The sequence below is a fragment of the Spermophilus citellus genome (genome assembly GCF_964194105.1).
Source record: "Spermophilus citellus genome assembly, chromosome: 5".
Classification (NCBI taxonomy): domain Eukaryota; kingdom Metazoa; phylum Chordata; class Mammalia; order Rodentia; family Sciuridae; genus Spermophilus; species Spermophilus citellus.
In genome coordinates this window covers 112,270,058-112,414,236 of record NC_138186.1, presented here as the reverse complement: position 1 = coordinate 112,414,236, position 144,179 = coordinate 112,270,058, and positions in this window count along the sequence as shown.

Here is a 144,179-nt window from a genome sequence, read left to right as displayed (position 1 = left end):
CTTGATCATTCTGTATCCTTTCTCTTCTATGTCTATCATCTTTCCCTTACTATGCCTTTTTCTCTGAAGCCTCCTTTTCATTTTTAACAATTCCAGATCCCAAAACTTCAGCCATCTTAGAAACTCACAGACCTTCAAACCCAGCAAAGTCGACCTCCACTTTTCTTATCCTTTAAGTTCATTCTCTTTGAAAGTCATCATTCTAGTCTTATTTTGCTCTTCCAAGATTTCCTCACTGTGCTCTGCCTTAGTCTGCTCCCCACATCTCAGGTGCACATCAGCCTGTGTGGAGATAATTTCCTACTGTGCCTTACCCCCATAGGGTGAGCTTCCTGAGAAAAATCTCTGCCATCATCTCTCCATCTCCAGTGGTCTACTCTAGAGTGGTGTTCTTCATTAGTCTGATATCACATAAATTTCAAAAAATAGTTCTCTGCATTCTTACCTATTCAAACCAAAATCATTATATTTCTACAGGATATTTTAGAGTAAAAAATTCTTTTCCTATGCTCCCTAGTGAGCTATTATCAAGGGTGTCTCTCTGAAAATAGAAAATTGGTTATAATGATGGAGATAAGATTTGATCAAAAGGGGTGGGGCTGTATCTCAGTGGCAGAGTGCTTGCCTACCATGTGTGAGGTACTGGGTTTCATCCTTAGCACCACATAAAAATAAATAAAATAAAGGCATTCTGTCCATTCACAATTACAAAAGAAAATTTTAAAAAAAGATTTGATCAAAAGAGTAAGAAAGAATGTTTAGCAGCAGAAAAGAAAGCTGGATCAAAGACAGAACAGAGATGGTGACAAGAATCTTCCAGTAGGGGTATTAAAAACCAATAGTTGTGTAGTGCTTTCCATGTACTAAGCTCTCCGTACATATTCAACCCCCTACCACCCATCAAAATTCAGTGATATACACACTGTTATTAACCTCATTTTGCAAATGAAAAAAATTAAGACTCAGGTTAACATGTGACATGTTCGAGGTCATATAGGATGTGGTGAAGTTGGAATTGAGCTGACACAGATAGACTCCATTGGCTTGGCTCTTAACCACCTATTTCCTAAGCCCACAAACCATATAGGAATGCTGCAGGGCAATTAAATTGTATGGTCTGATAATAATTCTGTTATCAAAATAGCTAAAATTATAATTCAACATGAACTGCTTTCTTTACTGAAATATGTGGAGTTATTTTCACTCATGGTAAACTGGTTTTGTTTCCTTTGTTTGAAATTTTTCTGCACTAGCTTCATTTGTAAACATGTCAATATTTTTCCAGGGTCCAATAATAGCTTTTTAAAATATTTGACTTTAAAAATACAGAAGCTCCAGTTATATAACCATTAAATTTTGAGTACACACAAAAAAAGCAAGAATTTTTCTTTAAGGCCACAATCCCCATTTAAAATAGTTGGAACTGCTATACTTAGAAAAGCACATGTATGTGTATTTGCTAATCTGCAAGTAAATCTACCTGGTTTTATCCTGACTTAGTGGGTTTTCAATGTTATATGTATATAAATAGAATCACAGTACTTCTAGAATGTTGCTGCTCAGTTCTGTGTTATTCTTTTTATTGAAGATGTCTACCTTTAAACAGATTCAATGAGTTTTGTGAGTTTTCACTTCAAAAGGGGTTCTTGAATTTTTAATCAGATTACTCAGGAACAATGTTTTCTTGGTGTGCCTTCCATTTTTCTCTTATATAAGGAAATTATACACATTTTACTAAGTCATCAATTCCTACTTGAAATTCTACCCTCAGTTTCATGAATGCATGGCTGTATAGAAGTGGGATAAGTTTTATATGCTTCAGGGACTGTGCAGTGAAAGAAGGATCCAGCAGAGATTTGGCCATATCCGACAAATGCCTGCTGTCAGATTTTCCCTTCTCCTCTGTTTGACACGATGGAATCCCTTACAAACATGTCGATTTTGACCAGCATGCTGCATACTAAATTATGAAAACAGTATTCACGTGTTAGCATCAAAAAAGTGGACTCATCATGTGGTATTGCTCTGAAGCGAAACCTTGGTGATGAGACAGGAAAGACTTTCTATCAATTATCTCCATATTTTGCAAGCCATGGTGTGGTGTGGATGTTTGACTCTTGCTGCAGGATGGCACTGTGATTTATGTGCATCTGACTATATGATTTTGGTTTTGATGACAGATGTTATAGGAATAATATTCAACTTTGTGATGTGCTGTAATATCCTTGAGGGTAACAATGAATCTATGTAGAATTGAATAATATTGTAGTTGTATTTGTTAATTGAAGTTGCTGTGCTTTGTACTTGATTTCAGATCATCATGCCTGAACAGACACAGAAAATAGCAATTATTTTTAGCAAATGTGAGACTGGCTTGCAGGATCCCTGGCATGTGGCAAGCCTCTTGAGACACAGGGAAGCAGAAGGAGGGCGGGGGCAAAGGCCAGGGTTTCACTTGCTGGGTGCACTTGTCACTTCTGGAAACTAGTGATATTTTACATATGTTTTTTCCAACACTGATCTCAACAATGCGATGGAATTAAGTAAACCGGTGGTGTCAGTGACAGTTGTAAGCTTTGCAGTCATTCCCTTGTTTTTGTGTGATTCCACAACTTGACCACTTCAAATCATATGACATATTGTAGATTCTACCTTCTTGTTTCACATTGAGACTGCAAATCATTAGAAGAAAAAAATGTTTCAACATACACCCAGTGGAAGAGGCTCAATGACATATAACAGATAGACAGTCTGTGGGGAGTGAGTGCATGTAAGTCAACGTCTGAGCAACTGAAACAGTCACACTGTGCTCTTTTCTAAAACTGGTAATGGGAAATGAATTTACTGAGATGTTCTTTGTCCAGGCCATTTTGTATAATACTTCAAGATTAATCTCTTAAAGATATTGTTATCAGCCCCTCTACTAATAAAACAACTTAAAGGGCTTGGTATTGCCTACAGGACAATGGCCACATGTTGTACTGATATTCAAGATCTTTTTCAAACAGGCTGAGTGATTCTAATTCCTTAAGTAGACTCTCTCCATCTTAGTTTTTGCATATCTGCTATCAAACTTCTGCCATTGGGTGTCTAGCCAATTGGAAATCCTCTTTATTCTTTATGTGTTTTCCATTGTTAATAAGAATTGGTGACATATTTGGAGCATTTATTATGTGTTAGGGAGTGCACTGAGGGCTTTTCTTGTATTATAACATTTACTTCACACAAGAGCCTCATGCAGTAGGTTCAATTATTCCATGGTGAAAGACACAAAGTGGTAAGAAACATCCTCTAGGTTGCAAAGCTAATAAGAATTTGGGGAGCATCCAGTCTGACTCTAGATTTAAGAGTGAACTAAGGGGCTGAGTGTGGTGCACATGCCTATAATGCCAGTGGCTCAGGAGGCTGAGACAGGAGGATCGCAAGTTCAAAGCCAGCCTCAGCAATTTAGTGAGGCACTTAGCAACTCAGCAAGACCCTGTCTCTAAATAAAACAAATAAACAAACAAAAAGACTGGGGATGTGGCCCAGTGGTTAAGCACTGGGTTCAATCCCCATTATCGGAAAACAAAACAAAACAAAAAAACAGTGAACTAAACCACAGAATTGAACCACATCTCTTTTGCTTTGTATAAAACTTATTTTGAATTCTGCCTTAGGTTAATCTCTTGGGCTTGCTACATTGGTAGGATTGGATGTCTGGCTTTCCATTTCATTTTGCACCTGAGCTCACACAAACCTTGGTTTCCCATTTCCTACTCGGTAAACTACCCCAGCTCCTCCAGTTCTGATTTGTCCATTACTTCCCTCAGGGTTGCCTTCTCTGACAGTCTCCTAAGAAAACATTAGATTAAGTTTCCTCTGCATCTTTACATTCATTGACTATTTCTTCATCTGCCTAGAAGTCTTAGAAATTCTTCCCAAGATTCAATAACATAAATTTTGCTTCTGTGGCTTTCTGAACACAGCATGAGTCTGTTTCTTCCCTTACATTGTAAGTTTCCTGCTTACCTGTCTGCAGGCTCCTCCTTCTTTTATCTACTACCCTCGTGTACTCTAAGAGGCTCTGACCTTTCGTTCTAAGTCTCCACTTCCAATGCTTTCTCTTTAAACATTCTATCCATTTCTGCAGCTTCTTGTTGTTTGTAGGTGTCTAATTTAACTCAGATCTTCCCTTAGGATGTATCATATGGTACCTTGTTTTTATTGTCTGCTGATTATTTCCAGATTAATCCCTTGCTTCTATAGTCAACCTATAGGGTCCATCTTTATATTCTCCTCTTTGCCTTAAATATGTTCCTCCTTTTAATAATGTTCTTAAAAGTATCTCAGATAAGTGAATTCCAAGGGTTTCTCCCTCTCTATGTCCCATATCAATAATAACAGGAATAATTACTTAATGCTTGTTCTATACCATGTGCTAGACAGTGTTGTAAGTTTCTTTCTTTTTTTAATGAATTATTATTATGGTTTGAATCTCAAATATCCACCTGAAGCTCATGTGTTGAAGGCTTGGTCCCCAGTTCAGTAGTGTTTAGAGGTGGGGACCTCGGGGGAGAGAGTGATAGGATCATGAGGGCTTTAATTTCACGAGTAGATTTAACCCATTTATGGATTCATAACTTAATGAGCTACTAGAATAGGTGGTTGAAAATTTAGGAGGAAGAGTCTATTTGCAGGAAGTGAGTCATTAGGGGCATGAATGTGAAGGGTCTATTTTGTCTTTACCCCTCCTTTCCTTCTCTCTTTGTCCCTCCTTCTTGGCTGCCATAAGGTGAGCAGCCTTGCTCTAATACATATCCCCACCATGATGCACTCCATCAGTTTAGGCCTAGAAACAATGCAGCTAAGTGACCATGGACTGAAACTCTGAAACTGTTGCATTAAAATAAATCTTTTCTCCTTTAAGTTGATTTTCTCAGGTATTTTTGTCACAACAACAATTGACTAACACACTTATTTAAATACTTAAACTATGATGTAGTTTAAGTATTTACTTGTTATTAAACCTACTTTATGACAGAGACCTCATTAGTCATTTAGTCTTGTTGATATCTCGGTCATAAATAAAAAAAATCCTCCCTTATCATCCATTTCTGTCAATGGCATCAGGATCGATAGTTTCTATTGGTATTTTTCTGAACTCGTTTTCCTCAATAATACATTGTACATATTTGTTGAGTGTCATTCTTCCTAAAACACTGCTTAGATAATGCCACTGTCCAGTCTGAAAATCCTTTCATGACTTCTCTTGTTTTGCATGCTCAAAGTTTTGCAAGTCCAAAGTTTTTGCTTTGTAATTCAAGGCTGCCACCTCCATGTCCAAATCTATTTTCTATTCCCATGCTATGAAAGCTATAGTCACATTTCTTTGAGCACCTTTTCAATTCTCAAAGGTATTTCTTTCCAATCTCCCTACTTTTTTCATACTTAGAGTCTGAATACCAGTCATCTCTGTTGTCATTACCTATTTCTGCCTATACATAGCTTATACAATGTCACGGCTTGGCCTCAATGCTTGAGTGCACCCAAGAAAGGGATGTCCCTGCTCTGAAATTTCATGGGGCATTTATTTATACCACTCACATAAAACTCATTTACTGCCTTGTTTGTGGTCATTTGGAATTTTCTTTTCTTGCTGCTAGCCTGTAAACCCCTGGGAGAGAAGCAGTTGTCACATTTGTCTTGAATTCCCCTTGGTGTAAAAGAGATACTTTTAAGGAAGGAAACCTTAGAAAACAATTGCAGAAATGCGAGTCCTATTAGGATGTATCAGTTGTCTTGGTTATTATTGTTTAGGTGCTTGATTCTGTTTCAAATCTGATAAAATGAGAATTTCTAGCCAGAAAAAAAGAACTATATATTGGGACAAGTTTTTGTATAAATTTTAATGCATTCATGGGTACCCTGAAACCAATCCAGGTTAAGAAATTTTGAATTTGACCATCTGTGCATTTTATGTTCTGTAATTAGACAGTGTAACAATGAGCCTCACCCAAACTGGGAGGATTCCTTTCACATTTCTGTGTCAAACTTTCCAAATGATAGACAATACTGCTGTGTCTGCTTCCATGGGATGTGAATTAATAATAGATAAATACATGGGGAAGTATTTATTTGCCTGGACTTAGGGTATATGATATGTATGGCATTGTCTTAGGGATCTGAGAAATTATAAAGATAAAAACTCCTATTCTATAATGCTATAATTTTTATGTTAATAATCAAGCACTTAAACTATATATGTAGGGTACATTTGTGTACTTTATTATAAGTAAGGATCCTATATACCCATCTCTTTCAGGATCCTTAATGGAAAGAGGCAATGAAGCTACTTAACCTTGTCAGTGCTACATCAAAATTATACTTGGATGTTCCTTCTCCTTTTGTCAGTAGTTCTTACCTGTGTTTTTTTGGAAAGATGTAGGTGCATCTGAATTATAGATTCAGGACCACTAGCCCATCAGTGTAGGTGGATCAGAAGATGGATCAAAGTTCTAGATAAAGAAAAACAGAAGGCAAAAAATAATAAGCTAGCTTCTTTGTAACTCTCTGGGTGGCTGACTATAGTGATTACACCTAAAGTGTGGCTTTTTTGAATTGTGTCTTAGCTTCATGATAGTGGTCACAGAGTTACCACTACCTTGATGGTGGCCTAAAGACTCTCTCCTTTCATTGCTTCTTTCAACTGCCCCTGACCTTGCAAGAAAGTCATATTAGAAGCTATATTTTAAATGAAAAAGACCAATCATGAAAATCAAGCATCTATTTGAAGACAGAATTTGTGTCTCTGAGGTGGTCAAAATCCAGAAAAAGAGCTAGATACTTCCACATATAATAATAAGTCTTTTATAAGATCAGTGACTGAGATGCACTGGGCTTTGTGGGAACACAGAAAAGTACCCAAAGTTTACCCAAACACTTTATGAGTTAGGAGTGATTTCTTAAAAGAGTCACTGAAAGATGATATATCATGAACTATGTAATGCTTTAAATAATCAATAAAAAAAAGAAAAAAAAAAGAGTCACTGTCACCATCATCATCATCATCCTCAAAATTCATTTGCTAAATGCCTAACATTTGTGAGTTTGTGGATGCCCTGCAGATCTAAAAAGGGATTCCAGTTTTCTGAGACTTCAGAGGTTAACATCACTACACTGACTTAAAATATAAGAAAACAATGGAGCACACAGGTTTATGGCAGTAGTGCTTTGCCTAGAGAATTTTATCTAGTAGAAGCAGATAGTTCAGGTGTGTGTGTGTGTGTGTGTGTGTGTGTGTGTGTGTGTGTGTGTTTATTCTTCACCCCTACTTCTGCCATCAGTCCGCAAATAAAAGTCCTAATTAGTGAAAATTTTTATGATGTGGTGGAGGCTACAGTAATGGACGACAGCACAAAGGTCAATTCAGCTGTTTTCAGATAAGAATGACTTTAGCTCTCTGATGAGTTGATATGCATGTGAGAGAGTCAATGTCACCTTCCAAGCCTCTGGAGCAATCTATCCCCCTGTCATATCTTTTTTTTTTTTTTTTTTTTGAACCATGACATTCTGAAAAAGTGATTGTAATTCTTTCTTCTATTATTTCACAAAGGTTGTACTGTCAAGTACTCTCCAGGATGTATATTTTTAAGATTTGGCTTCCTCCCTGGAATTGAGAACTCTTCAGATACTATGATAATGGAGTTTAAAGTCATCTGAGCTAGCAATTCTATTAATATGAATAACAGACACTCTAATTTTCAGTTATAATGTTTTTTTAAAGTGATTATGTCTTTTCACACTTATCCTGGCAGATGAAACATTCTAGTTAGAGAATGGACCTCAAGGAATTAGTAAGGTATCCCTAGAAACTTTTAATTAAAGATGGAAAATTTGGGATAATAGGGTGGGAATATGTGTAATAAAATCACATAGTTTTAATTAAACATTAGAAAAATAACAGAAATCTAGTAATTTGAATTGATTTTAGAAGAAAATGCTGCTTAATCTACTTAGAATTTAAACATCTACATAAATGCTGTCTTACTGATCTTATTGTATGTCTCATCATTTGTTATTAAGTTGCTGGCCTTTTTTGTTTTGAGAAATTATCTATCCAGGTACCTATTCTGAAAATGTACTTGTGCCCATATCTTGTGTCAAAAACGTTTAAAAGGACAATATGCATTCTGTGGCATTTCTTTAGATAATAATTATTACAATTTTAACTGTCTTTTCAAAAGGTGAAAATTCACATGTTAAAATTATTCTTTTGTCTCTGCTTCTCTTTTTGTTCATTTTGGGATTTCCATTTGTATTGCAGTTGATTAGAAATGAACAAATTTACACTTTCAATCCTTTAACTTCTCAAATATGAAGAACATGATCATAAAAATTTTTCAAACAATATATCCCTTGGTAGGAACATGTGCTAGGTCAGTGTCTTTGCTATATTTTGAAAAAGGTCTAATTCAAAAGCTTTTTAGAGCAGAACATTGTGCATTTGACAGTAATTGTGACTGATTTTCATAATGCACTGATGTAGCATGTCAAATCTTATGCAGTTAGTTAAATTCTGGGAAAGAAATTAAATTTGGCAATAGTTGAGATTTTTTTCCCTTACAATTAAAGATAGTTCTCCTTGTTATGTTTCATCAGCAGTAAAAACATTGCTTTCTTTAGCATCACTTACAGATACTCTAATTTTTCTGTCAAATTCCAACCAACGTATTTTATCATTTTGTCAGTTTCCATTTTCAATCCCCTTTCTTCCCTTGAAACACTTGTGCAACCATAACATGGAATCAAATGCATGAAAGAAATGTTTTTCAACTTTTGTCCTTTTTTTTTTTAAAGGAAGGATTTTCCCTACTTAAGGACTATCTCTTGCTCAAAGCATGTTTTATAGAGTTGCGAATAATATAAAATAGAAATTACAGCTCTCTTTAAAAAAATAAACATTTGATATTGCCTGGAAGATATTTTTTAGTTATTAAGTAATTAATGAAACGAAATGCCCAAACTGTTTTGAAGGCCAGTTATGTCAGACATATATTTTAAATAAACTATGAGGTTTATTTAATAAAAATTTATATTCTTTTAAAAAAGGGAAACAGATGTGATTCTGCAATCTGTATTTGGGGTGAAAATGGGAGTTCAAAACACAATTTGAGTCAAATGTATGAAAGATGATATATCATGAGCTATGTAATGCTTTAAATAATCAATTAAAAAAAAAGGAAACAAAAAGCAAAGTCAAATTACACACTATGTCCAGAGAATAAGGTTAGATTTGTGTATATTGGTAAAAAATAAATTCTTTAAAAAATATTCCCATCCTGGCCCCCTTACCCTATTTTGTGCATGCTCCAGAGAGTTTAAAAGTGGACACAGCCTTGTCAGCTGCAGCAGGTAAAGTTGGTGCAATAGAGCTACATGACAGGACTCTATTATAGTAAGTAACACAATTCCAGAAATAACCTATGTGGAACATATTGCCTCTGCTACACATGCCAGAAAATGGACTTTGATCAGTGGTGTCAAAACCACATACTAAAACTTTTTAATTATGATGACAGTTTAAAAGTGTACACAGCCTTGCTAGCAGAGTGTCAGTAGCTTTTATAATTAACAAATGGACAAAGCCCCTAAGTTCTGCATGTGCCTTATGACTTACAAGTATTTCTGATTACTGACATCAGCATGTATGTAAGCGGGAAGGCATGACGGGTCTGGCGATCATCACCTCTGAGGGTAGAGGCATTATTGGAGGGGGCGGTGATTGTCTACGGTAACCACACCACCTGGAGTTGCCATATTGCTACGTTAAAAATGCATTAATGTGGGAGAAAAACGTGTCCATTTGTGCTGGAAGATGAAGTTAGCAGTTTAGAATACTAAATAGTGGTATGTGTGGTTTATACAGACCAAACCGTATGGAACACTCACCCCTAAATTGAAATACATTGTCATTTAAACTTCATAAACTTAGGAAAAAAATACACCCAGTAAATGTTCACAGCCTTTCTGTAGAAACATTTGCTGACAGTGAAAGTGGCAAAATTGCTAGATTTTAGATCATCTAGAGAAGCGGTTTGCTTTGAAAGATGAGTGATCGGATTTAAAAAATAGTTGGCCAGGAATTTTGGTTTTTCAAAAACTGAATTTTTAAAATGAATTTAAAACATATGGGGCATTTTTATTTGTTCACTTCTGTTTATTCCAATTTGCCTTATTAAGGGAGAAAAGGACACTATTCAGTATGGAATATCACTGAATAGGCACAATTTCCCCCCATATTTCTTTGCTTTCTTGGCCCATAAAGTTTTAGAAAAATTGAATACAACTTTTAAAATAACTAGTTATAATAGCAAATTCTTGCCAGTAATATATATATAATTTCTATAATTAATGACCCAATTTCTATAATTAAAGTTTTTGTGGTAAGTAAATCTTTATCTTCAGAATATATTTTGCTAAATCATTAATTATTTTAATACCTTATGGAACATCCCTGGCCACAGGAATTTCTGTCTCTGTCTCTGTCTCTCTGTGTGTGTGTGTGTGTGTATGTAAAATTTTAATTGTATATAATTGCAAGAATTTCATATGATAAAATATTTACCATTTCTGTGAACATAATAATATTATTGCCCTGGTGACAAGATTGACTTTCTCCTGGATAAAATTTAGATTTTGTTAAAGATTTATATATATATTTTTAAAAATTAAGAATTAGCTCAGAGGATAGAAAATGATAAAACCCAACATATTTCTTTTCTTCTCTTTAAATCAAATTGTATACCATTTGTTTTCTTTTTTCAGATTTAGTTTCTGTTCTTTTAAGTTTTAAGCATAAAGTAAATAGTAATACTATCTTTGGCTTATTTATAAGTCAAATTTTGTTAAACATACACAAACATTTAAGTTCTGTGAGGTGTAACTGCCTCTTGGTTTGCCAATGGTCTTTCTAACAATGGCTAGTGTTTATCAAGATGTTACTCCGTATCAGATTAAGGTCAAAGTAGGAGCATGCAATACCTTATTTGGTCTTCTTGACCATTACTCTTCTCTGCCTCAGCACAGCAGAATTAAATGCTTCAAAGTCCTTTGCACTGAGAAAGAATATGTGCCTTCCTTCCTACCCTTTGCTGTATGAAATTCGTATTTAAATTAAGAGGTGGGAGGAACAAAGTAAAATCATAAAATTTTCACAAATATGGAATTGAGTGTTTTCTTTGAGAAGTTAGATTTTTCTGTGGCCATGTTCTGGGAAATTTTCTCAAAACTGGGCTTTACTAATTTTTAATTCCCCCTTAACTAAGGTGTTTGATACATTCTTAATTTTTCTGCTATGAAATTTATCTATGACTTTCAGTGCATAGGATCATCATAAAGACATGCTTTAGTGTCAGTTGAGATGGTGAAGGAAGCAAGTATATCACTTATCTTCAACTAACTGGGGAGACAAGACATATTCTTATGGAAAAATAATTTTAAAAGGAATATTTTAAAAGGAATACTGACAAGAACTCACCAACAGAATAGCATCCATTTTTATCTTACTAATTTGTTTATTCTTTCCTTGCTTTTTTTTCTATTTCTAGATTATGTATTGTTCTATATAGGGAGTTTGAGAAAAGAACACAGAACCCATGCAAATAATTAAATGTGGGTGGAAAGCAAATGATATAAAGCAAATGAAAGAAAATACTTATTCCAACATAGAAGTCAGAGAATGGGGTTTGGATTCTGGTACTGCAACAAAGTAGCTTGAAATAAGTTGCTGAAATTTACCTAGCCCTCAGTTTATTTATTTGGAAAATAATATGTTTGGGGTGGATGGTATCTGTAGGGAATTCTTGTGTTCTTTTTTCCTTTATTAAGTAGTTTCTTTCTTAAGATGTATCATTCAGAAGCATCAGGATTATCAACTCAGAAATTGACATTTAAATACAAATGGGTGAGAGTTGGGTTATTTGTGCAATGATTTCATTCTTCCTCTGTGTGCTGTGTCTGCACCTATTGTGTGTAGAACACTGAAGCAATGCAAAAATGAAGACGGCTCTGTGCTCAAACAGATTTCTATAACATGGCCAGTGAAGGAAGCCGGGCTGTGCTATGCACATTCTTTTAAAAAAGTTTTTATTAGTGCATTATAACTATACATAGTAGTGAGGATCATTGTGATATAGTTGTACATATACATAACATAATTTGTTCTAATATGTTCCCCAGTGCTTCCCTTTTTCCTCCCCTTCTCCCTCTTCCTGTTCCCCTTCCTCTGTTCTTTTGGACTTCTCCCTCTCTCTTTCTCTCTAAACACACACACACACACACACACACACACACACACAAACACACATACACATGTAAAACAATTGGTGTATTATAATTTTGCATACAAGTGAAATTCATTGTGATGTATTAATACATGCATATAGCATAATTTGGTAGATTTTATTTGTGTGTTTTTTCCTTTTTCTCCTCCTCCTCCTCCTCTTCCTCCTTCTTATTCTCTCTCTCTCTCTCTCTCTCTCTCTCTCTCTCTCTCTCTCTCTCTCTCAGAAAAAGGAAAAAGGATTGCTTTGCTAGCAAAGAACCAGCACAGGGGACTCCTGTCCCAAAGTCTGTGATTTTGGCCATCAGCAGGAACGGGGGACTTTTAAAGAGGTCATTCAAGGGTTATATTCCATGTGTTCTCTGTCTGGGGTTGTAATTCACTTTCAATTTGGGAGAAAGTCATTTCTGAGATCTTCTGGTGTCATCCCCAAAGTCTGAATTACTTCCTTCCTGTGGTGGGTGTGTGCTCAAGGACAGATAACCCTGCCTAGGGTGGGGAAGAAAGGTAATTCTGTTTCCCCTGAGATTAGGGATGGGGAGAGATTAAGGAGGAGCAGGGAGAGAGGAAGAGAAAGAAACATGTCCATTTAAAAAATCAGTTATAGTAGCAGAGCAGCAAGGGCTATATTCAAAGCATAAAATAGACCACTGTTGCACTTCCCCACTGTCAATTTCTACTTTCCACTTCTTGGAAAAATGAGTGATGACATCTCCAAGCTGCTTCCTGCTGGAAGAGGGTGAAGTTGGAGAAGTGACTCAAAGTCCTTGTTCTGTATCAGGTGGAACACGGACAGTTAAGGGTATTCCCATCAGGGCAGTCCAGAGGTATACAGTGGCAGTTGGTGGGTGAATGGACAAGGCATCCATAGAGCAGGAATCTTGCTAAAACAACACTAAACAAGACAGAAAAGCATTACTTATTTTGTAAACAATTATCACAGAACAATTAGTATTTTAGCCAATTCTCTGAAACCCATGAAGTCAGGAACTCATAATTACATCAGTGAAAAACAGATTTCTGTGTATGAGGTTAGGAAGATTTGTAGGCCTGTGAGATCAAGCTCAAATTGACTCAGGACAAACATGTGACTCTAGAGTCCTCTGTGATCATTATTAGTCACTTTTACACAAGAACCCTTCCTTTATACCCTCCAGCTTTACTTACTTTTGGTAGGGTTGCCACAAGTATACATCTTAAGTTACATTTAAAAAAAAAAACGCATTGTTTTTCCTTTTAAAGGTCCATGTAGGACTGTGCTTTGGCTATATTCTCTTGACAGGTGCTTAAGACCAAGTTGATAAAAACCAATCTTGCTCTTATCTACTGTTAAGAGTCAGCTGAGAAGCCAGGCCTTATGACACATGCATGTAATCCCAGTGGCTCAGGAGGCTGAGGCAGGAGTATTGCAAGTTCAAAATAGTGAGGCAATAAGTGAGCAATAGTGAGGCACTAAGCAACTCAGTGAGACCCTGTCTCTAAATAAAATACAAAATAGGGCTTGGGATGTAGTTCAGTGGTTGAGTGCCCCTGAGTTCAATCCCTGCCACCACCTCCCACCAAAAAGAGTCAGCTGAGATTCCTCAGAGATCACTCTTGGGAACATGTGAATCCTCTTAGTTCCTTTAGCTTCCTCTACCCAGTGGTGCCATCTGCCAGGATTGATCAGTCTTGCTGATCATGATGCCTACTTCAACTCTACTGATCTACCTTCTATTTTTTTGTGAGATTTCCCCACCCCTTCTTTATTTAAAATTCCCTTTCTTAAAAAATATTTATTTATTTTTTAGTTGTAGTTGGACACAGTACTTTCATTTCACTTATTTACTTTTATGTGGTGCTGAGGATCGAACCCAGGGTGTTGCATGAAGCAATCGCTCTACCACTGAGCCACAACCCCAGCCCCTCCCTTTCTTTTATCCTATGCAGGTTCTACATATGAGAGAAAGCACTCTATCCTTGAATTTCTGAGTATGGCTTATTTCACTTAGCATTGTGTTTTCCAGTTCCATCTATTTATGAAAAAATAACAAGATTTCATTCTTCTTCTTTTTAAAATATGTTTATGACATCTATTTATTTATTTATATGCGGTGCTAAGAATCAAACCCAGTGCCTCATACATGCTAGGCAAGTGCTCTATCACTGAGCTACAATCCCAACACTCATTCTTCTTTATGTTTGAGCAAAACTCCAGTGTGTGTGTGTGTATGTATGTGTGTGTGTGTGTGTGTGTAATATTTTATTTATCCATTTATCTCCTGATGGGTACCTAGACTAGTTCTATAACTTGGCTATTGTGGATTGCACTGCTAAACTATGCTGAGTTCAGTTCTTTAGGATAAATTCTGAGGAGAGGAATAGCTGGTCATATGGTGGTTCTATTCCAAGTCTTTTGAGGAATCTCCATACTCACTTGCATAGTGGTTGTCTTAATTTTCAATCCCACCAACAATGTATTCCTTTCTCCTCCACATCCTCACAACATTTATTATTCTATATTCCTGATGGATAACATTGTAACTTGATGAAATCCCTGTGTAGCTTTGATTTGTATTTCCTTGATTACTAATGATGTTAAACATTTTCTCATATATTTGTTGGCCATTTCTCTTCCTTTGAGAAATGTTGGTTTAGCTCATTTACTCATTTAATGATTGGGTTATTTGTGTGTGTGTGTGTGTGTGTGTGTGTGTGTGTGTGTGTGTGTGTGTATGTGTTTTGAAGTAAGGTAGATGGAATAAGGTAGGACTTCATGGCAAAGTGAGCATCTGAATTAGGCCCTTTAACCAATCATCATAACATCTGCATATAACATTTAGTACATATAGCATATTGTGTGCCAATAAGTATAGGAAATGTAAGTTAGAAGATACAGACCCAGTTTTTATTTCTGCCTAGTGAATTTTCCATAAAAGTGAAATTAATTTTGAAATATATCATCTCTTAATTTTCTTGCTATTTGAAATTCAGATAAAGACATTAATAAGTTCATGGTCTTTTTAATAATTCACATTTTACTGGGAAAAGTACACAGTCATTCCAACCTAACAAAATTCAGCACTCCCTTGGATTATTGTTTATTCACAAATACAGACTCAAATTTCATGTTATAAATGTTAGCACATCCAATAGAATATTTCTTACTGTTCTCTGTTCTTGCCAAAATCATGCTTGCTAGAAACTTTTGGTTTATGGGCTTTTCCCCTGTGAGAGTACTAACTTGAATGTGTTCTATAAAATGTTACATTGTACAAAAAAATTCTTTTTTTTCCCAAGCTTTTGTGAAAATTATATGGTCCATGTGTTCCACCTGGTCAGTTTCTCACTGTACATCTCTGCTCATGGTGAGCATCACAGACTGCAAACAGCTCTACTTTTGATGGATGTTAGTACATTTCTTCAGTGACTGATTTTTATTACTTTCAAAAGATAACAGTATATGCATGCACACATGCTGATGTTTCTGAAGGGCATTGATGAAAGATTAGAATGCCTCATGTCCTTATCCTGATCAAACAGTGCGTCTTAGAGAGCATGAGTGCATTTAGTTTTGTGTCACAAAAAGAATAAAATCTGTTGACATTGTTACTTACTACTCAGCTTCACTCATTATTAATGCCAATATGTGCCTGTTTGGTCAGTAAAGATTAAAGTTATGAGGTTAGATATCACATGAAGTTCAGGATGTTCAGAATGCAATGTTAATCCAAAAATTATTTCAAGGTAAAGAGGCATGGAACCCCTGATTGAAGCACAGGTGTTTAATGACCAACTAAGGAATTAGGTTCATCTCATAATAGTGAAATACTCCATGGGGGGGAATTGAAAATTAGCACAGAATGTAGGCCTTTATTATAATGAATTCCAAAGAGAGAGTAGAACAAATCTGACTTAACAAAGTTAATTCAGTTACACGTGGCCAGCTATATATCATAGAAGACTTTAGCACACACATCAGCAGTAATGCAAAGAAGCAAAAAGAAATCACTAGGTGTGGCAAGATTGGAAAATTAAACCTCCATAGCATCCATCATCAAGAGCGAGACAAGTTTTTCATAAAAAATTTCTCCTCTTTCTAAGAACGATGCATCACAGTTTGGTCTTAGACACTGAGACCTGAGGGATGTTTTAAGCAGTCAATTTCTAGCATCTATCAGTGTTTGTCTGCATAGTTACACTGAACAATCAGTATAACACCAGTCAGATTCGGGTGAAGGATTAGCAAATCTGGCTGCAGAAATATAAGGGTTTTGCTTTGAGATCTGGAAATGTTGTCTTAACTAGATAATGTGTACAGCACCTATGGAGAAACTTGTCATGTCATGTTCATTGAACAAACATGTATAGTGCTGTTTTAATGTGCTACATACTCTCAGTAATAGACTCTGTCAGTAACCTCAATAAAATGCTTAAAATGGGGTACTCCCCCTAAGCTGTTCACGGTGTGATAACATGGGATATCTGTCAACACCTTCTGGCTAGACAGAAAATGATTTGTTTGGGTGTGAAAAATGCTGAGAAGCTCCTGCATGGCCAGTTTAAGATAATGTGGCAGTGGTTGGAAAGTCTGGAATTCACAACTTGAAGGGTCACCGAAGAAGTGGTAATTAATAGTTAGGGAACATCTTTTATGTGACAGAACTTCATCTAGTTTCTTCACTGGTTTTATTATGTGATATTTAGGACATCTTGGTGAGAAGCAACAAAGGCCAATATTTTTCAGGTACAGGGTGAAAAACCCTGAAGCCAATCAGCTTAGATAAAAACAGTTACTGATTCTTATTCCTGAGGTCTGAATGCACACTGTCTCTTCTTATTGGTTGTACTTTCCAGGGACATGGTCTTCAATATATGGTGATCTCTGGTCCCAAGTTAGAGGAGTGTCTCTTCTGAGCTGCAGCTAGGTGGGTTCTTGAATTCTATTTCTGTTCTGGCTGCTCTCCTCTCCTTTCTTCTCACTCTATAACTATTTGTGATTTCATCTGTACCTTTCAGTTCAGGTCCCACCTATATGCTCATGACCCACAAGTCTACATTTGCAGCTCCTCTAGTGTTCCTGAGTCATAGACCTATATGTCAAACTTTCTACTAGAGATCTTCATTGGATGCCCCAGAGGTCCTCAACCATGAGAAGTCTTGGCCATCTAGATTATCACTTGTTTTATTCCAAATATGGGATGGGACTGGGCGAGGTAGGTTTTGAGGGCATGGGTGTGTATGTGAAATTATAGAGCCTAAAAGATGTGGTATTCTATTTTGCTTCTATACTTAGTATAGTATCTTTTATAAAACTGAATGTGATAAAATATGTTTGTTGGAAGGGTTAAAAATATATATGTATATTTTATTTGAATCCTGGCAACCTAATAAGCTAAGGATGACCAAGAGATTTCCATTGGCATCATCAATCGTAACTGGGATGTTCTGTTAAGGATTATGAGGCACTGTTCAAGCTCATCAAGGATATTTGTAATTGATCAGCAATATGTAACCTGGGTATGAGAAAGGGTGAGGACAACCTTCATGCCTCAGACTTGCTTCTAAAATAGGCCCCCCAATAATAGAGGCCAGTGTTTGAATGTTCGGTTGAGGTTATTATCATTATTCCCTTCTTATTATATAATGCCACCAGGTTTCTAGGCCATAATCTTTTCTTTCCCTTTTCAGTAATTTGTGTTCAACTTGTGAGGAAAGCACAATATTTTTGCCTTCTTCTGTCTCTAGCTAAACACCTGCCTTCTATCCATAAAGCCAATGACTAGTTCAATGCAATTATTGGTGTTTAGAAGCTCTAAAGTTAGATATTTCTTCTAGGGAAACTTTTTAGGCTGCAGAAATTAGAGAAATTTGAATTCCTTACTGTAGCCCATTAGCTCTTTTCTCACTCAACCTTAAACTATTCTTTTGAGTACTGTTCTGTTGTACAGCCTGTTCTTCATGTTGATTTCTCTGCAATCCACAGTCATCCCAAATCTCTTACAAGGTGGCCAGTTTTTCCTCAAAGATGTCTCTTCCTATTCTTGTTGAGTTAATGCTTAATTACCATTTAATTTGGCACAGAAACACCTCTTCCAGGACCATTTCCCTCTGCCATTGGTTGCCCTCCTATGTTAGACGATAGTTATCAGCAATTCGTTCATTCATTCATTCATTCATTCATTGTTTCATATTCACTCCTTTATCCACTAATTTGTTTAATATTATCTAAGAATCTAAGTACTAGAAATACAGCAGTGAATAAGACAGACGATATCCCTTTTTAATGAAGTTTCCATTGTACTGGTGGTAGTGGTGGGGATTGTATAATATAAGAGGTTATTTTTAAGAAAAGCCATGATCTCTGAGGAGGAGTGCATCAACTTCAGGGGATATAAAAATGAATAATCTGGGACTTGGAAGAGAAGGGTTAGAAGTTCTACATTTCTATCTCATGCCTTTTTAATTTCTATCTTATGTATATTTAATAATACATTTTCCATGTTGTTAAAAAACTTTGTAAAATAATTTAGTATTTATGTAATACATTACAATTTCTTAAAGTATGCTCTGGTCAATTAATTTTGGGTTAAAGTGGATGAGGCAATGCTAATCAGGGTTCTGTTGTGACTTTTTTTTCATAACTTATTACTTTCTAAGAGATGGACAGAATCTTCTTGCTTCAGTCGTGAAATACTAGATTTTAAGAGGCATCTCAGGATATTAGGAGTCTAACCATACACAGCCTTCTGAACTGCACATAAGGCTATAATCCACTTAACAAATTCCCTACTGGGCCTAATAGGCTTTTTTCGTTTTTCGATTCAGTCCTTATTTTTCACTGTGGGAACAATATTTCCCAGAATTTCTGATCAGCAGTGTATAGGTATCATTCTGCCAATGAGAAACACAAGCAAGAGACTTGAGAGTTGAAAGAAAAAGAAGCCATTTTTCTTGAATTGATTCTTAGAGTGGATTGAATTCTATGTTAATAACATTAATTATTACTAATAATTATGAATACATAATTAAATGATAAAATATGAAACAATAAACTAGATTATGAAGAAAACATGTGGTCTCTATATATTACCACAATGATCGATCCTCAAAACAGAGCTTTAAATTTATATTCCCTGTGGTAGTAAAGGAAACAAAGTGCACATTCCACTTTATCGTAGTTATTAGTTTTATTTCTTAAAAGTTTTTGCAGTTTTAGATTTGTAAAGAAATAAAATATTTTTGTTACATTTTACTATTCTTTGATATTACATATTTTTCAAATTTGATTAGTGTACTGGTAAGGAATATCTTTGGTAAAAATCAGCAGGACTCAGCATGTACTTATTCATGTATAACTATTGAGAACAAATAAAAAAGAATAAAAGAGAAAAAATAGCAGGACTCAGTAATTGTGGTTTAAACAAATATGAGTGTTATTTTCCTCAAATAACATTGATTTATGTGCTGAGAGTGGAATTGATTCAACTGGTCAACAATAATCTTAGAAGTACAAGTTCTTTCTGTGTTTTTGGTTTCCCATCCTAAGTATCTTGCCCTCACTCTCATTCTTGCTGTCTTATGCTCACAATATGGCAGTTGTATGAGCAGATCAATTTTATAATTACCAGGAGAAAGAAGAGAGAAGGCATGAAGAAGAAAAGAGGAAAATAATCTGAAAATTATATATTATGGTCACCAGTAACTACAAGGGTGGCTGGAAATAATAGTTTATGTTTTTGAAATCAAACAGAGTAGTTGAAAAAAAAGAATAGAAAATGAGCACATTTGCTTAAGTGCATTTCTCTTTTACAAATTATTTAAGACTTTTCCCTGTTTATTTACTATAGTTTCAGTGTCTTTCTTATTTCATGTCTATAAATATTAATCATACTAGCCATTTCTTATATTTGCTATATTTTCCCATTTTACTTTATCATTTTTTAAAAATCATAATTTTCATATTTCTATATATTATCAATTTTTGATGATTTTTTCCTCTTGGTTTTGATCACAAGCATTTAAAAAAAATCAATCACACTATTTTATTGTGATAAATTTGCATATAAAGAAATAGCAACAATTTTTGGTTAACATGTTGTGTGTAATGAGTTTTAATTTTTTGTATGTATTAGAAGTCAATTATTTTTATTGACAAATAGTTTTCCACTAATAAGAATACATCATATTTTGTTTGACCTTTTATTGATGGACATTTGGGTTGCTTCCAGTTTTCTACAGTTCTGAGTATTGGCTGCTATAAACAGTGATAAACGATATGTTTTCTGTGTATGGATATGTATTTTCATTTTTTTTGGAAATGACTGAGAATGAAATTGTTAGGAGATAATGTAAGTATATATTTAATATTATATAAAAGCACCAAATTATTTTCCAATTGAACCACTTCATACTCCCATCAACCATGCATGGGAATTCTAGTTGTTCTTATCTTTGCCCACAATTATTCTAGTGCATCTCACTAGATTGAGTTGCATTTCCTTTATGCATAATGACATTAAACACCATTTTGGGTGCTATTTGCCATTAATCTGCTTGTGAAAACTCTTTATATCTTTTATACATTTTTAATTGGGTCATTTATTTTTATCATTAATTTATAGGAGTCCTTAACAATATTCTAGGCCTAAGTTATTTGTCAAGTATTTGTTTTTTGTAAATATTATCTTTCAGTTTTTGGCTTGCCTATTCAGTTTCTTACTTAGAATTTTAAAAACAGAAATTCTTAAATTTTATCAAGGACTGATATTGTGGTGAGTCCCCTGGGGTTTTATGTTTACTTATATTTATTTATACCTCCAAATCTTGCAGCTGAAGGAAATAGCAACACAGAAATGCCTAAGGATATAGATAATAGGAGCCTTAAAACTGACCAACCAACTAACCACCCAGCTAACTCTTATTCTTCAGCCAAAAGACCAGAAAAAGGGAAGTTTGTCATGGTAAAAACTTTTGAACAAAAATAATCCTACTGCAATAAAACATCACAGAACAATCCTTGACTCTCCCCATGCCCACTCCACCTACAAAGAGATTCAACTCTCATCTTTATCAAAGGGTAATGAGGCATTCAAACTTATCCTCCAACTCCACTATCAGAAAGGGTCAGTAAGAAGCCAGGATTTTTATTCCTACATTACAGAAAGAAGACAATTCCCCCATCCTTTGGTGTGTCAATGGAGAACATTTAGGTGCACCACTCAGTGTCAATGAAGTATCCCCTGCCTCAATGCTAGAAGGGTGTCAGAGAAAATCCTCCTGTATTGTCAGTGGTAACCATGTTGGAGGCAGAAATCCCATTCCTGCCCAACAATTATGAGGTGTCTTTTGTGTGTTAAGAGAGACCAAGTGGAGAAACTATACTTCTACCCTACCTTGCAATGAGCAAGTAAGTAATAAACCTCATTTTAATATTGGTAGTGTCAGAGGATGCCAGCTACACTGCAGATATAAATAAATAAATCCAGAGTCTCATAAAACAACACTCATAATGTTGAAGTTTTAATAGAAAACTACTCATCATATCAACATCACATTTGACAGTGAACAAGAAATGACATCAAATAGATGCCAGTGATAATATGATGTACATGTTGGGATTATATAACGAATATTTAGAAATAGCCATCATAAAAATGTGCCTATTAGCAATTATGAACATATTTAAGAAACATGTTTAATAAATAAATAAAGCCAATATAAATTCTCATCAAAGAAATAAAAGACAAAGAGGAACCAAATGATAATTTTAGAAATGAAAAATGCAGTAATCAATGAGTGGGTTAAAGAATAGAATTTGAAGAAACAGAGGAAAGAGAGAACTAGAAAATATAAAAATAGAATTTACCTAGTCTTAACAACAGGAATTAGTGACATTATTGCAAATGACAGAATTTCCTTCTTTTAGAAGGCTGATATTAGTTTTAGTATGTGCATATGGGTGAGTTTGTGTTTGTATATTAACACACAGTGGCAAATATCACATTTTCTTTATTCATTTGTCAGTGGAGACTTAGGTTGATTCCATGTCTTATCATTATTTATTTATTTATTTATTTATTAATTACCAGGGACTGAACTCAGGGGCACTCAAACACTGAGTCACATATACAGCCCTATTTTGTATTTTATTTAGAGACAAGGTCTCACTGAGTTGCTTGGTGCCTCATTTTTGCTGAGGCTGGATTTAAACTCTTGATCCTCCTGCCTTAGCCTCCCGAGATGCTGGGATTATAGGAGTATACCACTCTGTGCCTGGCCCATGTCTTGGTTATTGTGAATAATGCTGCAGTAAACAAGGGGGAGAAGATGTATTTTAACATACTGCTTTCATTTCCTTTATAGTTATAGTATTAATATTGATGGTTTATATAGTTATTTTATTTTTAGTTTTGGGGTACAGTCATAATATTGCTTTCTGTAATAGTTGTACTCAGTTTACATTCCTACTGATGAGGTGTAAGGGGTTCCCATTTCTCTACATCCTTTGCAACACTTGTTAATATTCATCATTTTAATAATATCCATCCCAACAGGTGTAAGATGATAATTCATGGTGGTTTTGATTTGCATTTCTCTGATGACTAGTGATTTTAAACATTTTGCAAAGACCAGTTGAACATTTTAATGTTGTTTTTTGAGAACATGTTCATTCAGATCCTTTGCCTATTTTTTAAACAGAGTTATTTGCTTTTTAACTATTGAGTTGTCTGAATTCTTTATATAAAGATAAACTTTAAAATTATTAGATAATATTTTAAAAATTCCAACCAGGAAATGAGGATATATTGCTAATCTCTAAATTAATATGGGGAAATTGTTCTTTTTATATCATCTCATAGAATGAATTTGAGGGAAGAGGAAAAAAATGTGGCTTACTTCTGAATAGTTTTTACTCTTGTGTACAAAATGATCTCTTTACCAAAGTAATTCCCATAGACTATTAGAGACAGGTTAATTATTTTCTTTGAAGGGACCATAAGGACTGGGACAAAATAAATAAATAAAGGTATGATATAGCTAATCACTACTGTATTCAAAATATTTTTTGAAAATCTATACATGAAGGTATTATGCCAGATAACTGTTATTTACTTGGCCTCAAAAACTTTCTTATTTATGATGGTTAATTTTATATGTCAAATTGATGGGTCAAGAGAATACCTAGATATTTGGTTAAACCTTATTTAGTGTCTGTGAAGGTGTTTCTAGATGAGATAACATTTGTATCAGTAGACTTAGTCAAGCAGCTTTACCTACCCAATGGGTCTGAGCTTTACCCAATAAACTGAATAGAACAACAACTGAGCAAGAAAGAACTGTCTTTGTCTGGTGGGCCTTGAGCTGGGGCATTGGTCTCTGAAGCTGTTGGACTATATCTTATAATATTAACTCTCTTGGTATCTATATATAGTTAATTCTGCACAGAGAGATAGATGTATATATTTGTATACATTTGTGTATATTTATCATATGATTAATTCTGTATTTTTGGAGAACTCTAATTAGAATAGAATGGACATTCTGTGATAACTCGTATAACTTTATAAAGACAATGATGAGGGCATTCCTCAAATGAATGTTGTTGTACTGAGTTTGTTTATTAAGGAGTTTTGAAACAATGTGTTTTAAACAAATCCTCACTGAAGTAAACCTTTACAGGATATTCATAGTTTTAGAAACTCTGGTTGACTCTATGGAAATGTTCCTGCATTAAAAATATGTAGCTTTTCTGATTTACTTAAAGATTTTGTGCTTTTAAGTAGAAAAGTCAACTTGGATGATAAACATGTGCCATTGAAGACTAACATGAGTTTATAGTGTCAAAATCCTAATAAAACCTTCAGCTTCAATTTAAATCTTTTTAAAAGTCAAGATTGATAGGGTATTTATTTTCCCTTCTGTGTTTTGAAGATTTAGCAAACTTTCTTCAACACTGCTAAATATACATGTTCTTTAATTCAATTTAATTCAGGAAAAAACGTTTTCTTTTTTTGTATATTTGTGTATCTGCTATAGCTCATAATGGCCATATTGAGATTGAAAATATTCATCATATTTTTTTTTTACTTATCACCAAGAAATACAAAGCTGTGTTGCCTTTAGCACTAGTGAAAATTGTCTAGAAAATGCCAAGTCCTCAAAGAAATTATTTTGATGAAATGAGAGAAGAGATTTGGCTTTCTGAATTACTTTGCCTTTTGCATATTTGAGGTCTGCATGTATTTTTCTTTCTCTGTTCATTATGTATTGGGTGTTGGTGGCAAAAATCTAATGGAAAGCATCTGGTTGGCATGTGACTTGCATTTCCAAACTATTTAAAACTAAGGAATATGTGATTCATTATTGTCGTTTTTTTTTTCCTTTGAAACAACATTCTACATTGTATTACTGAAAAAAAATGCCAATACTAGACTTTATTAAAGTTAGACAAATAGAAAATTGATTTTGGGGATTTAAATGAAGATAACAGTCCTGTAGGTATAAGGGGAAAAAATCATGTTTTTCATGAGAAAACAATGTTAACACTTAATTGATAAGTCAGGGATGGAGATGAGAAAAATTAGATGTTTGATAATAAAAGTGTTATGGTTTGGATAAGAAGTATTTCTCAATGACTCATGTGTTGAATGCTTGGTCCCCAGTGCAGCAATGTTTAGAGGTGGAGCTTTTGAGAAGTGACTGAATCATGAGGGCTCATGATCCCACTTCTTCAGTGGATTAATCCATTGACTGTGGAAACTGTAGCAGGTGGGACATAGTTGGAGGAAGTAGGCCCTGGGTGTGCCCTGGAAGAGGAATTCTTGTCCTTGGATCCTTTGTCTGTCTGTCTGTCTGTCTCTCTGTTTCTCTCCTTCCTGGCTGCCATGAGCTGAGCTTTTCTCTGTCATGTCCTTCTACCATGATGTTCTTCCTCCTCTCAGGCCCCAATGGAATCAGCAGTGAATGGACTGAAACCTATGAAACTTGAGCCAAAATAAATCTTTCCTTCTTTAAGTTGTTTGTGTCAGGTATTTTGGTCACACCTACGAAAAGCTAACACAAAAAAGAATTTATTAAGCATTTATTATATGACAGACACTGTGCTAGGCACTAAATCTTTTTCCCACATATAATTCCCAAATAAATTCTGTGATCTTTATACCATTATTATTACTGTTTTTGAGTCTCAGAGACTGACTTGCTCAAAGATGAGATTTATTTACAAAGTAACTTTAGCATGAACAGAAACTGATAGAATATCAGAAAGTGACTGTGAGATGATCAATCAAATGACAAAAATAATAATGACAATAATATCAGTAATTTTAATTACTCATTTTTATTGTGTCGTTAATCTGTTTATATCACTTACTTTATAGGTATTATCTTGCTTATGGACACAGTGAGTCTCTGAAAGAGGCACCATGACTAATATGATGATTTTATAGGCGGGAAAATTAAGGCACTGACAGATTATGTTACTTTGCAGAGCGTCAGAATCGTAGAGAATGTTCTGCAAAATATTGCCACTTCTCCCTGCCCAAATTCAGAACCAAGTGGGAAAGAAGTCAAGAGAGTCAGCAAGTGGAAAATCAAACTCTCAAAATACATCATTTGTGAGTGACATATTAGAATGTGGCTTATTTCTTTGAGCTGTTGAACCTCCTAAGAACAAACCTCAAGATTAGTCTTCTAGCCTGGGTAGACCTGTCTAACCAGGCAGTTGAGCTCTTGGAAGAGGTTGAGCATGGGTGGGCAGAGAAGAAGGTGGTCTCTGTTGGTGGCCCCTTACTCCCCAGAGCAGTCTGCTCCCTGACAATAGGACCCCTTTTGTGATAGTGAGTAGCACTCTGAGAGTTTGCTGAGCCCTGCACTGCCTTTCTTTACAGCTAGCTTGCTGTGCTAGAGGAGACACTCTCAGACTCAATCCCCGAACTGGATTTAAAGCTTGAACTGTAGATTTCTCCTGCAATTAGGACTGCTGGTCTGCAGCTGTTACTGGGACTGAACACCCTCTTGGCCTTACCTTATGCGGGCAGTATCTGGTTCCTCTCCCTTGCTGGGGACCCAAGCCCTGCAACTTGCTTTGTGCTTTTCTCTCCAATCTCCTGCTGCTTGGATTTCTGTTCACTTCACTTTTTGTTCTCAGAGCTTTCCCTTTGTTTCTCTCCTCTGAATGTAGCTCTCCATCCTTGCCCTGATTCTTCTTACTCACAGTTATGCAATTCAAACTTCTATTCACTGTCTTGCCTCTTGTCTAATGAACTGACATTTCTCTTTTCTAAATGGGGGGCCCACTCTTGAGAGAGAGAAAAGGGCAGGCATTAGGACTTGAATTCTCCCTTTCTCCTACTAAATTCACCAATCAGATATGGCATGTGCTCCTAGGGTTAAGTGAGGCAATGGAGAGAAGGAAACAGCAAGGATATGGAAGAAATATTTCCCCTATGAGCTTAGTGGTGCAGCAGATCCCCTCCCAGATGTACCCTGGCAATCTCTCATGTGTGTCAATAAAATAATAAATCCAAAGCACTTAGTATGATGACCGGCACTTGGAAGCACACAATGAATGGTAGCTGTTAATATTATTATCAGCGTCAGATTGTTGCCCAGTCTTGTTGGAGTCAGGTTTTTCTGACTCCTGAGCTCACATGCTTAACCTGTTATTGCTTCCCAAGGCAGGTTCATGGGAAGCAAGTGTGATTTTATTGTATTGGCTGGTGATCTTTCAACAGGGAAGTTTCTTTCATGCTCAGCCACCTAAAACAGAACAAACAAGAGGTAGAAATGCATAGCATACATCGATATCTTCCAGCAGTGGCGCGGGGAACTTTTGGACATCACTCAGTGGGAAGAAGTCCATCCTGCAGGGGCCCAGCAGCAGTTTTGGAAACTCAGGCTTTGTTCTTTCCAAATCAGCCTTAACTAGGTCTTGAGTAAAAACAAAAGTAATGGTTTTTTATCAAACTACTGCTTCGTCCATGAACACCTTGTCAACTTCAAAGAGTCACTTCTGTGGGAACTAAACAGCTTGAGCAGAATGCTGCCAATTTACAGGAAGTCTGAAGATTCTTGATGATTCTTTGATGGTGGCAACTACTTTTTCATTAATTTGAAAGGTTATTTTATGAATAGCCGGCACTTTTAAGAAAGAAAGGTAAAGTGAAAGGTACTTTGACAAAAAGTTCATTTTTTCTTGTGAATTTCTGGGATGATAGACTCTAAGCTGTTAAAGATTTTTAGGTATGTGTGAATGAGATAGAAGACATAGCAGGGTGGGGGAACTCTGTGTGCTGTATGCCTGCACTTCTGGGTGCCGTGTACCTGTTCTGTGACTTATACTGTGTGCTAGGCACTGGGCTATTTTCATGAATTATCATATTTAAGACTGTGTATCTTACTCAATTTCATATCCCCAATGTCTGGTACAGTGCCTCATACAGAGTAAGCACTCAGTGAATACTTTTTGACTATTGAATGAATTAAATCCTAAAGAGTAAGCACTCAGTGAATACTTTTTGACTATTGAATGAATTAAATCCTAAAATTAGAAACCTTTAGTTAATGTGAAAGTATTAAACCCGTCAAGGACATGGTTTTTGATATTTTATAGTTTTAAATTTCTGCCCATAATTAAACAATAAACCATTATTAAACAGCTACTGTGTGACAGGAAGTGTACAAAACTCTGAAGACAGTTACACAATCCACAGTCCCTATATTGAAGAAGCTCTTTTTATTGCCCAGCATATACCAATATTAACCGGTAACCCTTGAGATTAATGACATGACAATCTTTTGATTTATTTGAGACTTTCTCTATTAAGCAGATTTGGCAGGTGGTACCTTGGTGCTTAAATCCGACGTAAATGCTGATTTTTAATGGTTCTGAATTAAAGATGCGGTGGTGACAATATTTCTAACATTATTTTGTCCTCTCAGTAATTTAAAAATGCAACATTCTAATTTTGCATTTAACTAAGTCAAGTATCTAGAAATTGTGTTTATTTTTTATGGAACTTGAACAGCCTAAGTGAAGAAGGAGAGGAGGAGGAAAAGGAACTATTTTTTAAATTATTATTATTTAAAATCCAATTTGGTGCCAAGCATTGTGTCGGCCACTTGACATGCTATCTCTAGTCTTTAAACCACTCTGAGAGGTAAGAGTTAGCATTCCATTTACACAGGGAAGAAAAACCAGTCCTGGAAGGGGTCTCTTACTTGGTTATGCCACAAAAGTGAGTGGTAGGCACAGGGACCTCACACCCAAGTCTGGCTTTAAGAAACTCTGCCTCATATTGTGATCAGCCATTATACCACCAAGAATGCTTTGCCTAGTCCCAAGTCCTTTTTATGTCATTGATTTCTTGGAATTCCCAAGATTATTTATTAAAGTTCTAACCTTATTATTTAGAAATGTAATAGTTAGACTAAAAAAAAAATCAGAAAAATAGATTATATCAAAGAAGTGCCTAATCATCACTAAATCCTAAATAGCTAAAAAATTAGAGAATTGAATTAGTAAACATTACACACACACACACACACACACACACACACACACAGTGCTTTTTGAAGCACACACATTCCAAGCAAATAGATGAGTACCTTTCCTTGTATTTTGGTTCAGCTTATTCAACTCACATATTTTTAAATAATTTATCTCCAACTTCTAAAAATATGGCCTTTATTCTTTGATCTTAAATCCTGTTTTTCATTCGCAGGAAAGTGATATTTTTATGGGCCAGTGAAGCTTATATACCATTGAATGACATTTAGATACTATAGTTATTTCCATGTGAGGAGAATTAATATCTTAAAGAAGGAGACTCGGAGTCCTTTCCTCTATTCCTGGGCCCGTCACTGACAATCTCCAGGTACATTTGCTATGAAAAGAGCATAGTCTTCAATAGTGTTTTAAAATTTAAATATAGAAAACTTTTGATTAAGAGTCAGTGCAATATTTTGTTTGCTGAACCACCTTTGTATCCTCTTTTGTGACAGATGAGATAATTGACGTATTATTTTAATGTTTTGATTCACTTTTATTAGAAATGGAGTTTACTTGTCTCAGAAGATTATGAAAATATTGAATGAGATAGTGTGTGAGGAAGTGATTAAAACATTTTGCAGTTGTCAACAAATGAGAAATACACTAGAACACACTTATGAAAAGGGAATTAGAACTTTCAAGTGAAATTAAATTAATTTTTATGGATTAAGTAACCTGGCTGATTCTATTTACCATTGAGTTGATTGGTTTTTTTTTCTTTTTTTAATTTTTTATTGGTTGTTCAAAACATTACATAGTTCTTGATTAATGATTTAGTTTCATTTTAAGTCCTGGCTCAGGGAGTCTTTCCTTTTTTTTTTTTTTTTTTTTTTTCAGTAGGGCTGTCTGACTTTCCTCAGGCAGTGGCACACAGGCTGGTTAAATGTGGGATTTTTCTTTGTCTGCCCTTCTCCTTTCTTCCCTCCTACCTGCTCCTTCTTAAAGCCTGTTTCTTGCTTCCTCTGCAACAGTACATCCATTACTGATGGCAAAACAGACCTAATATAAACAATACTGGAATTGTTTCAGGTTTTTTTTCCCCTAGGGTTTTCAGTTATTTTTTTTTGTCTTTGTAGTTTGGCCTTTGGCAAAGGTCCATGACAGACAGCCCAATGCTCTATGAAAAAATGTTAGTTTGTTGGTTGGTAATTGGGAGTGGATTTGACCCAATGGACTTGTTTCAAATTTCCATAGAATAGAGAGGTCACTGTTCCAATTGGAATCAGACTGGCATTGAGCTTGGGAGTCCTCTGCCAGAGGAGCCTTGGGATCACTTTGTCTGCCTCTTTACCTTTTGGTATCTGTTTTATAATAGTGATCACTAAGCTCTGTTGCAAATTTTAATATGAGTGAGGTGGTAAGATTGAAAAAAAGGGAGGTGAGAATACAGAAAACAGAGAGATTCAGTTTTGGTCGTGAAAATCCCAAAGGAAGCTCAAATTCAGCATGAACCCACATTTGCTTGTTAGCATTCAGCTCTTAGATAAATGACAGCACTAGGACATTTGAAGCAAAGAGTGGAAGGAGATGATGGAAATAGTCCTAATCATTAAGGCAGGAGACAAACACAGAATAAGCAAGGGATCTTTTGTGTTGGGAGCAGGTGAGGCTAATATATCTGTTCCTGACAGTTGAATACATCAGGTTGCACAAATTATAGGCTTTTACTGTGAGAATTTTGGTGCAAGATTAAGGTTTTAATATGAATTCCTTCTGATGACAATTATCAGTTTGAAGGAACTGTATTATACATTGCAGGAAGAGGGCACAGATCTCAGGTCACCGAACGCTCAGGCTTTTCGTTGTGCTTGAACCATCCTGTGCAGCCAAATGCATGCCTGATTTAAACGACAAAACCGAAAGCAGACAGATATTTTTAGTGAGAGAAAGTGGAGGTGGGAATAAGCTCTTAAGACTTTAATCTTGCAGAGGTATCATGGGGAAAAAAAAAAAGCTAACCCAAAGAAACGAATACTAATGACAGGTCCTATTTACATCGGTGTCCTTTAAAACATAATTACTATATATAGTTTATATTCGTTCTTGAAGCAGGAGAATTTTTACATTGTCAGCTCCCCACTCCCCAGTTTCTTTCCTCAATTTCAGGGATTTAGTATATGTGAAAATCTTCAGTGTTTTAATTTCTTTGTTGTTATTGTTCTGTTGCTTCAAAACCAAAGGTTTACTTTGAAGCATTTTATATTTTATTTCCTAACCATTTTAATGGGGCATGTATGCCTTGCAAGGAGACTACTGAAATGAAATGTATTATATGTATTATTATATTTGGGAAAGTAGGGGAGGGTGGAAAATAGGAAAACTTAGAGCTCTATTTTTTTGTTTAAAAATAAGAAAATACATATCAGACATACTTAGAAATAGTGTAGGTGAATGTAGCTGCGCGCGCGCGTGTGTGTGTGTGTGTGTGTGAGTGTGTGTGTGTGTGTGGTGTGAAAGAGAGACACATATTATGAGCTTGCTGTTGGTTTATGTATACTTGGCTTAAAACAGCCCAGGGTTTCATTCTTCCTGCATTGAGACCTTGTTCTAAAGCTTCCCTTTCTGCTCTTGTTGATTAGTTGGCTTCTTTTCTTAAGTTGGTTTCTTGTAAGTCCTTCATGGCTTGTTAGTGTTTCTCTGCCCTGTTACAGTAATGAGGACATGTTTGGAGTAAGGATTTTTATTGTTTAAATTTTAAAATTTTGAATTTAAGGTGGACAGGATGCATTTTCTTTCAATCCTTACTAATGAAGCCCAAGTTTTATTTTCCAGGGTGCTTTCAACATTGTGTTCTGGCACATGAGCCATTAGGAGTCAACCTGCATTGGAAAACTCAACTTCTCCATTGAGTCAATGTCTCAAAGTTTTCTTTAATGACTAAGCTCAGGGCTCAGTGGTGAGGTGTAATGTGGTGCTGTTAGCTGTGCGACTCCCTTACTAATTCCTTCCAAGTAAAATATTGGAAACAGGAAACAATGCTGTTTGGGTGCAGATGTAACATAGCAACACATGTAGGGGAGAGGACATCTTTGAGCCCTTGGTCAGAACCCAGCACGGTGTGCATTTGGGCACTCTGGAAAATAACACAGCTGCTGCATATTCCTGGTTCAGGCTCCCAAAAGTGATGCATCCCTCATGTGGGCAAGTTCAGGGCACAGTAGCAGCCAGCTTCCTGGCCCAGCAGAACAAGCACATCTGTGAGAGATTGTGCTTGGTACCTTTGGAAGGTACACAAAATATCACTCTTGGCATGGAAGTCAGAGCCCTCATTGTCAACAGGGTTTACATGAGACAGTAGCAGTTGAGGAAAGCCTCGGGGCAAACCAGTATGCCAGAGATTCAGTCCAGTTGTTGGCTTAGCACCCTGTGATGTGTCTCCTGTTCCAGGGATTGTCAGGCACCAGGCTGGGCCACCTGGACTGCAGAAGCAAATATCACCAAAGCGAGTGGGAGAAGAAGGAGGAGGAAAAGTCAGATGCCTCATGGTGGTCTGAAAGGTTGATTTCTAAATATTTGAGGGCCTTTCCTGGGGACTGCTTGAAATAACTTGGTGTGGGTTTAGGTGGGCTTGGGGTGGGGTGGTGCATGTCAGGGTAATGAGCGAGTCCTAGATACATGTTGCACAGGTATCTTAGGGTACCTGAGATTTTGCGCCTGCCTGCGTCATTCTTGCTCCTCTCACCTCTACCCCATCAGACTTGAAAGACCCTGTGAAATGTCTCATGCAACTTTGATCACTTGGCACTACTCACATTTTAGGTGGGAACAGACATGAAATCCCTTTCAGTCAAGTTAATGGTATCAGGAAGACTCAGGAAAACAACAACAACAACAACAAAACATTTTGCATTTTTCAATTTCTTACATAGGACTAATTTTCTGCTTTTGATTCTACACTTGAATTTAAATAATATTTCCCCAAATAACCAGTGACATAATTTTTAGAAATATTTTAAAACATGTGGCTCTTCAGTTTTAGTTAAACCTTATTATAATAGGGCAGGAAAAAATCTTATTCACTATATGTTTTTTTTTCTACCTAAACAATGCCTGTGAACAGCCTGAGACTTAATATCATTTGTCCAGACACCTTCATCTTTGGGCAGTGTTTAATTTGATCCATATAAAGCACAAAGACAGCATCTTACCTTTTATTTCAGAAATCACAGTTTGCTAAGCTTAAAATATTACTGAAATAGTCATCTTTAATTAAAAGAAGTTCTGTAAGGTTACAGTGATTACTTAGACAAGAGAGAGCATTATAACTTTGACATAAAGTCAGGGCAAGAATTAGTTAATTATCCTTTATTTTCTGGAAACGATTTCTCATGGCAGGGGAAGAACAAATATTAGATAGACAGTTGGATTGTTTGCCTTTTTGGCTCAAGAACAAGCGCTAATGTCTCGCAGGAGGCTGAGCAATGTTCACAAGCCGTCCACAGGATGATTTATTTTTATGACTTACTGACATATGTTATGGGCAGTGGAATGGGATGTCTTCTTTTTTCCCTGTGGCTTGTTAAGTATTTAAATGAGCAGACAGAACCATGCATCTCCTTCCTCCAGGAGCCCCCTGGGTCATGCTTTTTCATCTTTCTCCTTATTGAAATAGACAAGAATGGAAATGTTTGCAAATGGGGCTTTCTTCCTAATTTAGCAAGGTTCAAGAAAATGCTAACTTCTTTCCAAGTATTATCTCAAAATGCTTTTTTTGCCCAGATTTATTTTCTCATGTCAGACTTTATAGGGACACAGGCCCTGTAAGAAGTTTGGTGATCTCCACTTCCTCTACCCACAATCACATGCTGTCATCCTCTTCTCTGATATATCCAGGTTATAAGTTGCTGATTTTCCTGTTCTAGCACATAAGAGTTAGGAAGAAAACACATAATAAAGCCACTCAGAAAAATAATGTCCCCAATTGATTCAGTGTCAATTAAAGGGACTACCTGATGCAAATACTACATCAGCACCAATTTTGTCATTTAAGAATTTTAAGATCAGAAGCAATTACATTCAACAGCACCTTGTTTTTATGTATCTACCCTTCATAGCCTTGGCTAGTAAGTCGGCCTGCACCATAATTTACACTGACATCTAATTTCAGCGGATCTGCAAGCAATCTAACAGAAGATGGAGATACTGAGAGGAGAGGAGTCCAACTTTATCACTGCAGACATAAAGATTCATTATTTTTGCCAATTTCAAAAGCGAACCTTATAAATATCTATGCTTTTTCCCTCTGTTTTGCATATTTCATTACTTGAATAATCTATATTTTTGGTAAATGATTTCTGCTTAAAACTAAATGATTAAAACACTTTACCTGGTTACAAAAAACACCTAAGTATGGTTGTAGTATGGCTATAGTATCTATTCCAATTATACGTTTTTCCATTTTAGAGAATTTACTACAGAAAGAGCAAGTGCTAAGATCCTTTTTATAAAAGTATAGTCACCATGGAAGTTCTATTTTGTGGTTCACACTGTTTGAAATGCCTTCTCAGTTCCTTGCAATTTTCTCCTCTCCGGGACTGGCATGATACAAGGAAGGGGACATCAAGAAGCCATCTTGGGACCTGTGATCCCATGATCATGATTGTGTAGTTTGGCAGTTGACTCAAATAAGTCTAATTTGGTTCCTTTCTGAATTAAAACAAATACACACACAAACAAAAAATGGAAACGAGGGTGAATTTTCAGTCTTGTTCTAACAGTGAGGCCATTAGATGAGTAGATTAGGAATGAAAAGATGTCATGTGTCTGAACATGTGGAAGGCTGCAATATAGAGCAGATCAGGGCTTCTTGGTTTGGGTGTTGTTGATATTTGGGGAAAATTCTTTGTTGTGGGATTTATCCTCAGCTTTGTGGGACATTCAGCAGCATCCATGGCCTCTGCCCACTAGATTCCATTAGTATTTCTCACTTGTGACAACTGAAAGCCTCCAGACATTGCAGAATGTCTTCTGGGTGGGATCCTCAGAGTAGAGGGAACAGAGGTGACAGGTGGGGAGAGGCAGAAACTGGAAATGTCAGAGCTTCTTACAGATGCTATCTTAAAGACATTTGGATTCCTTTCATTGTTTCTAAGCCTTAGATATATTCCCGCCAACATTCTTCCAATTGGTATGTTTTTCTTTCTCCATGATTTTTCCTCTAAAAATTTGGGTTGTGTTTCTGCCATTGGCAAACAAAATAGTTCTAATTAATGAGAAAATAGACTGTGGTAGATTAAATTTCTTTGGAAAGGCCATTTTCAAAAAGAAAAGATGGCTACTAGAGATATGTTATTATCTACAACCTCCTCTCATTTGAGGAGCAACCATAGTTTCTTAATAAATGAGTTAATAGCTGTTCTCCCCCTAACCCCCTGCCCCTGGTGCTGTGTATTAAACCTGAGGCTTTGCACATGCTAGGCGAGTGCTCTACCACTGAGCTCCTGCCCCAACAGGGCGATTTTAAAAGGTATATGTGGGCAGGAGGTGAAATATGGAGCAAGTGTTTAAAAGGTGCAGTTTTAATTTTTCCAGATGAAAAGAATTCTGTGGATAGATGTCAGTGATGGCACCATGACAATGTGGATGTCCTTAATATCATGTAACTGTAGTTTGACAATAATGTAGATGGTTACTTTTATATTATGTATATTGACACAGTTCAAGATAAAAAGGTAGGTATGGGGAAGAGAAAAGGAAAGAAGAGGGAGACTGGATTGTACCAGGTTTGGCTTATGCCTTCCTGATGAACTTATTGGTCAGCAATTCATCTTGTAGTGGATTCACCACCCACAGTTTACCAGACTGACAGCATTTGGCTTCTGCCTGTGATGGTATTATTCTTTCAGTAGTGCTTTTGAAGAAGATGTATTGAGGCATAGATGAAAACCTGCTGAATTATTCTCTGTCAGTTCTTTTTTTTGTTTTAAAGCTGCTTCAGGTCACCTTCAGAGATCTCTAGTACTAAATACAAAACTGCGTGTTTTGTCCATGTGTGGGTTTAACCCATTTAGGATACTACATCTTGGGATTCATGCTGCAAAGACAGCACCCCCCCCCCAATGTTTTGTCTTCTAACTACTGAGATTGATCATCGAGAGGCATTCAGGGATATATCAGTAGAACACTGGAAATGTGCACTTGCTCATCTGGTTTCTTAATTTAGAACCTGGGTTGGTCCTGACCGAAGAGAAAAGAGATGTCTTCAGGCACACATTGGTAAAAATGACCATGTCAAATGGGTACTAGGACTAAGAAGAAAACGGAATCTGGTAGGAATAATGTGCTTCAGGTGAAGGGCATGTTTATTTCATTCTGAATTCTTCCTGAAGTATCTTGCCCTGTAAATGCAACTTGAAATAGAATTTATAATTTCAGTAGGTACATATTTTACAGATAATACATGCTATACATACAAATTCCTGTTTTTTGGATGGCTGATTAAAAACTATTTGAATTTAATTGAGGTGAAAAAACCCCCAGTAATCCAGTCTCTAAATAAAACCCTTTTTTTTTCTTTTACAAGATGTGGGTGGGGAGGAGAATTTATAAAGCCATACAAAGTCCCTTTCCTCTTTAATCATTTAGACAGGTAGTCAATTTTCTCAGCACAGGCCATCTTTTGCCCTTAAATTTGTAGATGGGGTTGGTAATCAAGCAGTAAGTAAGGCAATAATAAAATTCTTTACTCTAAAAAAAGGTGAATAATATGGAAAATTTTTAATGAAAGTTAAGACAAGAACAGGAAAAACAAATACTGATTATATATATCAATCAAGTTGATATTCTATAATACATAAGTGTTTAGAAGGGAGAAACTTTTGGACAACTAAAATATTTATATATTCATCTTTAAAATATAGTGATACAATATCCTGAATTTTTCTTATCATGTTGTAATCCAAAGCTTTAAAAATAATTGAGGTCTTATTATTATAAACATCTTCTAAACCAAGAATTCTTTAGTGCAGGTTTTTCTAAGAAATGTTAGAGAGTTCACAGGTAGGCCAGTATCATTGAACAGATGGTACACATTATCACATTTAAAGTAGTGTGGTCAAATTCTCAGAGTCACATATCTGTTTTCATACCCATGCCATTGCTTATATATATAATTCTAAACATGTTATTTTGGTGAGATGGTTAATTGTAAGTTTTAAGGGTCAGGGTATACTTCTTGTTCTTTGTCTTAATTGGAAAAGTCCTTTGAATGTGTTCTCAAAGCACGCATGCATATGTGCTCACACACATGTGTATGTGTATGTATGTGTATGCATTTGTGTGTGTGTATATATATATATATGTATATATATATATGTATATATATATATATATATATATATATATATTCATATACATTTAAATATCATCCTGAATAAAATCCTGAAGAGGCCAGAGGGTTTTACACATTTGTTGAATCATGGATAGCTTTGGGATTCTAAATAACCTTGCAAAATAACCTTGCAATTTATTTTATATGCCTAGAAACCTTGAAAGGGTAACTGAGCTCCATTGAATAATTATGCTGAGAGAAGAGATATAAACAAGGATTTTTCCAGGCCAACTGTGGGGACTGATTGTTATGGTTTGGATGTGAGGTATCCCTCAAAAGCTCACATGTGAGACAATGTAAGATGCTTCAGAGAAGAAATGATGGGGTTATGAGAGCCTTAACACAGTCAGGGAATTGATCACTTGATGGGATTAATTGAGTGGTGACTGGAGGCAGGTGGGGTGTGGCTGGAGGAGGTGGGGCATTGGGGGCGTGGCTCTGGGGTATATATTTGTATCCGGTGTGTGGAGTTGCTCTCTTTGCTTCCTGATTGTCAAGTGAGCTGCTTCCTTCCACCACACTCTTCTGCCATGTTATGCCTCATCTTGAGCCCCAATAAATGGAGTCTGCTGTCTGTGGATTGAGACCTCTGAAACTGCGAGCCCCCAAATAAACTTTTCCTCTAAAATTTTTCTGATCATATCTTTTAGTCATAGAAGTGAAAAAGCTGACTAAAACAATGGTCATTTAAAGAACTTCGTGAGGTGGAAGGAAGATGGCGGCGATGGGAGTGCATCACCCCAGTGCGCCGCGTCACTGTGTGGGAGAAAGACAAGGTGAAACAGCTGAAGGCTATCTTGTTGGGAATTTCCAGTGAAATTGAGGTGCTCCAGAATCTAGTGGACGGATTTCCATTGCGCGAGGTTCGGCTGTGGGGGCTCGGTCGCGGGTGATTTCTCTGCACAAAGGGTCGCATTGCCTGATCTGCGGACCGCCCCGCAGCTGGAGTCTGCGGCGCGCGCTGGGAAGCGGCGAGGTGCCAGAGCGGGAGTGCAGCGATGCGGATTCTGGGGGCTCCTGCCAGTGGTGCAATGGCCGTGCTTAGTGCTGAGTTCTGGCTTTCAGACAGAGGAGAGAAGCGGTCCAGTTTGATTCTCGACACCGGTCAGACCATGGAAGAGGACAGCAGCCGCCATCTTGGAGAGCTGATGTAATCATCCCTGTTTTCTACTGATCTCAGCTCATTCAGCTATGGAACAGGTGATTTGGATGTGAGGTATCCCTCAAAAGCTCACATGTGAGACAATGTAAGATGCTTCAGCTATGGAGCAGGTGATTTCAGGCTGGTATTTGCCTGCGTCTCGCAGACAGATCGCTCAGGCTCGGGGCTGGAGAACCTGTGGAGAATACTCCTTGGGGCTCGCTCCTGGCAAGGCGTGCGCCGGGCTCTGAGCGGCCAGATTCTGGTTCCCCGGGCTGCTTTGGCCCAGAGCTGGGGAACCTGCGGAGACTGCGTGTTGAGGCCAGCTCCAAGTGGAGCGTGCGCTGAGCTCGGGGCGGCTGGGCCCTGACTCCCGGAACAGTTTGGGCCCGGGGCTGGGGAACCTGCGGGGGTCACTCCTTGGCGCCTGCTCCTAGCGGAGCGTGGCTGGGATCGAAGCTGCTTTGGCCCAGGGCTGGGGAACCTGTGGTGACTGCTTCTCGGTTTGGGTCCTGCTGGGTGCTGTGGGGGCCAGGGGGGCAGAGTGGAGCTGCCGCCTGTGCCCAGAGCAGGCCAAGTGACCCGCTGGCATGGTAGCCAAGTCACCCCATTTGGAGTAGGGGCTGTGCAGAGCCGCCGTCTGAGCCTGCAAGGTAGGCAGACCTGCGACCCACTGGCAGGACAGGCCCGGTAGCCTGCCAGCGTGGTGGACAAGTAGCACCTAGGCAGTCACGTCACACTGGTTGGAGTGGGGGTGGAGCAGAGCCGACTCCTGTGTCCGGAAAAGGCCCAGCGACCCGTTGGAGAGGCAGTCAGGTACCCCCACTGGGAGTGGGGGCTGAGCAGAACTGCCGCCCGAGCCCGCAAGGTAGGCAGACCTGCGACCCACCGGTGGAACAGGCCTAGAGGCCTGCCAGCGTGGTAGACACGTCACACCAATTGGAGTAGGGGCCGAGCAGAGCCGCCGCCCACATCCGGATCAGGACCAATAACCCGAGGGCGTGGTAGTTACGTCACCACAATTGGAGTGGGGGCAGAGCAGAGCCGCCACCCGCGCCCGCAGGGTGGGCAGACCTGCGACCGACCTGCAACCGACCATCGTGGTAGACAGATCACCCTAATTAGAGGAGGAGCACAGCCACTACCCACCCTGCAAGGGAGATTTCCCAACTATACAAGAGCAATATAAATAAATAGGGGGAAAATTTCAAAAACACAACAGTTTCACCAAGCAGAAAGAAACGCGAGCAGTATGAAAAGACAAGGAAAGAAAGGACCACAAGCAATGCAAGTCAACTCAACTTTAGAAGAGGTAATAGCTGCAACAGATGGAATGTCAGATAAAGAGTTCAGGATATACATGCTTCAGATGATCTGGAGTCTCAAGGAAGACATGAGACAGCAAAATCAGACAATGAAAGACCACTTTGACAAGGAACTACATAAACAAATCCAGGAAGTAAAAGATCAATTTCACAGGGAGATAGAGGTAATAAAAAACAAACAGATAGAAATCCTAGAAATGCAGGAAGCAATAAACCAACTTAAAAACTCAATTGAGAATACTACCAGCAGAGTAGATCACTTAGAAGATAGAACATCAGACAATGAAGACAAAGTATTTCAACTTGAAAAGAACATAGACAGCTCAGCAAGTCTGCTAAGAAACCATGAGCAGAACATCCAAGAAATATGGGATAACATTAAAAGACCAAACTTAAGAGTCATTGGGATACAGGAAGGCACAGAGCTCCAAACCAAAGGAATGAACAATCTATTCAATGAAATAATACCAGAAAACTTCCCAGACTTGAAGAATGAAACAGAATCCCAAATCCTAGAAGCCTACAGGACGCCGAATGTGCAAAATCATAAGAGATCCACACCTAGACACATTATAATGAAGATGTCCAACATACAGAATAAGGAGAGAATTTTAAAAGCTACAAGAGAAAGGAAGCAGATTACATTTAGGGGTAAACCAATCAGGATAACAGCTGATCTCTCAACACAGACTCTGAAAGCTAGAAGATCCTGGAATAACATATTTCAAACACTGAAAGAAAATGGGTTCCAACCAAGAATCGTGTATCTGGCGAAATTAAGCTTCAGGATGGAAGATGAAATTAAAACCTTCCATGATAAACAAAAGTTAAAAGAATTCACAGCTAGAAAACCATCTCTTCAAAAAATCCTTGGCAAAACATTACAGGAAGAGGAAATGGAAAATAACATTGAAAACCAACAGTGGGAGGTAGGAGAGTAAAGGGGGAAAAGTAATCAAAGAGGAAAACAAATCAGGTTTAGTAACATTAATAATCAAATATGGCTGGAAGAACAAACCATATCTCAATAATAACCCTAAATGTTAATGGATTAAACTCACCAATTAAGAGACACAGGCTAGTTGAATGGATCACAAAACAAGACCCAACAATATGCTGCCTACAGGAGACGCATTTGATAGGAAAAGATATACATAGACTGAAGGTGAAAGGTTGGGAAAAATCATACCACTCATATGGACTGCGGAAACAAGCAGGAGTGTCCATACTCATATCTAATAAAATAGATTTCAAGCCAAAGTTAATCAAAAGGGATAAAGAGGGACACTACATACTGCTCAAGGGAACCATACACCAACAAGACATAACAATCATAAATATATATGCCCCAAACAATGGTGCAACTATGTTCATCAAGCAAACTCTTCTCAAGTTCAAGAGTCTAATAGACCACCATACAATAATCATGGGAGACTTCAACACACCTCTCTCACCACTGGACAGATCTTCCAAACAAAAGTTAAATAAGGAAACTATAGAACTCAATAACACAATTAACAACCTAGACTTAATTGACATATATAGAATATACCACCCAACATCAAGTAGTTACACTTTTTTCTCAGCAGCACATGGATCCTTCTCAAAAATAGATCATATATTATGTCACAGGGCAACTCTTAGACAATATAAAGGAGTAGAGATAATACCATGCATCTTATCTGATCATAATGGAATGAAACTGAAAATCAACGATAAAAGAAGGAAGGAAAAATCATGCATCACTTGGAGAATGAACAATAGGTTACTGAATGATCAATGGGTTTTAGAAGACATCAAGGAGGAAATTAAAAACTTCTTAGAGTTAAATGAAAACACAGACACAACATATCGGAATCTATGGGACACATTGAAAGCAGTTCTAAGAGGAAAATTCATTGTTTGGAGTTCATTCCTTAAAAAAAGAAAAAAAACCAACAAATAAATGATCTCATACTTCATCTCAAAATCCTATAAAAAGAAGAGCAAAACAACAGCAAAAGAAGTAGAAGGCAAGAAATAATTAAAATCAGAGCTGAAATTAATGAAATCGAAACAAAAGAAACAATTGAAAAAATTGACAAAACTAAAAGTTGGTTCTTTGAAAAAATAAATAAAATCGACAGACCCTTAGCCATGCTAATGAAGAGAAGAAGAGAAAGAACCCAAATTACTAGCATACAGGATGAAAAAGGCAATATCACAACAGACACTTCAGAAATACAGAAGATAATCAGAAATTATTTTGAATCCTTATACTCCAATAAAATAGAAGATAGTGAAGGCATAGATAAATTTCTTAAGTCATATGATCTGCCCAGATTGAGTCAGGAGGATATAGACAACCTAAGCAGACCAATAACAATAGAGGAAATAGAAGAAACCATCAAAAGACTACCAACTAAGAAAAGCCCAGGACCGGATGGGTATACTGCAGAGTTTTACAAAACCTTTAAAGAGGAACTAACACCAATACTTTTCAAGCTATTTCAGGAAATAGAAAAAGAGGGAGAACTTCCAAATACATTCTACGAGGCCAACATCACCCTGATTCCTAAACCAGACAAAGACACTTCAAAGAAAGAAAACTACAGACCAATATCTCTAATGAACCTAGATGCAAAAATCCTCAATAAAATTCTGGCGAATCGGATTCAAAAACATATCAAAAAAATTATACACCATGATCAAGTAGGATTCATCCCTGGGATGCAAGGCTGGTTCAATATACGGAAATCAATAAATGTTATTCACCACATCAATAGACTTAAAAATAAGAACCATATGATCATCTCGATAGATGCAGAAAAAGCATTCGACAAAGTACAGCATCCCTTTATGTTCAAAACTCTCGAAAAATTAGGGATAACAGGATCATACCTCAACATTGTAAAAGCAATGTATGATAAGCCACAGGCCAGCATCATTCTGAATGGTGAAAAATTGAAGACATTCCCTCTAAGATCCGGTACAAGACAGGGATGCCCTCTCTCACCACTTCTGTTCAACATAGTCCTCGAAACACTGGCCAGAGCAATTAGACGAAAGAAATTAAAGGCATAAAAATAGGAAAAGAAGAACTTAAATTATCACTATTTGCAGATGACATGATTCTATACCTAGCAGATCCAAAAGGGTCTACAAAAAAACTACTAGAACTAATAAATGAATTCAGCAAAGTGGCAGGATATAAAATCAACACGCATAAATCAAATGCATTCCTGTATATCAGCGACAAATCCTCTGAAACGGAAATGAGGACAACTACTCCATTCACAATATCCCCCCAAAAAATAAAATACTTGGGAATCAACCTAACAAAGAGGTGAAAGACCTATACAATGAAAACTACAGAACCCTAAAGAGAGATATAAAAGAAGACCTCAGAAGATGGAAAAATATACCCTGTTCATGGATAGGCAGAACTAACATCATCAAAATGGCGATATTACCAAAAGTTCTCTATAAGTTCAATGCTATGCCAATCAAAATCCCAACAGCATTTCTTGTAGAAATAGATAAAACAATCATGAAATTCATATGGAATAATAAAAGACCCAGAATAGCAAAAACAATGCTAAGCAGGAAGTGTGAATCAGGCGGTATAGCGATAAGAGACTTCAAACTATACTCCAGAGCAATAGTAACACAAACAGCATGGTACTGGTACCAAAACAGGCGGGTGGACCAATGGTACAGAATAGAGGACACAGTAACCAATCCACAAAACTACAACTATCTTATATTTGATAAAGGGGCTAAAAGCATGCAATGGAGGAAGGATAGCATCTTCAACAAATGGTGCTGGGAAAATTGGAAATCCATTTGCATCAAAATGAAACTGAATCCTTTTCTCTCGCCTTGCACAAAAGTTAACTCAAAATGGATCAAGGAGCTTGATATTAAATCAGAGACATGGCGTCTGATAGAAGAAAAAGTTGGCTATGATCTACATACTGTGGGGTCGGGCTCCAAATTCCTCAATAGGACACCCATAGTGCAAGAGTTAATAACTAGAATCAACAAATGGGACTTACTCAAACTAAAAAGTTTTTTCTTAGCAAAAGAAACAATAAGAGAGATAAACAGGGAGCCTACATCCTGGGAACAAATCTTTACTCCACACACTTCAGATAGAGCCCTAATATCCAGAGTATACAAAGAACTCAAAAAATTAGACAATAAGATAACAAATAACCCAATCAACAAATGGGCCAAGGACCTGAACAGACACTTCTCAGAGGAGGACATACAATCAATCAATAAGTACATGAAAAAATGCTCACCATCGCTAGCAGTCAGAGAAATGCAAATCAAAACCACCCTAAGATACCATCTCACTCCAGTAAGATTGGCAGCCATTATGAAGTCCAACAACAAGTGCTGGAGAGGATGCGGGGAAAAAGGTACACTTGTTCATTGTTGGTGGGACTGCAAATTGGTGCAGCCAATTTGGAAAGCAGTATGGAGATTTCTTGGAAAGCTGGGAATGGAACCACCATTTGACCCAGCTATTCCCCTTCTCGGTCTATTCCCTAAAGACCTAATAAGAGCATGCTATAGGGACACTGCTACATCGATGTTCATAGCAGCACAATTCACGATAGCAAGATTGTGGTACCAACCTAGATGCCCTTCAATAGATGAATGGATAAAAAAAATGTGGCATTTATACACAATGGAGTATTACTCTGCATTAAAAAATGACAAAATCATAGAATTTGGAGGGAAATGGATGGCATTAGAGCAGATTATGCTAAGTGAAGCTAGCCAATCCTTAAAAAACAAATGCCAAATGACTTCTTTGATATAAGGGGAGTAACCAAGGACAGGGTAGGGACGAAGAGCTTGAGAAGAAGATTAACATTAAACAGGGATGAGAGGTGGGAGGGAAAGGGAGTGAGGAGGGAAATCGCATGGAAATGGAAGGTGATCCTCAGGGTTATACAAAATTACATATAAGAGGAAAGGAGGGGTAAGAGAATAATAATACAAGTGGAAGAAATGATTTACAGTAGAGGGGGTAGAGAGAGAAAAGGGGAGGGAGGGGAGGGGAGGGGAAGGGGGATAGTAGAGAATAGGATAAACAGCAGAATACATCAGACACTAGAATGGCAATATGTAAATCAATGGAAGTGTAACTGATGTGATTCTGCAATCTGTATACGGGGTAAAAATGGGAGTTCATAACCCACTTGAATCAATCTGTGAAATATGGTATATTAAGAACTATGTAATGTTTTGAACGACCAACAATAAAAAAAAATAAAGAAAGGACTTCTTGAAAACTTTGGGGGGAAAGTGCTCATGCTTACAATGCTTTTCGGAGCATATCATTTTGTGGAGTTCACGTCTTCATGTTAAGAACTATTGGATTAAGCACATTTATTCAACAGTTATTTGCTTTATCAAAACACTATACTTTTTGATGCTAGAAATACTGCCCTGCCCCAAACGGAAACATCTTCATCCATGTGGGATTTTTATTCTATGGGTTGGGGTAGTCCACAATGTAGGATAAAGAATTTTTAAAATGCTCCCAATAGTAATTCAGATATGGAATGTCCCCTAAAGTCTCATGGTTAAAGGCTGTGTGGCATGCCTCTGGTGCTATTAGGAAGTAGTGAAAGAGACAGGGCCTACTTGAAGGAAGGTAGGTCATTGGGGATGTGCCCTCGAGGAGGGGATATTTGGATCCTGGTACCTCCTCTTTCTCTCTTCTTCCCAGCTGCCATGAGGTAAGTAGCTTTGCCCCAACATGTATTCTCTATCATGATGTTCTGTCTTGTCAAAAGCCCTAAAATATTGGAGTCAACCAACCATGGACTGAAACCATAGCCAAAACAAATCTTTTCTCATTTAAATTTGATTTTCTCGGGTATTTTGTTATAGCAACAGATAGCTGACTAACACAGACCCCCAAGATTCCCATCTTCTGGTCATTCAATTATAAATTAATCTGGATATTAATGAGAAGGGTATTATTTTACAACCACATTGAATTCTAACAATAACTCAATTTGAGTTTGGAGGTGTTTTTTTTCCTAAAGTCTTATGGAAAAAAAAAAGATGAGTCAGCCAACCCCACAATTTTGCCTCATGAGAAAATCAATAAAGATCACAGGACTTTTAACCTATAGAACAGTAAGATAATAAATGTGTTTGCTTAGGCTGCTTGTTTGTTGTAATGGCACTAGAAACTAAAAGAGACAATAAACACACACACACACACACACATACACACAAAGTATTTGCTAGTAGATTATGAATGCTAAATAGAAAACATATAGGAAGATATAAGATGGGATAAAGGATGGAATTTTATGTTAAATTTTCTGGAAATTTCACTAAGAAGGGGGTCTTTTGAGAACTCAAGACCTGAGCCATGACGTTATTGAGGTGAGACCATCCAGTGCAGAAGGGACAAAAGAAGTGAAGTCCTGAGGCAGGAGCAGGTCTGATGTGTGAGAGGAGTGGTAGGAAGCCCAGGATGCCTAGGGCTGAGTGAACTTGGGGAAGAGTGCAGGAGATGAGGTGGAGAAGCAATGGGAGTCATTTTCTGAAGGTCTCTTAAGTCATACAACAAGTTTGGCATTTATTCTGAAGACAGAAGCCATGGTAGATTCTGTGCAAGGGAAGGGTAATGTAATTGACTTGTGCTTTAGCAGGATCACTCTAGCTTTGTGTTGAGAATCAGCGGCAGGGAGGCATGGGTAGAACTAGGATATCAGCTAGAAGGCTACTGCAAGAACCCAAGCAAGAGAAGATACTGGTTTGGTCTTTGATCTGGGTGGTGGGAGTAGTGAAAAATGGTCATATGTGATTCATTTTGAAAGTACAGTGGATAGGACTTTCTCAGTGATCAATCGTGAAAGATGTATGTAAGAAAGTAAGGCAGAAAGTGTATCTTTGACTGCTCTGGTGAAATAGAAACTCAAGACTGTCTAATATTTTGGGTACTTCAGAATTATTTTATAATATTCTCTTGGTGGACTTAGCATATATGTGTGTTTGATGTGTGAGAAAGATATAGATAGATAGATAGATAGATAGATAGATAGATAGATAGATCTTGTGTCCACATGGTACTTTGTGACTAGACAGAAGTGCTAGAGTGTTATGACTCTTCTAGCACTCTGCTCTTCAGCAATGATGGAAACCACAGGAGAATCTTCAGGCCCTGTACTGCCTTGCAGAAATCATAGCAGTGTTCCCAAAAGAAGATAGAAAAGACCCATTTAGAAACGTGTACATGGAGTGGACAAACATAGCAGTAACCAAGAAGTACAACCAAGCACAAAACATAGGCAGATAAAGTTTTAAGAAATTTGGAAACTCAGAAAGAACTGGAACATAGGAGTATGGTGGAATTGTCAGAGAAGGTAGAACTTTTTAACCTTAGAAAAGTAAAGTCACAGGTGTGGTTAGATAACTTGACTGAATATGTAAAGTAATTTGGCTTAATAAATGGCAGAGTTTTCACTGTGCCTACAGGAGGTAACCCAAGGGTTTTAGGTTAGCTATGAAGCAGAGCTGATTATTAAATAATGGAAAGAGCGTCTGAAGAATCTCCATAGACGTTTTTATTGAAACAACTGAGGGACAAATATTCTGTTATAACAGTGATGGATCTCTCCACAAGATGGCAATCACGAGTTGACTCTAGTTTTTGTTTTCTCTTGATAAAAATATAAAGTTTACACTTTGGCAGGAAAAAAAAATAAAGAACCGTGACTTATGTTTCACTGTCATATTTTGTACCATATTATCTGTGGATGAGTTATATTTCCCCAAACCTCCGTCTCCATTTATGGGTTTTTAAAATGTATTATGTCATAAGACTGGGGTAGGCAGGTTGCGATTCTGGGGTGGCAAGATCTCTCCTTACTCTCACATCCTACCACTAGAACATTGGTCTTCATGGAAACCTTGTGGAACAAGAAAGAGTTTGCCATGCTTTAGAAGTATTTTGAAATGAGGTATTTTTTAAAACCTGGTATGCAGAAGAATGTCAGTTAGAAACCTACACGTTTCTTCAAACAATAAGAAATTGTGAATTTGGTGAGGAGATCTGGACATTTTTTGTTTAACAAAGATCTCAAAGGGATATTATTCCTTTAAGACATAAGAATATTGGGTGAGGGTTCAGTTTACTGGGGATTGAACTCAGAGGTGCTTAACCACAGAGCCACATCCCCAGCTGTGGGTTTTGTTTTGTTTTTTTTTTAAATATATTTTATTATGACATGGGATCTTGCTAAGTTTCTTAGGGCCTTGCTCATTTGCTGAGACTGACCTCGAACTTGTGATTCTCCTACCTCAGCTGGGATTAGTGGGCCAGGGTGCCCTGCTAAGAAATAAGAATGTTAAGACTTTGTATTTGATATGGAATGTATTCAATTTAAAATTCAGAGGAGAAAGTACCTCTTCCCCTTTTAGAAAATAAATTATCAGATGCACTAGCACATGCCTGTAATCTCAGCAATTTGGAAGGCTAAGGGAAGAGGATCACAAGTTTGAGACCGGTTTCAGCAACTTTGGGAGACCCCCATCAACTTATAGTGAGACCCTGTCTCAGAATAAAAACATGGCTGGGGATGTAGCTTGGTGGTAAAGTACCTCTGACTTCAATCCCCAGTACAAAAGAAAGAAATTAGTTTTTCTCTTATGTAGAGGTTATATGATTTCAAGCCATGTACTTAGGGGTATGCACTGCAGCTTTATCTTCATCTATAACTACTGTATTATCTATTTCAATCTCTATTTTGCCTGATGGCAAACAAGCAAAGAAAAAACCAAGTCCATTACTGGAGTATTTTATCAGTTCAGAATTTTCTCTCTCTGGAATTAGTTCTGGGATGTAGAATTAACCCCCAAGGCAGCAGCAAATATATCTAGTTCTGATATGTGTTCATATGGCATTTCCACTGTGACACTGGCATATTTGGGACTGGGATGTGACCAGTCCTTCATGCAGGTATCCACTGATATTCATGGTGCTTGCTTTACTGAAAGTCATGGTTCTCCTTGCTTGCTTGTCACCCAAGTCATTATCTGCCTTCTACTATGTTATCTCTCTCAATAGCAACCAAAAGGCTCACTGGATCTTCCAGCTTGGAAGCCATTTTCTCTCAGCCAGCATCCAGTATCTTCTTCTGCACAGAAGACGCTCGTGCTACTTGGAGACCTCTTGAGGGGAGCTGGTCTGGCTGAGTGTGCTTTCCTTGATTTTGGCTCACTGCAATGTCCATTGTGATACTGCTGTATTCCTGTCTGCATAGTTGTATTGCTATGTACGTAGTAGTTGGCAGGCATTTGGGTCCTGCCAATACAGGCTCAACCTGAGGATCTGAGGGTTGTGACCACAGGCCCTAACTTTATAACCTCAATCTGAGGACTTGAAGTATCAGACCTCAGGAATGCAGCTATCCATCTCTCTGTCTCTATGTTTTGCTATGTGGCATAGACATTTACTATGCAATATCTGTATATCAGTTTCAGCTACAGGATCATCGGTTGTTAGAAAATCCAGATGATAGTGTGTATGAAGGCAAGGTGTTAGCTTTCTGCCTTAATGTATCTGGAAAATAGTGAACCAGGGTGAATGTAGGGCACTTTGGGAAAAAGAAGCCTAAATTAGCAATGATGGTAAAGAGACACTGGGATAATAGGTCAAAGATCCCACAGATACTAGTAGTGTGAGACCTGGAACAAGTCACTTCACCTACCTGAGATGAGATTTCCTGATCTAGGATCTAGGAAGCACCGTATGCAATTCAAAGTGCACATGGTGTCAATTTGTGACGTTTGATGTTATAAAGTTTTTCCCTTTCCCAAATAAAACTATCCTGAGGATAAAACCTAAATCAAGACAGAACCATGTAAAGCCTGAATTTCAATAGTTTAATTCTATAATGCAGAGAAACTCCATGGTTTGAAAGAGGAATGTACAATTTGTTCATTTTGATGGCCTGGAAATAAACATTGTGTGTATAAAGAGTTCAAGGATACCTCATATTATTTGCCATCTAAAAGTAATTAATGTCATAAAAATTTCAGTTGAAAACAATATACTTTTTAAGTACATCTGTGTGTATGATTAAATTCCACTTCTTTAATACGATTTTTAAAAAAGATTAAAGAAGAAGGAAACATGGATAAATTTGGGCAGAGTGTGCGAACAACTGTTACTGGAAACACTGAATAAAATTGTTACAGATGGCACTATAGATGTCGAGAGGGTTCTTGATATAAATATTTAAGTTTACAAAATTTTTACGCAGCTAATAATACATTAGAATAATTAAATTAAATATTGCAAATTGCACTTAGGAGAATAACTATCCAGTACTTTTCTTTTCAGAGTATTTAGAGCAAAGCTCTGTTCCTTTAGGTTTAAATTGTCAACTTAGGTTTCACAAAAGATGCCAAAGGGGAATTTCACGTGTGCTTTGCAATATGCCAGTTTCCACACAGTCCCTTCCCACTGTGCCCATGCATCACATGCGCGTTTGCCTCTGTGAGTAAGGCGGCAGTGCAGCAGTGAGGGGTTGAGTCACCGGCCCAGCTTGATAGAAGTGGCAGCTCAACGGGGTTTCACTGGAACATTTATAAAGTTTTAGATAGTGGTCACTGCCAGCCCAGAAGATAATTATAATAAGTGAATTTTGTCTGGAAGCCAAGGAGAGAAAATCTATTTGGCATTGAGATAAAAGTAGATGACTTTATTGTTTTACCAGCCCTTGTCCTGCAGTTGGAGTCTGTGGCCACAGTAGGGGACGGAAATCACGCTCTCCCTCCCGTGCCTTTCTGAACCCAGAACAAAGCAATTACATTTTTAGACGAAACCTTTTAGAGGACAACCAATTTCACTGCAAGCATCCTGGAATCCAACAGCTCTACATGGCTCTGGTTAGAATGACATCTCTAAAATTGTATCTCTGCTGCTGTGTAACTCCTAGTGTTTACTATAATTTGGTGGCTGAAACCCTACGACTTAGTGCCTACTGTGTGCAGTCCCCCACAGCAGGCTGCTGCCATCCTGGCCTTGTGGCTGCACTGTGGTAGCAAGAAAGCCAGAAAGCAGGGGCGGGGGCGGGGGCGGAGGGAGTGCAGGCAAGAAATTTCTTCACAGCTGGGTAGACAAGTGGCTAAGCTCCTTTTATGACTCTGATTGTCCATTGTGTCTCTTTTGAAATGAGATTCCTCATTCTTTTAACCAAAGTATGATTTTACTAGTAAACAGAATTTTCTCTATAAAGCTGGTCTCAAGAAATGGCATATAAGTAGCCCTGAAATAAATTCTCATGGCTTATTAAAGTTAATGCAATATGCAATTCCAATGTATTTTTAATCTCAGTACAACTGTTGCTTTGTTTTAAGTGGCAGTGCAAATCACTTGTAATGGTATAGTAATAATATGTGGCATGAAACAATTCATATGACAGCAGCCTTTTATTTGTTGGGATGCAAGTGTTTGTTTTGAGGTTTTTTTTTTTTTTGTTTGTTTTTTTTTTTTTTTTTTTTTGTTTTGGTTTTTGGTGCTATGCATAAAACCCTCATTTTAAGGGCAATGGGAATCATTTAGATCACCCAAATACCAGTAATGCTAAGAATAAGCATGAAGTATTTGTGTGTCTGAAAAGCTGGCTCTTGTTTCACTTTATATAAATTAAACCTTTTCCACTCTGATTTGTTTTGTGATCTTTAATTATGGCTTAGGTGCTCAGTCTTAATGTTATTGGCTTCAGAATTTAATTAAATCAAAATTAAATATACAGTTAAAATTACAGATATATTGTTGCCTATATCTTTTTGATGGGTGTTTTTATGTCAAAAAATTTTATGTCAGACCACTGAAATCTCTTCATGAGTGACCACTGATGGATTGCTCTCATCCTAGTGCCTATTTCAATCTGTGTGAGCTGCTTGTCTGCTTTCAATATGTGCTGCTGCTCAAACTGTCAGACCATGCTCAGACCTTGGATTTGATCAGGGAAGATAGTGTTGGTTCTTGTGTTTGGGAACAGCTATTGTTCTTTGGCTTGCCTGCTAACCTACTTATATCATGCAGATAGAAAGAATGTGATAATTATAATATATTCCCATTGAGCAGTTCAGGAGACCTTGGGTATCATGATGAAAATGAACTGAGTTCATAAACATTTTTTCTTGATGTAGCACAACAGGAGGTGAAGCAAGTGGAATCCTAAGTGTGCTTTCCTGAGTGTTGAGAAGGGTCTGGAATCCAGAAGTACACTTTGTACTTTTCATGTTTTCCTCTTACTTGAGTGGGTGTGTTTTTTGTAACATTATTGGAGATGAAGCTTTAAAGAGGAGAAAATTAAGCCATCACACTGGGGATAAATATATGCTTTGAGAGCAGATTTTGGTGGAAAGAAAGATGCAAATAGACAAAGAAAGGGAAGAACTAATGAAAAGAGAAGAAACCAATGATTGGGGTGGGTACAAAGGGCACATTTGATAACTTCTGGGTTTATATATAATACAAAAATAGTTTCAACTCCCAAAGAAGCTGTGTACCAAAACTGTGGAAGAGAGTTGTTTGAAACTTGGTTTCCAAGGGAACAATATCATGTGTGGTCAGGGATGGTCTCTCCAAATACATGATACTGCCACATGGCCCAGAAAAAAGAGAAAGAAGTCATTCAAAGTATAGGAGGAAAAGCCTGTCTCAGGCAGAGAGAAACACTTTGTGCAAAAGTTGTGAGCAGGAAAACATCTTGATGTGTTGAGAGGGCTGGAAGGTGGTCATTGTGCTTGGGAAGTGAGGACATGGAGGAGCACAAGGTGAATCAAGAGAGTGACAATGTTGGGTCATACAGGAGGTCTGGATTTTATGCTGTGTGCAGTAGTAGGCTATTGAGAGATATCAAACAGGGGAACAACTTGATCCTCTCTGTCTTGGGAAGTAAATTACAATTTAAGAGAGGTAAAGTTAAGGGCTCTATTTTAGGTATAACAATTTTGCATTGCCTAGACTATTGAATTTGTGATCTGGATGTTCGAATCTGGAAACCATCCACATAAAGATGGAATGTAATGCCATGGGACTAAATGAGATCACTAAGGGCAAGAGGAAAAAGAGAAGACAGGCCAGGGTTTCTAAGGAGAAGCAAGCATGTGGTAGAGGTCATGGGAGTTAAAAAATAATCTGGAAATAATCAGAAGCCTGGAGGACAAAGACTTTTGAGAAGGGAATATTTACAAGCAATTGTGAGACTTGAATGACGAGGTCTCCATTTAATTCAACAACATGGTACAGCCTTATACAGAACAGTTTCAGTGAAGTGGGGAGATGCCAGCCAGTTTGAAGTGAATTCTGAAGAAATAATCCGTAAGCTTAGTTCTTTCAACTGTGGAAGAATGGAGAAGGCACGTTAGCTGAGGAAAGTTTGAAATTAAGAGAAAGTTTTTTTTCCCTTTATTCTTCTTATAGTATGGGCAGTATTATAGTAAATTTGAGTGTAATTAAGAATGAGCCAAAAGATAGCTAGCATTTTATGAAACAGAAGAGAGGAAAAATGAAGAAGCAAAAATTTGAGAAGATGAGAATAACATGGAGGTGGCTCTGTTTCAGTACAGCCTGCTTTTGCTGGGTCTAGGAAAGGCCTTTTCTTGATGGCCATTAGGGACTCACAGAATCCTCAGGAGAGATAGGGTCAGGTTGTGATCCTAGCCCTCTGAGGAATGACCCTTCAATAACACCTTGGGCAGTGGCTCCTCCTCCTCCTCCTCCTCCTCCTCCTCTTTCTCCTCCTCCTCCTTCTTCTGTGAGCCTTCTGCTTTTATTTTTTTTAATTTTTAAATTGACTTTTTAAAAATAAATGACAGCAGAATGCATTACAATCTTATTACACATATACAGCACAATTTTTCATATCTCTGGCTGTATATAACATATGTTCACACCAATTCATGTCTTCATACATGTACTTTGGATAATGATGTCCATCACATTTCACCATCCTTGCTATATCCCTCTGCCACCTTGAGCTTCTTTACTGCTGTCTGGACAGTCCCCAACATAGGGATTGAGCTAGAAAATCCAGGATTGCCTCCTCCAATCCCTGAAAGCCAGATGCCTCTGCTGTCATATTCAACAAAACTGAAATGTGCAGGGTTCTTGCTTCCTGTCTACTGTCTTCCAAATTGAAGTAAACCTGATGGTTAATTCGGAGGTAATGGAAATCCATGCCTAGCAGAAACCTGAGATGCCACAGACACATGCCTTATTTGACTTTGCTGGAAACTGTGCAGTTCTCTTTTAAATTCACTGTCAACTGTACTGACACAGCATGAACCTTTGCAGTGGAATAGGCATTTCTTCTTTGAGACTAACATTGTGAGCAATGACAGGAGTCAAATATCAGAAGTTATCAGTATCTTTCAGAGGCAAGTGCCTGAGAAGGATAGCAAGTGTTTCCTAGACTGTGTATGGACATTCTAGGAGGACATTGTAGTATCATTGACCCTATCTCTCCTGAGGATTCTGTGAGTCCCTAATGGTAGAAAAAGTGCCCATGTTGCTTGTTAAATATATCTATATCTATATCTATATCTATATCTATATCTATATCTATATCTATATCTATAGTTTATGCATAAGATTACATGAGGTTCAATTAACAAAGCAAATTCAATTGGCTTTTACATGTTGTTGTTATTAAACTGTTTCTTTAGATGTTAATTCTTTCTTTAAATGTTTTTTTCTTTTTTGAAAGTGTAGAATTCTGATAATAATTTAATATTTAGTAGTTTGTAACAGTTTCCCACATAAGAATTTTCAATTCCGTATATATATATATATATAATTTTGAAGTACTATTTTCATTCACTTTGATAATAAAAACAAGTTAAATAAAGAGCTTAAATGTTTTAAAAATTTTCATTATGTAAATATTTAATAATATAAATATTTTGGGGTACAATGAAGACTTGTTTTATAGAGTCATTAATTGTGGTATTTAACAAATCAGTATAAGTTCCATAGGTTTATATTCATATAAAATGTTTCAAATATTAAAACTAATTGCTATGGCATGCTTTCATAATTTCTATAAAATTTTGATAGTATTCATTGTGAAATACTCAAAATGGAGACAGACCCTCTTCTTTGCCAGTGATCTTGGAGGGATGTTTGATTGCAAGGAAATGTTTTGCCATATGTAGGGTAGAGAGGTTGACAGAAAACTCCATGTAACCCTCTTCTTTCACAAAGCACAGAAAAAATGCACCAAACAAAAAACAGTGTCTGTTAGCAGAACATCTACACCTAGTACAGAGTCCATGGAGCAGTGAGAGTGCAGTGGGACTAAACCAGGGACACAAGCTGCTTGTGGGGAGCCAGCAAAGCAGGCAGCCAGAAAATTTCAGAGCATAATGATGCATCTATAGAGCTCTGTTGATTTCTGCATTTAAAGTAAATGCAAATGCAGATGCAAAAATTAATGAGTTTGTACAAATAGAAATAAGCCTCCTAAACAGACTGAGCAATATTCAATAGGGAAGAGCAATCAGAATAACAGGGGATATTGGATCTTACATAAAAGAAATCTAGACTAGGTAAGCTGGTACTTAATAGAACAAATTGAATAAACATTTTTTTTCCAATTCCTAATAAGAAGAAACCAGAAGTTCTTCTTGAATACTGGAGTACAGGATTCTTTAACACATTTATTTATTTAAAAATAGTCCCTAAGCACATCTTTGCAAGGTAAACACAACAGAACATGTCCTTGGTCTCATGGAGCTTATTTTCCAGTAGGGGAAGAAAAATATTTAAAATATTTAATGTATCAAACGTGGTAAGAATGTTGACAGTGAAAACTGGCCAATATATATGGAATATAGGGATAGGTACAAGGACAGATGACCACAATTGGGCACACAGGAATCTGAGAGAGAGAAGACTCCTGGACTCCATAGCACTATTTTTTTCAGTGTTGTAAAAGCAGCATTTCACACACTGGGTCTTCTTCCTGCTTGCCATGAACATGAATATGTCAAGAAAGTTATGGCAGGCAGACTTCAAAGAACATTGGTATAGAGTGTTTGCCATGATCACGATTCTTTTCCATTTGCTTGTATCCTGAGTATCTCAGTTAATTAAGGATGGTTGGCAGCCATGTTGCTCAGGAGAGAATAGGATTAGTAAAAAGTGCTTCTCTTTCCACTGTTGGATGGAGGGCCAAGGGGGAAGTTCATAGTCTTTCCAACATAGTCAATTATTTTTATTCTCACTTCCCATTCCTACTCTGACCTTAAGACTGATGAACTTTAAGAAGTGAAAATGGGAAGAAAAGACAAATGAGGACAAAACCAGAATGGAAAAAATACAGATGCTTTGAAGTCTAGTGTGACTGAAGATGAGTTTGAGTTTTTGGCTTTGTTTTGATCATATTTCTAGTTTTACATAAATGTTCTGTCTTTAATTTTGATGTTGAGACTTTCTTGGTTCTCTCATCTTTGAGTGGCTTCATAATTTTCACCTAAAATATCCTTAGAGGTACTATGAAAAAACTCCTTAAATCTGTTGTTCATCTTGTGGTTAGCTTCTAAACCAATTCCCTGTGTTCAACATCCTCTGCTTGATATGCCTATGGTGGTGTCTCATAGAATATCAAATGCTGTCTCCAGGGCTCTGTGCCTTTCCAGTGAGAAGAAAATATTCTTCTAAGACTGAGAGAATAAACCATCAGAAGAGACTGCCTCTGGCAGAACACAATTTTATTTCTGCACCATTAGAATAGTGTTCCTCATTTTTCCCTTTTGTGTTTTCATCAACCCCTGATGATCTGTCCTAAAAATGCACTGAGACTTTACTTTTTTTTTTTTTTACTTTTTTACCATTTCTGAAATATTACTTCCTCATGGCATCTCCTACTGACATTGGCCCTGTATTTATTTTAGCTAGCAGAGACTTGGGTGACCTTCTTCTACTCTTCTTGGTATCTAATCATAGTCTCCTTTAACGTTTGGTATTCTCAGTGATAGTATTTATATTTGGCTGAAGACATTTCTGCATTTCTACAGATCAGAAGTTTTGATACAATAAAGAAAAAGGACCACTTGGTGAACATAGGAGTAACTTGTTGTGAACCTGCCTATTCCTGATAATATAATCCATTTTGCAGCCATTTTAGTGACTTCATTATAATGTTATAGTACAAAAAAATTCCCAATCAAGCTGTGAGAGGACTCTAGTTATTTTCCTGACCCTGTCTTTGAACTGATTGATATATGACTTGCACAGAAAGGAAAAGAAAAAGAGCTATAATATCAACTGTCTGATCTCACTGAATTATTCAGTAGATCAAAAGATAGATTAATAACATGATGACACTAGTAATAAGCTGCTTGATTTAAACATGTTATCACATCCTTATGATAATTCTGTGAGATAGTAAATTGCAATGCAGTTGAGAAAACCCAGGTTGAGAGGGTCAAGTGACTCATCCAAGGTCCTATAGGGGGATAAGTAGAATAGCTAAAATTCCAGCCCTATTTATTTGCCTTCAAATGTCCATGTTCTTTCCACTCCATCTGGCATGCCTCTGGATCCGAAAAATTGTCAATTGAAGTTCTTTAAGGAAGAATGTGTTATATGCAATACAAATGCTGAGGCACAGCACTAAGCATTATCCTTCTTCAAATGGAAGATATCACCTACCAGCCAAGATAACCAAGAGGAAAATTGTGCTTTCTTAACAGCTGACACACTTAACAACCATTAAGTTCCATTAACAACCATTAATTCTCCAGTCTGTGTTTCATTAGGAATTTCACCAAAGACTCTGCTATAATATCTTTACACAGTAAAGTTCTGGAACTGTGTGAAATAGGCAATAGGAGGGACTGATGTGGATGTAGGACATAGACAACCTATTTTCTAGTTTTTTTTTTGAGAAGCCAACATATAATTTTATTTTAAAGTAAATTTTTGCTTTCAGTTACAAAGCCTGGTGGAATGGCACACACCTGTGTTCCTAGTTACTCTGAAGAGTAACCATTAAAAAATGATTATTTTTTAATCATTTAAATTCACAACACTATCTTTGGCAAAGTAGCCTTTCTTTTGGAATCTTTAGCTGTAGACACTGGTGGGATCAGGAGTCCATTTGATCTCTTGAGCCTGCATACAGATCCATACTGCTGTGAACAAAGTAAAGCATGAAACAAATAGTATTAGGTGACAGTTCCCTGCAAATCAAGGTAATCTAGCTGTCGACTATTTGCTTTGAGAGTTCAGTGAAATGTATTGGCATAAGTTTTCCTTTTGTTGTATTACAAAAAGTACCCTGAGAACTTTCAAAGAAATGCTACAACAGTCCTTCAAATATTTTCTTCATATTTTTACTGCATTCTAAATGTTCTCACAATGCGTTGTGCTGCATTTTGCCACATTTTAATGTCATTCTGGCTGCTCCCTGTTATGTTTATTGCTGTTCATTCAGATTATAGTTCCAAGCTGAACTGTACCACAGTGATATAGTATGTAGACATTAAAGGAAGAAATGTGTTTCTTCACTAGATTTCTGACATTGTTGAAAAGATCCTAATTTTGTATGTCTATTTTTTTCTTTTTTGAACATGCAGCAATATGAATAAAGATGATCTTTTAGCACAAAATTATGAAGGATATTCAGTTTACCAATTAGCATGCACTGCCAAAAAACACCTGCTTGTTTTATGGCAATAAAGAACAGCCTAGCTGTCAGCACTGGCTTGATGAGAGCACTCTGCTTACTTCTTTATTTGTCAGGGACAGAAAATAGCTACAGCTTCCAAGGGTCTATAATAAAACATTGATTCTATTGGGACATTTATTAGCCCAGTCAACTACCAATGATAAAATTGCAAGTCTTTTGACCACATTAGTTCTTTTTTGTGTTTATATTTTTGTAATTAGATATGAAGGGTGTTGACACAGTTATTACTATTTTCCAGTTTGTGTTTCATTAGGAATTTCACCAAAGACTCTGCTATAATATCTTTATACAGTAAAGTTCTGGAGCTGTGTGAAATAGGCAATAGGAGGGACTGATGTGAATGTGGGACATAGACAACGTATTTTCTAGTTTTTTTTTTTTTTTGAGAAGCCAACAGATAATTTTATTTTAAAGTAAATTTTTATTTTCAGTTACAAAGCCTGGCGGAATGGCACTCACCTGTGTTCCTAGTTACTCTGAAGAGTGAGGCAGAAGTGTCACCAGAAAGTTCCAGATGAGCAGGAGCAACATAGTGAAACCCTGTCTCAAATAAATAAATTTCCTATTTTCTAGTTCTTTTCTGTTGTTCTGGAAGTTTCACTGCCTTACATCAACATTCTTGTGCATTTGGATTATTATTCTCACAGTAACCAAAATAATCATAGAGGAAGCAGAGCTCATTGGCAAGTCCTCCCTGGCAAGACGGCAGGTGGCCTCTGAGCAGTACCTTTCTAGCTGCTGCACTGATAACAGAGAGATGGAAAAAGGCAGTGGAAGCCTAGGCAGACAGGAGAAAATGAGCAAGAAAGTCTGATGCAGTTCCAGAATGCTTGTGCAGAGGATTAATGAAGAAGGCCCCACCAGGAGCAGATAGAAAGGAAGTCAGTGGACCATTTCTTTATGGGCCTGAGATAAGAATTGCAGGCTGCATAATTATACCATCTCTTTTGCAGCTATTCAAGTCCATCTTCATAGTGTGAAACAAGCCATAGATAATTCAAAAACAATTTTTTTTGGGGGGGGCAATTAGCAGAAGGTAGATTTACTTGTGTTTTTGGAAAAAATATTTTTAGAAATTTATATTAAGACTATTTCAGGTGGTGAGGGTGAAAAAGAGTATTTGATTAATATATCTTCCCAAGTATTTTGCATGAAGGTTTGGCAGTAATCAATCACATAACATCCAAGATGGTGGGTGACTTGAGTTCCTGTAGTAGAATACCATGAAACTTACAAGCATTTATTATTAGAGCTTTTTATTTGGAGCACATTTATTGATATGAATTGCATCCTAAATGATTTTACTGCCTATATTGTTTTTGATTTTTTTTATGTCTCACATTTTGTTCCCATAATTTAAGAACTGCTCCTATGACATCACTTCCCTCATGACTTAACAGAATAAATGCTCACAAGGTATAATAAAGTAGTCTCCCAGCATGTTATTCAGACTTTTATGACTAGAACCCAACCTGTCTTCCCAGTGTTATCTGTAGTTCTCCTCTGTATCATAAGTTCTTTCCACAGAGTATTGCTATGAGCCTAGTCTGACTGCTCCATCTCCATGGTGGTATCAGGCCAATCCCTCTGTGCCTTCTGCTCTACCTAACTTTGAAAAGCCTACTTGTATTTCTTAGTCTCCAAAGAAGGCAATGATACCATAGTACCACATATAATTATGACTAATTATTAAAAATATTAGGAAAGTTATCTTTTCTTTGCAAATATATAAAATTTTACACTTATATTTAATAATAAAACCAGAGAGCTCCAAATTATAGCAATTTAGAGTGTCAAATTTGGCCCAATTGAGCTCACAAGGTATAATAAAGATATCATACTGATTTTAGCAAATTGCACAGTTTTTATCTATTAACACCTTCCCAGTGTGAAATCACCTCCTTGTGAGGACTATTAGCTCTCCTCCATTAGTGATTCAGACTGTAGAAGATGCAATATTACTGGCATTTGCAGGTTAAGTAATAGTAATAATCATAATATCTGAGAAAAAAACTGCACGTAGTAGAAACAGCACAGGAGCTGGAAACACACAGGCTTGTGTCCAAATAGCACTATTTCTGGAAAGTACATCTAGGCTAATGACAGAACCTTCCTTCTTCTCTCCCCATTCCCAAAGAGCCCAAAGGTGCACACAAAGGAATCTCAAAGAACAAAACATTAGCACGAAATTCCAGTGTCACTTGTAATGTATAATATCCCTTCCTATATAGATAATGTGATTTTGTTTTTTTAAGTCTATAAATTCCTCAACAAAGTTACAATTTATAATGTTAGTGTTATATTTCATTCTGTGACATTCTTGGCTATTAAACCTAAGTGTAGTTCATGGAATCACCAGAGAGCAATACTCATGCTGTATCTGTTTCTCCTTCCCTTTCTATGTTCCTGGGAAGAGCAATATCTATTTTACAACATTGTTTTAAGTGTGAAATGAGATGATTTATGTGCAGGGACTGGAAATATATATATGAACACCATCCAAGATATACTCAAGATAATGTACCAAGAAGTATTTCAACAAAACAAAGTCACTATAATAAAACAATAAAGTATAATTCTACATACTTTCACATAAATGCCAACCAATACAAGCACTATAAAAAATCCAAGTGTACTCTAGTGTTTTGAGACCCAGGGTCTTACCCTGTGCATCATAGTTCCTGGTAGCTTTGGTTAAAGGAAGCATGCTGCTTTGACTCTCAGAGCCTTGGAGATTTTCTCTAAGATCTGCTGCTTCCCCTTTACAGTTTACATGTACAAATGAAAGGCCAGTTGGACACAGGAAATTGGTTGCCCAGGAATTAAAGAGTTAAGAAGTCAAATGCAAGATGAAGAACAAATAGAAGGAGGTTTTTTTTAGCACCTCTAAAGGTATTTTAGGTAATAATATCCCTTCCTATATAGATAATGTGATTTTGGTTTTTTAAGTCTATAAATTCCTCAACAAAGTTACAATTTATTATGTTAGTGTTATATTTCATCCAAATTAAAACTTGAAGAACATTTATGTGAAAGTAGAAATATAATAAAAACAAAACCAAATTCATCTTTAGTCACACTAGGATTATCATAGTCTCCCTAAAGCACCAAGCATCTGGAACTTCTTTCCCTTCTGGTTTTGCCCTCTGCTTGATACGCCTATGGTGGTGACTTAGAGAGTAGCAAACATTGTCTCCAGAGCACCATGCCTTTCCGGTGATTAGATACTCTCTGCCACTTGTAGTTGAATAACCCAGCCTATATCATTTTGCTGGCAGGACTTGATTTACAGGTGATGAAATTTGTTTAAAACAAAGTAACATTTTTGTAGGTACAAACCAAAGAAGGTATTTGTATAATCTAGTTTTTCCAAGAGTATAGTTTGAAGGAAACAGTGATAACAAAAGTTGGCTAAAATCCTTAGCATATGTTAATAAACACCTGACCATTGGGAAGAACAGTTGAGAGAGAGGAGCAGGAAAGCTAGGGAGGATTTAAAGACAGGGTGAGACCTGAAACAGGTAGGGATGCCCAGTGAAATTTAAATTTCTCTCTGTTCTTTTTTGACAGATCTCTGTTGTTCTCTGTGTAGAAAAGGGTGGAATATCAGTAGTAATTTGTGCATATACCTCAAAATATTTCCATCATAATTCTGCACTTAAGGAAAAGGTAATGCATAGAAATGATTAATAAAATTCATTAATTTTCAATAATTTCTCTTATTTTAGAAATGCAGGTTACTTAAAAGACTAGTGCGAAATTAATAATTATGATAACATTCTTCTTATAGTTTCTAGTTTAACTTATTTGACACTAGTTATCTATCATCTATTTAATCTATCATCTATCTATCTATCTCCAATGGGCTCTGGGTTTAAAGGACAAAGCCATAGATGCTTCCTTCAGAGTATGGTATGAAACAAATTCAGAAATAACTAAAAATGATAAATACAATGGTAACAGCTATAAGGAAGGGTATGTTTTAAGAGTTAAATATTGGTTTAAAAATCACATCTATTAGTGATCAATCAGAAAACCCTCATGAATATAGTGTCATTTGAATTTTACCATAAAAGGTGGCTTGGGTATCAAAAAAAGATCTAAAAAAAATGAGTAAACAAGCAAAAAATAAAGATGAAATTTGGGAAGGAGAAAGCATTCAAGGTGTAAGGAGCTTCATTAATAAGATGGAATTCAAGCATGATTAATAAATGATATAGACATTAGATTGTTGATTATGTAAGAAAATGGTGGGAAAGGATATTGATTGGTAATATTTTGGTAACAAAATTACTATAGCTTTGTAGGCCAGTCTTTGAAATATGTACATGATCTTAAATTTTACATGTTTCTCCTTATTTTTATCTGAAAATAATGAAAAGATGATCTCTCATGGAAGGAGGAGTTGCAGAATGCATCAGAGAGAATCTGCTTCTGATTGAATTTCTTAGCCTTATTGGCTGCTACAGCAGTAAGCAAGGACAGAAGATAATAAATGTCAATTATACTTGACAGACCGACACGTGATTTTGACAAACAGTAAATATTAATACTAGATGGCAGGGTCTGTATGAAATGTTGTCTTCAAAGAAATTTTAAACAGCTCAATTCAATTTAGGAGATTTTGGTCTTGTTCTGTTTAGAGATAACTTTGATACCAATTCAATAGACTATAGATTACAAAAAGTGCTCTTTAGAAGAAGTACAAAGGGAAAAATGGAATAAGCATTTGCATCTCAGAACATCAGCAGATCAAGCTTTTTCCAGAGGGGCTGAAGGCTGCCTCTAGCCTTCCAGAGACAACCTGCCTAGGTCAACATCCCAGAAAGTATCAAAAGTGTCCTTCAACTCATCTGGGAATATAAACTTCGATGAAAATAAATTTTCTTAGATACCATCATAGCACCCAGAATGTACTTTGGTTAATGCAAAGCAAACATCTCAAATTTCTTGTGAATGAAGACAGTATAAAATCAAACAAAAGAGGCCATATAAACAAGTAATAGAATAAGATCATTCTGAGAGCTGATTGTGATGGGTTGGAAAAAGATCCTTTGAATTGTTCCAAAAATGTGGGTTAAAAAGATAGCTCTCATTTGAAATTGGGAATTGTAAGGTAATGTATTTTGGAAATCACCTAAATGCATTAAAAGACAAGCAGAAATATTTGCACTAATACATAAATATAAAAGAAAATAGGGAACATATAAGTAGAACCAAAATATTATTGCTAGATTTTAAGATTAAAGGTAAGAGGAACCAGATCTTTCTTTTTTCTAGCCCTTAATATACTGTAAAGCAAATATTAAGTTCTCAATAAATATTTGCTGTTGAAAGGCTTAAAAAAACAAGAAAAGAAAAGCAGAAATAGAAATGTAATCTCTGTCTCCTGTGTAAGAAGATCTCTTACACAGGAGACAGAGATTACACTAAGACCTAAGACTCTGGACTAAAACTTCAAGTAAATGTAGGGACTAGGGAGAAGGAGGGGAGCTGCTTGCTTTGCAAGCCTCAAGATCTATGCAGTGTACCTGGAGTGCTAAGCCTACATCTTTTGTCACAAACAAAGAGTCCAGACTAGCTCCTTCTTATATAAACCTGAAAAATTTTATCTACAAAAAACAAACAAACAAAACATCATTTCAAAAGAGGAGTAATAACCGAAAGAGCAGTGAACACCAGATCTAAGCAACTACACATTAAATAAAGGAGCAAGAAAATAAGACAAAACAGATAGCAATATTATAAGAATACTGTCACCATATAATGAGCAATTGTTCATAACTGTGAGCAAATATATTGCTGAGTTTTACAAAGTTATGGAATATGTAACAATGTAAAATACAAACACACACACACACAAAGGTCAGAGAAGACACAAAACAATAAAAGAATATGGAGCCCTTGAAAAAATGAAATAAAAGGAATAGTCATAGAAATAAAGCCAAACTTATTAGTAGGATGAAGAAGGATAATAACTAATGACACATCTGTGGGGATGAAGAACTATATTGAAAAGGGCTAGTGCTAGTCAAAATTTGGGATATGGGAAGTACAGGTAACACCCTAGCAAGGCAACAGAATTAATGGAATGAACACATATTTAGGTATAGTTATAGAATACCTTCTAGATATTAACATTCAAAAATGAATTTAGCCTACATTAAATGGCTTAACATTCTTAGGAAGAATTGCATGAAACATCAATAAACTATAAATAAAATATTTTTGTTAAGTAATGTGTTCCAAATAATTTTTGGAACATATCGACAGAACAAGTTTTCCCTATGTATCAGGCTGGCCTCTAACTTCTCATCTGCAATGTTGGGTTTTCTAATACAGTATAGTGCTGAAAAAGGGGTGGTGATGCAGGAATTTTAATAAACCAAATGGTGGCTCAAAGATGAAAGTTATTAGAAAACTTTTAAATTTAAAGAAGCTGGAGAATATCATTTTAATTAGTCTTAACATCCAATTGTACACAATAATGTGTTCCCTTTTTGCTACTTTAGTCACGTGATGGCTGGGGAACTGGATCCCTTATATATAGGTTTTCTGCTAGCTCCTATTAATTGTGCTTCCAGCCCTGGAATTCTGTTACCTCCAAAATTGAATCCCAGTCAACTTGGATCTTTCTGAGTTTCTGCATTTCATTAATGGCATGGGGTGTTCTGTAAGGCCTTACTGTAATAATATCTTTTCCAACTCTCATTAACTCACATTTGCCTTTTATACCTAATTTGGATTCTAGTCTCTCATGTCAATCCCCGGAATAAGCATATTTTATCCTTGCTTGGACTCTTTTCTCAACCTCAGCTATTATGTGCTGGTACCCAAGGGCTAGGTTACTTAGTATGGACTGTTCCAGGTCTCTTAAAACATTTATGTCTAAAACTTGGCATCGTGTTCCCAACATCATATCAGAAAGCAATATTATATGTGTGTTTAGACAAAGATGATCCCAATTGCTGTGAAATCTTATTTCTATATCTACAAGTATATTGTTTACATGGTTTTATAAGGAAACACTAGTATTAGCATTATTATAGCCATACCATTACCTAAATAAACAAAGATAGTTTCTCATACACTAACCATGTAATAGTAAATCATTGCATACTGGTCTCAGCATCACTAAAGAAAAATTTATATGAGAATGTGGATATACATTCTTTTAATGACTTAAGTTGGTTTTATAGGAACATTTTAAACATTGCATTCACAAGTTTATCTGTCAGGAAGTGAGGCCATAGCACTGATGCAATTGCTTTATTTTGATTAGAATGTAAGTGACATTGTGACAGAAAACATGAAGTTGAAACTAAATGAAGAAGGGTAGGGATATAACCCAAAGTAATGCAGACAGATGAGAGTGAGATAGCACTAAAATGAGAACTTTCTTTTTTAGAAATATAAGTAAATAGGTGAAGACATTGAGTGGTTACCTTGGGGGTATATTAACTTTAAAATGTCCTCAAAACATCTGGTCATGCAAAAGTGGCCACCTTTCCCTGGTGAAGCCTAGTACCCCCACTCTGCTGATAGGTGTGGCCACTCCTGGTTCTACCATACCTTGAGTAGAAGCCTGGGATGCCACCCTGCCCAATTGCTTCCCCCAAGCTTCTTTCCATCACTGGAGCAAAACTTGCAGAGCAGTGTAAGGCTCTCTTCCTTGGACATAGTCACTTCCCCTGTTACAAACTGCACATTGAATCGTCTCTTGGTGTTCATTTCTTGAAAAATTGAGACATTAAAAAAAAGTGTCAGGAAAGACAGAAAACAAAATCTAATTACAAAATAGTAAACTAGGTAAAACTAGACCAAATTGTGTCACTCATTATCCTTAAGTGTCCCCCAAAAGGAGAAGAACGTTAAGGCAGAGAGAGGGGTGGTGTGGGGGAAGAGTTGAAAGACAGCAATCAAAAAGCAATATGAATTGGGGGTGGTGATGCATGCCTGTAATCCCAGAAATTTGGGAGGCTGAGGCAGGAGGATCACAAGTTCAAAGCAGCCTCAGAAAATTAGCGAGACCCTAAGCAACTTATGATGAGACCATGTCTCAAAATTAAAAAAAAAAAAATAAAGACAGGGAGCTGGGGATATGGCTCTGTAGTAAAGTACCCCTGGGTTCAATTCCCAGTACCCTCCCACCGAATACAAAGCAAAATGATAAGACTATTATCAGAAAACAAAATTGGAAAGATTTAAATAGAACAAATGAGGTATAAATGAAGTGAAATAGGGAGAGTGAAGGAAAAAGAGAAGTCTCCAAAAGTTGGTATTCCTAAAACAGTCATGCTCTACAAAACAGGGGAGTGGTAATATAACAGAAGGAGGACAGGAATATGGGATTCATTCTTCATCCACAGGAGTGGAACTTGGTGTGATTTCTCAATGTCTATTTGTTATCTTAAACCTGGAAAGACATAGCACATCTGAAATTGATGCCTTTTCACATCAAAAGTAGAATGTGAATACCTGTTTTATTATGATGAAATATGATTGAATCATCAAGCAGTTTTATTTTTCTAGGAGTGCTTCTTTGGAATGGTGAAAAACTGTGTGCATCTGCAACAGGCATGTATCACTTATATCTAGTTTCCTTAATTAAATGAGTCCACTTACGTATTTCTAGAATTTTATTTCCTGTAGAAACAGAGCAGGAGATCATATTGGTTTTATGCTCATAATTGCAGGGATATCCTGAATTTCATTAAAGTTCTAAGTCAATGAAATCCTAAATATATTTATTTATTTACTAATATATGTGTAAATATATGATGGTTTTATTTGCTGGTTTGAGAAATTAATATTTTATAGCTGTTCAATTTTAAAATTTTGATTTTTCTTAATTTACTTTAAAACTAGGATTAAAAATAAAAGCATAATGCATTTTAAATTGACCTTTGCTTGCTTTTGAATAAAAGACAAATCTTGATAATAAACTTGTAGTCATTCTCAAGTTGTAGCAAAAGAATACATTTATATTGATTATAAAAGTAAAAAAACAACTTTTTTTGAGTTCTCCTATTTTTTTTAACACTTCAGGAATGGAGTTTAGTCTCAAAAGAAAGTTCTTGCATGAAACCCATAACTATGTGACTGCATGCAAAACAGAAGCATTATAAAGGGCCACAAATGCTGATGTACACATGTTCTGTCATAAGAACAACAAGTTGCAAAGGAAATGAGTGTTGCTTAGTGTGTACAACGAAGGAACAGTTTGCCACAAGGGACTGTTGAAATTTCTTTTCCTCTTTCAATCATGGTAGGACAATGTAGAGTCTCATCGACCAAACCCAGGACGCGTTCCTATCAGAGTCAGCTCTACTTCAGGGCATAGATAGTAGTACTCCATTGAGGCTCCCTCTAAGACCCTTCCATCTCATTGTATCAGCTTTGTCCTCCCTTACTCTTTTGGAAAAAAAAAAATCAGGTTTCCATCACACTCAAAAGCAAATCTCTCCTCCACATAGACACCAGATTTTCATGATGTCAACTCTGGGGGAAATCTCCTGAGCAAGTTGTGTTTGTTTGGGGAAGAAAGGGAAAGATGAGAGGTATCTAGGAATTGTTCTAGGACTGATTCAGAAAATGAAATGCTCCCATTCCTTCTGAAGTTCATTTTGTCACAGGAAGTAAAATCGTTATGAAATCAATTATAAAGTATAGTAAATACATAATTTATCCTGTGCAGTAAACTTAAGTGTATGTGCTGTTAAATTTAAATTGTCAGAAGAGTAATAAAGATGCCTATTTCATCTATGACAGCAATACTCTCACATCTGGCCAGTCATTCTTGTGTCATCGAAGGAAGTGAACAGAATTATACATTCTCTACGACAACATACAAAGTAGTGGCAATTTTTAAGAGCAAATAATTTAGGTCTATTTTTTTCATGTGTGAGTGAACAAATGTGCAAGTGAAACACTGGATGTCAAAAGACTTGATGGGAAAAGGCAATGTCAATGGTTTTTCCACTCTGGGGAAGAAAATGCTCTTTAAAATGTTGGAACCACTCATCCATATTGTAATCCATAGAATCTATGAAAAGGCCAGGCATTTATTTTGGTGCATTCAAATAAACAACTAAATATGAGAAGGGTACCTAAAATTTTAAATTTAGACAAATTACATGTAGGCATTTTTAAAAAATGGAACTCAGAAAGGAAAAAAAAATAGAAAACTTATTCATACACTTTGTACTAAGATAAGGCATAGAGAAACTTCTCATTATGTATCTCCCTACTGACCCCAGCCAAGAGGTAGGAACATGATATATTAAAACACAGCAATCAATAGTAATCCATATTATATCCAGGATGATGAGAAACGAAACTCTCAATACGGGAGTGGAACACACCACCAACCCTGCTGGGAGAAAAAGAAATAGAACACAAAAAATTGCGTCTGCAGACAATGTAGACTTGTTTCTTTGATATCCATGGCTTTGCTTATGAAAAATTCAACCCACAGAATTAACCTGCAATTAGGTTTATCATACAGAAATTCTATTGTATCTGAGTGCTTCTGTATGTGTGAGGTCCTGCATATACCACAGAGCGTGGACTCCCTTGCTTAGTCCTTTCTGAGACAATCTTGGAGCAGCAACTTCACCAATAGGTCTATACTCCCAACCTCAAACTGACTAAATAAGACCATCCTCCAAGGACACAGACTTGTTAGTCTGAGAATTTGCTGCTGGCTCTGAAAGTTAACCTCATAGAGCAGTTAAAAAAATATATATATATGTATACACATACACACACATATATACATATATGTATGTATATACATATATATGGGAAATATATATTTTTGCATATATATAAAATGTATATATAAAATATATATTTTTGCATATATATAAATTTGAGCAATTACAATGTCAGTAGAATTTATCCTATTCTCTCTCACAGTGGTTATTTTGAATGGGCCATACTCATTTCAAGGATTAGTTGCTTTTGGTACATATTCTAAAAGAAGGTCCTCCAAAATCTAAATGTACTCATAAAAGTTAAATGAATATACAAGTCATCCAGGTTTAAATATGGTTTAAGTGAGGGTAATCTACACTTATTTTACTTTATGCCTGCACTGCTGACTTTTAGAAAGTATCTCGTGTGTTGCCTGTTAACTTTTTCATTGGAATTCTTTGGTCAGGCACCACTCGTCATTCGAATGACAGATGTAGCAGTCATATAATGGTTTTTAAAAGACTGTTATTATGCTGTCTTTGAACTGCAGCCATGTATGTCTTTCCTGTGATTATAATTTCTTTTTCTATATAATTTGGAAATGCTTCAGATATGAGTTTTTTCCCTAAGAGCATGATGCTGTCTTGGCTCTCATTCTATCTGAACTCTGTTCAATGTCAAGGGCTTAGCCCCAGTTTTTTTCTACCTTTTTCTTCATGTCAGCAAGCTGTGCTGGGTCTAGTTCCCAAATATTTCCCCCAAATCCACTGCTCCCCTCTTCTGTCTCTACCACCTTGGTCCACACTATTATTTCTTTTGATTAGCTTGGATTCTTACAGTACCTCTTTAGTGTTCTTCCAGCTTCCTGTTCCTCTCCTACAGACCTTCTCCATACTAGCAAACTGCTGCATGATGCTCTTGAAGTTTAATTTTGTGACGTCACCCTCTTGCATAAAACCTCCAGTGTCTTCCCATTGAATTTAGAAATAAAGATCCCTACTCAGGACCCTGCTTTCTTCTTCTCTTTCCAACCTCAACTCAAGCCATAGTTCATTGAGTGGCTCACAATGATGCCAGCTATGCCCATCTCTTATCTCTATATTTAGCCTCTTTCTGGTGGAACGTTCTTCTGCTGAACTTCTCATGCTAGCTACTTCTTGTCTTTCAAATACCATCTCAAAAATAATCTCTTAAGAGGTTTCTTTCTTGGCTATTTAATGTAAATAAGTCACCTCATCACTCCATCATATCAATTCAATTCATATTGAATTCTCTAGTGTATAGTACTTCTTACTCTCAGATATTTTCTTCTGCATGTATGGATTTCCTATTTATTGCTTATAAATGTAAGATCCATTGTAGCAGGTGACCTCTGATTTTACCTCTGATTCCCCACTAACTATCATGGTACTGGCACATGGTAGACATTCAATAAATATTTATTGAATAAATGAATGAATGTCAAAGTTGAACCCATCCTTAATCTTGCAATTTTTGTCACTGATCTCTCTGACCATTTACTTTGCTGGTCTTGTTCCATCTTATTATGTATCAGTAGACTTTCTAAACTTTAATCATGTGACCTCTGTTGCTATCTTTATACATTCTTTTGGAATAGTTAAAAGCATGGGATGTAAATCAGATTGCTTGGGCTTAAAATATATCTACTCTTCTGTGTGACTTTGGAAAAGCAAATGGATATTTCTTAGTTGTATTTTCCAATCTCTGGAACAGGATATAAATAGCACTAATTTTCAGTGTTTAATGAGATAACAATGGTTAAATGTTTAGAATTGTGCCTGACTGTATTTTACTTTTAATTGCTAGCCAAAAAACTTTGATTTTTAATTCAACTCTGTTGTGTATAAACTTATATTTCATCTTCTACAGTTCACAGTTACAGTCTTCATAGGTGGAATAAATCTCTATTTTTTCCATGTAAAATGCTGATTTTTAATCATGGAATCATATGATTTTGTTTTGCTCCTCTTGGTTGGAATATTGAATGATAATGGCAATTCCTAAGAGTGAAGTTTCTAGTATTGCCATTGAAATGGAGAAATACTAGAAGTATCTTACATGGTACAGATGTATTAAAATGTATGTTTCAGAATATAAATTTCATAATTTTCTATAAATGTCTGTAATATCTGTGCCCTGCAAAAATTGAGACAGTGTAAGTATACTGTCTGTGCATGAAACAAATGCACATGAATGATTTGGAATGTGTTTCTGTTCAGTTTTTCCCCAATTCCCATATTAAATGTTTTATGCTAAGGAGTTTGTTCATTTGTTCTAGAAGAATACTTGGCTTGAAAAGTTTTTATACATTTGGGATAACTACCCACTGAAAAGTCTGTATTTCAAGTAAGCCTAAAGTGAGTCTTATAGTGTTATAAATCCTTTTATTTTTAACATAGGAAATCACTCCCTGTTATCTAATTGGTTGGATTGAGTTTGTATGTATTCAGCTTTCTTAAAGCAGGTGTATATGAATATTAAGTATTACTTATCTCCTCCTTTTGCTTCTGACCTTAATTCTTTTCTTACGATGGGTAGAAACTGTGACTAATGTGTTGCCATCACTGTACTATTATTTTTAATGTAGTTCTGAATTCTAATTAAATTTTCCTTTGAAATTTTTTACCCTCCAGTTCTACATAGTTTTTAACTCTCTTTCATGTGGATGGGCAAAAGTTGAAGGTAAACATTTCAGCTAGAAGATTTAATGCTGTCAGCTTCTCTTCACTTTTTAGATTGGCAAATCTTTGTGTTCTGTATAAGTACTTATTTTCCCCCCTCCTTATTCCAGTTATACTCATCCCTATAGAATACTGTGTTCTGGGACTCCTGAGATAGGAGACCCTGCCCCTCTGGTTACCTAAGGTACTTTCTGTCTCATAACTACGCACTGTTGTAAAAGCCATCTCTGTGGCACCTTTTTCCCTCTGTCAGTAACCCTAGGTGTGACCTGGACTGTGCACCAGCCATGGTTCCATAAGAGTGAGCCACATTTCCTATCCATTGCTCTCTGCCACTGGAATCTCCCCTTTCTGATATTTTCATATTGTACATTTACTCTCTGAGTTCCTATGTATTTTACTTATATATAACTTCATTTGTTTCCTATTCCCTCTGTCAAATTTTAAGTTTCATGCAGACTGATAATGTTGTCTATTTAGTTCACTATCTGTAGTTCCTAGAATAACAACCTACTCATAGAAGGAATTTACTATTCATTGAAAAAAGAAGTTGACGAATACATAAATCCTGTTTATTGCTTCTCTTCGTAAGTCTCCCTTTCTTCTTAATTTCTCTAGATAATTTTTTCTAAGAGGGGTTGTGCATTAGCCACTACAAAAGATAAATTCCCTAATCTCAGTAATATGGCACAATATTTAGTTCTGTAAGTTTTCCAAGAGAGGTATAAAGTGAGCATTCATGGTCACCTGACGGCTCTTTTCCAAGTGGTGATTTGGCAACACAGGCCTTTTCTGTCATTTGGTTCTGTGCTGTATAACACAGGCTTCCAAGGTTACTGTACTTATCTGAAGCAAGCCAACAGAGGCAGAAAGACATGCATCATGGCATGTGGCACACATCATTTCTGCTTATATTCTGTTGTCCAGAACCCAGTGATATTGCTCTTCTGCAGGGAGGTTGAGAATTGTGGACCATCTGCTGGTATCAGGGAAAGAGGAAAGAGGTCTGGCAATTTAAGTAGTCAGTCTCTGCCACAAATGGGCACACCTATATGTGGAGCTTTTAAAATCAGGTAAGACTTGACTAAGCTGTCTCAAGTACACAGAGAGACCAGGAAGGGATGCTAAGGTGCCAGTCTTATGGGTGCACTGGAATTGGCTTGTTCATGAGAGCATCGTCAGTAATGTCTTACTAAGCTCCTCCCGATCCCTTTCCTCCTCATCTCTCCTTCTTTGGTCTTTTTAAAAAGTTTTAATTCCAGGATCTCACAATCTCTGAATCCAAATTATAGAATTTTATTGCCTCTTTTATGTCCAATACCCAGACACATTTTTAGTTTTCCTGATTTCATTTAATATGTGGTTAAGCAGTATTAAGTACTTATAAATTTTGGAAGGCAAGGATATGCCATGCTAAATTAAACTCCAGAGTTCCCATCAAATGAATTCTGCTTGTAACAAAATGCAACCAGGTTTGGGAATAGAGGCTGGAGTTTTAGGTTGTCATGCCAATATCATGCCAATCAGAGTCTAGATAATTACTACTTATTTCAAAATGCTAAGTGGGTAAGCCAGATGTTTGCACATGAGGGGAAACATTTTTAAATGACAGATTTTCAATGACTATTAAACTATGTGGTAGCAAAATGTTACAGGACTATTTATTTAAACAAAAAGTAAAAGAAAAATATTTTTAAGCAGGTTAACCAGTTTTTAAAAAAAGAACTGAAATGAAAAATAATTAGTAATCAAGTGTTAAGATAAAAATTCCAATGAATTAAAATAGTGATCATGGCCATAAATAGCACTGGGCAGTCTTATAGAAGACCAGGCTTTCCTGGAGCAGATTTATAATTCACAGAGATACCTCACTCAATTTTAGTTTTATATGAAAAGAATAACAAAGCTAATTTTGTCTTCTGATAGGGATACTTGGTGGTGCTGGAAACTGAGATGAATAAGCATAGATGCTGCCAACCTTTTTTTATGCTGCTTTGCATATCTTTGAGGTTTCACATATAACAAACCTCTTTATCTGTCAATATGGTGACCGGCATCAAGTACTCTTCAGGACTCATTCCTCTAGTGCTTCATTCAACAGCACTATAGACCTTGAAGAGCCAGAGATGAAAAAGATAAGGTCTCCCCTGCAAAAGACGTGCATCATGGTGACCAGTGTCATGGTGACCAGCAGTTGGGACACTTAACAGAGGCGCAGATGAAAGTTGGACTCTGAGGAAGTTCCTGCCTGGGTGATATATAGGAAGGCTGAGCCTTCTGGACTCTGAGCTCCTAAGAGGCAGAAATAGTCATTCTCATTTTACCTAGGTGCCTGCTTGCTCTTAGGGTCTGAAGCACTCCTTTCATTTCTCCTGATAGTTTCAGGTAAAGGAGATTATTAAACGGGGCAGTAATGATAAGAGAAAAGCTCTCAAGCCCAGGTTTTCCAGCATTGGTTAGAGTTGTAGGCTAAAACCAGGCTTGTCAATAGCAGAAATATTGACCTTGTGGGCTGAAGAGTTCTTTGTTGTGAGGAGCTATCCTGTGAATTACAGGATGTTTAGTCTCATCCTTGGCCTCTCTTGGTAGACGACAGTAGCAGCTTCCTGTCCCTTAGTTGTGACCAAAATAGGTCTCCAGATATTCCCAAATATCCCTTGCCCCTCAAAGTTCCTTTGCCCCATCAAAGTTCCTCCATTTTTCCCATCACCCCCCAATGATGGATCAGCATCCACTTATCAGAGAGAACATTTGGCCTTTGGTTTTTTGGGATTGGCTTACATCACTTAGTGTGATATTCTCCAATTCCATCCATTTATCTGCAAATGCCATAATTACAGTTTCTTTATCCATTCATCTATTGAAGGGCATCTAGTTTGCTTCCACAGTTTGGCTATTGTGAATTGAGCTGCTATGAACATTGATGTGGCTGCATTATTATAGTATGCTGATTTTAAGTCCTTTGAATATAGACCAAGGAGTGGGATAGCTGGGTAAAATGGTGGTTCCATTCCAAGTTTTCCAAGGAATCTCCATATGCTTTCCATATTGGCTGCACCAATTTTCAGTCCCACAAGCAATGTATGATTGTGCTTTCCCCCCTTCATCCTTGCTAACATTTATTGTTGTCTGTATTCTTGATAACTGCCATTCTGACTGCCATGAGATGAAATCTTAGTTTTGATTTGCATTTCTCTAATTACTAGAGATGTTGAACATTTTTTCAAATATTTGTTGAGTGAAAGTATATCTTCTTCTGAAAAGTGTCTGTTCAGCTCCTTAGCCCATTTATTGATTGGGTTGTTTGTTTTTGGTGTTTATTTTTTTAAACTCTTTATATATCCTGGAGATTAGTGCTCTATCTGATGTGTGTGTGGCAAAAATTTGCTCCCAAAATGTGAACTCTCTCTTCACCTCATTGATTGTTTCTTTTGCTGAGAAGAAGCTTTTTAGTTTGAGTCCATTCAATTTATTAATTCTTGATTTTATTTCTTGTGCTTTAGGAGTCTTGTTAAGGAAGTCAGGGCCTAATACAACATGATGAAGATTTGGGCCTACTTTTTCCTGTATTAGGCACAGGGTCTCTGGTTTAATTCCCAGGTCCTTGATCCTTTGAGTTGAGTTTTGTGAATGGTGAGAGATAGGGGTTTATTTTCATTTTGCTGTATCTGGATTTCTCCCAGAACCATTTTTTGAAGAGGCTGTCTTTTCTCCAATGTATATTTTTGGCACATTTGTCTAAAATGAGATAAGTGTATTCATGTGGGTTTGCCTCCATGTCTTCTATTCTGTATCATTGGTCTACATGTCTAATTTGGTGCCAATACCAAGCTGTTTTGAAAACTTCTATGATTAATTAATGAATGAATTCAGCAAAGTAGCAGGATATAAAATTATTGCCCATAAATCAAATGCATTTCTATACATCAGTGATGAATCTTCTGAAAGAAAATTTAGGAAAACTAGCCCATTCACAATAGCCTCAAAAAATTTTTGTTTTCTCCTCTTCAGCTTCTTGGAACCCCTGGGCTAGGTTGTTGAAGGATGACAGACCATGTGAAGGGATGTCTCCTCATCCTCAATTGTCCTGGCTGAGAGCATCATAGACATCTGCAGAGTGATTCCAGCTGAAAACAGGTCAACCTAGAAGAACTGTCTAGCTGAGCCTAGCTTGTTTCCAAAATCTGCAGAATCCTGAGCTAAAGTCATGGTTGATTTTTAAAAATCACTGATTTTTGGAGTTGTTTCTTTTAGAGCTGATGGATGATTATTTCTTCATATTTTCATTTGCTGGAGGTTGGGATTTTTTTTTTTGTGTGTGTGTGTGTGTGGTTAGTGGGCAAGAATGGTGTATTAGATCATTAGGGTTGCCAAAACAAAGTACTACACACAGGGTGGCTTAAATCAGAGATTGTCTCATGGTTCTGGAAGCCAGAAGTTTGAAATCAGTGTGTTGGCAGGGTTGGCTCCTTCTGAGGAGTCTGAGGGGAGGAATCTGTTTCAGGCCTCTCTTCCTTGGTGTGTAGAAAACTGTCTTAATCTTCACATGGTATCCTTTTCTCTGTGTCTCTGTATCCATATGCCCCCGTTTTATAAATGTACCTCTCATAGGAGATTAGGGTCCACCCTAAATGACCCCATCTTAACCACACATGCAGTGACCTTTATTTCTAAAAATACCCCATTGTGAGGTACCGGAGGGTTAGTACTTCAACAGGTGAATTTTAGGGATTCACAACTCAACCCATGGAAAAATGAGTAGAAAATTTGGGAGAAACGGAGCTAAACACGATGACAAGAGATAATTGTTGCCATCTTTCATGTCTTCCGAAGGAACAGAATTTTACTGATGTTCATGCTGCAAATAGGGGGCCTTCAGAAATAATTGCTTTATTGAAGTGCTATTATCCTATTATTATAATTTTATCATGAAAAACATGTAGAATAGTATGAGTACTCTAGTGGTGAGTAGTCCAATAAGGAGGCTGCATGGGAATTTCTCTACAGTGGAGACCTGAGCTCTTGCTGTGGGAGAAGAGACAGGTGACAGAAGATGTTTTATTCTGTAAACATGCTGCGCTGTCAGTGAGCACCTGGAAGCTGTATTCATTCTGGGCATCACTGTTTAAGAGTGATAGACAAGGTGAGGCACACACAGGTGAGTGTGATCAGGAGGGAAGGGTCTTGATAACATGTCATACAGCTTAAGCTGGAGAGAGGGAAAGCGCAGTGAGACTGATAACGGGTTTTAGCTGTTTGAAAGGTTGTCATTGGGGAGAGGGATTAAACTTGGTCCTGTGTGGCCCAACACAGCTAGGACCCATGAGTTAAAATTTCCAGCAGACAGCTTTCAACTACAACATATGGGTTGAAATTCTTTAGTTGGAGTGATCCCAAGAGGGAACAGTCAGGGATGTTTCTTCTGGTCCTGAGATTTCAGGTTCTGCTCCAGTCAGTGAGAAGAGGAATTCCTGTGTCGAGGTCCTTGTGGCATCTGTGATATTGTATGACATTAATATAAGTGAATCAGATTTCTGTTGCTTGATCTGTAAATAGAATAGAAAAACACAACTACAAATCCTCTAGAGGATAAATCATTACTCTAATTGTCAAATAATCAAATGACATAAACATCTGTTTCGTGAGTTAATTGAAGTAAAAGGAACCCCTCCTCCACAATATACTTAAAAGCAGTTTTATGCTTGAAGCATAACTTTGATAAATTCTCTATTTTGCACCTATAGTTTGTCCCACATAATTAGTTCCGTATCATATTGCCTTGTTTTCTAGTTATTTCAGTGTTAGAATTTAAATCTTTACTTTAAAATTATATCATGCCGTAACACATAAAGCTTTCTTTCTTGCTAATTATTCCCTGCCTAATACTTGTCTTCCCATCTAGAATTTAAGTTGTTTTTGATCAAGGACCAAAGACTTCATGCTTTTTATTAAAATGGCTTTTGAAAGAGCTCTCAAATTAGTTTCCCTGATCTAATAATCATCATAAATAAGATACAACTTGACTATGTTATTCTTTCATTTCCAAATTATTTCATAAACAGAGGCAAACAATACATACAGGCATAATATATTCAACTAATAAAGAAGCAGTCCATCCATAATGTTTATAAAGAGTTCATTCTCTATCCCATCAGAGTGCCAGATAACGTGGGGAATAGAAGATGCCCTAAGATTCACTTATCCTTTAATAGCTCAGAGTCTAGCTTGGCAGAAAGTTCTAGGATACCAGAAATATTAAGTTCTAAAATTCTTGGCAACCTGAAGAGAGATGAGTACAGTAGTACTTGTTGGTACTTTAAACAATCAAGTCTGCTATAAATGGTGGAAAAACAGAAATAGACTGTAAATAAGAGGAAAAGAATTCCAAGAATGTGGAAACACTTGAGCAAAAACCTAGTTTTGTGTGTTGAATTATGTCCACCCACGAATACATAAAAGTCTTCATCACTGGAATTGTGAGTGTGACCTTATTTGGAAATAGGGTAACTGAACTAAAATAAAGTCATCCAGGATTAGGGTGGATTCTAGTCCTAATTCAAGGATACTAGTCATGTCTAATCCAATTACTTTTATTATGACAATAAAAAAAAACAATATGTGGATAAAAACAGGGAGAGAAAGCCATGTGATAATGGAGGTAAAAAATTGGAGTAATGGGTCAAGAAGCCAAAAAAATGCAAAGTATTCAGACAACTGCTAGAAGCCAGGAGAGAGGCAGGGAGCAGATGCTCCCGCAGATCATTCAGAAGGGACCAGCCCTGGTGACACTTTGATTTCAGCCTTCTGTTCTCCAGAACTGTGAGACAATACATTTGTGTTGGCAGTTTGTCATGGCAAACCTTGGAAACTACTACACCTAGAGACAGGAAAGTAAGGTGGATGTGAGGGCAGAGAGGAGTCCTACTTGAATGAATTAGAAAAGTGAGTGAGAAAGGAGCAAGGCATGAGTTAAGTTATGAAAGAACATTCCAGAGCTAATAACTGCTAACTGTAGGTAATGCTTCTCTATAGCACATACTCTAGGTTAGACATCATTATATATCCTTTACATATATTATCTCATTTGACTCTCAGAATAACTCTTGGAAGTAAGTCCTCTACCTGTTTTTTTCTGCTAGCTTATGAATTTAAAGAGAATGATATTCTTGTTTCATAGATGAGAAAATGGAGGCAAACTTTTGAGTAACTTGCTGAAGATGTGGAGCTAGTAAGTAATGGAGTCAGGTTTAGAATCTAGAAAACATAGTCTTTCAACCTTCATTGCACTGAAGTGGGCTAACACTCAGGAATGATGTCTTCCCTTGGGTATAAACACAGATAGGTCAGCTGCTTATTCTCAAAAGTCCTCTATTATTTAAACTATTTTTTTAGATTAGAATAATTGAAACATATTCTTTGATAGTATAACAATTTTTCTTTAACTGTCTGTAACTCAAAACTAGTTACATTTCATTTTTAGAACAATGTCTAATAAGAAGTTAGTTTCTCCATGTGTTAGGTCACCTAGTCACCATAACTTTGCTGATTCTTTACTCTTTTTGTCCAAAGAGCATGTTAATTGCTTCAGGAGTCATACTTTCCTTAGCACAGCTATAATTAATTGAAAAGACAAGGCCTGGATAACCAAAGCAAATTCACTTCTTGTCTGTAGTAATTCTTCCCTAAGGATTTTCCCAGAGTGTTTCTAATTAGAGGAAAATGAGCCAGCACATTAGATAGACCCAAACCTGACTGCCAAAAGTTTTTCGAAAATATCTTAGTTTACTTTCAGTTTATAAAACCACTTTATAAAGGTTATGCATATAAATTTGTATATTTATTTATGTCACTCTCTATATATTTATATGGCAGTAGTTTTATTTGCCATCTTATCAATTCAAAAGAAAATTAATATGAATGTTTTGTTTACTTTAGATTGAATACCCTGGGGCATAATGTTTAATGAAAGTATGAATATATATTGTAAAATTATAGTTAGAAGGATAATTTACCTCAATCTAGTAGGTAAATCATAAAGTTTGATGATAATAGAGCAAAGAAATGCTCAATTAAAAGGGAGACAAAAAAGTGTTTGTCAAGGAGAAGAACCCTATTTAAAATAATTGAGTAATATTTAATTTAAAAAACCTATATCATGTATATTAGGAATAACTGGAAAATAACAAAAATAACATTGAACTCTTCTGATTATGTTTATCTTAAGGTTCAGTGCAACAGGGAGGAGTAGATATGCAGGTATAATTTCCAACAATTTAATTTTGATGCCTCATAGAAAGCCAAGATTGTGATGATAATATTAATGCGATTGATACAAAAATACTCGTTTGTTAAACCAGTTCTCTTACCTTCCTCTCAGCAAGAAGGAAAGCCCTCAGAGATTTGGTCAAAAAGATACATATTCTGTATTAATTTATACAGAAGAGTTTTTAGTTGTCAACCCAGCTGCAGACCTGCCCTGTCACCCCTCTTCATGAGAAGTGATGAAATAAATGTACATTGTTACCATGATGTCAAATCAAGCAAAGATAATAACATATCTTTCTATAAGTTGGGTTCTGAGTTATCACATGGCAACTGTTGAATTTATAGAAGTCGATCCCCTACTACTAGTTGAACTTTTAAAAATAATACTGGTACCCTTACTTGCTCATAGTTTAGCCAGGGCTGCCAGTTAACGGTAGTGATAGCAAGATAGACTCTTTGAACTAGAGGATACATTCTTAATTTGGGGCACATAAAACACATACCCCTGAGGTAGAGGGGGATTACTTTTTTTCTTAGTCATATACTAAACTGTTCACTTGAAAGTGGCATCATACCTATGATGGTTTGAATACGATGAGAAGGGTAAGAGGTCTGGAGTATGATGAGAACTTACAAAAAAGAATGGGAAAATCTGGGTATTATTTCTAAGTCTACCACAACTTAACTAAACTGTGTGCAGACCACTCTTTATCATCCACTTATTAAGATGTGTTGTACATGTTGCTTTAATTTGGGGGACTTCAGCTTCCCATATTTATGAATTTAGAAGAAAATACAGGATCAGTTTCTCTTATTTTCAAAGGAACTTTCAGAGCTAAGATCTCTTGATGCTACGAATATCTGGGTCACACTTTGGCCTATAGAGCATTCTATATTTTAAGTGTTTTGTTCCAATACTTTGAAAACTTGTTTTAATAAAATGTCACCTCCTTCATAAAGTGGACCTGAAGGGTTACCTGTGATTTAGGGTCTTGATTTGAAGACTAGTCCTGATGCTAAGACAAAAGAGGACAGCTACAGAGCTCAGTGACTGAAGTCTTCACAGATGCCACCCTGGGAAGAAGAACACTGGGACAGACTATAGCCAGGGCATTTACTGTGAAAATCACATTTTCCATTGTACTGAAAATGTCCATTTTCTGTAACAAACTTTATGGCATCGCTGCAGTCAAAGAGAAGTGTTACTGGGCTCATGGCTTTCATTCTTCTGCCATTTCTTTGACTCCCTTCACTGAGGCTGTCTATGTCACTCTGTGGCGTGTCTGTCATTCTCTGGTTAAAAAAAAATTGTATCTTATTCCAATCTTTTGTTAGTAACAGAAAAATTTCTTTCTCTCTGACAGTAGAATTATCTCTACGTTAACATTTCATGGACTCATGATTACGAACTTTCTGGGTGTACAATTATTTTGCTATAATTTCTAGCTCTGGAGTGCTGAAAATCATGAGCAACATTCTTAATAGAACATTCTTAATTATTTTAAAAGGTAGCTCCTAATATAGAGAGCAGCTCAATAAGTGGCATTTTCCTCTCCTCACTTCTAATCACCAGAGAGAAGTGATTCTAACTACAAGATGCATTCCACACTCATCCTTGACTCCTCAATACTCGAACCCTTTGAGAACCTCCCAGACGCTGGAATCACAGCTGAGCAGTGGGAGGCGATTAGTGCTCTTGGCATCCAAATTGGAAATGACTTTTTTTCCCCCAAAGAATTTGCTTCTCATTTTATACTATTCACAGTTGGTCAACATGTTTCTGTTGATTTTTTTTTTTTTGCTTTAAAAGTTAACACTACATCTATTTTATATATATTGAAGTTTTCCATATTTTTTTTTTCTTGAGAAAAAAGACCGGGTTTATATAACTTAGTTATATTTAACTTGTAGTTTTAAAAAGAGTCTTGATTTTATAAGAATAAAATACATACAAATGTAATGGTTGGAGGATGTGATGAAATTTATTTTCCCAGCACTCTGTTATGATTTTTATTTTCTCTTATTGTTGTAATAAATCATTGGCCATTCAGATATCCAGGAGAGGTTCCCATTACCTTTTCTACCCTTCCTTACTTAAACTCTTTGGATGACGGTCTCCCTTTAATAAACTTAAGCTGCTCTAAAGCAGGAAGAAACATTCTGGTGCCATCACAAAAGAGGATTCAACTTGCCACTTTCCTCGAAGATGCTATTTTAAAACCTTTCCTTATTCTTCAGACTACCCTCTTTGATTTATCCTCCTTTTCACCTTCAAAGTTTCTGTGTCTTTCTCTTCATCTACCTCCGTGTCAGCACAGCGCTGTCACTAGAATCTGTATCGTTAATTCTTTGTCCCAGCCCATGTGTCTGGGTATGACCTCTGCCTCCCTCTTGTCTTGATCTTTGTTAAGCATTTCAGGATCACATTAGATTTCATGACAGAAGCCCTCTGGTATGTAAAGAGGGGGGAAAAAAAAACAAAACCCTATCTGATCTGGAGCAACATTTCAACTTGACAGCAACCTGTATATGATTTATGCATTCCCCCATGAGAAAAATAAAATATCTTTAAAATCACTAAATAATTACCCACTCCAGACTCATCAGAGAGAAATAAAAGAATCACTGTGTTGAGAGGACTCATCAAAGTCCTCTTACCTCTGTCCTTGGATGGGACACCAGTCCTCTGGGAGAGCTTCCATTCTTAAACATGTTTTTAGGGAAGGCAGATTCCACTGTCTTCTCTGTCAACATCTATCAGCGTATCATGTAATAATGGCCTTCAGCAGTTCAGGACACATTCCTTGTGCTATGTGGTACTAGATGGGAGTTTAGGAAATGAGGAGTAAAAGGGCTCTCTAATGGAGCTTGGTGCTGCAGGATTTGATTGGTCACTGAAATAACAGTGACCGTGAAGCAGACCTTCCCTATAATTAACTGTGTTCTATGATCACCCAATTCTCAAGAAAGCAGATGGGGGAAGATGTCTGTGCAAGGCTGCTATCTTAGGTAAAGTACCAAGAAAATAAAAATGCCACGGGGGAGTGACAGTGATTCATACCAGAAAAAGAACTGTTGTTTTTGCCACGCTTGCCACCATAATTATTTCTGTGCATTCTCCCGCTCTCCCCTGGCTTCTTTGACATCGCCACTGTGTACTCTCTCCCTCGCTTGGATTCCTCTGGCCAAAGTTCAGCTTGCTACTCCAGAAATTTACCATGAAAATTTCTTAAACTTCTTTCTCTGCCTGGGATGCTTTTATGCCTCAGGGTTTTACTCAAGCATCTCTTTCTGAGTGAGACCTTTCCCAAGAGCTCTACTCCAAACTGTGTTTTCTCTGCCACATAGATACATCCTCCCTTGTTCCTTTTAGTACTTATCACCATCTAACTGACTATGTAATATATTCAGTTATTATATTTACTGTCTCTGTTCCCTCTAGAAGGTGTGCTACGCCAGAATTGGGATTTCGATTCTACCAGGCAGCTTCCTTTTAATATTAACAATCTCCTCCGGAAAACCAGGTGTTCTGTGTGAAATGTAAACTGGGAACCTATTTCCTATTATTATAAGTAGTAAAAAAATGATGCATTGCATATCAATCCAAGATATACAACCTATTTCCCAACATGTAACTAAGACGTAGCAAGACACTTATACAGTTAAAAAAAAATCAGATAAGAATGTAGAATGCATAAAAATCCTTTTCTTTGTGCTTCAAGCAGATAAGTAAGTTATATAGTATAGGCAGTTGCTATAGATACAGGAACATGTCATTTTTGGAGCCAGAGGCTCTCCAGACATATCCCCCATGTTGTCAGCATTAATTGCAAATGGATTCTGATGTTTTATAATTTCTTTCATAGTATAACTTGAGATCTCATGTATAATATTAAGTTAAAAACTTGTATTTGAGTTTTAGGGAAAATATGTTTTTTTTTTTTCTAAATACCTCTCACCACCTCCCCAATAAATATTGACACTAAAAATATTTTATTGAATGATAGGTATTGTCTAGTAAGCTTGGGAATTAAAAGCCTAAAGGTATTCCATACAGAAAATATTAACAGGGAAACATTCTTCAGGGTATGCTAGGTATGCTAGGTTATTTTTCCACTGCTCTGTCTACATCTGTTAAAATCATGTGTGGCACATAGTTAAGACCACAGTAAATATTTAATGAATGAAATAAGAACATTTAGTGTTTACTAGGCTCTGTTCACTAGACCAAAGGTTCATAGTACAGATCCTAACTACAGATCTGTACAAGTTCTGCCCCACAGGAGCCTTGGAGACAAGATTGTACTAGGAAGGAAGTAAACTTTAAAGTCACAGGGCCTGCTAATCACAGCTTTGTGGATATATGACCCATGACAAGTCACAGTCTTTTGGAAACCAGTTGCTTACTCTGTATAAAAGAATAGAGCAGAACTTCATTTTCAACTTAAAAACGTTACATTTGTAAGATAGAAACCAAAATATTGCTTCTTGGTAGGATTTTTGAGTGGATTAAATGAAGACTGCATGGTATGTGGTTAGTGTCCAATAAATAGTAGCTGCTATTATTATCATTGTGTTTAATTTGTGCATAATGATGCATCTGTTCCAGTTTAGTTTTAGCTACTGTTGAACCTAGAATGCAGTTAAGTGGTAACTTTATAAATAGTTTTGGAAATGATTTCTGCCAATTGGTTGTAAGTTAAATAAATGTATAGCCATGCATTTTATCATAGTTGGATCACTGAATTATGTTAAAGATGATATAAACACTCAGACTTTGGAAACCCTTGTTGGACCTTTAATAGAATTATAAATGGTTTTGCTTTATTCATTTTTGCATATCTCCTGCCCTACATCAGTATGAGTGATTAAGCACAGACCATACAAGATGTTCAAACAAGGAATTTCTTTGGTCTTGTAAACTTATTGATTTCATCTATATTTCCTCTTATTTGATATTCAGAGAGGGTTGCTTTTTTCTCTTCTATCCCTCACTTTCCTCATTTGGATTTCAATTCTCTTACATTGGGGAATGTATATTTTTAGGTATGCCTGATGATACATGTGCTTTAACCTTTTCATGTTTTATTAGAGTGAGGATTGTGACAATAGCAAGGAACCAGCACATGAAGCAGAATCCTAGAGCTTCTATAAAGCTTATTGTGGAAGTGCCCCAAATACTTTGAGGACGGAAGAAAAAGATTTGTAATCATAAATATAAGAGAGCTTGTATTCTTTGATGGCTGGGAAGGAAGTTTGTAAAAATGCAAAAAGCACCATGTTAAAGCCTTGAAAAAAAAAACTTTCTCATATATGGAGAAACCTAGGGAAGTTTTAAAAGCTTTGGTTGTTAAGAGTCCCCCACACAATTGGTGTAGTCACTAGACTAAACTGACTTCAAAACTCAGACCATGGTGTTGTCCTTTGAATACTGGGCTCCTCATGTGAGAGTCCTAGCAACTGGTGAGCATGTGGAAAGGAAAATTCTCTTATCTCCTGGAAAAAACTGACCATTGCAGTGAGAGTATAGAAGCATCCTATGATAATATTGTCAAGATCATTCTAGAAGGAAATAGAAAGAAAGGACAACTCAATGAATCATAGGAAAATCTTGAGAGTTGGAAAGAGTATCCTGGAAGAAAATTACTGATTATGTATTTATATGTTTGCATAAATATTGATACTGCCATTCTGTAAGTTTCAGTAAAACATTTTGAAAGGGAGTTTAAAGAATCGTGCAAAGGTGATGCAGACATTACTCTTCTATTAATAAAAAGTGATAAGAGGAAATATAGGTTGGGGAGGTTCTAATGTGTAGAGGGCTTAACCATTAACTCAACTGAGGAGCTAACTCTGCAAACAAATAGGAGAGCAGAAGGGTCCTTTGCACAGGGAACTGTAAGGCACTATGTCATTTGAAGCAGAGGTTGGAAACCTACAAGCTATTGGAAAATTTGGGTTGTCATCTATTTTTGCATGGCCTGTGATCTGAAGATGATTTTTACTTTTTAAAATGATTTCAGGGAAGCAACTCACAAGAAGAATAATGTTTGTGACTCCTAAAAATTTTATGAAATTCAGACTTTAGTATCCATAAAGATTTTTTGGGGAGCTCAGCCACGCTTGTTTGTTTACATATTATCTGTGACTTCTTTTACAGCACAATGACAGGATTGAATAGCTGCCACAGGAATTTTATGGTTTGCAAACTTGAAAATATTTACTCTTTGATAGTGTGTATACAAAGTTTGGGGGCAGACTCCTGGTTTGAAGGAATACGCGGCCTTTGAAATAGATTTTCAATGGGCTAGGAATTGCCTTTGCTGGAATCTTGCCATTTTGAAGTTCTCAAACACTGGGATTGGTGTTATTTCTAGGAAGAATTTAAAGCTCAACAATTCAATAACAGTCTACCATACCTTTGGTGTTATAGATCTTCTACTGTGATTATAGTAGAAGGACTCCCACTCATCTTGCCTTTGTAATAACTCTCCACATTGTGCTAGGGTGTAAATACCTGGGATTCTGGGTTTATTGCTGAGGACCTGAGACTTTGTCAGGAAGCCCTGCCATCATCTGCATATCACCCACCCCCAGGCTTGGAATCCTACTCTTATCAGTCCTTCTTATGACCATGACTTCCTGCTGGTGTTTGGACTCATGCCACCTTCTGTAACACTACTCTAACATTGCCTGCTTTCCCTGGTTAGTCATGGACAATGGCTTGAGGTCAGTTATCTTTGTCACAAACTTTGACTTTCCTCTATCCCCCATAGAGCATTCTTAGATTGTTTTCCCTAATTCTGTGACTCTAGTTCATTAACATGAGTATCCAGTCTTTGCCATTGATGATTTTTGGCCACTAGAAAAAGCTGGTAACTTGCTGTGAGTCTTTAAGGAAAGATGGACCTTATTGGTCTAATCATCAAGATCACATGGACTGCTAGTGAGGCCAGCTCTCCTTGCCAGACCTCAGAAAGGCAGGTGAAGATATAGAGGAAAAGACATGGGGATAAGCCCTTTATGAAAGGACTCATAAAGACATACTGAGAGACTGAGAATCCTTTTCAGATTTGGCTCTGGATTAAAACAAATCTTTCTGAGATTAGAATTTGAGTAGTTTGAACAAGCCTGTGTTTGTTGATGTACACACAGAAAGAATTGACCATTGGAAAGGAATCTGAGGAGATTAGACTGCTTCCTAGTCAAGCTATGGACAGATTTTAATTAATTTTGGATAGAAAAATACATGTTCTGTACATCTGACTTCTTGATCATTTCTTGGGTATTTTTAATATCTTTTTTTAAAATGTCTTTTTCTATAGTGATAGAAGAGGAAGTGTCACATATATTCAAGTTTATATTCTGGCTCTGCCAATACGAGTCTAGGTAATTTTATTTTATTTCCATTTATCCATTTTCTTGTGAAGCTGGAAAGTTTGTACTTCACTATAAACATAAGTGGAATATCATATATAATGTGACTAGCACATACGCACTAAATAAATGTTAACTCATTAATAAAAATTCAATTTTGTCATGGGTCAAGAACTTAGAAATACAACCAGAGACCCTGCATCTAATAGAAGAAAAAGTTGGCCCTAATCTCCAATATACACAATGGAATATTACTCAGCAATCCAAGAGAATAAACTCATGGCATTTGCAGGTAAATGGATGGAGTTAGAGAAGATAATGCTAAGTGAAGTAAGCCAATTCCAGAAGACCAAATGCCAAATGTTTTCTCTGATATAAGGAGGCTGTTCATAGTGGGGTAGGAAAGGGAAGCATGGGTGGAATAGACAAACTTTAGATAGGGCAGAGGGGTTTGAGGGGAAGGGAGGGGGCATGGGGTTATTAGTGATGGTGGAATGTGATGATCATTATTATCCAAAGTACAGGAGTGAAGCCATGAATTGGTGTGAATATACTATGTGTATAACCAGATATATGAAAAATTATGCTCTATATGTGTAATAAGAATTGTTGTGCATTCTGCATATATAAATTAAGTTAAAAAATAATTAAATAAAAATATAAATTAAAAAATAATTAAATTAAATATATAAATATATATAAATTAAAAAATAATTTTGTCTCCTCAATGAAACCAAGAGAGATTTTTTTCCACCTCAGTCATAATAGTAGGGTAAGCAAACTTCTTTAGAAGTTTTGCATAATAACAATAGTGAAAAAATTATATCATAGCACTGAGAATAACTGGGAAGTTGGGGTGAATAGTAAGGGCAGAAGAGAGGGAAAGCAGCAGCTGCTGACCCAGCTGAGTCTCTATTACCAGAATTCACCTTTGAATTGCTCAAATGAGAGTGCTTCCACCGAGGAAAACAAGACTAAAAGTGAAAGGAGGAGTGGTATCAGAAGGTGATCTCCACAAAGAAAATGATTTTACATTAAAATGATTTTACACCTCTCATCAATGGTCAGATTCAGCTACCCAATCAGACAGTGAAGCTAGAAGAGATCATGTTCTTCAGGGTTTAAACTGAACTAGGGGACATATAGTAACATCAGAACTGAGTGACGTGTCCTCTGAATTGCTGCTGTCATATAGCTCTAAAGGGCTCACTATGTTCAGCTGAGAATGAAGACTATTATACTGGAAAGCTGCAGCTGCAGCTTGAAAGGTGCACCTCCCCGGTCTTAAATCTCTCTTCTCTAACACTGTGTATTGTGATAGTAAATTTTCCATTCAGGATTCTCAAATAGCTTGAGAGTGTGACCTTAGTTTACCTGCTATAAGAATGCATGTGCGTCGGTAAGGATTTTTCAAATCCAGAGAGTTTAGATAAGAGTTTTTTTCAACATTGAAGTAAATGAAATCTGTTCTACTCATACTTGTACAATTTAAGATGAGTATATTTCACTTTAATGGGCCAATCTCTATATATCACATTTCATGTTAATAATATTCAGGAAAACATTATTTCTAGTATTGTCATACTAGAAAATGTGACAATCCATTTAATATTCCAATTTAAGACTTCAAATTGCTACTAAATGACAGATATTGACTTGGAAATTTAAAGAGAATTTAGAAGAACTCATCTTGTGTGTATTTGTATACGTATTGTGAAATGTTTTTGAGGTACTTAAAACAGTAAAGATAAAACTGCATATATATTTATAAATATGATTTAAATATTTAAGAACATTTATTTAATTTATGAGGGGCACTCATTGTCAAAATGGAATTTGAACTGTTCATTCATCATCTTTGTGATTTTTTCATGGCTGCTATGAATCAGGTAATGTTAATGTTCTAACATTGAAATATACAGAGGAGAACCAGTTAAGCCATGGTTTTAAAAGAGCTTAATTGTAGTGAGTGGAGGTGGACAAGATACAAATGTATTAGTGAATATATGATTGGTTATAAATATCTAAATGCTTTGAGGAAAAAAAGGCCAGGTAAGAATTGAGAATGAAAGAGGAGAATGTGTGGGGAGGTTGTGGGTCTTTATTTTATACAGGTGGGTAGGGAAGAGTTCAATGGGAAAAGGACATTTGACTGAAGGGAAAAAAAAAGAATGAAGAGCATTTTAAAAGATGCAAAGGGGTTTGTTTGAGAAACAGGGAAGAGACCAGGTTCTGGAAAAGAGATCTGGAAAAGAGTGAATGAAAGTGGGGAATATTTGAACAGTAAGGCATTATGGAGGTCCACATCACCAATTCTTATAGGTGATCCAAAGAAATTTGGGTTTGTTCATATTTGTTGAAATATGAACAAACCAATGGTGAATTTTGGGGTATAATGAAGTGACACAATTTGGCTTATGCTTTAGAAGGTTGCTCTGGACATTGTCTCCATAGTGCAGGGAAAGATCAATGAAAAATTATGACAGTCATCCAGGTGAGAGAGGTTGATGGCTTTCAACAGTATGGGGTTGTAGAGGTGTCTAGATGATGGATACATTTCTAATGTGAACAGGAAGATGTGAGGAAAGATTAAATGTAAGAGGTAAAGGAAAGAGGCATTGTAGATGATCCAGTTTCATGCTTCCATGTGTATTATGATGAGAACCTATGGGATGATATTATCACAGGAAATACTTTAAAAGCTAGAAATAATACAAAAAAGTAACTCTTCAAAGCTATTGGAAAATGAACAGAAGTGGATAGACTTTAAAAAGAAGTCAATGTTTTCTTGGAGTAGGAGAGATAATCAGCTTTGCTGCTAATTTTACTTTTTGAGGCTTAAAAATCTAGGGCTATATGTCCTACCAAAAACCCAAATGACACAGTGTACAGTTTTACAAGCAGTGGTGACAGGTACACAGTTGGAAAAATCCCTTGTTTTTCTTCTTGCCAAAGAACCACAGAAGTGAAGCTTGAAAACCATGAGTGCTAAGAAATGTGCAAACTCCTACAAAATAAAGAGATGGAAAAAATCTTCTAACTCTGTCTACCTACATCTCTGATTCTCCCCTGAATAATATATGAACAGGCTTAATATATTAAGTATATATTAATATATCAGATAAACAAACAATCAAAAACAAAAGATTGAAGTGAATTCGAAGCTACTGCCTAAGAAACAGAGTCTGAAGTTTAAATTCAGTTAGAAACACTACCTGATAAAAGAAACGTGAAGCATTCAGAAAAATAAATCTTCAAAATGCAATTTAAAATTATTCAACACACATAAAAAGTACCAGAAATATAGGACATATCACCAATAGAAATAAAATCAGATCTTGAGCCTGATTCAAGATCAATCAGATGCTGGAACTAATAGACAAGAATTCTAAACTTACTAAAATACCTAATCTCTAGGAAGTTAAATAAAACATGTTTTTAATGAATGAAATTGTAGCAGAGAAATAGACACAATGAGGAAAAATCATATGGAAATTCTACATTTGAATATTGTAATTTTAAAGAGGAAAATATTAACTGATGAACTTAACAGCTGAATAAACATGGCAAATAAAAGGGTAAGTAAAGACAGATCAATAGAAATTAAACAAGGTGAAGGATAGAAAGAAAACAGACTGAAAAAATAAACAGAACTTAATGAACTTTGAGACAGCATTGAACATTCCAATATAAGGGAAATTGAAAAACCAGAAAGATGGAAATGGAAAAAATATTTAAATGTCAAAAATGCTCCCCAGTGTTATGAAAGGGAAATTTTGTAGATAGAGGATGTTAAATGAACAGCAGGTAGAATTAATACAAATAAGTCTATGGTGAGGCATATACAGTCAAATTATTGAAAGTCAAAGATAAAAAGTAAATCTTGAAAGAAGAGAAAATTGACATGTATAGGGAACATAACAATCTAATTAATAGGTGACTTCTCATAAGAGAGCACAGAGGCATGGAGAAGGTAAATATATTAAGAGAGAGAGAGAGAGAGAGAGAGAGAGAGAGAGAGAGAGAGAGAGAGAGAGAGAGAGCGCAAGCAGAAACAACCAGAAAACTTTTAATCCAGAAGTTTATTTCACTAAAAATATCATTCAAGAATAAAGGTGAGTTGGGCGTGGTAGCATATGCCTGTAATCCCAGAGGATTCGGAGGCTGAGGCAGGAGAATGGCAAGGGCAAAGCCAACCTCAGCAAAAATGAGGCACTAGGGGGCTAGGATTCTGGCTCAGCGGTAGAGCACTTGCCTAGCTTGTGCAAGGCCCTGGGTTCAATCCTCAGCACCACATATAAATAAATAAAATAAAGGTATTATGTCAACTACAACTAAAACTAAAAATAAAAAGTGTGGCACTAAGCAACTTAGTGAGACCCTGTCTATAAATAAAATACAAAAAATATGGGTATGTGGCTCAGTAGCCAGTGCCCCTGAGTTCAATCCCTGGTTCTCCTCCACACCAAAAACAAATAAAGGTGAAATGAACACATTTTCAGATAAAATAGAGTAAAAATTTGTTGCTAGCAAGCCAGATTATAGGGAATTATAAAGGATATTATTTCTTTATACATTTAATGGTTAATGTTAAAATGTTATTTTTATCATTGTAAGAATACATGAAGTCTGCCTGCTCAACAAATTTAAGTGTATAATACATTATTATTGACTATATATAAAGTGCTGTACATTAGATCTCTGGAATTTATTCATTTTGATTAGCTAAAAATTTACAGCTGTTGATAAAAACATTCTTTAGATATGCTTTGAAATTAAAAAAATGATAGTAGAAATTCAGGCTCGCAGGAAGGAATGAAGAACATCAGTAATGGTCAATAGCTAAGTAAATACAAATAGAAATTTTTGGTTTTCCTTTTCTTTCATATCTCTATAAACTATGTAAGTATTTAAATCACACAAAGTAAAACTCAAATTGAGGAGTTCACAATGTGTGTAAGTATGGATAATACAAATATAACCAGTGTAACACAAAGGATAGGAGGATATAAATTAAGTGTGCAATATTTTTATATTTTACATGAAGTACCAGCATTAATTCTGTAAATCGTGAAGAGCCAAGGCTTATCAGTTAAAAAAGAATTCAAAGAAGAATAGCTAAAGTAGTAATAGAAAAAAAATGAAATAAAATTCTACTAAATTTCAAGCCCTTCTCCCAGATGTGTAGAAAGGAGGAACAGAGAACAAAAACAATAGCAACAAGAATACAGTCACATAGTTAAAAAAAAAAAGAAAAATAAAGTAAATCTATTCCCAAATATGTCAATAATGATATTAAATAATAATGGACTAAACACTTCAAATAAAGGTTGATATGGTTAGGATGGGTTAAGACAAACATCAGCAAATTAGAAGCCCAAATACATATGATCAGTAAAGAACATCTACATAACACATCATAGTTAGATTTCCAAAAGTATAGAGAACACACACACAAAAATATTAAAAGCTGTGTGAAAGAAGCACCAAACCATATCCAGATGTGGAACCAGCCAAGATGCCCATCAACAGATAAGTGGATAAAGAAAATATGGTATATATACATAATGGAGTATAGAAAAATGGAGTTGTGTAATATGCAGGAAAAGAGGTGAAACTAGAAGATATCTTGTTAAGCAAAATAAACCAGACACAGAAAGACAAATATTGCATATTTTCTTTCATAAATGGAAAGGAAATCAAACAACAACAACAACAACAACAACAACAACAACAAAACAATGACCCGAAAGTAGAAGAGAGACTATGAAGTCTAGAAGCAGGGAAGGGAGGAGGGACCTGATCAAAGCTCAATGCATGCATGGAAATGCCATATGAAACCCATTAATGTGAATAATTAGTTGTGTTAGTAATTATAATAAAAAACATAATGGAATAGAATAAAACACATGATAAAAGACCCAAAATATAAATACACGGATAAGTTTGGATAAATAAATGGTTGGAAAAGATATACCAGGCAAGTAGTAGTATATTTTAAAACAAAAGTATATTACCAAAGACAAAGAGGGACACTCACAATGATAAAAGCTCGACTTTTAGAAATTATAATATTCATGACTATTCACAGGCTCGTAACAAACACTGAAAAGATAAGTAGCAAGACTGAGAGAATTAAAAGGAGAAATAGGGAAGTTTATTGTGCACAGTTGTAGATTTTAACAGCCCTTCTCAGAAACTGATAGAAAAATTAGACAAAAATCAAAACAAAAATAACAACAAAACACTGAAAGTATATGAAGTTTGGATACTATCAGTCACTTGGCTTAATTGAAAGTCATAAGACAATACATACCAAATGTACTTATTGGAAGTACATGTGACACTTTACCAGAATAGACAGTATTTTGGTAAAAATTATTTCTCTACAAATTCAAAAACATTGAAGTCATACTGTTCGTTGACAGTGATGGGGTGAACTAACAAATCAGTAACATTAAGATAACCACAAACTCCCCAAACAGTGAAAATGAATAAAAGTCTTTTATTTTTCTAACCCAGGAATTTAACCCAGAGGCACTTTACCCCTGAGCCACATCCCCAGCAATTTATTTTTTTATTTTTTTATTTTTGAGACAGGGTCGTGCTAACTTGCTAAATTGCTAAGACTGGCCTTAAGCTAGCAATCCTCCTGCCTCTGCCTCCCAAATCCCTGGGATTACAGGCATGTGCTGCCACGCCTGACAACTTCTAAATTATCATTTGGTGCAAGAAGAAAAAATAGAATGCAGCTAGTGATTCAAGTGTTGTTACAGGTCTCCAGGAATGTTGAGTAACCAATTATGTAAAGATGAGAAGCAAGGCAGGGGATCACTCTTGTGGTCTGCTCCATTTCAGCTTCCCTTTCACTCTGAAACTTGCTTCTCATTATGAAAGATTACCTTCTGCCTTACATGTTAGGTTCCCTCTAAATTTTTGGATTACCATTCTGCCTTTTCTCTTTAAAAACAAATCCGAAAACAAAAACAACTCAGCCCAAACTAACCCGGTTTTCTGGGGAGAAATACCAGGCTGGCAAGTGGGCCTCAGAAGGGAATTATTGTTTTGTAATTAGGTCAGCAATTCTTTAGAATCTTTAAGGCTTTAGTGTGGGCTGGAGGAGGGAAAATGGCCATTCAAGTGAAAGAAAAAGTGAGAAGTGTTGGGGCAGGAAATTAATGGAGCCAAGTCTTGATGAGGAAGGAGCAGTTGGGTGTAAGAGCAAAATTGGAAGCTTTACCATTTAAATGGTAGGGAGTAAAGGATAGAGACTTAATCTTTCTTATACTCTGGAGGGAACAAAGAAGCTGGGAGAAATCCTCAGTTCAGTGGGAGATCACAAATGAGTCTGTTTGAGCAATAATAACAAAAACAGCATGGTATTGGCACCAAAACAGACAGACTGGTAGACCAATGGTACAGAATAGAGGACACAGAGACTAACCCACAAAATTACACTTATCTTATGTTAGACAAAGGTGCCAAAAACATACATTGGAGAAAAGATAGCTTCTTCAACAAATGGTGCTGGGAAAACTGGAAATTCATATACAACAAAATGCAATTAAAGCTCTCTCTCTCACCATGCACAGAACTCAACTCAGAGTATATCAAGGACCCAGGAATTAAACCAAAGACCCTGCGTCTAATAGAAGAAAAAGTAGGCCCTAATCATCATCATGTCAGATTAGGCCCCAACTTCCTAAATAAGACTCCTATAGCACAAGAATTAAAATCAAGAATCAATAAATGGTATGGATTCAAACTAAAAAGTTTCTTCTCAGCAAAAGAAACAATCTGTGAAGTGAATAGAGAGCCTACATCTTGGGAGCAAAGTTTTACCCCTCATGCATCGGATAGAGGACTAATCACTAGGGTACATAAAGAACTCAAAAAGCTAAACACCAACAATAACAACAACAACAACAAACAAACAAATAGCCCAATCAATAAATGGGCCAAGGACCTGAACAGACACTTCTCAGAAGATGATGTAAAATCAATTAACAAATTATGAAAAAATGTTCATCATCTCTAGCAATTAGAGAAATTCAAGTTAAAACTACTCTAAGATCTACTCTAAGGTATCATTTCATTCCTGTCAGAATGGCAGCTATTTTGCATACAAACAATAATAAGTGTTGGCGAGGATGTGGGGGAAAAGTACATTCATATATTGCTGGTGGGACTGCAAATTGGTGCAGCCAATATGGAAAGCAGTATGGAGATTCCTTGGGAAACTTGGATTGGAACCACCATTTGACCCAGCTATCCCTCTCCTTGGTCTATACCCAAAGGACTTTAAAACAGCATATTACAGGGACACAGACATATCAATGTTTATAGCAGCACAATTCACAATAGCTAAACTGTGAAACTAAACTTTATGCCCTTCAGTAGATAAATGTATAAAGAAAATATGGCATATATACACAATGGATATTGCTCAGCAATAAAAGAGAATAAAACCATGGCATTTTCAAGTACATGGATGGGGTTGGAGAAGATAGTGCTAAGTGAAGTTAGCCAATACCCCAAACCAAGTGCTAAATGTTTTCTCTTATATAAGGAGACTGACTCATAGTGGGGTAGGGAGGGGGAGCATGGGAGGAATAGATGAACTTTAGATAGGGCAGAGGGTTGGGAGGGGAAAGGAGGAGGCAGGGGAATAGAAATGATGGTGGAATGCGATGGACATCATTATCCAAAGTACATGTATGAAGACATGAATTGGTGTGAACATACTTTATATATAACCAGAGAGATGAAAAATTATGCTCTGTATGTGTAATATGAATTGTATTGCATTCCACTGTCATTCATTTTTTAAAAATCAATTTAAAAAGGAAAAAAAATGAGTCTGTTTGGTCTGCTCTCTGACAGGCACAGTGTCTGTCCCTTTACTCTATAACTGTTGCTTGGGGTGTTCAGATCTATCTATCCACCATTCCAGGGCTTTCAATAAATTCTTCCAAATGAACTGGAATTGTCTACGCAATGTGCTTCAGATGGCTGCTGGTGGTGGTCATAGTGTTGTGGAGATGTTGAGTAAGGTCTGGGAGCTCAGAGATGCAGCTCCTGTCACCTACTGGCTGGGTGACTTGCTGGCTTAGTTCAATGCTCTTTATTAAGTGGATGGAAAGAGAGGAGACAGCTTGCTTCTGCGATCATCAGTGCTTTCTAACTTGCTCATTGCAGTTAGCTTTTGGGTTCTTTTCTTTCCAAACTCAAAAGTATTTTATCTCTATTTGGTTTTCCACAAAAACACATTTGATGCTAATTCTTGCATTAAATTGAGTGTTTTTAATTTTTATTTTTTTCATCTTAAAATGGCTAAGCCTGAAAGCCATGGGAAAGTTGTCTAAAGTAGAATCTCAATCCTCTAAGTACAAATGAAGAAGCTGAGCCTGACAAGGGATAGGAAAAGGAGATTTGAAACACATTACCTCATGCTTTAAAATATAATTCGAACAGAAGAACAAAGGCTAACTAAACATATAGAGAAAGCGAAGTAACAAGAGAAAATTCATGGGTATTTAGGTGAGGTGAGTGCTTTTAATAATAGATAAGGTCATTGGTTGAGAATGTAGAGAGCAAAGGATTTATGATAGTTCTCCTTTTTGCTGTTACGTTTATGGAATCTCAAAAATTATCTTTCTGTGAAGATATGTAATGGATGTATCAAATAAGCATGTCAAATGGAGGATAAGCCCTGTTATCTACTGCATCTGTAAAATAAAGAATATTGCCAGATAATTACAATTGAAAAATGAGAAGGATGAGCTTAGCTTCAGAACTCAATGCTATTCCAAGTTGCAAAAGTGCTTTTTTGAATTTCAGATTCCTTAGAGGAAAATATAAAGATATCTTGAGGTCATACAATTTAATTTGAACTCAAGGATGACAAATATACTTATGGTATCTGGTCATCTGATTCTGTTAAAGAAATTCCGACTTGAGGTTGTTTCTCCTGCTGTGACCAACAATACCTTCTCTTTCCCTTTCTCAATTATGCCACATGACTCCACTTGTGCCCTTAGGACACTGGGATTCGACAGCAAGGTATTATTTAACTTTAGAAGAAAAATTGCTTGGTTCTGTATCTTTAAAAGGACCATGTATTACGATGTTATGCATGAAAAGAGTTTTCCCATAGGGGAACTAGTTTTATAAGCAAAGATTGACCACAGGGAATAAACTATAGTTATTTTATAGAGCAGTTGAAGAACTTTAACAAAATAACATTTTATACTTCAGAATATACCTTCTTAAAACTTGCCAAGAAAGGCCCAGCTACTGATTCCTACAGTCATTAAATTTAGAGAGTGTCCTGAGCTAACCCCATGACAGCTGATTACTATTCCCTCTACTCTGTTCTGCAGAGCTGAAGGGCATCAGGGAAAGCAGTTTCCTAGAGAAGGAAAAACAGACTCATTTCTTTCCTTTTCTGATTCTTTTCTGTATTTTATTTTAGACACAGAATATTTTTTTTTATTTTTTTTATTTTTTTGTAGTTGTAGATGGACAGAATGCCTTTATCTTATTTGTTTATTTGTATGTGGTGCTGAGGATTGAACCCAGTGCCTCACAAATGCTAGGCAAGTGCTCTCCTGACCTCCAGCTCTAGCCCTAAACAAAGAATATTTTATCTGTTACTTGTATTATTTGGAAAATGGTTTTGTATCATATATATATATATATATAATATATTAGATATTATATATAATATACATATGATAAAATATATAGTTATTTTAGTTGTAGATGGACACAATACCTTTATTTTATTTGTTTATTTTTATGTGGTGCCAGGGATTGAACCCAGGGCCTCCTGGATACTAGGCAAGCTCTCTACCACTGAGCCACAACCCTGGTCCTTAGATATATTTTTCAATTTGAAAATTCATTCTTAGACACCTGCACAGGTGGATAAACCACAGAAGAATCTCCAACATCCTTCCCAAATTGAAGGGAAGATGTTTGCCTTGGGACACCTACCAGGCATGTTTGCTTTTGTCTATTTCTCAGACTGCACACTGGGTAGAGTGGCAGCAGAATTGTTCATAAGTTGGCTATTATTTGTTGTCATGCTTTGAAGATCAGTCATACTTGAGGAACTGAATGACATTCATTACAGTGGCTTGTTGAAGGTGCTCTGGGGGAGAGATAGTAAGAAAGCATTGATTAAGGTAGTTTTCAGTTTCATGTTACTGAATTGAGTGACCAAGAAAAGTTGGATGTTTTTGGTTACACCATTTCCACATCCTAGCTCCACTCAATGCTACAGATGATTTATGCGTAATTCAATTAGTCATTAAGAAGTTAACAAATAATTGAATACTTGCCATTTTGCAGATAAAATGTGATTATTGTGTCGTTTCCAGGTGAATACTAGACATGTGGACACATAACTATAAGCCAGATTCAGTAGTTTTTGAAACAGCAAAAATATAACATTTTCATTCCCTCCCACTGTCCTTTATTCCCTGCCTGCAACTTAGTCATTTTTGCTAAAAGTTAGTGTGCTTTATATTATCCTCAGTTTTTCCGACTTGAATTGAATATGCATGGTGCAGTCTTTGATGCTTGCACAGCATAAACTTTATTCAGCATTTATTCAAAGTTATAATTATTTTAAAGACTTTTATTAACCAAAAGTTGGACCAATAACATTTATCCCACAAAATTACTGTAATTATATGTGATTTAATTTTTAGTTTCAAATTTTACCATACTCAGGTAATATAACCATGTTTAAAATGCAATTTATTTAATATTTTATACATTTTATTCAAGTCTTATGTCTATAGTAAGTATAAATTGGTTATTCTTCCTCAAATATTATAATTAAGAAAAATACTTGAAATAAAATATCTCTTTAAAATTCATTATATTTGCCTTCAAACATAAATTATAATTATCTTAAGAAAATATTTTAGGAAAATAGCCTTTTCTTGGTCATATAAAATAGTCTTGTTCAGATTTTATTTTACTGTGAAATAATACTGAGTCATTCTTTTCTGGAATACTAATGCTCTAAAATAAATATCTAAGTGCAGATTGATCTTATATGATGTGGCCTGCTATTAAATGGCTTTGAGGAAAATGGAATTCAAACACCTTTACAAAATAAAAAAATGACAAAAATATCATTTAAAAAGGCTCTTTAGGGTTTTAAGTTTAGAAAGAAAGTATGTTTTTGCATTAACACTGCAGTTTTTAAAGACTGCATTTCAAAAGATGGTAGTATTCAGAATATATATTTTTATGCTACCTTTATAATAAAAATCTCAGCAATGATTTTCTTTTTCTTTTCTTCCTTCTTATCTTTCATAATTTAAATCTAGTCAAGTGACAAAAATTCCAAGATAAGTACACTATTTTAAGAAGACCTCACAAGAATGTTAATTTTGTATCATAATTCATTTGTACATCCACTGTGAATTCTGTATCAATTAAGGGTGCATCCTGAAATTATGGGAATTTTTGACCTTAATTTCCAACATGAAAGGGGCAAGTATCGATGTTTTGTTTTGTTTAGAAATTTGAAAGCTACTTTTTTTGATAGCCCTAACAATATTTTTTTCTTAATATTTATTGTTTATAATCATTTACCAGATTGTATTCCTTTTAAATCCATAATAGTTTTGTTATAAATCTTGTGTTATGAATCCTCTTGGAAGGAAAAGGAATGGTGAAGCCATTTGTATTGACTTTGCCCAAGTTTACTCTATGCCTCTCTGGATATCATCTCTAGAGGACAAACACACTAAATCATTTAGATAAACTAATATTGATTGATTCTCTGCCAAAGATATTGACTTGCATGATTCTTTTTCTTGTCTTTTTTTCCTTTATTTTCTGGAACTGAACATTGAACCCAGGGATGCTTTACCACTGACCTACATCCCCGGTCCTTTTTTGTTTTTACTTTTTATTTTGAGTCAGAGTCTTGCAGTTTTGCTGAGCCTGGACTCAAACTTGTGATCCTTCTGCCTCATCTTCCCCAATCTCTGGGATTATAGGTGTGTATCACCACACCTGGCTGGATGATTCTTTTTCTTGTTTTGGTGATGAGGACACCCAGAGTCTCAGCACATGCTCACCCACTTAGACACACCTCCTGTGACCCCTGGATGATTCCTCAGTAAGATTATACTACTATTTGTTTAAGGAGTAAATATTTAAAATATTTTTAGGAATCTTTTTTTTTGGAGGGGGTGGGGGCTCTTTAAAGAAATTTCATCAATGCATCTTGTTTATTTGTTGACACCCATGATTGTTTCATGAAATTTCTGGGGTCAAAGTATTCATTTAGCTTCCATCTTTGAACATAAGTATGCTATCTTTTTCACTTCTGTGTAAGTTCAGAACAACTAACATGGAATAAACTATAAACAACCCTGAATGGACACATGCAGTTACGGTACGTGGTTTTTCTGAGTTACATTCCCCAGCAATCAAATTCTATAAGACATGTTTCAAGACTGACAACATTTTTGATTCTCTGGTTTCTGGAAAAAAAAGTGCTATACAAGTGACATGAGGTAAAGTGGATAATTTTTCAAAGTTAGTCAATAGTCCTCTACTGGACTGTAATAGATTTGTTAACCTGTTAATAAAATGAAATCCAACGAGATTTTTAAATGACTCAGAAGACAAGAGGGAAAGTTATAGTCTGGCTGTGACAGCTGGCAAACTTGCCTTAAATGCTTTTAAGGACAAAATTGATAACATCCATGATTGGCTACAGTTCAGGGTACCCAATTCCCATGTGCTGTCAACCGTATATTTTTACTATTGATTAACACTCTAGCTACTTTCTTTTCAGACATTTTGGAAAAGCCATATTATTTTAGGAGCAGCACCCATATGTTTTTCTCCCAGACCTGTGATAAAATATGTGGAAAAAGAATCAGTTAATAAGTTCTCATTGCTATAGTTAATGTTTCCATTAATCATGTTTTAGAAATCTAAGGGAAATGTTTTAGAGTCAAGGAAAAAGCCAATAAAAATATTTGAAAAGAATGGCACACTACTAGTTTTAGTACTGAGTGCATACAAATAACTTGCAACTTTACAAGTAGAATCCACAGACGTCAATCATGTATAGAATCAGATAAACTCAGCATAAATATTGATGTACATTCCAGTGAACCACTAGGAGCTGTATTTTGAATATACTTCAAACATTACATATTATTCAAATTTCACACATACTCATAAACAAATATAACAACACAATTTTCCATGTGCATAGACATTTGTCTCATGTATAAGAAAGTTCATGAAATTATTACTTTTTTATTTGAAAATAATTTAGTGAATACCTTATGTTTGTCTTACATTGTTCTAGGAATGGAGTAGGATCTGGCACTAACAACAAACATTGTTTTTATGAGCTTGTATCCTATGGAGAATTATCCTATGCAATAAATAAGTCAAAGAAAATGCAGTCAAATTATAGTAAGTAGATTGCGAAAAAACAATAGCCTGTTGAGAAAGTTTGAGGGCCAGTGAAGAGCTGGTGTGGTTGAGCAAAAATGGACCACTGGCAGTGTAGCTTGTTGGAGAGGTAATGGAGTAGAAAGGCAAGTTATTTGGAGGATTGAAGCTACTGTCAAAACAATTGGCCTTTACAATGATGTGAGATTGGGAACCCCCTGGGGAATTATAAGCAGAGAAGTGACATATTCTAATTTGGAATTGGAAGACTCACTCTATCTGCCCAGCTGATATTAGGCTGTAGGAATCAGAGATAGAGCCAGACAACAATAAATATGGATAATAGAGTAATATTCAAACTACAGTATTTGAAAACTGTGCAGGGGACACAAATCTTTAAAGGATTAACTCTCCAGATCTAACTGCTAGTGGATCTGGGGACAGGCATTGTGTATCTCTGCTCTGTTTCCCACTTGATATCTTCTTTTACTTCTAGAAGAAATGCTTATTTCTCACCCAGCCCAGATTTTACTGTGGTCCATTTCCCTAGGATGCAAAACCTTCTAGAGAAAACAATGAAGGGAGCACTCTAGATATTTTTGCTTGATGTTTTCATCTCTTCCACTCACCTTCTATTGCTGTAACAACTATTATTGCTGTGGGAGATCACTTTGAGAGGAAAAACAAAGTAAATTCCAGGAAAGTACCTTATATCATACTGTTGCAGTTTTATGGCAAGTCTCTCTGCCTCATCCTTCTCTTTGTCTATCTTTTTATCTACATATAGAATTTAGATTTGAAAAAGATTGTTCCCAAAGAAATCTGTATTAAAATTATTATGTAAATTGAAATGGATTTCTACAAGAAAAGTTTAACTGTGGGTTACTGGTTTGATAGTGAGAACTGATTTTTCCAATTCCATTTATATTTTCCTTAAATCGACTTAACTATATCTGCAGATCCATGGCTTTAAGCAAAATCATACATTTATAGCTTGTGATAAGAGAATTTTATTTAAAAATTTGTTTTGCCAAAGTCATTTAGAAAATACATTTTAATTAATTCTTTTGAGTTCTAATTATATCTAGAATAATAAGGTGCCTCTAAATGAAGGAGTAATGGGTATACTGAGTAGCAACTTTGTGAATATTGGTAATACTTCTTGGGGATATACTTTCCACAAAATAAGGAATCTAGTGAAGCCAGTGACTAAGCGCACACACACACACACACACACACACACACACATACACACACACACACACACACGGTTGATAGATTATTAAAACAATTTTTAAGCTAGATCAATATGGATTTTTGTCATAAAACTTGAATACATTTCAAACAGTTCAGTAACATTTTTAAAAAGTTTATTCTAACCTATTTACATTTGTTTATTTATTTATTTAACAGTAGAATGCATTTTGACATATTCTACATAATTGAGTCACAGCTTCTCATTCCCCTGGCTGTACATGATGCAGAGTCACTCTTGTAGTGTAATCATACATGTTTAGAGGTGAATGTCTGTCTTGTTCTACTGTCCTTCTCATCCCCACAGCCCCATCCCTCCCTCACTCCCCTCTACACAAACCAAAATTCCTTCATATCCGGAAAAGTAAAAAATATGAAATGAATTGCCATTAACCTTCATACAATAAATACCTTTTCATCATGGATATATTAATCACAGCAAAAATGTTGCTATATATCTCAGTAGGATATGCAGTTTCACTACAATTCTATGTTTTCATCTTTTCTTTAATGATTATGAAAAATTTTAAAGTTTTGTTGGTGGTGTTTTCATCAGTTGTATTTCACTAAGCATGGGAATGCTAATGTAACTAAAAATGTATTTTAAAATCTGAGAACATTATAAACCCAGGGAATGAGAAAAATCAAGTTTTATGTGTATTTATTTATTTTATGGTGGAACACATTTTGACATATTCTATACAAATAGAGCACAATTTCTCATCCCTTTGGCTGTACATGGTGCAGAGTCACTCCGGTAGTGTAATCATACATGTATATAGGGTAATAATGTCTGTCTCATTCTACTGTCCTTCCCATCCCCACAGCCCCATCCCTCTCTCATCTCCCCTCCACAAACTAAAGTTCCTTCATTCTTCCCTGCACCCCTCTACTGCCCCACTAAGGATCAGCATCCACTTATCAGAGAAAACATTTGGCTTTTGGTTCTTTAGGATTGGCTTATTTCACTCAGCATGATGTTCTCTAGTTCCATCCATTTACTTACAAATGCCATAATTTCATTCTTCTTTAAGGCTGAGTAATATTCCATTGTGTATATGTATCATATTTTCTTCATCCATTCATCTGTTGAAGGGCACCTAAGTTGGTTCCATAGTTGAGCTATTGTGAATTGAGCTGCTATAAACATTGATATGGCTGTTTCACTGCAGTATGCTGATTTTAAGTCCTTTGGGTATAAACTGAGGAGTGGGATAGGTGGGTCAAATGGTGGTTCCATTCCACATTTTCTGAGTTATCTCCATACTGCTTTCCACATTGGCTGCACCAATTTGTAGTCCCACCAGCAATGTATGAGTGTGCCTTTTGTCCTATGTCCTTGCCAAAACTTATTATTTCTTGTATTCTTGATAATTGCCATTCTGACTAGAGATGAAATCTTAGTTTTGATTTTCATTTTTCTAATTGCTAGAGATGATGAACATTTTTTTCATATGTTTGTTGATTGATTGTTTCTTCTTCTGTGAAGTGTTTCTTCTTCTGTTCAGCTCCATACTGATTGGGTTATTTTTTTTTGTGTGTGTTTTTTATATATCCTGAAGATTAATGCTCTATCTGAGGTGCATGTGGTAAAGATTTTTTTCCCATTCTGGAGGCTTTCACATCATGTTATTGATTGTTTCCTTTGCTGAGAAGAAGATTTTTAGTTTGAATCCATCCCATTTATTGATTTTTGATTTTACTTCTTGTGCTGCTTTAGGAGTCTTGTTAAGGAAGTCAGGTCCAAAGCTAGCATGATGAAGATTTGAGCCTATTTTTTTCTTCTAATAGGTTCAGGGTCCCCGTTCTAGTGGCTAAGTCTTTGATCCACTTTGCGTTGATTTTTGTGCAGGGTGAAAGATAGAGGTTTAATTTCATTTTGCTACATATGGATTTCTAGTTTTCCCAGCACCATTTGTTGCATTTGTTGAATAGGCTACCTTTTCTCCAATGTATGTTTTTGGTGCCTTTGTCTAGTATGAGATAACCGTAATTATGTGGGTTTGTCTCTGTGTCTTCTATTTTGTACCATTGGTTTACATGTCTGTTTTGGTACCAATACCATGCTGTTTTTGTTACTGTTGTTTTGAAATATAGTTTAAGGTCTGGTATTGTAATGCCTCTTGCTTCACTCTTCTTGCTGATGATTGCTTTGGCTATTCTGAGTCTCTTATTTTTCCAAATGGATTTCATGATTGCTTTTTCTAATTAAATGTATTTTTTTTTATTGCAGGAAGTTTACTAGGTGATTAATACAAGAGACTAAACTAGCACTATTCAATAGTATTTTTTAATGGACTTTACATATATAAACCACACATAGTTTTAAATTTATGTTAAAATTAAAAAAGAAACAGAAGAAATTTATTTAACAATATGATTCAATTTTATCCAATATATTAAAACATTATTATTTCAGTGTCATAACATCAATATAAAAAGTTTCAATGAGAGTTCATACTATTTTGATATTGGTATGAAAATCTGAATCCTGGGAGCATTTTATCTTATGGAATATTTCAATTTGGACTAGCTGTATTTCAAGTGCTCCCCAGTTACTTACATATGGCTATTGGCTGAGACTTTATATACCACATTCTCAATTTTAAATACATATATACATAAAATGTATAAAATTTAATTTGGGGAATGTAATGGAAATACTAATTGAACTAGAAAATGAAGTAATTGAACAATCCACCTGTTTTTAAAAAGTGCTTATTCATACATTTTAATTAGAAGATGATTGAGTTTTAATCAGTATGACACTTAGGTTCCATGTAAATTAAAAAGTTTATTCTTTTCAACAATTCAAACTTATGATGAAAAAAAATTTTTTCAACAAAAATGTTTAGTCATATATAAGCAAACATGTTTTCAGACTGCTAGGCTATTTTTAATATCCTGGCAAGAGCTAAAGGTAATGGGCCAAAAGTTGAAACAGTACAATTCTGGATATATTTTTAAACTTCAGGTCACTGTCCAGATATTTTAAAACAAACAAACAAACAAAAGTAGAAATGATTTCTTTTCAAACTTGAAAATATTGCTGTGAAGGAATGAATCCTCTGGGTTTTCATCAGGAATCTATAATATTTAGAACATACAGTACATCATAGGGATTACTTAAGATATAGAACCTCATGCTGTGCTGCGTTACCCTTGGTAAACTTCTCATAACTGTTACATCTTGATGCCTTTGGGATCCCTAATGGTGCTTGAAGCACAATAGCAAGTTGTCTGTGGTGGTGAGGCAGATCTTCATTCTGCAATTGTGAGCATTTTCTCAGTCTCTCTAGGACTGCCTCCATTATATTTGGGACTCTTTCTAAATTGCAGTTTGGTGCTCAGTCTATCTGGTACATATTTTTCAAACACTCAATCCCTACCACAGAAAATTGGAGATGACACACATATCAGATTGTTCTATCCGATTCGGCTTTGGATTTCTATGGATGGACAGCAGTTTAAATGATTTAAAATTGGGTTGTCATCCAATTTTTTCAGGTGAGTGCTTCTAAGTCTGAGCTCTTTTCACCAAAGCCTCTGAGGAAAGATTAGAGCGATTCCTTTCTTATGATTTCTGCTGATCTTATATCTCCCTATGGAATTTATAGTCTTATAAGAAAGACATCTTTAGATGATGAAACTCTTTATCTTAGTGTGACTGAACTCACATTCCCCCCCCCCCGTTCTTATATTATACTTTTTTTTTTTGAAGGAGTACATCGTTTGGATGTATCCATGATTCTATTTCTCTTGCTTCAAGATTGAGAATCTTACATTCTGTTAAAGGAAGTCTTTGGACTTTTTGTAGTCATGATTATAGCCATTGCTAACTTTTCTTTAATAATCATATTTATTATTTCTACCAGGGCAATTCTTTTGCTTTGAGTGAGCAGAAACTCTTAGAGCAAATTTCATTATACTGCTTTTAGTTTAAATAGCATTTATATTGTTGACTCTTATTTATAAAGACTACTAGATTATATATAAAATTGATGCTTTCATGTATCTTTGCTTGGTGTAGTTTATCAGGGTAGAACTTACATTTTATATTTTCACTCTCAGAGATGAGACATTAGTTGACAATAGGAATGTATTTAGTGTTAAATCCACTCAGGTATGAAAGGCAGTCTATTGTTTGCCATGTGCAAATAAAACCTAGGATAAATCTAGGATTAGACATGGATCTTTCACTAGAGATTTTTTAAATTTTTTTTTTAGTTGTCAATGGACTTTTATTTAATTTATTTATTTCTATGCAGTGCTGAGGATGAAACTCGTGGCTTCACACATGTTAGGCAAGTGCTCTACCACTGAGCCACAGCCCCAGCCCTCAGAAAAAATTTTTGAGCCCTAAATTTTTGCATTTTTTAAACTTTTAAAAGATACTTTCTATGTATTTTTTTCTTCTTAATATGCAACATTTTCATTAGGAGCAAAATCTAATTTTTTTGGACAATACATTTTTAGGAAATGAAATTTCATTTTTCTTTTTCTGGGAACCTTTTCTTCCTAATCATCTTTCTTTCCTTTTTAGCTAACTTTACCTAATTTTCTTATGTCATACATATATAGTATAAATCTATATGTTGGATAAGCCATATGTATAATATCCAATATTTTACATGGCATACACCATACATATATATCTTCTTTAGCCATATAAGTTATGTATATTATGTAAATGTTAGTCAGTATATGTTTCTTCATATAAATTATATATCATGTTCTCTATAAACCTATAAAGTTTTAGGAAAATTTTAATTTTTTAATGAATAATTTTAAAATTTTACTAGCTGCAACCTTTGAGGAGTTAAGCATATTCTAAAAAAAACATTGTATAAGCACCCAGAAGATGGTGTATGTGTGTTTGGTGTGGGTGAATCATATCATAATAATATTCATAATCATGTGAACACTGAATTTTCTGATTAGGCTATCTATTTTTAGTTTGATTTATCAAGTCCTGTAGCTATTGTATGTATGTATGTAGCTATTGCCTTCAGCTATGTTTTTTGGCAGAATTAAGATTTTCTACTGAGATTATATATATCCCCCTTTGGGTCATATTAGTATAGAATTTTGTTTATATTCATGTATGATATAGTTCATAGTATTATATAAATTCTGCCAACTTACCTTCCTATTCAATCTACATTAATTGACAACTCTGTAGTAAGAAATTTGATAGGAACTAGAAATATGAGTTTAAGTTATAATTTCCATAGCTAATAATCTTAATTTAGAAGAAAATGTAACCATATAAACTTGTTACTATATTTATCTTATTTTTTACATAATATAAAGTAGAAGGAGTAAACCTGAATTTGCAATGCCTAATCACTCATACTATCAGTTCTTTAAAACAAAATTATTAGTGGGAGCCTTTGAAGTTTTTATTTATTCCAATATTGTTATCATTTATTAAAATTGAGCATGACCTTGAAATTGGTTTGTAAGCATAAGAAAATGAGTATCTTTGTAATCATTTTTAAAAGTCTGATTTTGTTCAAAAATCTCTCATGATTATATATGTAATTCACCAGATTTGGATCTGAATAACTTGCTATTTTAAAAATAAAATCTACCCAGTGAGGGAAAAATGATTTGCTTCATTTAAGATAATTAAGAGGTAACTTAGAAAAGAATCTTCCAAAATATTTTAAGCAATGTGCCAAATAAAATCTCAATGCCATTTCTAAAAATACAATCAAAGATTAAAGAGTCTCCAGACATCTAAATACACACACGTGCATGAATGTGCACTCACATCTACAAAAATAATTTATCATCATCTGATCCCAACATCATGGTCAAATGTAAACATCATCAAGCTAGAGATACCTTCATAAATCTTTTGATGAACCTTGTACCTTCATGAGTACTTTCAATTGCCTTTCTCTTGGAAAGACCAAGATTCATGATGAAATATGTACTCATTTATCTACCAAACTATGAATGCCAGAACGTGCTTCCACTTGAAAGGAGGATATTGATCCCTTTTGCTGACTGGTGTAGAGGTACCTTTGACCTCATATGAGATTGAGAACTGACCGATGCCCTAGCTGTGTTATTATATTGTCCATTATTTCTCTGCTCTATGTAAAACCAGGTTTTCAAAAGGTTATATGTACCATATTTTTATTTATTTATTTATTTATTAGTGTTGAATTAATTACCTGTTATCATATTGTCTTTGTTAGAAAATATTATGCTTTGCAATTTAAACAATTATATGAGAGGTTACTAATAAATGACATTACCTGTGAATCACTGTTAAATTTGCCTCAAAAACCTTAAATTTCAACATATGCTTTAGAATTCACAGATGATATCAATGTAAACCACTCAAAGTAACATTTGAGTGGATGATATTTGGTTTGTTTGTAAAGTGTTCAGGCCTAAGTTCATGGAAATACTTAGTATTACCAATATGTGGATGCTTTCTATGGATCACAATAATGGGATTTGGATGCTTTCATAAGCCTGCAATGAGACTGTTGTAAGCCCGGCTTTAAAACAACTATGAAACACAAAGGCTAATGGAATTTAATGCAATGCATATTGTAGTGTGGTCAAAATCATAAATTATATGTTTCTTCCCCTGTGAACACTTGTTTGTTTTCATTTAGTGTCTTGTGGTTCTCTCCTGTGCACCCCAAACATCAGAGTATAAATTTTAGTGTAGCTGTCACAAGCACCAGCTGTATTCTGAGGGGAGAAGGAATCTGTTTTTCTTTAATTGTTTTTCTAACATCTAGCATATATACTCTGTACCTGGAATATAGCAAATATTCAACAAATGTGTGTTGAACAAATGAATAGGTTACTGAAATACAATTTGAGTTCTCTTCCTTAACTGTAACTTTGCCAAAAGTTGAAAATGTGAATTTAGAACAATAGTTGAAGGTGCCTAGACTAAATAAAAAATAGTTAGGGATCTCCTTAACCACAATTAAAATTTTCAGATAGAATTTTTCCAAATAAAGAATCCAACTAAAATTGCTGATATTTGTCTCCTTCTCTTGGGGGTATTTGTTCATAGTTCAGTGGAAAAAATAAAAGGCAGATTCCTAGATTGGCAAAAAATATTTATTAATATTTATGTGACAGAAGAATATTTCAGGTGTCTCCATCAGAATAGTACAGTTGTCTCCTCATCTTAATATTTTCTTCTATACAGAAATTCTGAAATGTCACTGAGAGGACATAAGGACAATGATTCCTTCATACTATGCCTTAAGAAAGCAAAACAAAACAAAACAAAACAAAATTATTCAACCTTTGTACCTCTCTGAATTTTGCTATTACCTCTCTTTTTTTTTTTTTTTTGAACAGGTGGTTTGTCTGAGGTGACTATTGTGGTGGTACATCATTGATATGAATTAAGAAAAATATTTTTCTGATCACTCTTGATTATACTCTGAAACAGGGCTTTGCAATGTTTGTAATGCTTTTGGATTACCTGGGTTTCTTATTGGAAATGCAGGTTTGATTCCACATGTCTGGAGTGAGGCTTGAGATTCTATATTTCTAACAAGCTCCCAGGTGACGCTCAGACTGCTGGTAGAGGGAACACATTTTGAGTTATAAGATGTAAAAGTTACTCAAGGTATTTGTGGAGCATCAATATAGTAGGTATGTAGAACATGGCTCTAATGTGAAATCTGGTTTACTAAGATCCTAGGATAATGCCCTGGAAAGATGATTTGCTGCTTCAAATCTGATGTTTTTCTACTGCTTCTTCACTGACATTTGCTCATGGGATTATTTTTGGTAATGGAGTTTGTACTCTTTAATTTATCCTGTTCTACTGATTATAGAGAAGTGACAAGTGACATCATGTCAGGGTACAACTTCAGACTTTTAGAGCACTTTTAATCTGATAACAATAGTTTCTATTCTAAATAACTATAAATAAGTGTGCTCCAATGGAGTATTACTCTGCATTAAAAAATGACAAAATTATAGAATTTGGAGGGAAATGGATGGCATTAGAGCAGATTATGCTAAGTGAAGCTAGCCAATCCCTAAAAAACAAATGCCAAATGTCTTCTTTGATATAAGGAGAATAACTAAGAACAGAGTAGGGAAGAATAGCATGAGAAGATGACTAACATTAAACAGGGATGGGAGGTGGGAGGGACAGGGAGAGAGAAGGGAAATTGCTTGGAAATGGAAGGAGACCCTTAGGGTTATACAAAATTACATACAAGAGGAAGTGAGGGAAAAGGGAAAAAGAATACAAGGGGGAGAAATGAATTACAGTAGAGGGGATAGAGAGAGAAGAGGGGAGGGGAGGGGACGGGAGGGGGGGATAGTAGAGGATAGGAAAGGCAGCAGAACACAACAGACATGAGTATGTCAATAAGTAAATCAGTGGAAGTGTAACTGATGTGACTCTGCAATCTGTATACGGGGTAAAAATGGGAGTTCATAACCCACTTGAATCAAAGTGTGAAATATGATATATCAAGAACTATGTAATGTTTTGAACAACCAATAAAATAAATAAATAAATAAGTGTGCTCCTTTGATTTTAAAGCAAATGTTTTGCTTCTTGACACAAAAATGGTTTACTTGTAAGTGTTCCAGTCGACATAGAATGAGTTTCATATTTCCTTTGCTAGTAGGAAAACACAAGTTTTAAAAAATAAATTTAAACATTATTATAAGAATTTGATCTAAATTATGGCTAATGTCTTGCATTGCCACATTTTTTTCCTATTGGAAACAAATTTGTACTGTAGAATTCAATTGTAATAAAAGCAATATAAAATGTACTTTTGGCCAAGAAATTTAAAGATCCCAGGAGCTCAGTGGATATAATTATGTTATTAGATTAGTTTTCTTTTGCTTTCAGATGATCCCTTTTCTGAGATAATTTAGTGTTGGAGTTGTCTTATTTAGCTATAAAGAGATAGGATTTGTGGAAATAACATTTGGCAAGGTAGAGTAGATGGTATTATTAATACTTTTGCAACATGGTACAATAATTTACCTAGCATAAAGTAGGCTAAGAACAACCAGATAAAATATTTTCTTCCCAGTGAGCATTGATGTTCTCAGTATTACCTGGCTATGTTAACAGGGGCAGGCATGTATGTATAACTTGTAGCCATTTACTTATCTTATCAAATACATTTTTGTTACAAACTGGCAGAGAATAAGAGGTGTGATCATGTTTATAAGTTTAAGACATTTTTTGTGTGTGTGTGTTGGAGGGCAGGGGTTTATCAGGGATTGAACTCAGGGGCACTCAACCACTGAGCCACATCTACAGCCCTATTTTGTATTTTATTTAGAGACAGGGTCTCACTGAGTTGCTTAGCACCTTGCTTTTGCTGAGGATGGCTTTGAACTTTCAATTCTCCTATCTCAGCCTCTTGAGCCACTAGGATTACAGGAGTGCATAACCATACACAGCTAAAATAGTTTTTGAATTTATTTAGTATTGAGAATTCTGTGCCTGTAAATATAAATTCTGTTCAAATGTGAGAGTGTTTGACTTCTTTGTCTGCTTCTTAGGGGTCAGGCAACTTAGTAATAATGATAGTAGTCATATCTTTTTTGGAAATTCTTTCTGGAAGATACCTGGTATGTATTCATGAATCAAAAAGACAAGTGGATGAATGCTCTCTAATTCATGTTTATCAGTTACAATAATTGCTACGTTTTACATATCCATTTTGGGATAATGTATGCATACATAAAAATAAACCCATTTCCAGTGCAATGAATTCTTGTCAGAAGAATGATTTTAAGACTGTAAGCCAAGCTTTTGTCTATTATTAACCAAACTACTTCATTAAGTACCATGGAATGAGGCATCAAAGGTATATTTTGCAAAAAAGAAAAAAATTTCACTACAATGAATAGTTTTGCAGTTGTTCAACTAGGATGAGTAAGATAGATTTGCATTATACCCACAAGTATCTGTTCAGAAAAGTATAGAAAACGCTTACATTTGCAAAAGTTTCTTCTAGGAATAACTGAAGTGATTGCAATTCAATTCTTTTTGTGGCACTGAGAGCATTATTTCATTCTTGATAAGGTGGTAAACTTTGAAAGAGTAAGCTTTTTATTTTCTTTATAATGATTTTCAAACTGAAGTCACATCTCTGACTTGAATTTCACACACAGAGCAAACATTCTCTTTGAAACAGTTACTGAGGCTTTTTCTTGGTAATGATTAATGTATTCAGACCCTTTTCCCCAAACTTGCCACAGTATTTTTACATGGTAGAATAGAAAATTTGCAATACGAGGGAATAATAAAGCTAACCTACACTATTACTAATAATTTATTTGTAAAAACTATTTCCTTTGTCATATTCATTGGAGAAAACATTCTACTGAAGAAGTAGACCTATTCTTTCTTATTTAAAATGAGGTATTGCAGGGCTGGGGTTGGCTCAGCGGTAGAGTGTTCGCCTAGCATGTGCGAGGCCCTGGGTTTGATCCTCAGCACCACATAAAAATAAATAAATAAAATAAATATATTTAATAAATAAATAAATAAAATGAGGTATTGCTATGTGTTTATGATGAGATGACTACTCTGAACCTCAAATCATACACATGTACATCCAATTTTCAAATCACACAGCATCACTTCAGTTTTATTATCTTAGGTTATTCTCTTTATTTTAACTTGTAAGCATCTGAGTATATCTAAATGTTATATTTCCTCAGAGGTTCTTTAGGGTCATAAATCAATAAGCAACTTAGATCAGAACTCTAATTCATGTAGTAAAACACTTTTATTTTTACAATCTAAATGATACCCTTAGACATGCTCATCGATCTTGACTTGACAATTTTCCAACATCTCTAAGCTCTTCAGCTGACTTCCTGAGTGGTCTGGTTCACTGGTGTCTGACCTGTACCACTTTCATCCTGACTTCTACATGACTTGTTCCAACTCTCATGGATGTGGGAAGGTTGGCAGAAGAGAAGCTAACAGATTGGGCAGGTTGCCAGTACCACTGTAAATGGAGATGACCAAAGTGAAGGAGGGGTAGGGGTAGGTGAGTGGCAATCTAATGGTTTTGCATTGATCCAGAAGTAAAGAGGAGGGCAGGGAGGCATGGATCTGAAATATACAGTCTACTTCACTTGGTTTCATAAGCCCTAAAAACCAGTTGACAGAAAATGACTACTTATTCTGGCAGAAAACTGCTTTCTAAGCATGAGCTTTACAAAACCTTTCATCAGACCTGGTGGAGTTTAATGAAGGAAAGGAGGGGCAGTGTAGTGACAGGAAATGTCAAAGCACAAAGAGTGGCCTGAAAAACCCTTTAAAGTAACCTGCCGGTAATGGTGTTACAGAAGTGGGTGAAGGTAAGGCATTAGAATTTGAAATCAGAGTTTATTTTCTTTTACTTATTGTCTTAAGAACACTTAACATTAAGATCTCCCCTTTTCACAAATGCTTAAGTATACAATACAATTTGGAACCCCTGCATGGTGTTGGTGGGAATATAAAAATGGTACAAATGCTGTGGAAAACAGTTTAAAGTTTCCTCAAAAAGTTAGAAATTGAACCATCATATGTTCCAGCAATCAAAATACCCAGTTGTATAAATTTGGGATATTTATACAAAAGAATTGAAGTCAGAATCTTGAATAGATATCAGAACTCCTATGTACAATTCTACATATGCTAATAACAATCGCCAAAATGAGGAAGTGAGAGGAATTTTTAAGTAGAAGGGTAATTAGGTATTCAATCCAAATTTGCAGGCGGGTCTGAAATACCTGTGGCACAACACTAGCTGAGCAGCATGCTAGGGGCTGAGTTAAGGGTGAGGAGATTTGCATAGTACAGAGGCAGTAATGAGAACTGGAAACCAGTGGCAAAGGAAATGATTCTTCCCCAAATTCCCAGACACCTGTGAATGGAGTTGCCATTAGTGACAGAATTACATGATTCTCTGTGGATGTGTTCTGAAGAAGAGGAAAAACGGGCAGTGATGGGAACTATAATGTAGGTACTGGGGAAACACCTCTTTCTCCAAAATGATTAGATAGGGTGTTTTTCTTTTTGTAGGTGATCATGTATTTTTTTTCTGGATGTCCCAGAGTTAAGTTTGAAGTTCAACATGTACTACTGAAAGTTGCCTTAAATCTTCCAGAATCACTGCACTGTTCCCTTTTCCTAAAAGAAGATGCTGACTCTCATGAATTTTCTTCTAGAAGAATGAAGTTCCCACTGTATTTGAGTTATAGCCAGGGAACTGCTTGGGCACTGGCATAATTGTGCATTAAGCACTCCAATGTCTGGTAGGATTGGTTAATCTGGATGAAACAGACACTTCTCATCAAAGCATATCAACACACCCCAATATGCCAGAGGACGTGCTATGCCTGGTGTGCTGAAAGAAGGTGAAATTCCAGATGGACCCTGTGAATTGATTGGTCTGTTTAAGTGTATCTTTAAGGGATTATCTTTGTTTATTTTGATACTCCAGGTGTGGCCTGTTTTCTCTTCAACTATTTCTTGGCTCCTTGTTCTTAATCTGCAGTAAATGCATTCTTTGCTTACTGCTTTTGCTAAACCCTTAAATTCTTACACATGTTGAGAGACTTACTTTTATGTCTGTATTCCACTCCATAGCAAAGTCATTTTCTACATGTTTAACATTCTTAACTGGTAAATGTTAAATATATATTGAATTTTGGAAATTTGATGTTTATCTACCATTGATATGCTAGGTGTGCTATCTAAATATATTCATTAATATTACTATGATTTTGTGCAATGTTTAGGTGTCAAAGAGTACAGAGAGAACCAAATATATATATTTTTTAATTTGGGAGAAAGACTTTGAAAAATGAAAGTCATTTGTGAACTAAAGAAGGAAGAATATAATCTATTTTTAGAACCTTGCATACAACCACCCTAATTTCAGAAAGAGGAATTGCAAAGCAGATTTCAATGGACCACAAATGTCACAAATGTGACATTGGAAAGATATCTAGAGTTTGTAGATTAGATATTGCAAAGATTTCCCAAGTTGGAAGCTTAAAAGGACACAGCAGACTCAACAGAAACTTTGTGGTTAGTGTAAATAGTGCAACAGGAAAAATTGTGCAGACATGTATTAGGGGGTCTGACAGACAAACAGTTGCAAGATTTGCAGGATCCTTATTTGCCTAAGGACACATTATTTCTGAATTAAACTATGATGTCCTGTGAGGAATCAAGGCAGAAGTTCCCAGCAGGGCTGTTTAAGCCCTCTGATAATAGAATCAAGCCAGGCTAACAAGTTACACCAGGTAAAAACCATCAGTAAACAAACTGGCCCTGGGGGAGTTTTGGATTTTATACTGCACATCATAAATCCCACTGTACTCATCTTGGCTAACGGCCAAAACTGACATCCAGAGTCCCCAGAGACAAGGATGTACCTTTCTCAGTCTCATTGTAAGTTAACTATGTTTTACACAGATACTTATTTTTCCACATAATCCAGGAGGAGACATTTGAATAGTTATTTAATATAGTTAGAGCTAAATCTCTCCAGAGAAGAAAATATGAATGTCCACAAAACTCTACAGCTGTAAACTGAGCCAGATCTAGAATTTGAGTTTGCTGTATTTAATTTCAATATTTCCCCCCTAGTTTCTACTCTAATGCATAGTTCAAAATAAATGTTTTCCCTTTAAGCTTAAGACTGGTTCTTTTTCAGATATGCCCATGTTGCAGAATTCTGAAAGAAATCTTAGACCACTATACTTTAAAGGTATCACATAGCATTTACATTTGTATATTACTTTATGTATACATTTATACATTACTTCAAAAAAATGAAATTGTAGTACCATATTCATCTTAGCTAAAATGCATTATTTTAGTAGTAAAATTTCTTTATCATTAAAGTAACTCAAATGATTTTTCCATCTTCTAAGGTCTTCTTCTATATCTCTCTTAGGGTTCTGTAGTTTTCATTGTATAAGTCTTTCACCTCTTTTGTTAGGTGATTCCCAAGTATTTTATTTTTTGGGGGGATATTGTGAATGGAGTAGTTGTCCTCATTTCCGTTTCAGAGGATTTGTCGCTGATATACAGGAATGCATTTGATTTATGCGTATTGATTTTATATCCTGCCACTTTGCTGAATTCATTTATTAGCTCTAATAGTTTCTTTGTAGACCCTTTTGGGTCTGCTAGGTATAGAATCATGTCATCTGCAAATAGTGATAATTTAAGTTCTTCTTTTCCTATTTTTATGCCTTTAATTTCTTTCATCTGTCTAATTGCTCTGGCCAGTGTTTCGAGGACTATGTTGAACAGAAGTGGTGAGAGAGGGCATCCCTGTCTTGTTCCAGATTTTAGAGGGAATGCCTTCAATTTTTCTCCATTCAGAATGATGCTGGCCTGTGGCTTATCATAGATTGCTTTTACAGTGTTGACGTATGATCCTGTTATCCCTAATTTTTCGAGAGTTTTGAACATAAAGGGATGCTGTACTTTGTCGAATGCTTTCTCTGCATCTATCGAGATGATCATATGGTTCTTATTTTTAAGTCTATTGATGTGGTGAATAACATTTATTGATTACCGTATATTGAACCAGCCTTGCATCCCAGGGATGAATCCTACTTGATCATGGTGTATAATTTTTTTGATATGTTTTTGAGTCCGATTCGCCAGAATTTTATTGAGGATTTTTGCATCTAGGTTCATTAGAGATATTGGTCTGTAGTTTTCTTTCTTTGAAGTGTCTCTGTCTGGTTTAGGCATCAGGGTGATGTTGGCCTCGTAGAATGTATTTGGAAGTTCTCCCTCTTTTTCTATTTCCTGAAATAGCTTGAAAAGTATTGGTGTTAGTTCCTCTTTAAAGGTTTTGTAAAACTCTGAAGAAGATCTTAGAAGATGGAAAAATATACCCTGTTCATGGATAGGCAGAACTAACATCATCAAAATGGCGATATTACCAAATGTCCTCTATAAGTTCAATGCAATGCCAATCAAAATCCCAACAGCATTTCTTGTAGAAATAGATAAAACAATCATGAAATTTATATGGAATAATAAAAGACCCAGAATAGCAAAAACAATGCTAAGCAGGAAGTGTGAATCAGGCGGTATAGCGATACCAGACTTCAAACTATACTACAGAGCAATAGTAACAAAAACAGCATGGTACTGGTACCAAAACAGGCGGGTGGACCAATGGTACAGAATAGAGGATACAGTAACCAATCCACAAAACTACAACTATCTTATATTTGATAAAGGGGCTAAAAGCATGCAATGGAGGAAGGATAGCATCTTCAACAAATGGTGCTGGGAAAATTTGAAATCCATTTGCATCAAAATGAAACTGAATCCCTTTCTCTCCCCATGCACAAAAGTTAACTGAAAATGGATCAAGGAGCTTGATATTAAATCAGAGACACGGGTCTGATAGAAGAAAAAGTTGGCTATGATCTGCATACTGTGGGGTCAGGCTCCAAATTCCTCAATAGGACACCCATAGCGCAAGAGTTAACAACTAGAATCAACAAATGGGACTTACTCAAACTAAAAAGTTTTTTCTCAGCAAAAGAAACAATAAGAGAGGTAAACAGGGAGCCTACATCCTGGGAACAAATCTTTACTCCACACACTTCAGATAGAGTCCTAATATCCAGAGTATACAAAGAACTCAAAAAATTAGACAATAAGAAAACAAATAACTCAATCAACAAATGGGCCAAGGACCTGAACAGACACTTCTCAGAGGAGGACATACAATCAATCAATAAGTACATGAAAAAATGCTCAACATCGCTAGCAGTCAGAGAAATGCAAATCAAAACCACCCTAAGATACCATCTCACTCCAGTAAGATTGGCAGCCATTATGAAGTCCAACAACAACAAGTGCTGGAGAGGATGCGGAGAAAAGGGTACACTTGTTCATTGTTGGTGGGACTGCAAATTGGTGCAGCCAATTTGGAAAGCAGTATGGAGATTTCTTGGAAAGCTGGGAATGGAACCACCATTTGACCCAGCTATTCACCTTCTCGGTCTATTCCCTAAAGACCTAATAAGAGCATGCTACAGGGACACTGCTACATCGATGTTCATAGCAGCACAATTCACGATAGCAAGATTGTGGAACCAACCTAGATGCCCTTCAATAGATGAATGGATAAAAAAATGTGGCATTTATACACAATGGAGTATTACTCTGCATTAAGAAATGACAAAATCATACAATTTGGAGGGAAATGGATGGCATTAGAGCAGATTATGCTAAGCGAAGCTAGCCAATCCTTAAAAAACAAATGCCAAATGACTTCTTTGATATAAGGGGAGTAACCAAGGACAGGGTAGGGACGAAGAGCTTGAGAAGAAGATTAACATTAAACAGGGATGAGAGGTGGGAGGGAAAGGGAGAGAGAAGGGAAATTGCATGGAAATGGAAGGTGATCCTCAGGGTTATATAAAATTACATATAAGAGGAAATGAGGGATAAGAGAAGAATAATACAAGTGGAAGAAATGATTTACAGTAGAGGGGGTAGAGAGAGAAGAGGGGAGGGGAGGGGAGGGGAGGGGGGATAGTAGAGAATAGGATAGACAGCAGAATACATCAGACACTAGAATGGCAATATGTAAATCAATGGAAGTGTAACTGATGTGATACAGCAATTTGTATACGGGGTAAAAATGGGAGTTCATAACCCACTTGAATCAAATTGTGAAATATGATATATTAAGAATTATGTAATGTTTTGAACGACCAACAATAAAAAAAAAGTAACTCAAATGAAAAGTTGACAGGTTAGTAATTTATATTTAAGAAAAGATTTTCTCTGTTGCATGATGATGAATATGTGAAATAGGTGAAGTTTGGTTTCATTCCAACTCCAACTCCAACTTTTCAGGGGCCTCTAAGTTCAGGATAGAGAGTGATTGTAGGTTTCTTGTTAGGGAAAAAGGTGATCTGTTGGCACTGTTTATGTAAAGGTATGAGGAACTTAATTTGTCACTCTTTCAGTTTATTTAGGCTGTAAAATATGGACACAGAATGAGGGAAACTCACAAAGGCTTAAATCATTGACTATAGAATTTTTTTGACAGAAACAGTGGAGGCAATATGTGGTAGAACCATCTATAGACAGAGATTTTCCTGGTTCTCCTAACACTTAGACAAGTCCTGTTCCAGTTAATTCTGTGATGAATTATAGGAACTTCAGTACCCTGAAGGAGAGGTATGGCCTCCTGAGGCCACACAACCTCATTAAGCTCAACATCTCTCTCTCATGGCTGAATAAATTGATATTCTTTTCAGAAGAAGAAAAAAAAATGGTAATGCTGAGCCATTTTTCTCAATAAATAAGGATCAAGATGTATCTTCAATTTTCCTTTCCTAAAATTCATTCTCAGTCTTATCAAAATTATGAAAAAGGTAGTATGAAGTTTAAAGGAAACTATAGAATGAAATAACAGAATACTAAAATTATGTTTTGTACTCATGGTTATGATAAAGCAATATCTTCTATTCTTGAATAGAATATATATGTATATATTCATATTACCTGATTTGATGACAAAATTGGGCATTTTTTCTTTCTTCTAAACTTGAGAAGAAACAAAGTCTTATAGATTTCATACTGTGGCAAACAAGGCCTCACACATATCTGTGCCATATTTGGTTAATTTCTGCAAGACAAATGGTTTGTTTTTATCAAGGGGAGGTTGTCATTGAAATACAACCTTGAAAACAAGGAGGGAGAGCAAAATAAACTTCCCAGAATAGTCATCACCAAAATGTGTATTTGAGATAATGACATGAGCATTTATACTTCTGATTATGTTGCTTTTCCACCTCGTACTCAGCTTTTTCTGGACAAGCAAATAAATGATCAATTTAGAATCACATTACATTCAAAATGAATAAGATTGTGAGATCATGCTTGGACTAGCAGTCCAGTTTAGAGGATTTAAACTTCCATAAAGGCATACTCTTCTTAGATTGATCCAGAGAGCCAACTGATAACTCAGACAAATGGCACATGGTAAGAGAGGACAAAATGATTGAAGTTTCTGGTTGAAACACTTGACAACTCCACAATGGTTGAATGCATTTTCACAATCCTGGTGAGGCTAAATCTTTAGCTAGATACTGTTGGAACTGTTCAGCCTAGGGATGAGGATGGGTTAGACTACTGAGGATGTCTGCTTGTTTTCTGCTAAGAGACTATCTACTTGTATGCTTGTTTCTTGGACCAAAGAAATGTAGAATTTATCATTTGCATCTGTGTGAAAGGAAAAGTTGACATTCCAAGGAAGCCAATCACAGATACTTTGATCCTGTTAATTTATTCAAAGGATATTGTCAGCTTTAATGTAATTTGCTGTTGCTCTTGAACTCTTAATTTTAGTTGTATTACCTAAAAGCAAACCACTGCTAAGATTATGTTCTGTAATGATCCCAGATCTTTGCAGTACTTTTCAATGGAAAATTGGTTTATATTTTTCTACTTTTGTTGAAGCATTATGAAATGAATTAAATATGTAGATTTGTGAATTTTAATATCTCAGGGAAGAGATTCAGACCGGTGGATCTTCCTTAGAGGTTGGTTTTTCATTATTTAATACTTTTAAATTGTTTTAGTTTGTTGCCAAGATTTAAACATTGGTAGACTTTACCTAAGAATTTGCTTTTATGACTTCTCCTAAAAAATTAAAATGTCCTGGCACCACCAGCCTCCCATTCCTGCATGGTCACAGTCAGCCACTGCTGGATAGCTGTCATCTTTTGTAGTCTGGTAAGGTGTATTCCAGGGTAAGTTGTACTCTCAGGGTGTAACAGATTCACGTCACTTACAGTATATTCCTGGTCTCTGTGGGCCCTAGTACTGATGATCAGAAGCAGCTCAGATGTTATCTATCTCTTCCTATAAAGTTCATTTTTGAAATCATTAGAGCATTTAGGCATTAAAACTGAGTTTACATTCTATTCATTCTCAACACCCACGACCAGTCCTTATTGCTATTGTGTCTCTCTAAGGAGTAAGTCCAGTTATCACAGGATCCCTACTCCATTCCAACTTGGACATTTTATTTTCTGAACACTATGCAAAATTAGAAAATTTGTCATAAATATTCTACTGCTACATTTGTTTATGATGAGTGTGTTGGGGTCCCAAAGACCAGCCCCAGGTTTGGTGTTCTGCTAGAAGGACGCACAGGACTCATCATCATATGTACTCAATGGCTAAGACTTATTACAGAAAAATGAGATAAAGCAAAATATGCAAATAGAAAGGACACACAAAAGAAAGTCCAGATGAACCCAAATGCAAGCATCCATCCTTTTCCATGAAGTCACGCAAGACAAGATTAACTCCTCCAGAATCAGATTATGACAATACATATGCAATGTTGTCTATCATGGAAGTTCATTAGGAACTCAGTTTCCACAACTTTTTTTCTCTCTCCTTCCTTCCTACCACCCTCCCTTCCTTTCTGCAACTCTTCCTCTCTCCCTCCATCCCTCCCTCCTTCCTTCCTTCCCTCTCTCCCACCCTCCTTCCTTTCTTCCCCTCTCTCTTTCTCTTTCAGGGGCACTTTATCACGGATCTACATCCTCAACCCTTTTTATTTGTTTTATTTTGTGACAGGGTCTTGCTAAATTACATAGGGCCTTGCTAAGTTGCTGAGCTAGCTTTGAACTTGCAATTCTTCTTTCTCAGCCTCCAGAGGTGCTGGGAAGGTCCCAGGATTTTTATGGGTGGATGGTCATATAGGCATCCCCGGCCTGGCATTTATCAAAATTCCAGACTCCCAGAAGGAAAGTAAAATTTTATGTGAATAACATGCATTACACAGTATAGACATCTAAAACACATTTACTAGTTAGGGTACCCTGATGTTTTGGTCAGCTTTTTCACTTTTGTGACTAAAAGATCTGACCAGAACAATTATAGAGGAGAAAGAGTTTATTTGGCAGCTCATGGTTTCAGTCCATAGATAGCCGGCTCCATTCCTTGGGGCCTGAGGTGAGGCAGAATATCAAAGTGGAAGAGCATGGTTGAGGGAAGCTGCCCACATGATTATCAGAAAGTGGGGTTGGGGGCTGTTAGGGAGAGATATAGAGAGAGTTCACACAAAATATATACCCAAAAGGCACACCCATGGGGATCCACCTCCTCCAGCCACACTCTACCTTCCTTCAGTTACCACTCTATTCGAACTATCAGGGGATTAATTCACTGATTGGTTAAGACTCTCATAACCCAATCATTTGTCCTATAATCCTTCTTGCATTGTCTTACACATAAGTTTTTGGGGGACACCTCACATCCAAATCATAATATATGAGAACACTCTTGAAAATCAAGTTACCAGATCAGCCAAGAGCTAACCCTATTAAAAATATTCTTCTAAAGAAAGCAATCAGGCCTTCTATGTTAACTCTTGTATACAATAAGACAAAAGCCACTTATTTTATTTTTTTTTTTTGTACAAGCATAATCTTTGACCAAGTAGTTGTTAGTGATAAGAACTACTCAGTTAGGAATTCTAGTCTATTTCCTTTGAAAAACAGCTAGATATGGAGAATATTTGAAGTAAGCCCTATCATTTATCTCTGAGATCTTTATGAAGCATTAACAGAAACACATCTCAGACTGAGCTGTTTGTTTAATTTATTCAATTTTTTTATTCAACAATGTGAGGCATAACTTCTTCAAGTACAAGATCCCTGTTTTCATGGAAAGGGTAGTTTATAATGAGTAGAGTAAAAGACTTAATGATTAAGTTATATAGTATATTAGAAGATGAAAATACTATGGAAAAAGATGTTCCATATTAATTTATAAAAGTTATGCTTATACTCTAGATAGTAATCTGTAGGCTGATAAAACTGTCTACATCCAAATCTCTAGTAGCTGTGACTATGTTACTTCAAAAGGGACTTTGTAGATATGATTAAGGTTAGGGGCCTTGAGTAGGAGAAATTATTCTGGTTTATCGAGGTGTACTCAATTACGAATCCTTCAAAATGGAAAAGGAATGTAGAAGAGAGGGGAGAGTGGTGTGAGGTATTTGGCAAATTGCTATGATGACAAGAGAAAGCTAATAAAGGGTCCTTTGTTATATCTACTTACTGAAAGCGTCTCCTGCTCTTTGACTTGTGTTTTACTCCTTTACTGTAGTGATTTTAAGTTTTCTTGATTTTCAAGAAGTTTTTATGCACTGTTTTAGGAAATAGTTATCTACCTCAGGGCAAATATATATGTACATATATAATGTTTTCCCTGGCATCTATGGTTAAAACTCCCTTCAGAACTGAATTGAATTCTTGTTTATGGATTAAAGTAAAGGTCAAGATTCGTGATTTTCATGGATGGTCACTAATGGAGAAGAAGGGGAAACTTGCTGGAGTATGTTCTCATGTTGGTAAGATGGTGTGCAGTCTAGTGATAGCCCTTCTTTCCCCCACATTGACCACCTTTTATAGAGAACAGTTTTCTTTTCAAATGGCAGTGTTTTGTCTCCTATATCATGAGTCACATGTGCTGTCATGTGCTGTGTTTGGTTCTGTTTCTGGACTCTGTATTCTCTCCTATTAGTCCATTTGTTTATACAAACACAAATATCTCACTAAATTACAGTTGTTTTATAATTACACTGAATATTCTTCTGGCAGTTCAAGTCATTCAGGTTTTTTCTGCTTCCTAACCTCCCTGGGGAAAATTTGCCCTTTGCATTTTTATGTAAATTTTATAATTAGCCTGTGAATTTCCATGGAAAAACTGTTTGCATTTTGATTGAAATTGCATTAAACCTGAAGACTGACTTGGGGAAAATTGGTATCTTAACAATATTGAGTGATTCAATTCATGAGCATGATATTTGGCTGCATTTATTTAGGCCATCTTTAATTTCTTTCAAAATTTTGCGTTTTTTTATTGTATAAAGCTTGCATATTTTTAATTAAATTGTTCCAAACTATAGATGTTTTTAAGACTATTATCAAAAGCATCTTTATAAAATATTGTCTTATGTTTTTGTTGGTATGTAAGAACACTTTGTATATCAATCTTTTTATCAATTGTCTTTGTAAATGGTATGCATTTCTACAAGTTCCTTCATAGACCACAATCATGTTGTCTGTGAATAATAGTACATTTATGTCTTTCTTTTCAATTGTTATAACTTCATTTTAATTGACTAATAGCATTAACCAGACATTCACACAAGATTGAAAGAAAACATTTGCCAAAATGCAGTATTTAATTTTTGAAATTATATTTATAAGGGGTTTACTTATTTCCTTTTTGACAATGTCTTTGTGAGATTTGGGCTTCAAGACATGTTAGTCTGAAAAAAAAGAAAGAAAAGAAGAAGGATATTAAGAGTATGTAAGAAATTGGTGTTTTTGCGGGGGCACAGGGTTGGGTGCCTGTAATTCCAGCATTTTGGGAGGCTGAGGCAGAAAGTTCTCAAGTTCAAGATCAGTCTGGGTAACCTGGAGAGACTGTATCTCAGAATAAATGAAAAGGTTGGGGATGTAGCTCTTTGGTAGATGCCCCTTGTGTTCAATTCCCAGTCCTTCCCCTGCCCCACCAAAATTGTGTTTTGCAAGGATTCACTGGCAAATAAAACTATACCTGAAATATTCTGAAGAGTTCCTTATGGAAAGGTTTTTGTGAGGTTTTCAATTTCTAGTCAGTTTTGGCAATATGTGCTTTTCAAGGAATTTGTCATTTTGTTTTCTTTTCTCGTATTTTGACAGAATCATATATAATATTTTGCTGATCATTTTTTAATGTTGACACCATATTTAGCAACTCATTCCTGATATTGATAATGTGGGTTTTCTCTTTTTTTTATTGTTTGATCTTCCTAAGGCTTTAATACCTTTTTCATTCTTTTAAAGTTAGTTTTGGTCTTTGTCAATTTTATTTTTTTATGCTGGGAATTGAACCTAGGGCCTTGCACATTCTAGGCAAGCACTCTACCACTGAGCCACTTCCTCATCCCATTTTTCCCCCATTGCTTATTTGTTTTCTGGCTATATTTTGAACATGAAATAATAACAACAAAATTGATATTTCCCTGAAATATTAGCTATGGAATATGGGAGTAAAATAGGAGCCAAGGATGTCTCTAAGACTTCTCTCCTATGTTTCTTGGTGGCTGTCATTGCCATAAATTGAGATTGAGAGTGCTGGAGAAGCAGGCAGGTTTCGGGAGGACTAGCAGAATTTCAGTTTTGGATATATTATATTCAGATATCAGACTTCCAAGAGGATGGTGATCCGCAATGCTAGAACTTAGACATAGATTGTACTTGAGATACCAATGTGGAAGTCATTCTCATTGAAAGTGCATGAGACCAGGAGAATAAATAACATCTCTAGTTGAACAAATACAGAAGGGGGAGAGAAGACCCAAATCTGGGGCCTGCAGTACTCTAAAACTAAGGGAAGGAGTAGAAAAAGCAAAGAAAACTGGCAAGGATCAATAAGGGAATTACTGACTCCAAGTTAAGAAAGTGGATAAACAAGGAGGAAGAAACCTAATTTGTTAAATGCTGATGCTGGGTGGAGTAAGATGAGAATTAAAGATTGACTCTTGGATTGGAAATGTGGAGATCACCAGATAACTTTCTAAGGAGCACTTTTGGTGGAGAGCTAGAGAGTAAAAATTCAGGCTGAAGAATTGGAGAATGAAATGAAAGTAATTGGACACATTGACTATAGAAATTTTTTTTTATTTTATTGTTGGTTGTTCAAAAGGCTAGCCAATCCTTAAAAAACAAATGCCAAATGTCTTCTTTGATATAAGGGGAGTAACCAAGGACAGGGTAGAGATGAAGAGCTTGAGAAGAAGATTAACATTAAACAGGGATGATAGGCGGGAGGGAAAGGGAGAGAGAAGGGAAATTGCATGGAATTGGAAGGTGAGCATCAGGGTTATACACAATTACATATAAGAGGAAAGGAGGGGTAGGAGAAAAATTATATAAGTGGAAGACTATAGAAATTTTTAAAGATGTTTTGCTCAAAAGTGAGATGTAAGGGAATTGTGCTGCTGGTGGTACTTGGGCTCAGAAAAAAATATTACTAACATGGGGGAAATAACTGTATATGCAAAAGAATGATCAGAAGAAAGAAAAGGCTTGATGTGTAAGAAGAGGAGAAACAATGGAGTATGTTTTGTGTTGATAAGATGGCATAGGACAGAAATTCTTCCCCCTTCTCTACATTCATGCACAGTATGTCACGGAATTTCTTGTAACTGTGTTCACAACACAGTTTTGCTTTCAGAATGTCATAAAATTACTAATAATAGTGAATATTAAAGTTATTGTAATATGTAATTTTCAGTGGAAATTAGAGAGTACTCTGAAAATTCCACTACTTTTGGCCAATGATATCAATAGTTAGGATCTAGAATAGAGGGATAAATGAAATAAGCATCTGAGCAGCAAATAAATATTAATAAGCTCAGATGTTTTAGAAAAGCTTAATATCATCATCCAAGTTATTTAATACAAACTAAGGTAACAGATTTATTAGCAACACACAGTGACTACAAGGAAAACTGACAGAAATCAACAGAGGAACTAAACAAAACATTTCTTTGAAAATCAGACAAGTTCTAAATAGATTTGATTTGGTGTGCATTTTATTTAGCTAGTAAACTTTATCATATTAAGTTGGGGTCCTGTACTATAGACTCAAATAGCTCCACATACCTCAAGAGTTCTGAAGCTGCCATACTTTGCACCATTCAATAATTGTCATTCCTAATGTGATCAATTTGTTTTTATCAATATATGGCAATACACAATGAAAAATTTCAACAAAAAATTTATAATAAACCTCAAAAATGTATTTGTGCCTAAAGAGGTTAAGAGCAGTGATCTGGAAATGTGCTTAATGATTTAGTTGATGAATTTTGTTTCCTATCATTTCTGATAAATGAAGCATTAATACTTGCATACAGATAAATACATCAAGCTCTGGCCATTTGTAACATAACTAGACAAGCATATTCCAGGATGTGTGTTTTAAAAACATTGAAAGACAAGCATATTGATCATAGAGTAGTAGAATGTCAGAGTAAAAAAAGGACCCTAGAGTTTACAAACCGGTACTCTGCTCAAATGTGCAAAGCTCATAATGTAGTATGGAAATGGATGCCTATGTTTCTTAATTTCCATCTATATTTCTTATTCAAATAAATTATATTTTTATATATTATTATTTATTATACATAAAATAATTGCTAGACCACCAATTACCTACCACTAACAAGGAATTGAATTTTGAAGCAAAATATTGTCTTGTAATTTTAATGTTATAGTAATTGGAAAAGGAAATTCTAATAGCCTAGTCTAAATATGAAACTTAGTGTCTTAAAAAAGGAGCCCTTGGGGTTGCGGTTGTGGCTCAATGGTAGGTTACTCACCTAGCATGTGTGAGGCATTAGGTTCGCTCCTCAGCACAACATAAAAAAAAACATATAAAATAAATAAATAGAAGTATAAAAAAATGGAGCCCTTGGAAATTAACATCTAGTTAAAGAAAACTGAGTGTCTTTTACAGATAAAAGAAATCAATTTCAGCTTGATTTCCAGAACATACAGAGTAAAAAGAAAGTGTCCTTCTTTGTGTTAAGTATTAGCAAGTTTCTTGAAGCAGACAGATCACTATTGTAGAAGAAATGGTTGTACAAATATGTAAAGTTAATGGACTAAGTATATGGTGCTCCATCATTGTTTAGGAGGCAATATAAGAAAAAAAAAACAGCAAGAAGAAAATTTAAATTGATTACAATTCAGCTATAAAATTGATTATGGAGAGATGTACAATATAGAAGTGATAAACATAGGGTGATAAGCAGGTATAGTTACGTGTGAAATAATCTTTATAAGAAAAATATGTGCAGTGTATATGCAAAGCCTTATTCTTTCTTGGAAATTTATACATTTTAAATATTAACAGTGATTCTTTGTGAGTTGTAGAAATACATTGTTTTTATTTACTTTTTATAGCTTTCTGTGTTGTCTGAAGTTTTTGCTGTATTAACTTTTTAAATTAAAATACCAATTAAGTAATCTATTGATACATTTTCATTTATGAAAGCTTCTCTTCATGGATCAAGTACTCCTGACATTTTGAGATGCCTTTCCTTCATCTGGATATTTACATTAGCTTTGTGTATATTTGCACATAGTATATTCTCTAATCACAATGAGATTGTCCTATAAATGCTGTGGCTTATTTATTGATTAATAGCCTAACATAAATGTTCATATTGATACCTTTAGACCCAAGTCAATTATTTTTATGAGTGCTTCATATTTTATTACTACTACAATTTTGCAATTTGTTTTTGACCTTGTTCCATCATTTAAGAAGTGATGTCTAGTGATGTCTAGCAAAGATTTCTTAGAGGTGTTTTAAAACACTTGTAGAAATTATTATTGTAAGTATCAAAACCCAAAATAGGGTAAAATATGGTAATATTTCAACAATGCAAAGGAAAAAAATGCTCCAGAACAGGACTGAAAGAAATTGCATTGAAATGTTCACGGTGGGATCAGAGGTGACTCTTTTTTTGTGTCAAAATGTTACGAGTAGTGGAATTGGGGTGACATTTCAAGCTGTTTTTCTCAACATTTTATAGCTTTTGTACTGTCAAGTTTTCTCTGATGGTTAGGAATTACTTTGATTATCTAAAAACATAAAAACAATATAAATTATTTGATAAGTCTACTTTCAACATATTTTCATGCAAATGTGATTTAAAAATCTTTCAAACTTTAACATCTAAGGGCCTAAGAATCTCTGATGAAAAGTAGGACATCAACTGTGGAAAGATGGATCAGATGCTTTCTTTAGGCTTTAAGAGGATAGCCTTTATTAATCTGAAAGTAATAAAAATAGTTGGCTGAGTGTGTTGTTCTTACTATAGCTTTTATTTCTGGCTCAGATATTTTATGTTGAAATGAGTGAAATTTCAAAATACTTCATTAAAATAATACTGTAAAACTTGGAATTATGTTTCTGCAAAAAGAAAATTAATTCACAAATGCTTTATTGCAGGCTCATGAACATAATATTCAACCAATTGTAATTTGATATATTAAGTAAGAATGAAATATTTCAATACATAGAGTGATTAATCAAGAAACACAGCAACAAAACTAGTGTAAAATTGCATATGATAAAGATATCACACTATATATAATTCATAACTATAATTTTCTTATTTTCCTGTCCTGCAGAAAATGCAATGATAGTATACCTTAACTATGGTCAAGGAATTTAAAAGGGCCTCTTTCTAGGTGATAGTCTGTGGTACTTAAGGCCACCAGAAAGCTTTTTCTTTCTCCCTACTTCTCATTATTTTATGAACACCCAAATACATTATTTACGTTTTGATTTTCTTTGTCTTATTATAATTATCAACACATTAATTGTACTAATTAGTGAGTTTCACTGTGACATTTCCATACTTGCATATATAATGCTTTGATCACATCAATTTTGAGGAAATTGTCAGAGAGATGTCTCCTTTCTTGCTATTCACTTCTTCTTTTGTAGAATTTCTCGAGGTAAGTGGAGACATTCAACATCAAATGTTCCAACCTCCACCTTCAAAAAGAAAGTCTTCCTTGAGCCATGTCTCCATAGCACACAGTACTAGTGCCTTCCTCTTTCACCCTGATGCTCTGCACAGCACCCCAGCTTCTAAATGCAGGAGACTTGTTTGCACTACAGTTTCTATCCTTTGATCTTTACCAGACAGTTGCTTTACAGTGTCAAAGCCTAAAAGCTCTGACTTGAATAAGGGCCAGACTCAAAAGAACTTGGTATTTGGCTGACTATTTAATATCAAGTATTTATAATGCAGAAACAAGTCTTTCCCTTTGCCTGAAAATCATGGCTAGTGTTTCTCAATTGAGCATTACTATTATTCTTCTGCCAATCAATCAGTGAGAAGACTTTTCATCAATATATCAGTTTGCATTCTAGCATTTACTAATTCCTTCAGTAGTCCCCTTAGGAACATAGTTATCTTTTCCAACAAAGATGCATTACCTAAGGCTGTGGCTCAGTGGTAAAGCACTTGCCTCACATGTGTGAGACACTGGGTTTGATCCTCAGCACCACATATAAATAAATAAAGATACTGTATGTTCATCTACAACTAAAAAAAAAAAACGCTATCAAAAGATACATTACTTAGCGTTCTTCAGAGACAATTTGCGAACTATACAAGAAAATTTCTTTTTTTTTTTAATTGACAGAAGATTTCACCCTTTATCCTCACGGTTCTTTTTGTCTCTTTTGTCTCTTTTACTTAATTGACTGTCTCCCTTCTCATTTCATCTACTTACTTATTCAATTGACCTGTGCATTCAATCATCCATTTGACAAATATTAAACACCATGCTTGCCTTACTCAATTTTGTGCTCTTTTTTGCTATAGGTAACAGAATAGAATGATGTCAATGGTGACACCCAAGAAATTCCTACAAATGGGATTGTGAAAGATTTGGAGAGGAATTGTGCAGCCTGACATATTCTGGAAGCCAAAAGCAACCTTCCTGGGGCATACTTAGAATTAATTAATATTTGATATTTTTAGTGTTAGATTACTTGAAATGTTCTTAATAAGCAGGAGTTTATTTGGAGAAACATTGTAAATTAATATAAATGAGTACGTAGAACTCCCTGTAAAATATCTTAAATCATTCAATAAAATTTATGTTTAATAAGGTTCTTCATAACTTAGCCACAATCTCCCTTTCATTCACTCTCAGCCAGTCCCTGCCCATATTTGATACTTAAATCAGCAGCTTCTAAGTGAGTTGCTCTCAATTTTCAAATGGGGCAATTTTGTTTTGCCATCTATCTCAGGGCATATACAGCAATATCTGGAGACATTTTTGTTTTTCACAATTGAGGGGTATGTATGTGTGTATGTGTGAGCATGCACGCATGCACATGTTTGGGGTCTAGTGAGTTGAGGTCAGGGATTCTGCTAGACATCCTGCAGTGAACAAGATAGCTCACCAAAATGGAGTTTTCCAGCCCCCAATGCCAATAGTGCCAAGGTTGAGAAAAGCTGCCATAGGCCTTTTCACAGGTCAGGCCTAGGCACCAGCTGTGACATCCCTTTCTTTCTTTAGTTCACAAACCTCTAATTACCTGTTTTAAAATTCAGTTCTGAGAAGTCTTTTTTTTTTAAATGTTATACCAAATTGATTTGTTTGCTTTATTAATAGGCTCAAAGAGCAATTTCTTATTGCTTAAGTCATAATGGAATTCTTTACATTCCTGTCTCCTGCACTAGGCTGTAAGCTGCTCAAGGACAAGACAGGAGTGTCTTGTTAACCTTTGTAACTCCAATGCTTACTGCATGATAGGCACTTCATACATGTTTATAGGAGGAATGAAAATAAATAGATGATTACTATTTAAAGTGCTAGCCATGAGTTGTTGTCAAAGGTCAGTCTCCTTTACTTCAGTAAATGATAGCTCCTGGGAGTCCTCTGCTAGCAATCTGAAGCATCATCACAAGAGATTTCTGAAAAGAGAAAAATTAAGTGCAATTGAAATAGAGTTCCAAGAGAACCTGCATCTATATTACTGTTATACATCAGTATGTTAGCATTTTAAAATATATTCTAGCAGATCAAATTCATGTTGATGTTGAGGAGAAAGCAAACATTTTGTCTTATTATGCTATGATTCTTTATTTTAGAGAGAGAGAGAGAGAGAAGAGAGAGAGAGAAAGAATTTTTTAATATTTATTTTTCAGTTTTCGGTGGATACAATATTTTTATTTTATTTTTATGTGGTGCTGAGGATAGATGCCAGCGCCTTCCGCATGCCAGGCGAGCGCATTACCACTTGAGCCACATCCCCAGCCTGCTATGATATTTTCTAGTGAAGCAGTACTTGAGTATAAGCCAGAGTGCCCAGCAGTGAGACTGCAGTGCCATCAGAGATGTCAAAGGACTGGACCTCCTTCACCTCCTCAGAGCTCTGCCTCTTGCAACAGCTAAGGAAAACATGTCAACTGCCAGATCAATGCAGCACTTCCAGATAGAGAGGGACTTCCAACACAGCTATGTGGTGATGCTGAAAATTTGCTTGTGTATTAGCCAGATTTTTCCTGAGAAATAAGACCAAAAGAAGATAGATGGATAGTTAGATACAATACGTGTGTACTTATATATGTACACACACATTTAGATTTATTTTGAGTAATCAGCTTACATGATTATGAAGGCTGAGTGTTCTATGATCTGCTGTTGCAGTCTGGTGTTCCTTAGAAGTCACTGGTGTCATTTTAGAATGAGTTCCAAAGCCTGAGAATCAAGGGAGCCAATGGGGATAAGTCCCACAGACTTCCTAGCTCAGACAGGAAGGCAAGAAGAGAAAACAGTGAATCCTTCATTCCTCTGCCTTTGTTCTATTCATATCTTCAATAGATTGGATGATGCCCACCCACCTTAGGAAATCAATCTATTTTGCTTATTCCACTTATTCCAAGTCTCTTTGGGAAACACCCCCATAGACACCCATAACAATCTTTTACCTGATAACAAGGAATCCCTGAATCATTCAAGCTGATACATAAAGTTAACTAACACAACCCTGATGGTGTGGGTTTTAGCTGTCAGTTGGTGTATGGGTGGGGCAAGAGAATTTCTGAAAATTTATTATAAAGAGTTGGTACTTTGGAGGAGGTTCACGTATGCCTCTGCCTCTTTGTGGAATGAAACACCGGCAGGTATTCTTTTCTTGACACATGAAAGCTGCTTGAAACTCAGTATTGCTCTTCATTTTGTACCTTTTGGATATGTTTTGAAATTTTGAACCATAAGAGAATTTTTTTAATCTTTACTTTTGGAAAGAAATATGAAGAAGGCATGTGGGACCAGGAAGCAGTAATTACAATAAATCATGAAAAAATGTGAAGGAAGGAAAGAATTTCTAACTAGGATTAAACAAAAACAGAAAGTAAGTTGAAACTTACTGAGAGCCCTGGGAAAATGTTTGCACTTTAACAAAACTGAATAGCTTTGCCATTTAAAAAACTTATTTTATCTGAGATATACATGAATGTGAAGAATTTTTTTAAACTAAAAAATTATTTTTATGGCATTCCTAATTAAATAAGATAGGAAGGCAAGCTTAAAATGCACATTAGTCACAAAGAAAGAGATTTAAAGTATATGAGGATTTATAAGCAAAAATAACTCGCATAAATAAGTGGGGTGAATCACATATAAGGAACATATATAAAATACATGTAAACATCTTCTTAGCACTCTGGATTTGCAGAAGGACATGGGATGAGAACCACAAGGTTTGTAACAAGCATCAAATATCTTCCTTGGCTGAAATAGTTTGTCATTTAATCACATTAAACCCATTGCCACATAGACAGCATAAAATATCTTGTTATTTTTTACTGGGAGTGGAGTAAGGAAGCTGGCTCTCCAGCTCACACTGCTAGACATATTATAGGGTATCTCTGTCCAAAGAGGTTTAAGGAAAGAGAGGAGGGGAAGGCATGAATGATCACTTGCTGTAAGTAGAGGCTGCCCTTTTTATATTCCTCAGAGAGGAAAAGCTGAATTTCCTTCAAAGTGGATAGGGTTGAGACTGTTGATATTCTTCACCCTGTGAGTTCATCCATGTGGTCAAAGGATGACCTCCTCTTTCCCATGGAGCTGTTTATTAGGTACACTTTGAACAAAGAGAATACTTGCCCCTCCAAAAGTACACATCTTGGCCTGAGAAAGAGCTTATTTCTATGAGTGTGTAAAATTTATAAAATCAGGACACAAGAATTGTCTGCTGGAACCTGTACTCTTCTGCACTCACATAGATTGAGAGTCTGCAACCTTTGCTAGGTTCTTCAGAATGAGCTCAGGCTCTCAGGCTGCTGGGCTCTGAGCAAATTGCCAAACAGGCAAATAATAGGCAAAAGCAATATATCCTCTTGACCTACTCTCCATAGCTCAGATTAAATAAAGATCCTATAATAACGACAGTATTTTCCAAAACAAAATGTGGCATTTCAAATCTTCAATAGCATTCTCATATAAAACTCTTACTTTAATCTGAAATACCAATGACATATATTTAAACAAGTTTCCCCTGCTATGAGGCAAAACTCATTATGATGCAATCACTTTAAACGAGAGTACATATGGGTTATTAAGTATCAAACTGTGTGTGTTTATTGCTCATTACTATATTTAGAGGTTTAAATAGCTTTACTGCTTTGAGAGGTAGTTATAAGCTTTCAAATATTTAAAACCTAAACAACTAAACTGTTCATTTATTCCAAATTCATGATTTTGTTTAGACAGGAGCAAAATGTTTTTCATGTGCAACTTTCCATCAATGAAGAGAAATTCAGGCATGGAATATAGAGAAAACATTTTCTAAATTAAATTATCAGTGGGTAGAGAGGCAATATGGAGTTAAAATGCTGCAGCTATTATCTGAACCATTCAGGCTAAAACTGCTTTTGAGTAAAATGAAGAGTGAGTTTGGGTTTCCCATGAAAAGTTGTCTCTGTGGTTGCAACTATATTGTACTAGAAGTTTGGAGCTATCAAGATAAACTATCTGAGTCTGATTTCGTTTTTTTAGATCTCAGCATAGAATATCTCAAGGGAATACATATATTAGTCATGATCGCTTAATAATTGGTCTTTTTGCTCAGGCAACCTCCAGATTTGAAGGAGATTTTAAAAATGGGAATAATAAACTCCCCAAAATTGATTATGATTGAGTTTAATTAAAACCTTTGGGAGATATATCAAAATATGATAAAAATGCAATACCAAGCCAAAACTGCTGTTTATAATCTTTTTTTGTTTCTTCTTGTAATCATTCACCTGTTTTTTTTTTTTACAAAGATAATTAGGAGGCAGTGTAGTTTGACAAGATTTTTTCTTGTTTTTGCAATAAAACAGTAGCATTAAATACAAAACAGATACTCACTGGAAGAGGTTTACAGTTATAATTTTGAAAATTCTAAGACAAGCTTCTTACAGACATAGAAATAATAAAAATAACCAATATCTTTCTCCTTTGAAATGATACTCCTGGGCATATGTATTTATAGATACTTTCTTTGAAATGAATCTCAAACCGCAAAAGGCTTTTGGAAAATGAAAATGCAATATGTAATTTGCTAATTAATATGTTACCTTTATTTAGGCTTTTCCCAATCCCCTTTTCTAAAAGTATTTAGAGGGCATCTGTAATAATTCTAATCTGTTCTCTAAGGAAACAGTTCTGTGCATCTTCTCTCTTAGACTATTATAGTTGATCTAAAAGGTTGAGAACACATCTAATGAAAACTGTTACCCTCTTAATCTTTGCAGTGTGTGGGCTTTTCAGAGAATAGGGGTGTTGAGAGAGAATTTTGCCTTAGCAGGTAGTTCATTAAATCTTAATCTTCTCAAACAGTTCACATTAAGGGCAAGTTCCTCAAGATAAAATTCTAAGAGACAATTATTTACCTGTTTGACCAATTCTCTCAATTACTGGTCAAACAAAATCATTTAAAAGTGTCACAAGTTGGATTTTTTTTTCTTCCTTAATAATGTGAAACTTGACTGAGGTTTATTCAATTTTACTTCTACATGCACCATCTTATTCCATTGAGAAGGTGTAAAAAATCTATTTGTAGCTATTGAGATCAGTTTTAGTCTACCTAACTTTCCCTAACCCCTCTAAGTAAAAAGCTTGAATATAAAAACTCTGTAGAAAGATTTGTGTTTAACCTCTATAAGACCCTGATGCTCAGAACTATTTGATAATGATGATTTATTTAATGATGGGTATCTGGTTAAGAGTGACTTAAGCAATTCTTTACATTTCGTTAAATCTTATTACATTTGGACCATTATTTGTTCAGAAACAGCAGTTCACCTGTGATCTAGTGCCAAAAAGAAAATAAGCTGATATTAAAGTCTAATACTGGCTGTGATTACTCATTCATTTACTTATGCATCTAAATTCTTTTTTAAAAATACCTTAATTTTATTTTTATGTGGTGCTGAAATTGAACTCAGTGTCTCATGTAAATTAGGCGAGCGCTCTACCACTGAGCCACAACCCCAGCCCCATCTGAATTCTTTTGATGTAGAATATATTGTTTTAGAAAAATTGAGAGACATATGCAGTTTTTAAAAGTTTAACAACACATTAGGAAAGATTAAATATTAGGAACTTATATACAATATGTTAATGAAAATAACTAGTATATACAATTACATTTCGTATATGTATCTTTATATACATATTGTGTATAAAATATGTCATATAACAAAATATAATTATTAAGGAATAGTACATAGATACAAATATAAAGACAAAAATAATGCATGCTTTTATATACCTAAACACAAACACACATGATAAACAACACTGAAAACATTCTCAGAATACAAGGATGGTTTATAGTTAGAACACTGCTGAGTACAATATACAGATTAAAAATATTTAAGAGAGAAAAAAATGTGTGATCCACCTCAGAGCATAAAAAAGCACTTAATAGAATTCAAAAGTTTATTCATGCTAATACTATTGTCAACAAAATATGTGTCAGTCAAAAATCCAAAGGGATCATTATGCTTGATATAAATACAGGAGATATCATATCTTTGTTAAAAAACCTTTGTAAGGATGCATTATTACGGTATATGTTCAATGTTGCCTTGATAATCAATACAGATTTAGAAAATAATAAAGGCTATAAAATTATAAATACTGAAATGAAATAATTATTGTTTGCATATTATTTGTAGTGTACCTAATATTTTAAAAATTTTATATAAACTTTGTTTTACACAAATTTTAAATACAAAAAATATATTTAAAAATAAGAGTTTTAAAAAAAGAAAAATTAAAATGGGTACAAAGTATTATCTATAAAGTAAGATAAAAACAACCATATTTGAAATTATGGGGGAAGATGATTTATTAAAAATTTGGTAGAGAGACTGCAATATCTGTTAGAGGTCCACAAATTCTACTTTGATTTAGAAATCCTGCATTTTGGAATTTGTCTTGCAGATGTACCTACACATAAGAGATATTATTTACTTATAAAGATATTTATTGCATCATTTTTCTTAGACAATTTCAGGTACCCAGGTGTGGAATTTCTTATAACACAATAATAGCAGTTATAAAAAATGAATAACCCTCTAAAATGATATCCTAAAGGTGAAATATTAATTCTGTGTTATTGTCAAAAATTCATAAACTAACCAGGTGTGATGCACTCCTGTAATCCCAGTGACATGGGAGGCTGAAGCAGGAAGATCACAAGTTCAAAGCCATCCTCACCAAATTAGCAAGGCCCCAAGCAACTTAGCGAGACCCTACCTAAAATAAAAAATAAGAAAGATTTGGGGAGATAGTTCAGTAGTTAAGTGCCTTTGAGTTAAATTCCTGCTACCCAAAACAAAACAAGACAAAAGCATAAACTAAATCTAAGCTTGAAATGTCATCAGACAAATCCAAATCAAAAGACATCACACAAAATACATGACCAGAAATGCTCAAAGTGTCAGTATTGTGAAGACCAAGGGAAGACTGAGAAAGCTCTACAGATTGGTGGATAATAAGAAGCTATGACAACAAAACAAGGTGTAAAGCACTGGATTTGGTCCTGGAATATAAAAAGACCATTAGAAAAATAGATGAAATTAAAATAAAATCTATAGTTAGTAGAATTGTAAAGTGTTAATTTCTTAGTTACCCAAATTGTGCAATGGTTATACAATCTGTTCACGTTTGAGGCAGCTGGATGAGGGGTGTCTGGAAAATCACTGTGCTGTAATTCCATCTTTTTCATCTACATGTTTATATATGCATACAATACCTATATAATACAACTTGAAGATTGGTTGAGAACTCAGGACCTGGAGTCAGCCTTGCTACTTCTTAGCTATTATTAGCTTGCCTTTCCATCTCTAGGATTCCTCAGGATTTTGAGGAGGATAGCATTTTCAATGTTGTTGTGAGGATTAAATTAAATGACAAATATAAGACACGTGGCAGTGTGCCTGGCACAAGTAAACATTTGACATTGAAGCAGATATACTGACATTAGAAATTAAACTAATAGCAGGCTGAGTAGGAGTAGTCACATGAGAAGCAGGAGTGGTAGTAATAGTTTTAAGTTTAGCGCTTATTCAACACCACGAGAGAATCAGAAAATATATCATTTCTGCCCACAAAAAATTTATAGGCTTATTGCACAGAAAAAGATAAAAACATAAAGTAATTGTGACAGTAGGATCACCCCACTGTATTGTATGTGGGTTGCATACTAGGCAAAGGGAATGATCGTATGTGACAGTAGTGAATACAAGAAAGCTTCTAATAGTACATAATAGTGTCGTCAGTGAAAACTACTACAATGAAAGCTACTGAACACTCAAGAAAGAAATTGAAGTAGACTTTATAAGATGGAAAGATCTCCCATGTCCTTTCTACTAATGGAAGAGAATTAATTATTATAGTCAAAATGGCCATACTACTAAAAATACTGTACAGGTTTAGTGCAATTACTATTAAAATTTCAATAATGTTCTTCATAGAAACAGAAAAAGTAGTCATGAAATTTTTTTGGAAAAATAAGAGATCCAGAATAGCCAAAGCAATCCTTAAGGAAAAAAGTGAAGCAGGAGGCATCACAATACTAGACATTAAATTATACTACAGAGTTATAGTAACAAAAACAGCATGGTATTTGCACCAAAACAGACATGAAGACCAATGGAAGAGAATAGAAGATGCTGAGACAAACCAACAAAAATACAGTTATCTCATACTAGACAAAGTGTCATTAACAAACATTGGAGAAAAAGTAGCCTATTTAACAGGTAATGCTGTGAAAACTGAAAATCCATATGTAGGACAATGAAATTTAACCCTTATTTCTCACCCCACACAAAATTCAACTCATAGTGGATAAAGAAACTAGACATTAGACCAGAGACACTGTACCTACTAGAAGGAAAAGTAGGCCCAACTCTTTATCATGTTGACTTAGGAACCAACTTCCTTAACACAATTCATAAAGTAGACGAAGTAAAATTAAGAATCAATCAATGGGATGGCATCAAACTAAAAACCTTTTTTATAGCAAAAGAAACAATCAAGAAAAGCAAAGAGAGGGCTGGGATAGGTCAGTGGTAGAGCGCTTGCCTAGCACATGTGAAGCACTGGGTTTGATCCTCAGCAGCACATAAAAATAAGTAAATAAAATAAAGGTATTATGTTCATCTACAACTAAAAAATAAAAAAAAGAAAGAAGAAAAAGCCCACAGAATGGGAGAAAATCTTTGCCACCTGCACCTCAGAGAGAGGTTTAATTAATTAATTAAAGCATTAATCTACAGAATATATAAAGAACTCAAGAAACTTAACACCAAAAACCCAAATAACCCAATCAATAAATGGGCAAAAGAACTGAACAGACATATCACAGAATAAGAAATATGAATTATCAACAAATACATAAAATGTTCAACATCTCTAGCAATTAGAGAAATGCAAATTAAAATTACACTGGCAATTATCAAGAATACAGGCACCAATAAATGTTGCCAAGGATGTGGCAACATACATTGCTGGTGGAACTGTACATTGGTGCAACTACTGGGGAAAGCAGTATGGAGATTCCTCAGAAAACGTAGAATGGAACCACCATTTGACCAACTTTTCCCACTCCTTGGTATATACCCACAAAGACTAAAAATTAGCATACTACAGCCACATCAATGTTTATAGTAGCTCATTTCATAATAGCTAAGCTATGGAACCAACCTAGATGCCTTTCAACAGATGAATGGATAAAGAAAATGTATAGGGATATTACTCAGCCATAAAGAAGAATAAAATAATTGTATTTGCCAGTAAGTGGAAGAAACTGGAGACTATCATGTTAGGTGAAATAAGCTAGTCCCTAAAAACCAAAGGCCAGTGTGGGGCCGTACCTTAATGGTAGAGCACTTGCTTCACACTGTGAGGCACTGGATTTAATCCTCAGCATGATGTGGAAATAAATAAAGTTACTGTGTCCATCAACAATTAAAAAATATTAAAATATAAAATAAAAACAAAGGCCAAATGTTCTCTTTGATATGTGGATGCTAACACACAATAAGGGGTGGGGGAAGGGAAGTATAGAAGTTCATTGGATTAGACAAAGGGGAATGAAGGAAAGGGAGGAGGATGGGGAATAAGAAAGACAGTAGAATTAATTGGACATTTCTATCCTGTGTGCATATATGATTGCACCACCAGTGTAATTCAACATCATATACAAGAATGCAAGAATGGAATTCTAATTAGAATAAGTTATACTCCATGTATGTATAATATGTCAAATTATACTCTACGGTCATATATATATCTATAAAGACCCAAAATAAAGACATATGACAACATATATGCTCATATCAGTAATCATCAAGGAAATGCAAATCAAAACCATAATGAGATATCACCTTACTTCAATATGAATGTGTGTTATAAAAGAGACAATAATCAGTGCTGACAAGGACATGGAAATAAGGGAATGCTTGCACAATGTTGGTGGGAATGTAAATTAGTATAGTCATTGTGGAAAACAGTATGGAGGGTCCTCAAACAATTAAAAATAGAACTCCCACACAATCCAGAAATCTCACTTCCAGGAATATTTCCAAAGGAATTAAAACCAGTATGTCAAAGAGACATCTTTAATCCTGTGCTGACTGCAACACTATTTACAATAATCAAGAAACAGAAACAACTGAAATATTCATCACCTGGTAATAGAATAAAGAAAATGTGGTATGCATAAAAAATAATGAAATTTTGCCATTTTGGGACAATATTGATAAAACTGGAGATCATGATGTTAAATAAAATAATCCAGGCACAGAAAGACAAGTACCTCATGATTTTACTCATGTACAGTCTAAAAAAGTTGAACTCATGGAAGCTGAGGCCAGTAATTGTAGTGGAGAAGGAGTAAAGCAGAAAGGTTAATAAGGCAGGAGGATTGCAAGTTTAAGGTCAGTCTCAGCAAGTTAGTGAGAACCCGTCTCTAAACAAACAAAATTATAGGAAAAAAAATCACCTGTTACTAGTTAGAAGAGATATGGTTTAAGAAGACTGACAATATCAATTGTTGGCCATGATGTGTAGCATTTGGAATACTTATCCACTGCTCATATGAATGCAAAATGATAACAACTACTTGAAAGACAGTCTGACAATTTCTTATAAAATTAAACATATATTAATCCCATGACCCAGCAATTTCATTATGTAGAATGTAAATGAAAGCATATGCCACACAAAGACTTGTCTATAGTTGTTTATAACAACTTTATTCATAATAACCTCAAAACTGAAAATAAACCAAATAACGTCAACTGGGGAATGAATAACTTGGGACATATTTACACATGGAATAATGTTCAGAAACTAAAAAGGAAAAAAATATTGATAGGTACAAACATGGGTGAAATATCATGCTAAGAGGTAAAACACACAAAAATATATTCTGTAGGATTCTATATATACTGAATTTCTAGGACACGCAAAACGAGTGATAAAGCACAGGTCAAAGTTGCAAGTGGCTTGGGCATCCAGAGAAGTTATTAAGTGCAAAGGCAAGTGAAAGAGCACAAACCACAGGAGCTGTAGTGTATTTCAGTTGTGACATTAGTGCCTACAATTATCAAAATGTCTCAAATTGTGTTCTTCTACTAGTGAGTTTTATCCCATATAAATACATTAAAAAAACATTCAAGACTACCATTTCAAATATCATTGGAAAACATTCCTTTATTGCTGAACCTATATAACTTCATAATTTTTAGTTTGTATATTTAAATGTCTCAGACTTGATGTTCTTGGAATAAAATGCCAACTGACAAAATTCTGTGTTAAGTAGTGTGACTCTCCCTTTAGGCTTTTAAAAGCTTGAGAGATATTGCCCACTTCTGTTCCTTCCCCATGGTTTTTAGGCAAAGGTTGATTCTCCAACTAGTGATGGATCGAGAGCTTTTGCTAGAAATAAAAGAACTTATCAAGAAACAATAATACTTTCTTGCTGTTATTCCCTTTTCATGTGTTTCTTTTTCTTTAATTTTCTTTGTTAGATATCTTACGAATTCTGTGGGATTTTTGTGTTTGAATAAAAATTTGCAGATAGAAAAAAGCTTTTCTAGTGCACATTATTCTCCCATCTTTGCAATGACAACCAATTTATCAGCTTAGGACATCTGCCATGTACAAGGAAGTGTGCAAGGTATCACTAAAATATGTAGCAATATGAGACAAATAGGTAAAATGAGGAATTTAGAAACTACTTGAAACTAGTTACAATCAAAGGTAGTTTTTGAAATGGTTTTTTAGCAAGAATTCATTTTTTTAAAAGAAATATTCACTGCTTGCTTTTAAAAACTGCCGATCTCTCTCCACTTGCTTTGTGCTTAGTTCAACTTGTCACAAGTTTTACCCCTCAGGCAAATGTTAGAGTGCTTCTGTGTGTATATCATTACCTCCTAACCTAGTTTTTCTTCATTCTCTTATTCTCTTGCCCTGGGATACACATTAGTAAGACAGAATGTGAGGGGAATGGGAGATGATATTGTCGGGCACAAAATAATCACTCCTTACATATTTATTGTGGAGAAGGAGGGAGTGCTCATTTTGTACATGGACAGGTTTGCATGCAGGATTACAGGCACAGTGCTTTCTAGGCAGACCCCATCTCTGGTAGTGTTTCTTCAGGGAAACATCCTGTTATCAGAAGTAGCTTTAAGGTTAGCGATTCCTCTTCAATTATTTTGCTCGGAGCAGCCTTACAAACTTGGATCTGCCCCCATTGACTTAGGTGGCTTCCATTCTGAAAATTTGTTTTATTTGGCTACAGCAATATTGGGCAGCACAGAATTTATTGCCAGTATTTAGAAGTTTAGAGATATTTTACAATCTGGGCTTCTAGCTATTTTTGCACAATCTTTTGTCT